The 139,269-nt window shown below is 38.0% G+C and overlaps 17 protein-coding genes, 2 long non-coding RNA genes and 1 pseudogene across 22 annotated transcripts; 10 read left to right on the forward strand and 10 right to left on the reverse strand.

The window, feature by feature from the left end:
• Positions 1 to 4,149: 4,149 nt before the first annotated feature.
• On the forward strand, positions 4,150 to 6,824 carry LOC137745869 (probable serine/threonine-protein kinase PIX13). The gene is made up of 6 exons (XM_068485906.1): positions 4,150 to 4,283; positions 4,608 to 4,957; positions 5,206 to 5,341; positions 5,427 to 5,569; positions 5,816 to 5,939; positions 6,058 to 6,824. Exons 1-6 carry the CDS (start codon positions 4,220 to 4,222, stop codon positions 6,477 to 6,479), a joined length of 1,239 nt encoding a protein of 412 aa, XP_068342007.1. The 5' UTR covers positions 4,150 to 4,219; the 3' UTR covers positions 6,480 to 6,824.
• Positions 6,825 to 8,305: 1,481 nt separating this feature from the next.
• Positions 8,306 to 9,312, forward strand: LOC137745880 (dehydrodolichyl diphosphate synthase CPT3-like; annotated as a pseudogene).
• A 348-nt stretch (positions 9,313 to 9,660) lies between these two features.
• LOC137739189 (dirigent protein 2-like) lies at positions 9,661 to 10,546 on the forward strand. The gene has a single exon (XM_068478740.1). It carries the CDS (start codon positions 9,921 to 9,923, stop codon positions 10,470 to 10,472), a length of 552 nt encoding a protein of 183 aa, XP_068334841.1. The 5' UTR covers positions 9,661 to 9,920; the 3' UTR covers positions 10,473 to 10,546.
• On the reverse strand, positions 10,530 to 16,478 carry LOC137739185 (phosphoinositide phosphatase SAC7-like). Its single transcript, XM_068478727.1, has 21 exons — positions 16,188 to 16,478; positions 15,818 to 15,990; positions 15,624 to 15,707; positions 15,154 to 15,281; positions 14,920 to 15,011; positions 14,732 to 14,789; positions 14,491 to 14,547; positions 14,356 to 14,389; positions 14,102 to 14,182; positions 13,533 to 13,639; positions 13,322 to 13,408; positions 13,156 to 13,233; positions 12,841 to 12,911; positions 12,650 to 12,748; positions 12,345 to 12,444; positions 12,081 to 12,189; positions 11,872 to 11,944; positions 11,558 to 11,651; positions 11,324 to 11,416; positions 11,152 to 11,218; positions 10,530 to 10,968 (listed from the first exon to the last, which is right to left on the reverse strand). Exons 2-21 carry the CDS (start codon positions 15,963 to 15,965, stop codon positions 10,838 to 10,840), a joined length of 1,791 nt encoding a protein of 596 aa, XP_068334828.1. The 5' UTR covers positions 15,966 to 15,990; positions 16,188 to 16,478; the 3' UTR covers positions 10,530 to 10,837.
• A 12,403-nt stretch (positions 16,479 to 28,881) lies between these two features.
• LOC137735140 (ubiquitin domain-containing protein DSK2a-like) lies at positions 28,882 to 33,740 on the reverse strand. 2 transcript variants are annotated; one of them, XM_068474538.1, is made up of 8 exons: positions 33,284 to 33,740; positions 31,695 to 32,450; positions 30,919 to 31,148; positions 30,731 to 30,844; positions 30,409 to 30,473; positions 29,914 to 29,942; positions 29,554 to 29,643; positions 28,882 to 29,476 (listed from the first exon to the last, which is right to left on the reverse strand). In XM_068474538.1, the coding sequence occupies exons 1-8, from the start codon at positions 33,525 to 33,527 to the stop codon at positions 29,328 to 29,330; spliced, it is 1,677 nt and encodes a 558-aa protein (XP_068330639.1). In that variant the 5' UTR covers positions 33,528 to 33,740; the 3' UTR covers positions 28,882 to 29,327. The 2 variants fall into 2 exon arrangements, with proteins under 2 accessions (XP_068330639.1, XP_068330630.1); XM_068474529.1 differs by having other exon boundaries at positions 30,919 to 31,151.
• A 1,580-nt stretch (positions 33,741 to 35,320) lies between these two features.
• LOC137709831 (uncharacterized) lies at positions 35,321 to 48,852 on the forward strand. The gene is made up of 23 exons (XM_068448841.1): positions 35,321 to 35,469; positions 35,555 to 35,636; positions 35,756 to 35,866; positions 36,046 to 36,143; positions 36,250 to 36,333; positions 36,486 to 36,625; positions 36,753 to 36,825; positions 36,940 to 36,985; positions 37,093 to 37,202; positions 37,324 to 37,431; positions 37,557 to 37,619; positions 38,160 to 38,221; positions 38,474 to 38,786; positions 39,352 to 40,117; positions 46,483 to 46,612; positions 46,726 to 46,782; positions 46,867 to 46,909; positions 47,002 to 47,193; positions 47,297 to 47,422; positions 47,936 to 48,025; positions 48,156 to 48,377; positions 48,486 to 48,584; positions 48,670 to 48,852. The coding sequence occupies exons 1-23, from the start codon at positions 35,398 to 35,400 to the stop codon at positions 48,850 to 48,852; spliced, it is 3,270 nt and encodes a 1,089-aa protein (XP_068304942.1). The 5' UTR covers positions 35,321 to 35,397.
• On the reverse strand, positions 42,504 to 43,378 carry LOC137728600 (uncharacterized). The gene is made up of 4 exons (XR_011067927.1): positions 43,289 to 43,378; positions 43,079 to 43,173; positions 42,837 to 42,980; positions 42,504 to 42,728 (listed from the first exon to the last, which is right to left on the reverse strand). It is a non-coding gene; the product is annotated as an uncharacterized lncRNA (long non-coding RNA).
• Positions 48,853 to 49,762: 910 nt separating the features above from the next.
• On the forward strand, positions 49,763 to 51,350 carry LOC137741239 (phosphoserine aminotransferase 1, chloroplastic-like). The gene has a single exon (XM_068481005.1). The coding sequence runs from the start codon at positions 49,844 to 49,846 to the stop codon at positions 51,143 to 51,145; it is 1,302 nt and encodes a 433-aa protein (XP_068337106.1). The 5' UTR covers positions 49,763 to 49,843; the 3' UTR covers positions 51,146 to 51,350.
• An 815-nt stretch (positions 51,351 to 52,165) lies between these two features.
• On the reverse strand, positions 52,166 to 58,927 carry LOC137737057 (protein GRIP-like). The gene is made up of 21 exons (XM_068476411.1): positions 58,205 to 58,927; positions 57,977 to 58,092; positions 57,719 to 57,888; positions 57,510 to 57,603; positions 57,015 to 57,101; positions 56,821 to 56,901; positions 56,273 to 56,398; positions 55,922 to 56,030; positions 55,711 to 55,790; positions 55,197 to 55,325; positions 54,996 to 55,096; positions 54,493 to 54,626; positions 54,254 to 54,351; positions 54,052 to 54,171; positions 53,941 to 53,968; positions 53,737 to 53,795; positions 53,430 to 53,501; positions 53,308 to 53,355; positions 52,977 to 53,082; positions 52,783 to 52,841; positions 52,166 to 52,658 (listed from the first exon to the last, which is right to left on the reverse strand). Exons 1-21 carry the CDS (start codon positions 58,617 to 58,619, stop codon positions 52,548 to 52,550), a joined length of 2,343 nt encoding a protein of 780 aa, XP_068332512.1. The 5' UTR covers positions 58,620 to 58,927; the 3' UTR covers positions 52,166 to 52,547.
• A 6,374-nt stretch (positions 58,928 to 65,301) lies between these two features.
• Positions 65,302 to 68,721, reverse strand: LOC137708155 (serine acetyltransferase 2-like). Its single transcript, XM_068447167.1, has 9 exons — positions 68,166 to 68,721; positions 67,365 to 67,562; positions 67,209 to 67,268; positions 66,997 to 67,092; positions 66,874 to 66,898; positions 66,577 to 66,671; positions 66,300 to 66,466; positions 66,108 to 66,181; positions 65,302 to 65,930 (listed from the first exon to the last, which is right to left on the reverse strand). The coding sequence occupies exons 1-9, from the start codon at positions 68,436 to 68,438 to the stop codon at positions 65,896 to 65,898; spliced, it is 1,023 nt and encodes a 340-aa protein (XP_068303268.1). The 5' UTR covers positions 68,439 to 68,721; the 3' UTR covers positions 65,302 to 65,895.
• A 3,272-nt stretch (positions 68,722 to 71,993) lies between these two features.
• Positions 71,994 to 77,057, forward strand: LOC137718222 (isocitrate dehydrogenase [NAD] regulatory subunit 1, mitochondrial-like). 2 transcript variants are annotated; one of them, XM_068457741.1, is made up of 5 exons: positions 71,994 to 72,633; positions 73,425 to 73,664; positions 73,991 to 74,069; positions 74,204 to 74,496; positions 76,925 to 77,057. In XM_068457741.1, the coding sequence occupies exons 1-4, from the start codon at positions 72,109 to 72,111 to the stop codon at positions 74,476 to 74,478; spliced, it is 1,119 nt and encodes a 372-aa protein (XP_068313842.1). In that variant the 5' UTR covers positions 71,994 to 72,108; the 3' UTR covers positions 74,479 to 74,496; positions 76,925 to 77,057. The 2 variants fall into 2 exon arrangements, with proteins under 2 accessions (XP_068313842.1, XP_068313834.1); XM_068457733.1 differs by lacking the exon at positions 76,925 to 77,057 and having other exon boundaries at positions 74,204 to 74,662.
• A 2,506-nt stretch (positions 77,058 to 79,563) lies between these two features.
• LOC137748428 (isovalerate--CoA ligase AAE2-like) lies at positions 79,564 to 82,490 on the forward strand. 2 transcript variants are annotated; one of them, XM_068488586.1, is made up of 3 exons: positions 79,564 to 80,002; positions 80,368 to 81,854; positions 82,025 to 82,490. In XM_068488586.1, exons 1-2 carry the CDS (start codon positions 79,676 to 79,678, stop codon positions 81,820 to 81,822), a joined length of 1,782 nt encoding a protein of 593 aa, XP_068344687.1. In that variant the 5' UTR covers positions 79,564 to 79,675; the 3' UTR covers positions 81,823 to 81,854; positions 82,025 to 82,490. The 2 variants fall into 2 exon arrangements, with proteins under 2 accessions (XP_068344687.1, XP_068344680.1); XM_068488579.1 differs by having other exon boundaries at positions 80,368 to 82,490.
• On the reverse strand, positions 82,005 to 83,966 carry LOC137748444 (protein STRICTOSIDINE SYNTHASE-LIKE 5-like). The gene is made up of 4 exons (XM_068488597.1): positions 83,200 to 83,966; positions 82,781 to 83,088; positions 82,452 to 82,584; positions 82,005 to 82,286 (listed from the first exon to the last, which is right to left on the reverse strand). The coding sequence occupies exons 1-4, from the start codon at positions 83,647 to 83,649 to the stop codon at positions 82,005 to 82,007; spliced, it is 1,173 nt and encodes a 390-aa protein (XP_068344698.1). The 5' UTR covers positions 83,650 to 83,966.
• A 6,471-nt stretch (positions 83,967 to 90,437) lies between these two features.
• Positions 90,438 to 91,106, reverse strand: LOC137709930 (secreted RxLR effector protein 161-like). The gene has a single exon (XM_068448930.1). The coding sequence runs from the start codon at positions 91,104 to 91,106 to the stop codon at positions 90,438 to 90,440; it is 669 nt and encodes a 222-aa protein (XP_068305031.1).
• A 2,810-nt stretch (positions 91,107 to 93,916) lies between these two features.
• LOC137710134 (uncharacterized) lies at positions 93,917 to 94,291 on the reverse strand. Its single transcript, XM_068449111.1, has one exon. The coding sequence runs from the start codon at positions 94,289 to 94,291 to the stop codon at positions 93,917 to 93,919; it is 375 nt and encodes a 124-aa protein (XP_068305212.1).
• Positions 94,292 to 97,438: 3,147 nt separating this feature from the next.
• Positions 97,439 to 101,273, reverse strand: LOC137716353 (protein STRICTOSIDINE SYNTHASE-LIKE 5-like). Its single transcript, XM_068455796.1, has 4 exons — positions 100,704 to 101,273; positions 98,379 to 98,686; positions 98,100 to 98,232; positions 97,439 to 97,995 (listed from the first exon to the last, which is right to left on the reverse strand). The coding sequence occupies exons 1-4, from the start codon at positions 101,145 to 101,147 to the stop codon at positions 97,714 to 97,716; spliced, it is 1,167 nt and encodes a 388-aa protein (XP_068311897.1). The 5' UTR covers positions 101,148 to 101,273; the 3' UTR covers positions 97,439 to 97,713.
• Positions 101,274 to 108,231: 6,958 nt separating this feature from the next.
• LOC137729127 (probable CoA ligase CCL13) lies at positions 108,232 to 112,977 on the reverse strand. Its single transcript, XM_068467970.1, has 2 exons — positions 112,774 to 112,977; positions 108,232 to 109,662 (listed from the first exon to the last, which is right to left on the reverse strand). The coding sequence occupies exons 1-2, from the start codon at positions 112,975 to 112,977 to the stop codon at positions 108,232 to 108,234; spliced, it is 1,635 nt and encodes a 544-aa protein (XP_068324071.1).
• Positions 112,978 to 125,363: 12,386 nt separating this feature from the next.
• LOC137710316 (uncharacterized) lies at positions 125,364 to 125,741 on the forward strand. The gene has a single exon (XM_068449290.1). The coding sequence runs from the start codon at positions 125,364 to 125,366 to the stop codon at positions 125,739 to 125,741; it is 378 nt and encodes a 125-aa protein (XP_068305391.1).
• A 3,397-nt stretch (positions 125,742 to 129,138) lies between these two features.
• LOC137735016 (endochitinase-like) lies at positions 129,139 to 131,737 on the forward strand. Its single transcript, XM_068474373.1, has 3 exons — positions 129,139 to 129,621; positions 129,919 to 130,069; positions 131,249 to 131,737. The coding sequence occupies exons 1-3, from the start codon at positions 129,189 to 129,191 to the stop codon at positions 131,616 to 131,618; spliced, it is 954 nt and encodes a 317-aa protein (XP_068330474.1). The 5' UTR covers positions 129,139 to 129,188; the 3' UTR covers positions 131,619 to 131,737.
• Positions 131,738 to 134,776: 3,039 nt separating this feature from the next.
• On the forward strand, positions 134,777 to 136,679 carry LOC137718235 (uncharacterized). Its single transcript, XR_011065861.1, has 2 exons — positions 134,777 to 135,907; positions 136,128 to 136,679. It is a non-coding gene; the product is annotated as an uncharacterized lncRNA (long non-coding RNA).
• Positions 136,680 to 139,269: the final 2,590 nt, after the last annotated feature.

Raw genomic sequence — 139,269 nt, forward strand, 5'->3', positions numbered from 1 at the left:
TTTGTACCTATTTTTAATTTGCAAATATTTTTTTAATTTGTACCAATTTTCTTTTCATTTTTAATTTGTACCCATATATTAGTTTATTTTTGTGCCCATATTTTTTAAATTTTTATTTGTGTTTGTACCTATGTGTATACCATCACGTGACGTTGTATATTTAATCAATGATAGAAAAATTACATATGGTATATTTATGTTTTATGCCTAAACTTTGTATCATATATTTACATTTTTAGGTTGTACCCACTTTTAATTTGCAACATTTTTTTTTTTAATTTGTAGTATTTTCTTTTTAGTTTTATTTTGTACCCATGCATTAATTTCTTTTAGCGCCTATATTTTAAAAAATTCATTTGTACTCATAATTTTTAATATTTTATCTGTACCCTAATTTGTTTATAATGTACCCATTCTTCTTTATTAATGTACCACTTTGTTATATGTGAAATGTACCAATTTTTTTAACACTATGGATACATTCTTTTGCCATTTATTATTTCTTATTTTTACATAGTTTTTACCCATTTATTCAATCAAAATGTTTGAATTTTTTTATTGTAACCGTTTCTAATAGTATTATAATGAGGGATTTTAAATTTATAGGATTATAAATCTCATAAAATATCAAACAATTAATGTCAAAACTATAAAAATATAAATATTAATAGTAATATAATGAGGTGTACAAAGTCAAGGGACTTTGATCAAACTTTGAATACTATTAAGGTTTTAATCAAAGAATGTTAAGAATTAGGGACCACATCCAAAGTATTCCTTTAAAAATATAGTCTATTCTCTAAAAACACCAAAAGTGAGTTTTTAGAGTTTTTAAAGCTCACTCTTTTATGCCACCCAGTACTATAGTCTGGTGTTATTCCTCTTCACTTGTAAGTGAGACATCTTAAGTTCGAATTTTGTGGATGGGGAATTCGATACCAAATTAGGTTGCCCATTATGTGGCTTAGCCGAATTCCTCCTTCTCCTACTGTAAAATATATCGTTGTACTTAAAAAAAAAAAATCTCACTCCTTCATTTTCCCTCTCATCCCCCCTCACTTTGAACCTATCTCTCTCTCTCTCCCCTTCTCTCTCATTCCTCTCTTTTTTTTTCTTTCTTTCTCCTCCAATCTCTTCTCTTATTTCTCTCTCCTCCGATCATCTCTCTTCTCGATTCTCTCTTACTTTCTTTCCTCTTTTGCGACCCACTCTCTTTAAATTTCTTTGTCTAATTTAAGTTTTAAGATTTAAAAATTTTAAATCTCGTACCAAACAAGTTTTTGAGTTTTCAAGAAAATTGTTTTCAAGAGATGTTCTAAAAAAATATTTTGAGAAATAATGAAATTTTTTTAATAGGATACCAAACAGGTCCTTACCTTTTTCTTGCAGAAACCCCTTTCCTGCAAACTTGCAAAGAGATCATATCATCCTCTTTTGGTCAAAAAATTACATGATGCTTCGGAGTGTAAGACGTTTCATGTCCACAACATTTCTAGTTTTTTAACCATTTTTAGAATTTATTTTTACCACGATTTAATAGCTAAAAAGTACATGGTATCCTATACTAGAAAGCACTATATGTCTATGTTTAGTTTGTGTTTGGGCACAGTTGAGTTTTGGATACAGTTTTGTCTCACTTCTTTTGTTTCCTAATATTGTAGTGTTGTTTGACTTGGTTTGCAGGTTTAGATCTTTTAGGCTTGGCTTTAAAGGAGTTAGGTTTCATGTTCCTCTCTTTTCTTTGTATCTTTCTTGTTTTTGTTTTTAGAGGGGTAAGGTTTTTGTCCACCTTATTTTCCATGTATTTTTTTCTTTCTTTTTAAGGAGGAGTAAGATTTATTGCCCCTGATTAGGTGTAAATATTTTTTCATTACAATAAAAAAAAATTCGTACTGCATTTTCTAAAAGAAATATTTTAAAAAAACTTTGTTGATTTTTGGCATCGGATAATTTTAGAGAGACAAAAAATGTAAACTAAATTTTGTAAATCAAATGATGTGATCGATGATAATTGAATTATTACTTATGTGTTGATTAACGTACTTATTTTTTATTGGTGACATGTCATTTGGTTTGCAAATTTAATTTTTAATTTTAATCTGCCAAGCATTACCCTTTTGGCATATAGGGTTCTGGCTGGGAGTGTGTGCTAGCCAACAAGATCCTCTCCGGATCCTTTTGGTGAGGATCTTAGGGATCTATAAATTGTGTTCGTTCATCGTACATCTTGTGGTCAGTTTTTGTCAGGTACTGTTTGTATTTAATTTTAAATAAAAATATTTAAAATGATTTCTGACCGCACGATGTATGATGAACGAATATAATTCACAGATCCCAGGAATCCTCACGGCAAGGATTCGGATTCGTGTGTTAGCTTGTGGTTTTTTCACCTGTCATGCCCCTGTTACCTTAAGGTGTGTAAAACGTGACAATTGCAGTTGTCTAGGTTAATTCTAGCTTTGCTTTGGCTTTAATGGTGACTCGGTTTCACTGACTCGGTAAACTCGAAGGGACACTGATCAACTGCTTTTATGTAATTTGCATTCACAAGGCTTACGAGCACAAATGCTGTCGAGTTCCAAATCAGCACTAAAGCCATGCTTAGATTGTATAAAGTGAGGTCCGCGTGTGTTTGCCAAAAAAAGAGAGGAAAAAGTGAGGTCCGCCTCGGAGTAAGATTTAAAGATTGTTGTGTTGTGACTTGAGCCCCCTTTGCAAGTTGAGTGGCCATGTATGCAAAATCACTTCCTTCTTTTGGGTAGAGTATGCAAAGTCTTCTTTTTCTTCTTTAATTTCTTATTTTCGTTTTGACTCCATGACGATAGACGCACAATTACGCAGTAGGGGGCCCTTGACATTTCTCTAGTCAAGGAGATAATACTAAATACTATAGGTTGTTATGAACTTATGATGAATTTGTAGATTTTAGCAGTCAAAGGCTTAGATTTTAATGTACTCAGTCCGATTCTTACAAAGTGAAGAGCCTTATTGACGTAAGGTCGTTTTTTAGCATTTTTCTCATCAATTTAACCATATGTCTATGGTAAGCACACATAATCATTGATGCATGAACGTGTTCTTAATTGTTTGAGTTACAAACCCTTTGTAGTTTTGAAGTTATGTTTTTAGAAGAGAAAAAAAACTTGAATCAACCAATAGAAAAGGAGTCTAAGTGTAAGCCATTTCTTATGCCAAGGAGAACAAAATGAATATATCCAAATAGAATTCAACGCTTTCCAACTGCCTAAATTAGTAAGAGCCATGGCCCATGGGATGGTACATGAATAATTAGTGCAGCCTATAAGCACTTGGAGTCAATGTCAACAAGAATAATAATCCAGTAGTTCTCTCTAAATTTTAGCATAAACGAGCCGTATCAGGGTAGAAGCTTAGATCATCTTAAAGAAGAAGAAAAATTTTAAATTTTAAATTGAAAGCGTATGTGCCACTTTGATCTTTTTTAAAGTTTTGTTCACCACTAAATATATCATTAAACTATTATTTATTTTTTTATAATTGTAATAAATAACTTTAGAACAAAAAACATAAAAACAAAAAATTATTAATCAATTAAAAATAGATTTGAAAACCACCTTTGTTGCCAATTTCTTGTTTTAATAAAGTTTAGCTTTTAATTTATTCTGAAAAATAAAAAGAAAAAAAGCTTAGGATATGGTTGTAGATATTTTATTTTTTGGTCGAATGTAACAAAGTAAATATATAAAAATCCGATGATCAAAATGCCTATGTTGCTGCATGCATATATAAAATTTTGCTGTCACAGAACGTCGATAATATCAGGGCGCTTTATTATCGGTTAAATATTCATTGCTACAGTTGATGCCAAACAAGTAAAGAAAAAAGGTTTGGAACTTTGGATAACAGAAACGGTTGACTAAATGGAATTAAGGATATAGACAATTACATGCAGTATAAAATGAAATGAATTAATCCATATGGTTTGGAGTTAAATACGAAGATCAACGTTTTAATCCTTTTTTTTATGGCCAGAGTAATCCAAAATAAGTTTGGCATGGAAAATTAAAAATGAAGCAACCAAGTGGTTTCATGGCAAGTCCCCAATTGAGCAGAAAGTCCAACTTTCCAACTATTTAAAATTCCAACCAACCACATAAATTCGATCCACTTCCATTCTCCTTTTGTCTTTCCACCTTTGCAGAGTTACACCAATCATTTTTCTAGTTGAGAAAAGTGAATTATGGGGAATTGCTGGACATCTCCTGATGATCCTCACCGCAACAAATACATACCTTCAACTCCAGGTACAGTTTGCTCCAACATTAGACCATATAAAACGAACAAGGGTCATTAAAAATTTCACAAATTATCTCAATTCTTCAAGTAGAAATGCTTGGATCATAATCTTTTAGCATGCTCTTAGATGGGTTGCTTCTTTTTCATTAATTCGATCATCAAAGTTCATATTCAAATGCATGTTAGGTCAGTCGGTCAAGGCAATCACCCTGGTACACCAAGTTCAAATCACCCTCTCGAATATCTAGAATATCATATTGTCAAAAAGGAAAAACAGTCATTGAATTTCATACATGATTTCTGCATATTAATCATGTGTTAAGTTTTTCTAGGGACATCTGGAAATCACAGCAAGAACATATCCTCAAACACAATCAGCAGTGGAGGAAGAAGTCAATTTTCAGAAGCAACATCGAGCCCCAGAATTGAGGAGTTACATTCACAACAACCCAATGGGCAAATTTTGGAGTCACCAAACTTGAGAGTCTTCACTTTTACAGAGTTGAAGGCAGCCACCAAAAATTTCAAGTCAGATCAAGTGCTTGGTGAGGGAGGATTTGGGAGGGTTTTCAAAGGTTGGGTGGATGGGAAAACACTTCAGCCTTCAAAATATGGTACTGGAATGCTGGTTGCTATCAAGAAATTGAACCCAGGAAGTGTCCAAGGGTATCAAGAGTGGCAGGTATTTTATTTATTTTTATTAAGATTTTTCAACTTTGATTGCATTATTGGGAATTTTTAATTAATTAGGACCATTTGTTTTATACCATACGTAACTCATAGCCCAATTTGGTTCGTAGACTGCCATACGTAACTCACAGCCCAATTTCTTCTTCTTCTTCTTCTAACATAACTTTTCAGCATAAATCCTTCTTTTTTTTAAATAATTATGTTTCTTTTTTCTTGATCATATTTGACAATGCAATGCAGTCAGAAGTGAATTTTTTAGGACGGCTTTCGCATCCGAACCTCGTGAAGCTATTAGGTTACTGTTTGGAAGACGAAGAACTACTCCTTGTTTATGAGTTTATGCAGAAAGGAAGTTTGGAGAATCATCTTTTCAGAAGTAAGAAGCCAATGTGAAAACATAGAGCTTAAAACTTAAATTTTTTTGCTTGAATTGTTAACTCTACAACTTTTTCTTCGAGTAGGGAGCGCGGGCAGCGAACTTCTTTCTTGGGACACAAGACTAAAAATAGCTATTGGAGCAGCTCGGGGCCTGGCCTTCTTACACAGTTCAGAAAAACAAATCATCTACAGAGATTTTAAGTCCTCAAATATATTGCTTGATGGGGTTTGTACTTCTATTTTAGCCTTCTCTCTCTCATTTTAGTTATATTGTTGCTTGTACGTGATGTAATATATACTCTATACTAATCCAAATGGCTGCGAGAGAGGAATTCGAAATTGGGTGCATAGGGAGGAGCACATCCACTATCCACTCTTGTTAATGTGGCTACAGCTGCATCTGCATGTACATGATATAATTAAACCATCCTTTTTTTTTTTTTTTTGTTAATCATCTATTTTATTTCTGCAGAGTTTCAATTCAAAAATCTCGGATTTTGGCTTGGCGAAATTGGGGCCAGCAGGTGGAGAATCACATGTTTCCACTAGGATCATGGGAACATATGGTTATGCTGCTCCAGAATACATTGCAACAGGTAATCAATCTCTAACAAAAATGGAACATTTTTTGGAGTTTAGATATGAAAATTCGCTTTGTTGATTTTCACAAATTAGCTGATACATATTCCTGATATGTATACCCGAAACCAACAGGTCATTTGTACGTGAACAGCGATGTGTATGGATTCGGCGTTGTGTTGCTTGAAATTCTGACAGGGCACCGAGCACTTGATAGGCAACGTCCCAGAGCAGAACAACAACTTGTAGAATGGGCTAAACCACTTCTCTTACACAAAAGAAAGCTTAAAAACATATTGGATGTGCGGATGGAAGGCCAATATGCCTTCAAGGCAGTAATGCAGGCAGCACTCATAGCTCATAAGTGCCTAGAACCGGACCCTAGAAGCCGGCCCTCCATGAAAGAAGTTGTGGAGCAATTGGAACAGATTCAAGCAATCAAGGAACAACCAAAGCAATCCAAACTTACATCTGTGCAAGCCACTTTTAATTTTGGAGCCAATAAACAGTCGATTCGTCATCAATCATCTCACTCGAGGTTTCATAGCTCTCAATGAGATAAAATGTGATAGCGATACTGCAAGGTTTATGTTGATGTTCAAACATCAAATTGAGAATGTTTGAACAATCTCATTCTTTAATTTTGTCAATTTTCATATTTATTTTTATTTAATTGTAGCAATTATATATTGAAATTCCTAAAAATTTGGTTTTTTTAATTAACCACCATTTGTGCTGGATTAAAGGATTGCTTGTTAAACCATACTATCATCAAAGCAATTTATAATGTGGGCTTAGATGATTTTTTCCAGAGCTCTATTACAATGATCTTGACTCTTAAGCACATCAGTAATCTGCCAAGCTCCATGCGTCGATCAATTACTCGTTACACATAACACTAATCATAATTAACAATTGCATAATATAGAGGAAATTGCAACAATGGTCCCTCAATTAAAAATCTATGACCATTGGTCCCTTAACTCATCAAAACGTGCAATTATAGTCCTTTTCATAAACTCCATTAGAACTTCCATCGAAATATGTCACGTGCGACACACATGAGGCTGAATTAAGGGGCAAATATGAAAAACCAAATGAAAAAAATTGTAGCACCGGTCCCTCACCTTTAATCCAATTGGAGAAATGGTCTTTCAACTTTAACCTAATTGGGGCAATGGTCCCTCAACTTTAACCCAATTGGGGCAATGGTCCCTCAACTTTAACCCAATTGTAGCAATGATCCTTCTAACATGAGTTATTTTGACGGAGTTAACGAAAATGACCATAGCTACATGTTTTGATGAGTTAAGGGACAACCAATGATCATGGATTTTTAGTTGAGGAATCATTACTTCAATTAGGTTAAAGTTGAGGGATCATTGCTCTACATATATAAAGAAATATTAAGTAGATTGTGAAAATAGTCACATTCAGTTCAAGGGTTTGTTTGTTGTCCTATACAGTCAGCTACCAGATTAGATAGTGAGAGGCAGCTCATGTTAATTGCATGGTGCATACGACATTAATATATTGAGTTTTTGTTGGAAAATGGCAGATATTGTGACTTTGATAACCGAAAAGGGAGTGTTTATTGAAAGTTGGTGATCCTTGCCAACTGATCAGATGCACAACGTTCTTCTATATCAATGATCTACCTTCGTTTGATTTCTCACTAACCACTCTTATATATATAGGTCTTAATTAACTCTCTTGCTTCTTCAAACTTCATTGGGTCGCCAATGCTTCAACTTTGATCGACACATTCATCAATATATTCAAGTAAGTCCTTCGCACTTTATACGACAGAAAGGGATTTCTACACATTTTTTCTCCTCGTGTATACCCTGTTTACCTTTTGCCTTTGGATTGAATAAGCAAAGGAAAATCGTTACACGATTTTAAAGGAGGGTATGTAGAAAGAAAAAAATGGTGTGTAAAAATAATTTTCGTGTATAATTATATCATATGTGTGAATATATATATATATATATATACATATAATTTTCATATGAACAACTTTTTCTTTTTTATTGTGACATGTCTTCATCAACAATTTGCTTGTGTTGTGTGATTGTGATTTGTCTACATGAACTTTTCTTTTGTTCTGCGTTTGGCTGCTCAGAGAAAAACTGAGCAAAGGAGAAGAAAGTCCAAACTTTGAATTTCTTTTTGGCTTTTTTGTAATCATTTCTTGGAACCCAATATTACTTTTGACTGCTGAAACTAAAGTTGAGTACTTATACACACAAAAAAAGTCATTAAAAGCGTACACGTCAAACAGTGATTTGTAAATGACGAGTTCTTTTCCTTTATTTCCATTTGTGGCGAGTGTTTAAGGTTTCATGTTCACCGATGTTTCATTTGTCTTCAGCAGGATCATATGACGGAGGAAAACAGTGCCATTGTTGCAAGCCAAAGCAGTGCTATTGGTGCAGGCCAATCGTTGGGGGCTTTAGGATCTTTTCTGAGGAAATGCTTGTTCAGTCTTGTATCTGTGGGCCCCATTCCTGAACACATAGCCTTCATCATGGATGGGAACAGAAGGTATGCAAAGAGGAGGAACCTGCCTGCTGGGGAAGGCCACAGAGCCGGATTTCTATCTTTCATGTCGGTTCTCCGGTACTGCTACGAGTTGTTGGTAAAGTATGTGATGGTCTCTGCCTTCGGCATTGATAATTTCAAGCGGCCATCCGACGAGGTGCAAATTCTGATGGATTTGTTGCAGGAGAAGATTGAGGGGTTGCTTGAGAGAGAAAGCATTATAAACCAGTATGGCATTCGAGTATACTTTATCGGTAACTTGAAGCTTTTGAATGAGTCTGTGAGGGATGCTGCTGAAAAGGCAACGAAGGCCACTGCCAATAATTCCAAGGCCGTGCTTTTAATCTGTGTGGCTTATTCTTCTCGTGACGAGATTGTGCATGCTGTTCAAGAATCCTGCTACGAGAAAAGGAACGAAATTCAAGCACAGATTAAAAGAATGAGGGGTGGCAATGGCGGTTTGGATGGAGAAGCAGGACTAGACACCAGTGAAGCTTGCAATGAGAGAGTTGAGGGGGAGAAGAAGGAAAATACAATGGTAAGCATGTCGAAAAAGATGAAGGGGAAGTTTAAGAGAGTGGGAAGCAGTTGCAAAATGTTCCTGTTGTAAAGGTAGTGGATGTTGAGAGGCACATGTACATGGCAGTGGCACCTGATCCAAACATTGTGATTCGAACTTCGGGTGAGACACGCCTAAGCAATTTTCTGCTTTGGCAAACTTCTAACTGCCCGTTGTACTTTCCTGCTGCGCTGTGGCCGGATTTGGGTTTGTGGCACTTGGTTTGGGCAATTCTGAACTTCCAGAGAAACCACTACTATTTGGAGAAGAAAGGGAGGCAGATGTAACGATTATAATGCCACGGAGATTTAATAAATCATGTGATCATTGCTTATAATTCCCCTGCAAGCTTGGATTCTTAACTTGAAATTCGGTAGCAGAACTGTTTGTGACCTATTTACAATCTATGGTAATTGTATTATGTATAACAGTGTAGCCATATTTGGCAAGCGCGTGCTATTACCAAACCATTCGTGTTATGTGTAACAATCTTTTACTATGCGGTTCAGAAGAATCGGGACTTAGTAGGAGATTGGACCACGACGATTTTATTATTGTGATCTTTTTTTCAGTCAATGCAACTATATATACAGTTGAAGGCAGCTGTAGCTTTTGAAAATGATGCAGCATCCAAATCAACTTTTTAATCACGGTTGCTGTTTGAAAATTCACAGGAGTGATAAAAGCCACTTATCTGTAGTATCAACCTAATCCCCCTTTGGATGGTCTTGATCAAAACCCCATAGTTTGTGTTTCGTGGATCAGACGGCAGATATTGAGGCAAAAATCAACTACCAAATGCGACTTTAAGCTCTCCCATTGTATAAGACTCCACACTAGAACTAGTCTTTCATGTAAATTCAGTGTTCTTCAAGTTCTTCATGCTAAAACTGTCATGGCTCATGCTCTGCGATTCGATACAGTTCTTCCAGTTCTACTTTGCACCCTCCTCCTAACCAAAGCCGCCTCTACCTCTCATCACCACCATCTTAAGTCCCTCCACTTTTCACTCTTTCAACACGAAACCATAAACAAAACCGGATATATTGTAGTGAATGGGGTGGCTGGAACAGGCATCGGTCAAACCACTACGCCCTTTGGCACCGTGTTTGTTTTCCAGGATCCGATGACTCTCACAGCCAACCGATCTTCAAAAGCAGTTGGGATAGCTCAAGGAACTTCAGTCACATCCAGCTTGGATGGGCTTCAGAGCATTTCAGTAGCCAAGATCACTTTGCGCTTGAAGAACTACTCTGGTTCAGTTTCCATAGTCGGAGGCACGCATAACGTGAAGCCCGCCAATCATCCTGTTGTGGGGGGCACGGGCGATTTCCTGTTTGTTCAAGGCTACGTGACATCGTCCCCTGTTGATCTCAAGGGCCTAACTGTTGTCTACAAGATTGCATTTCACCTTTACTGGCCTCCATATGCAACTCAAGCTTCTTAGTAATTTCATTTTGCATATGTAAGAAAATAAATGTGATTTCCCGAAACATAATTCAAAATTTCAATCCTCTGTAATCGTCATAGCGAAGATACAAAAAATTTCAAGTTACAACTTTTAAACCATGTCTATGAAAAGCTTGAACAAGGTGCAAGCATTTACAGAAAAGAAAAAAAAAAAAAAAAGATTGATGATAAGAATATAAGTCGTTACCAACAGAAGCAGGTCACACATGTCGTATTAACTTTTGCATATAACTGATCAAGATTTCAAAGACTGGGTTACTAATCAAAGAATCAAATTACCATGAAGCAAGCAGTAAAAGCTTCACAGGAAATTGAATCGGCCACAACATTCTGAATCCACAATCAAGACCGAGGCTTGTGTAGACGAGGTCTGTTGCAGAAAATACGCCCCTTGGCCCTCACGAATGCAGCTAGAGCAATACTTAGACCTGCCCATATAACTGAGAAGAACAAGTGCCGTAGATCGTACCTGACTGCAAAAGAATTGAAGAAAAAGATATCACTTGATTGCAGATTTGCAAAGATGTTGACAATCCGATATTGTTTCTCCCTAGAAAATGAACCAACAATATCCCAGTCCCGTCCCACCCTTTCACCATCTAAGCCATGATTTCTGCAAATCCTATTTAGTCACAACATGTCGTGTTTATATTTACCTTGCCTCAATGACAATGTCGCAAAAAAGAACCCCGTCAAAACAAAAAACAACGCCAGTGGGAATGACTGCAGAACAAAATAATGCGAGTTAAGACACTGATAAAGGTCAGGGGTTGGGCAATAAAAAAAACAAAGCAAGCTAACTTGAATAGACATCTAACTTCAACTTACTGCAACAGCCTCAAGTCCTCCTTTTTGTGACGACGGTGTCATATCTCTGCTGACCGAGACAATGTAATGTCCTTGCAGGAGGTCAATTGCATCCTTCAGGCATTTCCACCAAAATACAAAAAGAAGTACCCAATACATAAGTAGTTGCAGAAGAGATGATATTGACTTCATACAAAGAGATCCAACACATAAGCACAGCGAAAGGAGAGATGACATAAAAGGAAGCACACCAACCTGTTTTGTTCCGTCGCAAAAGTTATTATAATAATATCGTAGAAGGGCACTGACTCCATCCTTAGCGATCCCTGGCATTGTCCGCTGTCCACATCTAAGATCCAGCCAAATAGACAAAAATTACGACAGCTAAAAACTAAAACATAGTATCTTATTCTTATGTCAGTAGTATACTGCTGTCCCATCATAGATATAGCTGCATGCAAAATATACATCCCAAACGTTCAAAGCTTTTTCCCCACCTTTCCAAGTCAGAATCACATTTTCTAGGGTAAGAATGCATTAGATGCATGAGCAGATCTAGGTATAAGTACCTTACAAAATCCCCCTTCAAAGCAGGAGTTCCGGAATACTGAATGCTTACATCATCCCCATGATCAGCCCACACTGGGAAAAAAGAAAAAAAAAACAAAAAGTTAAAAAAGAAAGAAATAATATCAGAAGCAACAAACACCCGCAGATATGGTAAGCCCTATATGCTAGAGAGAGGTGGTACAAGAAAAGAGAAAAAGGATGTACTCACAGACTCTAAAGCATTCATCTAAATTGTGATGTGAGCTAATAGTTTCTTCAGCAGCAAAAATTCCAAGCCTTCTAAGTTGGCATTCCAACATATTTCGGGCTATCATGCTCTGCAGCAAATAATACTCGTTTAGTGAACAAACAACAGGAAAAAAAGAAGTTTATAACGAGAACCAAAAAGTGATAATAAAATACTAGTCTGGGTTTGCCTGCATAACTATTATTGTCTTAAAAAGTTGAAACAATATACAAATTATTAACGGACCTGGGTAACATTTGTACGATCTAGGCAATCAATGCAATTGGTCCTTACAACTCCTAGTTGCTCCTTCATTTTCTCGCCCTTTTCATTCAATAGAAGATACCTATATTTCAATCATGGTGAGTAAGCAAAAATTACATTTCTGTGTAGGGATGCAAAACAAGTATCTATATTAATCTATTTTCTGCAGAACTTACACTCAATAAGTAAATAAAGACGTCTGAAAGGAACAAATGAATAAGAAGCGACACATACTCAAGTGCATGTCAGGGAATTAAATATTTATGGCAGGGTGATGGAAAACATACCCATTTCTGTCGAGGAAATCTACAATTTGCTCATAAAGGATAGAGAGGCGCTCAAAATGGACGTGTCCACAGATATGGTGAAAATCAAAGTGCCAATATCTACAATATTCAGCAGGTCTCAACATAAAACAGATCCATACCAAGGAACAAGAAAAGAAGGGTAAAAAGAATTAGGTGAAAGGAAATTCTACCTAAGATCATCACTAACAATATGCTGCATTGCATTTGCAAATTTCTCACTCAAGCGTCCTTCACCTCCATGCTGACAAGATTAAGTATCATGATTCATGAGACGTAACACCCAAATTGTATGCACGCCCACATATATGAATGTCAAAGAATGAAAAGTTTAAAAGTGTGCACACCTAAAAATACACCGACCCATGCACAATACACAATCTATACATATACATATATGCATTCATGTGGATAGTACACAAGCATGCCTACTGGATGTGTATTATCAGATAAATTATTCCAAAAAGATTGGGATAAAGAGTTCGCACCGTGTTGACAAGATCAACAGCTAATACAGCCCCATACTTTTTTCTTAAATCCAGAAAATGCCGCTCTGCCACTCGAGGCTGCATAACATGTAGTACAGAAGAAGTCAGATGGAGATAGATTGCAAAAGAAAGAATCTTAGAATTTAAAAACAAACCACCAACTCACAGATTCCTCAAGTCGCACAATTTCAAACTTGGGCTTATACGTTAAGTCAACAATTTGGTCCCAAAGCAACGGAATTGACCCCCTAACCTGCACAAAAAACATTAAAGATGCTGTAAACCATTTAGGACAATTAATCAGGGAAAATAGAAGTAAAACCATGTGATCAAAAAGTCCATATCTTAATTACATATGCATAGCTATACAATTTTACCTGGACAAATGATGAAGTAAACCCATTCAAGTGCATAATCTGCTCAGTTTCGACAAAGTTCGCTACGTACCCTTCAGAATCAGCTCCTCTTCTCCACATCCGCGTGCCTTCCAAGAAAAGAAAATTATTATTGGCTAGAGTAACAAAAACATAAGTCCTATTTCCGATGCATATAGCACCCCTAACTGCATAAGATATTATAACCTCTACATTCCCAAATTTAGCATGAATATAATTCTGCTGGAAATGCATAAACAATTCACATAGATGCACACCACAAATCAGTGGACCTTTTACTTCCTACTGCACTGAACAGATGCAACATCCATTCAACCATCCTATTTCAGCATTACCTATTGAAATGAAGGGTAGTTGGTCCACTACTCAAACTTTTACGATCAAGCAAACATAATTTTTTTTTTTAAATAGCCAAATCATTAGTTCGCCTCATAGGTGGTACAGTACTAACATCACCATCTATTATTCGTATATCTGCAAGTGTATGCTAACTGTAAATTACAGAGCATGGCAATAAATAAACGACTGAAAAAGCAGAAAGATTTGAATACCATTTCGCCTAGTGCATCTCCTAGCAATCAGAGTAACATCAATAATATCTTTGCCAATGGCTGCTTGAAAGTGATGAAAGCGTGATGATCAATTAAGGAGAACCTCTCAATGACAAAACACTTTATAAATCCAACACCAACACACACAAATGAAACTAAACAATACACAAGTACGAAATGTATGCATGTGTGCAGGCATGCAAGCACACATGAGAAACGGCAATAAACTGAAAGGAAGAACGAATTAAGGATATTCCCTTGAACAATAGGAAGTAGGTATGGATCCAGCTGCAATCAAAGACCATATAAATGCTCAGAAGTTAGTAAATGGGAATTAAGTTCATCAGAAAATGGAAAAGATAAAACTAAAAAGTTAGCAAAGACCCAACCTTGTTATCTATCATCCCTTCCATCATATAATTGTTCCAAAGAAATCTAGGCTCTGCCTGTGGAAAAGCATTTGAAGACATGAGATTGAAACCATGAACATAAAAACATAAAACATGGATATTTGAATTTATCATAACTTTGGGAACAAGCAAATATAGTAAACAATTTTAGTCTTCAATTGTCAAGCCACTTCAAATTAAAACAATAATAAAAGTAAGTTACTGCAAAGTCAGGGAATACCTGTCTCCAAAGTGGAAGCAATTTAGATTCATCGCCCAAATCATGCAATCGCTGTGTGCTGCAATTACACAAATTTTTTATAATTATGAATAGCACAAGTTTGCCTCAAATATTAAATGAAACCTTCTTCTTCTTGTTTCTCATGGGGACTTGGGTAGGGGGACAAATGAATACAGATAACACTTCACCTCAGTGTTAAATTGGTCTCATATGAGAAATAAAGACCAGGAGTCTTCTCTGCTATATTTAGCAGCCCAGAAAACTCAGCCTCCATCTTTTTCTGCCAAAAAGGTACAACAATATAGAATTTACGTCAGTAGCCACTCCTCGATTAAGGAAAAGAGGAAAAGAAAAAGAGTCAATAAGCAATCATATAAGGGAGACCAAAGAAGGGGTGAAGGGTAGGGCAACAAAGGATTCACCTGTTCTGCAGGGGAATTCTTCAAAGAATGGTCACAGGAAAAAACCTTCAAGGACGAAACTTTAAAGATGGAATGACCCAAGTAAGAACCGACCTGTTCACGGTCGGTTATAACCATCAAATATGACCCTGAAACATAATGAATTAATAACATCAACAAATTGGAAAAGCTGCCAGTGCCAGAAAGAATTCTATAATTTCTCACATAATTAAACCGTATTAGAGTGTAGTATTATCCTACAACGCTTCTTTTTATGCTAGATTTTGCAATTATACCAGAACTGGTAAATCTACGGCCTAGCATCAGCTTTCACATTATGAAATGCATTAATTTGTGTATGCTGTGAAATGCAATAAGAGTCAGGACATGGATCTCAGATTGGGGCGTATTAAGCATCACAAAATCCAATATTCCTAATCACAAAGATATGAAACGGGAAAATTTTATTGGTTTGAATAAGGCAATGTTACCTGCCAAAAGCTTCAGCATCCCAACCACACCAAAAATAGTTCGAATCTTAGGAACCCTAACAGAGCTGGAATCTGGAAGCTTTTCTGCAAAACCGGAAGCCACAAATACACAAACAGTCAAATGTCAGTAAAATCTGTAGCATTTAACCCAGAACTGAATTCAAGATTGTTACTTTTACACACAGAAAACCTACCAATGAGCTGCATAGAGCCATCCACCCTACTGATTGCCAAAGAGGAACCCTGAGAGCCATCAGTGGGCTCGATCACATACTGATCCGGAAACTCCCACAGCCTCATTCGTGTGTACAGCTTCTGCCCAGAGTCCGCCTTCTCCATCATATTACTTGGGTAAAAATCCAAATCACTGAAAAATTAACCGATCACAAACAGAACCCAACATTTAAATTTCCATAATTTCAAATCTTTTGTCCAAGAACAGCATTAAATTCGACACATGGAGAACCCAGTATTTCAAATTTCCTAAAGTTCAAATCTTTATTCCAAAAAGTAAGGAATAACGAATACATGAACAGTGGCCAGCATTGCAATTTGGTAAATTACCTTTTCAAGGATCACCAAGTGAAAGCGGCGAGGTAAAAGTTAAAAGAGTAAAAATTGAGATCCAAATCTCTCTCAAAATTCTTGTGAGAAATGGAAGATCAAAGAGCAAAGCTAGAGCTTTTTTGGGGTTGGTCTGAGATTTTGACAAAGTAAAAGAAAGAAGGGTTTGTGAAGGTAAGGCCGTGTTTGCCTGCGTGTCTCATAAGACGCATACACCGGTAACGGATTCTCTCTCTACTCTCTCTTCCAAAGCTTTAACGATATTTTGGGCGGAAACTACCAACTGTTTTTGCCCAAGAAATTAATCAGAATACAACAATATTAATAAAACATGAAGCGAAAACGAATGTAGTAGAGATGGTGATTGGGCCGTCCTCTAGTACTTGAGGCCTAGGAGACCAAATCTCTTGCGATTATTTGCATGAGTGCGGCCTCTTTGTGTACGAAAGAGTATTAAGTTTATGATAATAAAATTAAAAATAATTATATTAATATGTGTCGATAGAAAGGTTACTTAAAATTTATACATTAAATGAGTGTAGAAAATTTGAACTCGAACTCACAGTGTGGTCGTTTCTTGAAGTTGGATTTGAGACCGTTGGATTTGGAACTATTTGCTCAACTTGAACGGTTCTAATGCCAATTATTTTCTTTGTTATATACCATTTTATTTCCCTTTTTCGGGTATTAACTACTTCCTTTGGTAAAAGCACTTATATAATTTTATTTAACGGTTAATACAAGATTCAAACGAAAATCAGCCTAATAACATAACATGCATATATTAACAAAACATGGAAAAACAACGAAAATCAACCCGATAACGTAACATGCATATATTAATAAAACATGGAAAAACAACATAATACATCAACAAGGATTCGAACTTCCCTTTGTAACACATGAACTTTCTTGGTTATCATTTAGGGTTACTTAAACACACAATATCTGAATCTCGTACTTCCACCTGCCTAAACCCTATCTCCTGCCATTAATCAGCAAACTGCGCGCACTGTCTTACTAAGGGCATATACATTCTGATCTTATGATCCGAATTTGCAAACAACAAAATTACAAGCAGATTATGTGATTCTATATGTATCTAATAAAAACAAATAATAAAAACAAAACAAATAATAAAGGAAATAGAGAAGTAATTAAGAAGCTTATAACATAAATTGAGAGTAATACTCATACTGTTATTCATACGTCCTGACAATCTACACCGATATAACAGAAGCAGGGATTTAAAGTCACTCATGAAACTACTCAAACATACTAAAATTACAGAGAATAAACTAGAATGAATTGCGCACTTATTAACGTACAACTACAACCCTTTTATACAAACTGCAGTTTTACGTACAATCCATGCCAGATGCGCATAATTGCATACTTCTACTGTAATTGATCTTTTAGGCCTCAGCACCACCACCACCGTCGCCACCATCCATGTTGTCATCAGTAACATCATCATCATCATCATCATCCGGTGGGGGCATGTTTAGGTCAATTCCACCACGGCCTTCATTGTCCTCCTCCACATCCCTAGCCTCGCGCACATTTGCAGCATTACTTGCTTCCCCTACACAACATAAAAATTGTTAACATAAACCAAGAATATCATCCATGATGCAAAGCAAACTTAAAAAGTATTTAATTTCATTGCGCATGCATTGCGTTTAAATTTCATGCAGTACTACTAGACTTGATTGAGATTTAGGGCCAACTAATTACCTTGTTGCTGTCCTGGGGGTGGGAAGGCGCCCCTATAGGGACGCTCCGGGTGGCTACGCTGATGCCCAAACAATGCTTTCCACGAACTGAAATCCGATCGATTGCACACGGGGCAAGTCGGGGTCATTCCTTCAGGGGCTTTGACCTCGGCTTTACGCTTGCCCAGCTGGCCACCCACGGCCATGCTCCCCTCTACAGCAAGTCCCCCTCCTAAAGAGATTTCAATCCTGACGGGAGTGAAACTACTCCCACCAATTTGAGAGTTGTTTCCCGCTGCAGCAGAGGACCCTCTTCCTAAAGAAGAGGGAGATCCTCTCCCGCTAGGAGGAGATTTTGATCCCCTGCTAGGAGTCCTCCGGCCACCAGAGGGTGAGGCCCTTCTTGGTGTGGATGTCCCCCTACTAGGAGAGGGAGATCCACGGCCTGGAGATCCTTTGTTGGGCCCGGGAGGAGTCACAGAGGACCCTCCGGTAGCAAACCCTCCTCCAACATTGAATTGGCCAGGGGTAAGATGAGTACGAACAGGAGGAGTTCCAGAGGACCTTAGGAACCCGCCATCCCCTCCTCCCGCATTAACTTGACCAGTGCTTTGAGGAGGAGGAGGAGGAGTAGGAGTCGGAGCATGAGTGCTTGGTGGAGCAGTAGGAGCAGCCCCAGTAACGTTGGAACTAACATTTTCGTTAAGGGGTTGCTGTCCCTCTGCGGAGGAGCCCTGGTTAGTGGTGGTGTTGGTGTTGGAGTTAGTCATATTGATATTAGCCACTTGGGAGCTATAAAACACTGCGTTCGAACAGCGAAGTGTTCATGATGCCCTGACAGTTTATATAATTAGGGTTTCTTGGCAACCAGATTGGCACTGTTCTGTACAAAAGGATACACTGCATCTGCAATGCATGCGACTCTTCGTCTGTGAAAATGCTGGGAATCATCACATGCAGAGCGCCATTTGTCCAAAGGGTTGTGCTCTTTCATTATCGACCGTTGATTCGTGTATAAACTCAACGGACGGTGCTCGATGGTTGTCATGCATGAAGGCACCGCCACATTGCAAATCCCCATTGGATGGCATTTCATTGTTTTTAGGGAGCAGGGAAATGAACCGGTTGGTATAAGCGGGAACGAAGCTTGGGTGAGTGAAATGACAATTGTGACCTTGAGGTCTCACGTGTATCATATTAAATTGATATAATTAGGGCAAATATGGTATGACATGCAAAAGGAAACCTGAAAACTTAATCATGTAGCAACTTCCATATTTGTTCATGTGTGAGCCAATGTCTCAGACAATCATACATTGCACCTCTAATTCAAATTTAAGAGGGTGGTGAGCATGTAATTGCTTATTTAAAGGAAATACTTAAAGAATAAATTATCTACTTTATTTAGGGACAGTTATTGGGTGGATTGGTCAATTGGACTTTGACCCATTGGTCTACCCAACATGCTCGGGTTGAAGTTGTTCAAACTTATTTTCACTCTAGAAAATGGGCAAATCAACCCACCCGAACCATTTTTAGGCGGCTGGTTAGGTTGCGCAAGTTTCACGAGGTGGGCTTAATTGGTTCCCTTCTTAAATTTAATGCGAGTATGAGAAACAAATAATGAATACTTCCGTTAAATTAAACTTAAATCATGTGAATTGGATGTTGTTATATCACTACATATTACTAATACATAATTTCACTATCAAATATAAAGTTAATAAACTAATGCTTTTAAAAGTTAATAAATTTTGTGTACAATTCAATCTAACATACATGTATGTTTAAGAATTATTGTCATTTGGGTGAGGTCAGTTTCAATCGGGTTAATAATACTTCAACTTAGCTTATTGTACGAGTGGTCTGGTTTTTACTCGTAAATAAATTATTAATGTTTATAATCCAACTCAACCCAACCCATATACGATAGGTTGGTCAAGTTAGTTGATAAACCCACTAAAATGTCCACTCTTATACTTTACGGGAATAGAGATTCAAATTTAAATGCAAAATGCAAGCCACAATACCCTAATCAACGCGTATAACCCATATTTGCTAGTCAACATTGTAAATTAAGTTTAACCTCTCTATGTACTTATATTTTCTTTGTGGTATGACATTAAATTAAAAATACAAAATATACATTGACCTTTTAAATAATGAGGTGGCTAATTTCAAGTACGACGTACCACTAATCTATTGCATGTCATTTCCTAAAAAAAAATCACTACAACTCACGTTTGGTTGAATTGGATATTTGGATTAGGTCAGTAACACCTCGACTACTTAGCGCAATTAGGATTAAGTAAACGTGGGAAGTTGTTGAATTTGTTCTTTGGATTTTCTATAAAAAATATTAATGTTGTTTAGACACAAAATTAGATTCAACGTATCATGACATGGCCTACCAAAAATATATGGTGACCTAATTAGCAATAGAGAATTAGTAAATACGATAAAGATAATGTTTGTGTTTTTTTATGGATAAACCTGTTTGTCTCTTCATTTATAATTAATGTATTTGGATTGTACGAACATCATAATTAGAATCGTTCATTCTCTTTATTATCATCTAAAAATCATTTAATTTGAAAAACTTTTAGTCACTCGTATACATAAAACAAATAGACAATTTTAGTAACAAATATCATTATTTCTCATGACGAAGTTATCCTGTTTTTGACCTTTTAAGGCAGGGAGCTCCATTATGTTATTTTATTTTAGAGAAAGCTCAAATTCTTCATGCCAACATAAATAAAAATATTTTAATATTTCATTAATTATTTGAAAATATGACTAAATTTCTTACATTTCTAGCTTATAATTTTATTTTTGTTGCAGTCATATTTAGAATATGAATGTGATTGTGTAAATCCTAGTGTATTTAGGGATATCTTTTATATTTCTTTTAGTAGTCTAATTCCTATTAGAGTTGTAATCCTAAAAGGTAAGAATTTTACATATCCTATTACTATGAATAAAGGTACAAAGGGGTGATACAACACAACACCTCACAATTAAATCTCTCTCTTCTCTCTCTCACTACTGTTGGCCTCCCTCTCTCTATTCCCTTAGAATAGCTTAGTTAAATAGGCTTACAACATGTTATCAGCACGCTCTTACCAGAAGCTAAGGAACTGACATGATGGGTGACCCATTGGGAAGTTGCTCGTGAGTTCCCAAAAACAAAATCGTGAGGGAATGGTAAGCCCAAAACGGACAATATCGTGCTACGGTGGTGGAGCGGGCTCGGGAAGTGATCCGCCCCGGGCCGGGATGTGACAAATTGGTATCAGAGCCTAACCCTGGTAGCGTGTGTGCCGACGAGGACGTCGGGCCCCTAAGGGGGGTGGATTGTGACATCCCACATCGCCCAGGGGAGTGATCCTTAAATGTATATTCTCATCCCTACTTAGCACGAGGCCTTTTGGGAGCTCACTGGCTTCAAGTTCCGTAGGAACTCCGAAGTTAAGCGAGAAGGGGGCTAGAGCAATCCCATGATGGGTGACCCACTGGGAAGTTGCTCGTGAGTTCCCAAAAACAAAACCGTGAGGGAATGGTAAGCCCAAAGCGGACAATATCGTGCTACGGTGGTGGAGCGGGCTCGGGAAATGATCCGCCTCGGGCCGGGATGTGACAGATTGTAGGAGGAGACTATCTTCTACAAAAATTCAAAGGCATTTATTTGTTTTATGCCAATCAGGTACGCTTAAAATAAAGGAAGATATTTGAAATGACCAAAACATTCCCCATGATTGATGAACCCCCCTATGTTTATATTTTCCTTCCGATATATATATATATATATATATATATATATATATATATATTGTATATTTTTCATATATTTGTGTGTGTGTGTGCGCGCGCGTGTGTGTGCACGCGCACGCCTGTGTGTGTGTGCGCGCGTTTCATGCATTATGCAAATATATTGCTATGTGGAATTGTGAGTCAAAGCATATAAATAAATTAGAAGCATGTTAGGGTATTTCAAACCCTAGAGAATTCAAAAATAAAAATAAAAATTAGGAACGATGTTGCACCGCCGCATCACCATCGTGACACCATTGGCCTGAAGCCTAGTCGTGTGGCGCACATCATGACACGATGTCATTTTTGACACCCTTAGACCACATAGCATAAGCCTTTGGGCTTGCTGCGCTGACCTGGACACCTTAGGCCTTTAGCCTGATAAGCTCAATAGGGCTTGAAGTCCCTTAGCCCAACTAAGAAAGCATGTAGCCTTCTTGGCCCGTTGTCCCATGATTTGGGCTGCCTATAATAACTCGTAACCCACTGGGTTATGTCATGCGCCCCGACCCGTTTCCCACAGACTTATCTGCTAGGCTTAGCTCGCCCTGACCTGGACCCAGCTTCGGCTGGGCTTCACCTATGCCAAACACCAACAGCTGCTGCTGCTGGGCTCCCCAACCTCGGCCCATGGCCTGTAGCCATATATAGGCTGTTTTTGTAATTAAACCTGAAACCTAATATCATCTAGGGCTTTACCCTACTCACGACACCCAAGCCCAAACCCTTTTGGGCTATGGTCTTTCGAATCCAATGCTAATTTTTGGCATTTTAAATCATTTTAACTTGAATGTTATTATTATTTTTGCTTCCACGATCCACCCCGTTCAGTCCCAATCTATTGAATTAATTAAAAATGACATGCAGTCCATTAATCTGATAATGAATCCATAATTATTGACCTGAATATCACTTTTGGACATTAACGATTCAATAATTTATTTTTATACTTTGAACCGTTGACATACTTTCGTAGTCCCGAGACTCTCACACTTGAGTTCCTGAAGCAACTTAAATCTAGTATACTTAAATCAACATATTGCATTATGTGTTTCTTGCAGGAACATCTCCTTTATGAACTAATCGTTCATAAAACTAAATTGAACATGTAGTTTCATATTTAGTGTCTTTGAAACCCGAAGTTTTCATTCAAAACTTACCACATGAAACCTGTAGTTTTCATGCATAAATTAAACCAATACATGTCTATAGAACCCAAGTGTTCTACAATATATGTCTATGGATCACCATATGACTAACCATGTTTTTGTACCCTCTGTTTTGGGGATATATCAAACTTAAACAAGCACAATTTCACTGCTCTGGAAGTATCTGGAAAAAAACTACCTGAAGTGGATTCAATACGTGAAGCTTCATCTTACTGCAAAGGGTATTAGAGCCATTATCGAGGCACCTACCCAGGACAAATCCGTCGACGAAGCTCAGAAAGTTAATGCAATGATTTTCATTCGAAGACACATCAATGATGCACTGCAGACCAAGTACCTCACTGAGAAAGATCCACGCACCTTCTGGCTTGTTCTAGCTGATCATTTCGATCACCAAAAAGAAATCTTTTTGTCTGGAGCAAGATACGACTGTCAGCATCTTCGTTGCCAAGACTTTAAGTCCGTGAATGAACACAACTTTGAAATTTGTAGAATCTGATCACTGCTGAAGTTTTGTAAAATGAAACTAACCTAATCAGATCTTTTGGAGAATACCTATTCGACCTTCCATGCCACAAATATTGTCCTGCAGCAACAATATAAGGCACAAAAGTTTACAAAATTTTCGAATTTGATCTTTATTTTACTTCTCGCTGAAAATGAGAACTAGCTTTTGATAAAGAATCATCAAGCTCGATCGATTGGCTCGAACGCCATGCTTGAAGCATATGCGACCAATTCTAGCAGCCACAAATGATGCAAGAATCGTCATGGCCGTGGCAATGGGCGGCAAGCTCCACCACGGGCCTAAGGTCCACAAAGTCAAGGCTCACCCAAGGGAGGAAATGTAACCAAGTAGCGCCAACCCCTTGCCCTTAAGGCCCTTAACTTCAAGAACAAGGAAAAAGCTACCGTTCAATCGACTTCCACTGAAATGAACAATGTATTGCCACTATAGATCAAGGGATCATGGATCATGTGTATGCCGAGCTACCCCCGAGGCCATTGCCAAGTATCATTCCCGTCGTGAGTCTAACTTTGCACATGTAGATCATCCCGAAGATGCTACTATATTCATGGAGATATCATATTTTCAAGAGGCATCAGCTCCTATGGACAAATAAATTTTAGACATGTTTTAGGGTGTTTTACCCCTTAGTGACTGAACTCACTAGGAGTGGCCTCCCCCTTATTTTTCTTGGTTTATGGTTTAATTTTGGACAATTTTTCTAAGTATTTGGAATAATTTGTTTGGTTTTGGTTTGTTTTGAACTATGGATTGTTATGTTATGGATATTATTTCACGAATTGATTAATTGAATGAATTGATTTATATTTACGCATGTGACCAATTCAATCAATTTATTTCTAGGTATATGTCTAGTGGGGAAGTTAGTTGTCTGGTTAATAGTGCTACCACGCACACCATATTATGTGAGTGACATTATTTTACTAACTTTGTACCTAAGAAAGCACATCTGACAACTCTCTTAGGGCCATACAACTTGATTGAAGGATACGGAAAGGCTCGTATCATGTTGTCCAATGGTACCATTTTAACCATTAAAGAGGCCATTTATTCTCCATGTTCCGGAAGAACGTTTCTGAGTTTTAGAGATATTCAAGATAATAAATATCATATTGAAACCACTGAAGATGATGGTTCTGAATTTCTTTGTATCATTTCGTACGAATATGGCCAGAAGCGTATTCACGAGAAGTTGGAAAGTCTCCCGAGTAGGTTGTACATCACAACCATTCACGACATAGAAGCCCACCATGTGGTCGGCCCTATGCCTGAGTTTCAGAGGACTTTGTTGCTTTGGCATGAACGTTTGGGATATCTCGAACGTGACATGATGCGCCATATCCTCAAATCATCACATGGGCATCAGTTACTTCCCTACATTGGATTCCCGTCATGCAAAATGTGTTCTTTAGGGAAGTTGAATATTCAACCCTCGATTACAAAGATTATTCACGATCTTCCTAAGTTTCTTCAGATGATTCAAGGGGATACTTATGGACCTATCTAACCAACATGTGGACCATTTAGATACTTTATGGTGTTGGTTGATGCATCGACACGATGGTCACATGTTTACCTGTCGTCCACACGCAATGCTGCATTTGCGAAACTCCTAGTACAAATTATTAAGCTAAGGGCTCACCATCCTGATTATCCAATCAAGTCAATTCGATTAGATAACGCTATAGAGTTTACGTCACATACTTTTGACGATTATTGCATGTCAGTAGGGATTGAAGTGGAATATCCTGTACTCCATGTTCACACCAAAATGGCCTAGCAAAAGCTTTCATAAAGCGCATTCAATTGATAGCTCGGACTTTGGTTAAGCGAACCAAACTGTTAGCATCTCCTTAGGGCTATGCAATATTGCACGCAGCTATGCTGGTCCACCTGAGGCCCACCGATACCCAACCTCATTCACCGTTACAGTTGGCTACTAGATACGAGCCTGACGTTTCGCATTTATGTGTGTTTAGGTGCACATTTTATATGCCAATATCACCGCCACTACGTACCAAAATGGGTCTTCAGAGAAAAATAGGAATCTATATCGGTTATGATTCATCATCAATTGTTTGCTATTTAGAACCCTTGACAGGAAATCTCTTTACTGCACATTTTACGGATTGCCACTTTGATGAGAAATTCTTCTCGTCGTTAAGGGGAGATAAGCATGATAACATTCTTGGAGAATGCCGCGAATTGTCGTGGTATGCTCTCACTATGTCTGATTTAGATCCCCGCATTGCTTAGTGTGAAATTGAGGTGCGCCGAATTATAGATTTATAGATCATTGCTTAAAGCATGCTAGATGCTTTTACTAATCTAGCAAAGGTGACAAGATCACATATACTTGCTGCAAACACACTTGCAAGGATAGATGTACCCTGTGTACGTCACAATCCCGCCTAGGAAGGCTGGACCGTTCCCGGAAGTGGAGAGGCCGCACCTTCCACGCAGCCTGGTACATTGGTGGCTAGCCAATCATCTGCTCCGACCCTGAAGCGTGGTAGACCCCTTGGTTCAAAGGATTCACAATGCTGGAAGAGGAAATCGGCACCAACTAGTGACCCTAGTTTGAATTCGACCATCGCTTACTCATCAGTTCCAACGTATGATGTTATTCTAGATTACGGTAATGTCTTAGACGAGACAAACTGGCCTCCTGAGATTCGCGAGATTTTGGTCCACTACGCAGTATTGGATGAGGTTTAGAATCGGAATGGGATGATCGTCGACGATGCATTTGCATACACAGTAGTTACTGACGTTATGCTTAACGATGACATTGAACCACGTTCCTTTGATGAATGCCAACGTAGAACGAATTGGTCAAATTGGAAACAAGCAATCTAGGTTGAACTTGATTCGCTTGCGAAATGTAAGGTGTTTAGACCTATTGTTCCTACACCACCACGCGTGAAGCCCGTTAGCTACAAGTGGGTTTCCGTGAGGAAGCATAATGAGAAGAATGAAATAATGTGGTACAAAGCACACCTCGTAGCGCAAGGTTTCTCTTAGCGCCCTATGATTGATTACGAGGAGACGTATTCCCCCATAATAGACGTCATACCGTTCCGTTACCTTATCAATTTGGTAATTTCTGAAAAACTGAATATGCAGCTTATGAACGTGATAACCACGTATCTTTATAGGGATCAAGATACGGAAATCTACATGAAGGTTCCAGAAGCACTTCCATTGACTTGCTCAAATAGTTCTAGACCACTGGACACTCTCTCTATTAGATTGAGGAGGTTACTCTACAGATTGAAACAATCCAGGCAGATGTGGTATAACCGTCTGAGTGAATATTTGACAAGTCAGGGTTAAGTGAACAACGAATTATGCCCATGTGTATTCATAAAGAAGTCACATTCTAGATTTATGATTGTTGCATTTTATGTGGATAACATGAACCTCATTGGAACTCCCGCAAAGCTTGAGAAAATTGCCGCGTACTTGAAATCGAAATTTGAGATGAAAGATCTTAGGAAAACTCGATATTGTCTCGGCCCGGAGATCGAGCATTATTCGGATAGAATCTTAGTACATCAATCAAACTACACCCAGAAGGTGTTGTGACGTTTTAATGAGGATAAAACGAAACCTTTGAGTACACTTATAATCGTTCGGACTCTAGATGCTAAACGAGATCCCTTCTGTCCAAAGGAGGATGAGGAAAAGATTTTGGAACTTGAAGTTCCATACCTAAGTGCAATTGGGACTTTATTGTACTTGGCTCAATGCACTAGACCCGACATCTCATTCGCTATTAATCTTTTGGCTAGATACAGCAATGCACCCACATGCAGATACTGGAATGGTGTTAAAGACATTTTTCGCTACCTTAAAGGTATGATGGATTTGGGTTTGTTCTATACCCGCAAATCTTCAAGTGTTGCCGCCCCCTTTCGGTTCACAGATTGATTCTCGCTTTGTTGGTTACGCAAATGTTGGATATTTGTTTGACCCACATAGGGCAAGTTCTCAAACGGGTTATATCTTTACTGTTGGAGACACATCTATATCTTGGAGGTCTACCAAGCAAACGCTAGTTACGACTTCTTCGAACCATGCTGGGATTCTCGCCCTACATGAAGCATCGCGTGAGTGCTTTTGGTTAAGAGCAGCCATGGAACATATTTGAAGCACTAGTGGCCTTACTTCTGTCATTGACCTTCCTACAACGATCTTTGAAGACAATGCATCATGTATCGAGCAGTTAAAGAATGGATACATCAAGGGAGACAACACCAAGCACGTAGCGCCAAAGTTCTTTTATTCTCACTAACAACATCATCAGAACATTGAAGTCAAGCAAATCCGTTCCCAGGACAACTTGGCCGATCTCTTCATCAAGTCATTGCCTAGGTCTACCTTTCAGAAGCTCGTCTAAGGAATCGGTATGCATAAATTATCTGGGTTGAATCGCTTGTAGTTCTCTTATTTGGAAATTATGCCTAACTCCGGGGGAGTATCCAAAAGCATACTCACTTGATCTTAATGTACTCTTTTCATATGATTAGGAGCATTTTTCCTACTAGGTTTTTGCTACCTAACAAGGTTTTAACGAGGCATCCATCCTCGGATGATCATACTCCATTGAGTTCACTACTTTCGTCTTGTTTGACGTTTGTTTTAGATATTATGCATACTTCTCACTTTTCTCCTTAGTCTATGGGTTTTCCCCATACCTTGGGTTTTACCATAGCAAGATTTTGTGAGTTTTACTACCAATGCATACTTTCTTAAATTTGAGACTCGCATTCGTCCGTTGTGCCGCCGACTTTATCAACTATTCTACCTTATCTGCTGAAGATCTGATGCGATGATTTGTTGAGTATTTACACACTTAAGGAGGAGTGTTGCAGTCATATTTAGAATACGAATGTGATTGTGTAAATCCTAGTGTATCTAGGGATATCTTTTATATTCCTTTTAGTAGTCTAATTCCTATTAGAGTTGTAATCCTAAAAGGGTAAAAATTTTACCTATCATACTACTATAATTAAAGACACAATGAGATGATACAACACAACATCTCACAATTAAATCTCTCTTCTCTCTCTCACTACCGCCGACCTACCTCTCTCTGTTCCCTTAGAATAGCTCAGTTAAATAGGCCTACTACAATTTTATTTTATTGTTGGATCTGGCTTATAGTTTTATAGATGATGATAACACGTTTAAGAAAAAATATAAATAAATTTTAGTGGAAATATTTTTTCTCTACTCTCAAGGGATGGTAGTGTTCACTGTCTTTACTTATTATTGTTGAATGCGTCTAAATTTCGAGATCTGTATAATCGATAGACACAATCTCAAAATTTAAACTCATACAATAGTAACAAGTACAGTGGTGAGCATTAGCATCTCTTGAAAATGATGAGCATTACCACTACTTATGATGGCATGCAACAACGCACCCAATTTCAATATTTTTGTCCATTTTCTGCTTGGTCTGAAGAATTGGAAATTTATTGCTAAAAAAATCTGTGGCATCACAATCCCGTGCAAGCATTCAACAAGTTTTGCAAAACTTTCAGTGTCGAAATCTCCCAAACATTCATGAAAAGGGGGAAAATCACAGAAATTTAAACAGTTATGTCTACATGTACTTGAAAAATGTAAGAAATCTCCAAAGTACACAACTCTGCCAAACCATTCATGTGATGAATTTCTTTTTTCTTACGTATGTACACCCGGGACTGCCAAGCCTCCGAGGAAGGAGACCATAATCCGATGACCATAGATTCGCAACACCACAAACATAGGGCTCGTATTGTCAGCATATCGTCTTATTCATACCCGAAATGGGCACTCAAACACATCTTAGGTCTAACATTGACTAATCTCGGCAGTCACCACGTAGACACAACCAGATAAATCGAAAATTTGAAAATTTAACCTATCGTCCCAAATTCCCCAAAAGCCGCTCCACTGCTGCATGTACATTTCCTGCAGTGGCCATCAGAGCCCGTATGTTCTCTTGTTGATCAAAGAAACCCATCTCCTGAAGTTGTGAAAGCTGTGCAGCATAAAGTTCTTCTGGTGGCACTGAAATACACGGGATGGAATTAGTACAAAACAAACAAAAGATATCCTTCTATGAGAAATGTAAGGTAAGTAATAACCATCAGGCCGATTGGGAACAGCCAGGCTGCCAGTGCCAAGCCCGCCAAACATATTCATCAGCGCGTCTAACCCCACGTTATTTAATAATCCTGTTTCAACGAAAGCATTAACATGCAACCAGTTACCGCAATGAATATCCTTAAAACAGAATGCGCACATGTTTCTACTCTTTTAGCTTAGGCAAGTGATTGGGTTTTCAAAATGAAGGGCTTGTTACCATAACCTTTTTCACTTTCCGACATGTTTTTCATTCATTGAAAATTAGAAACGATAACCCAATCTGTTCCAAACTTTCACCAAAACCATAGTACCATTAGTTTGAAATAAAGAAAAATAAAAATGGATATCGACTAGGATACCTGTGTTTGCACCAGTCTGACCTGGTTCCCTGCAAGAAAACACGGATGCAGTACTACGCTATGAGAAAAAACCAGTAATTACAGCTGATCAACACAAGCAATGCAAAAACAAAATCCTAACAATTGAACATGCACAATTATTTCTTATTTCCAATAGGAGTTGATTCAATGACCCCGTGCCAATATTTCTAAACTAGTGACTGCATTTAGCAATGTCCAACCAGTGAACCAATGACCATTGCCCACCTTGTTTAACGACGAAACCAAGCCAGGACAGACCAAACGACAGTAGCAATACAACGCTTAGTAAAGGAAGAAATTAAATAGTCTAACTGAACTGGCCAAGAACTCTTGACATACAGTTTCAAACTTCAATCGAGTTATATAATTAATATGTAGTGATCAATATGGAATCCGCAAGCAGCTAAGGGAGAAATATCAATTCAGGCCATATCTATCAGACATATCAAAGAAAAAAATTATGTCACTTCTTACTGGGTTGACTGTTGCTGTTGCCGACCAAGTTGTGACAGAAGTGATTGTTGCAAAGTCAAGAGCATCTGCAAGATAGAAAAGAAAAAAACAAAGCCAATACAGAAGCAAAAATTAAATAGGTACCACTAATCATTAAGACATCCAACCTCACCCTCTTTACTCATGCAGACATTAAGGACACTGTCTACCAGATTATATTCATTAAGAATGACAATGATAAGAATTACCATTTATTCCTATTGACAAGATTTGACTGAATTCGGCAACTTAGACAAACAAAAACTTCAAAATTCAAAACCTTAGGCACCCCGAATAAATATACCTGCATAGTCTCAGGAGAAGCCAACTGACGAAGAAATTCTGGGTTTTGCATCATCTCTCTTAAATAAGAATTGGAGTCAAGCATGCTGCGTAACTCGGGGTTGGAACCTAGAATCTGCAGTCAAATAATGTTAAGAAAGAATAAATTTCATCCTCAACCTATTCTATTAATAGAGAATAAAATAATACCTCGTTCATATACTGAGGATTAGAGAGGAGGCTTTGCATAATTTGAGAAACAGCTGGATTTTGCATCAACTGATTCAGTAAATTGCTATCCTGTGGCATGGCACCAAATGCTCCTTCTAACTCTGGGTAGCTAATTCCAGCTAGGCTACTTCTAGCTGTGCCAGACGGTGACTGTAGCATAGCAATCCCGAAAGGATTCGACCATGCGGTGTTAGTTTGACCAACACCAGCTGCTAAATTTGGATCTAGTCAACAACTGATTGGTTATGTATAACAACAAAACGGGAACACAAAATCTTGACCTTAACCAGAGGAAGTAAGGTTAACAAGTTTCATAAAATGTTTCACTGTATTGTGGCTAATATTGCTACAAACCGGCTGCTACTAATGTTATTTTAGAAAAGGCGAAACTAGCTCAACTATAAAAAGAGATGATGCATGCTAAGTAGCTTAAGTGGTAATATCTCTTCCGCTTCATGAAGGATGAGAAAATCCTAATACCTCCTATCTAGTTCATGAGCCCAACTTGCCTTCGATAAAATAGAAGTGCTAGAAAAGGAGAACATTTTTTCTTCCCCTTTAAACTTTGTGCCATTGACTGAAAGACAAAATGCCACATCTCTATCCGGACAACATAGAATGAGATAAAAATCGATTATGCCACAAGATTGTGCAACGTCCCAACACCATAAGGGACTCAAAGCAAACAAAAGTTTAAGCTGTAATGCTTGAAAACGAAAATATTGCAGAATAGAAGCAAGTGAGCAGGAGCTTACTGCCTGCAGAGGACCATGGGTTGGGAAGTGGGTTAGTATTTGGAGCAGGAGAACCAGTTGTTGAATCAGAACTAACTGTTGACTGGTTAGTGGACTGAGCAATGGTTTGGTTGCCACCTTCGGCCCCCAAAAGAGCTGCAAATGGGTTTGAACCGTCACTCCCAGCATCTCCAGCCATAGTTGTTGCATTCATAAATGGCTCTTGTACGTTCTCATACATGCGTCTGAGCATATTAAATCCCTCAGGAGTGGCTTCAATGTTGCTCATGGCTCTGTCAGTGTTGCGCATCATCTCACGCATAAGCTCAGGGTTTCTTGCTGCTTCAAGTGTCTGACGGAGGGTGCTAGGATCATTAAGCACGTGTGCTAGCTCAGGATTTCGATCAATAACTTCACGCATTTGAGGGTTGTTCATAATCAAGTTCCGCATTATGTCTGGGTTATTCATAATATTTTGAATGGCAGGCATGTTCATTATGTCTCTCATCGCGTTAGGGTTCTGAGTCATTTGTTGCTGCATTTGGTCAAATTCAGGAAACCCAGCTCCGAATAGACCACCAGCACCACCCATCCCATTGCCATTAAGTCCAAGTCCAAGGGATGGCAAGGTTCCAAAACCAGACCCTCCTAGTGTCCCACTGCCTTCGCTAGATCTAACACCCCTTGCTTGGGTAGAATTTGCAGCTCTGGCATTGGTTGCAACACCCGTGTTTGCTGAAGCACGAACCAAGTGAAGAGTGTGATCTGCCTCCAAACCTATTTAAATAAAAAATATAATTTACATTTGAGCAAGACTTATCTGAATAACAAAACATCTTTAAAGCTGTAAATGAATCCAATAATGCTCCAATATAAATCTTAACCTTCAGTTAACAAAGCATCCAAGCTTAAATCATCATTTTCTACAAGAAACACAAATTCCTTTGCTGGGAATTGTTGAATATCTAAGCAAATAACTTTAAAGCATGCACCCCAAGCAGCACTACCAACGAATAAAACAAGCAGGGTTCCCCCAGTGTTCTTTAAATAAGACACTTGCACCCGGAAACTTCAGGGCAAAGCTTCTTAGTCAAGAAACTTTGAGGGGCAACCATATTATATGTCTATGAGATAACGAAGCTTTCTACTCCTACTGATGCCTGCCCTATTATTCGATAACGAAATCTCTCTGCTCCTAATGACACTTGCCCTCTATCGTTCAAGTTTTATGTCCTGACTTCTCTAATTCTCTCAACCATAATATCGGAGTTAATTACCAAACGAACAAACCTAAAACTACACATTCCAGTCTCTGTACAATCCAAAATTCCAAACAGGATGAAGATTGGACTTCAGCTATACTACCGTGGTTGCAACTTTTTTCCCAGCAAGCTACATTACCGTGGCTGCAAATTTTTTACCGCCATAAGAGTAATCTGTAAATGCATCTACATTCAAAAGCAAAAACAACGAAAATGGATCCGCAAACACATTGATTTAATCACAACAGTAAAAATCCTTCTCAATTTTTAACCACAAAACAAACACCGTGCAAAAATTAAATAAAATTAAATACGAACAATGTATAGCAATAAGAAATTAGATAGTACCGTAGCTTTGGAGCGTTTGATCGTCCTTCAAGATCCGGCCCTTGTAAATCAGCCGCTGCTGATTGGCCGGAATGTCGCATTTCGGCGAGAGGACTTCCTTGAACGATCCAACGGTGGATTCGAGGCCAATCTGAACGGTGAACTTGGAGCCATTAGAGCACTTGACGTTGACCTTGACCTTGACTCCATGTCCGCCGTCGGATTGGGCAGCGTCGTCCACAGAACCCTCACTTCCTCCTCCCATAGCCGGAGGTGTCCGTACACTCAGGAATTGAGAGCGGAAAAAGTCACTGATGGAAGTAGACGGATCAGAGCGGCAGTGGAAATCTCAGCGGAAGTAGCAGCGGACGAGAATTTGACGTACGGTAGGGGATTGGAGAGTGAGAGAGAACTGATGAAAGAATGCCAATGGGAGAAGGGTAAAGAAAGTAGAATTTGATAACGAAATAAAATAATAATTAATTGGTGGAATCTGAGGTGACGTAGCCCACCTAAGCCAAGGAAGGTATATATAAAACATGAATAATAAAATTAAAATAATCACACGTAGATTTCACAAATAGAAACGACATTTGGTCAATTTAGTCTCGTATTTTTAATTTGATCAATTTGGTCTTTATGTTTTTTTTTTTTATGTAATTAAAGATTTTACATGGAATCTTTAAAATTTATAAATTATAATAAATTTGTTTATAAAATTATGTATTTGATTTAAAATATTTAAAAATTAAAAAAATTACTCACCCCCAAACTTCCCGACCATCTTAGATGTTCTCTCCTCTTCCAATTTTCTTCACCTCCTATCTTTTCTATTTCACAACCTTAATAATTTTCAGATTAAAAGTTTTACCTTTTATATGTGTTATTTCTCATTGATTTGCATTTTTCTATAAATTTAAATTTAAATAAAGAGAAGGGGCAATATATGGCTCTCTCAATTGTAGTTTGTTTCTCGATTATACAGTTGGAGGCGAGGGGTTTGGGGTTAATTTTCTTGTGACAACAATGATGGAACTCACATGGTGACATGCAGGATTGAGGTGGATCTAGAAATGAGTTTCTCCAGTTGCCTACGCATGTGGTTAAGGTTGGGGTTTGGGTCAAGGACAAGGCGGATAGCAAGATGCGTTTGTTTATTTGTTTTTCATTTTAAATTTAAATTTTATTATTTTAATTGAAAATATTTTTCTATAATAGGTTATAATATTTCATACATTCTCTAACAAAAATTGGATAAAACGTCCTTAATTGGCTAACACAGATAAACATGATATTTAAATTGGTCAAATTGAAAACACGAAGACTAAATTAGCCAAACGACTATAACACACAGATCATTTTGACAACTTGATAAAATATTATTATCTGATCATTTTGATTTGTGACTTTTGTTTTACAATGATTTTCAAGCAAAAGATTTTGAATTTTGTATTACTTTGATTCTCAATTAGGAAGAGTTTGTTTACAAAAATACGTATTTGAGAAAATAACAAGTGTTTTTTTTATCAATTAAGTTCACATCTCAAATCGTGTACCCTTCTAATTTTTGTCTCTTATAAAATTATTAATTTTTAACAATGTGGGATAGATTGGATCTATGAGTCAAGATTTCATTTACACCTTAAATCATTCGCATCTCTTTTAATTTTTGTCTTTTATAAAATTACTGATTATGTGTTTATCAACAAGAATCACGACCTCGTGTCTTCGTTCAATGTTCGTCTTTTTTTCTTTTTGTTAATAATGTACGTCTTTTAAAAGTTACTGATTTTCAACCCATGTTTTATAACCCATAGTATTTACCATTTTTTTTTTTCTAACCTTAGTTGCTAATATGCGATGGTGTATGTTGGGTGTGACATCCAGGCTTGGAAAAGGAAAAACAAAAACAAAATAAAGACAAGTGAGCATTTTTGTGTCTATAAAATTTAAAACGGGACCCGGTCAAAAACAACAGTAGAAGGTGAGGCGGTGACTGCAAACGGTCACAGGTAGGTGGTCTTATCGCTAGGGGTTTATATGAAAAGCCAAAAAAAATTGCAGGAAAAAAAATTGGTGCTGCTGCTGCAACGCACAAAAAGGTGCCAGAAAGCGCGCCATGATATTCTTCTTCCATGGCGATAATATCTCCGCGAGGCTCCAACAAGTTCTTGCTATCTCGCCTCGGAGCCCTAATCAAGCAACAGGTCTCTCTCTCTCTCTCTGTAACCTTTTATTTTCATTGAGGCATTTCGTCGAACAGTTGGTGACTGTTTTTTTCCTAATACGCAGAGACTCGTCCATGCATTGTCTGAGGGAGGGTTGCAAGCTCAGGTTCATCCTAAAATGGTTCCGGACTGGGTGCCGGACCAAGGTATGTGCATTAAAGTTTATACATATGTGTAATCTGAAAGGAAAGGTTGATTCTTGCCATGGTTATAGCCATTGGAGTTGCGTAAATGATGCATTTTTGTTAATTTACGGATCGGGTAGGTTTCATTGATATGTCCAAGTGGAAAAAGGTCAACGCGAGGGTCCTTGGGATAAAACCCTCCATGATTTCGCAGCCCTCTTGGATTGTCTTGAAACTTCTTCAGGCTGAAGGTAGCATTTTGTTTGACTTTCGCTGACATTGTTGATATGTGTGTGTATGTATATTGGTGTTGTTATGTGTTTGTGTAGCTTCTCTTAAGTGCAATAATCGTCGGTCCAAAATTTTCATCTAAAGAGTTCATTTTGACTTGGCTGAATTGGATGATTTGCATATCTTTTAATGTATGCAGGATTTGAGGCCTATTTAGTGGGTGGATGTGTCAGAGACTTAATCCTCAAAAGAGTACCTAAAGACTTTGATGTGATCACTACAGCTAATCTTAAAGAGGTTCATAATGCTGTGTTTTAAAGTTTTCTTCTCAACTCTGGTAGATTGTGATAAATTGTGTATGTCGGGAAATTCAGACTTCTTTGGTTGTTTAACGCTATTACAGATCAAGAAGAAATTTCATCGTGCAGATATTGTTGGGCAACGGTTTCCTATATGCAGGGTGCATGTTAAAGGCACTGTCATTGAGGTTGGTTGGTGAACTTTTTAAGTATCGTCTTGCATGGCTATTTTTATTGTTTTAGATGTCATTATCTTATTCAAATAGCATCCAGCTGTTGCAACTTGCATTTAGTATCCTATCTTGATGTTCTTTTGTTCTTGCTCTGATTCCTGAAACAGGTATCGAGTTTTGAAACAGTGGCAAGAGATGCAGGAAAAAATAAAGAGAAAGATAGTTTATCTTGTAGGCCACCTGGCTGTGATAAGAAAGATTTCATCCGTTGGAAAAACAGCATGCATCGGGACTTCACTATTAACAGGTAACTCATATCTTCGATTTTTCAATCTACCTTGTGCTATGCTAACATTTTAAATACTCTCTATTCATTTCAACTGTGTAAAATTCAATTTTATTTAACAAGGAAAATTGTGAAATTGTGCAAGCAGTTTATTCTTTGATCCTTTTACGAATAAGATCTATGATTATGCCAATGGAATCACGGACTTGAGGCAATTAAAGGTAACTCGTCCCTTTGTTTATGGAAATCTTCACCTTCCTCTAAAATATTGTCTTTCAGTATATACCATTTGAAGTTTATTAAGATGAATTATTTGTTGGGTGACATGGACTTAGCTACGGACGCTAGGCTCTGCCAAATTGTCATTTGAAGAGGATTGTGGTAGGTGTTCCCATCTTTTATGAAACTTTTGATACCATCTGGATGCAACAGCTGAGTGAGTGTATCAGATTAACATAACCGGTTAATATGCAAACTCTCTGATGCAGCAAGAATCTTGCGGGGCTTAAGAATTGCTGCTCGTCTGAGCTTGTCATTTTCAAAAGAAACTGAGACTGCAATGCATAAGCTTTCTTCATCCATTTTGAGTTTGAGTAAGGTACCTCTGAAAGAACTTTATTTATATAAGATTACATGCTGGCTCGGTTGTTTTCCAATTGTCTTTGGGAGGGATAATGTCCGATACCACTTGTTCAAATTGACATCCTTTGTCCATTCAGTCCAGAATAATGATGGAGATGGACTATATGCTTTCTTATGGAGCTGCTGAGGCGTCACTATGTTTGCTGTGGAGATTTGATCTAATCAGAGTTCTGTTTCCCTTTCATGTACGTGTTTGTTCAGATCTTGACCACCATATTATGAATTAGTCCTTTATCTTAGAGAAAAATATATTACAAATAAATCCATAAGTCATTAGGTGCATATCTGATACAAACTGATACCATTGCAGGCAGCATACTTTGATCAACAGAGTAAAAACTTGAAAGGTATTCAGAGTTCCACGATGTTGATGGTAAGCACTAAAAAAAAGTTCCTTATGTTTTAATTTTTAACCAAAGAGATTTTTAAATCCATAATCCTGGAAACTTAGGAGATTGTGCAAGAAGAAGAATATAGGATTTGTAAAAATCAATGCATTGAAAACTACAGAAGGATCTCTTTGCATCCCAAATCGAGTGTGGTTTGATACAGTAACTTTGCAAGAGTTTGAAGAGGAATCAAATTGCAGAGATACTTCTAAGTTGGATTCTTCATGATCTAGAAGGGTCTCAGTTTTCTTCAATCCTAAGTTGAAAATATATTTTTTTAATATGTTAATAATGTTATAACTTTTATCACGTCTCCTGAATATAATTTATGGAACAAGAACTGTTGAGAGTTTTCTAATTCTTCTTCCACAACGGTTTTGTGTGTGCTTGTGGTATTTGTTTTTCTATTACTCAAAATGTAGGTCTGTAGTCTATGACTCTTTTTTCTTTCATGTGGAGCCAAATTAATTTATGCCCAACCCTGCAGTTTCGTTGGATTTTGATTTTTCTTTCTTTTTCAACAGAAATTATTCTCGAATATGGATAAAGTGGTTAGCTGTGATCGGCCTGGTCACTGCTCTTTATGGTGAGATAAATTGTTTATTGCTTCTATTAGATTATAATATCCAACACATCGTGGCATTTCATTTATTGATATGAACTTGGTCCTGGGCACTATTTTAAATTTCTTTTTAACCAATTTATATGACAATGAGCCTATGCTTGCTGAGCCCTGTGCCTTACCTCTAATCACATTGGGATTTCAGTTTTTTTATACAATAGTTGGGTTTCTATATGTACTGCAGATGTCACTGCTAATTAATTGTCATTGTAACAGGGTCGGACTGTTGGCATTTCATCTGGCACTAGTCAATAACCCACAAGATGCTCTTGTAGTGTTGACTTTTGCTTCCGTACTGTATCATGAAGAATGGGAAGAAGGTGTTAAATTTTCCAGAGAGAATGTTGCATCAATAGTTAACTATGTACCTGAGATCTCAGGCTCGTGTGAATTTAAATCAGAGGAAGAACTTGCAAAACAAGTTTCACAATTAGCTTCTGTTGTGCTAGATTATATTGCCGCTTTAACTGCAACGAAAGATCCCGATGAATCAATGTCCAGATATCCTGTTTTTCCATTCTCTGGGTTGGTAAGTACGTCTTATTGATATTCACTTCCTGAGCTGGAACTCAATGTGTCTCTCATGCCACTTATCTGCATTTTCTTCATCCCATCATTAAATGCTGTTGGTATAGAACTTGGTATTAATATTCAACCACATCGCAGAATTTTTATCTAAACTTTTGTTACATTTTACAGTTTTACCATATCATGCCTTGATTTTGTATTACAGGAGTATGTCACAAATCCTTGGACTATAAACTAAGTACTGGTTTGGTAAACACTTAAAAACAGCTTATTTTCACAGTTTTGGGTGAAAAAAAGCTGAAAACGTGAAGCAGCAAAAATAAGCTTATTCTCACAACACAACAGAAGCGGTTTTTTTTCAAAGCACAGCAATACCAAACCAGCCCTAAGTGTTACCTTTTACAATTTTACCGTATCATGCCTACTATTTGCTGTTACTGTAAAATGCCATCCCTGGTGTGGTGGTAGCCCTTGTAGCAGTTCCGAAATATTTGTTGGTGTGCTTGTATAAAAATTTTCTTTGGTTGGAGTGCTTATATGTTATTTCATATGTGTGATTCTTTCAGGTATTTTTATCAAAGAATATGGCTAAACAAGTTGCTGCAATTGTTGAAGTGCTGGCCAACGACATCGAATATTACAATCAAGGAAGGAAGAATTTTGAGATTGATTGCCACTCACTTGGGAAAGGTCATATGCGTGAGATTAGGTTTGTTTTAGGAAAAGTTATTCTAGAAACCATGGACAGTGGGATTTTGAGAGGGAAGGAAGTTGTTCAGGAGAACGAGGACGACTACCGCCTGCAGCCGGAGAGCGTTGACAAAAATTTCACGAAGGATAGAAAACGTGGCCGTACAACTGATACCCCTGAACTAAAAGAAGATTTGTCCAAGAAACATAAGGTGAAAGAAGCTTTGGATCCGGACATTGCTATCGATAATCAAGAGGTTGTTGAAACAACTCAATTACCCCAGAAGGAGTTGATTTCAGTTCTGGGAAATATATTGGAGAAGAAAAAATGTCAGTTGCCAGAAGAGGTGATTGGGAAAAAGCGAGAGCTTTCCGAGAATGATAAGCATGATAAGTTCCAGAATAAGCAGAAGAAGAATATTAAGAAGCGTAATTCAAGTCAGGAGGAGACTCTTAATCCGGAAAATATGTTAGAGCAGAGAAGGTATCCTGTAACAAGGAAAGTGATCCGTGAGAAGATTACAGAACTCAGACAAGAAACAGATGAGGAGAGAAGCAGTCCACCTCCACTATCTAGTCATTTCAGCAGTGGGGTTGAGGAGATTCGGAAACGCAAACAAGTAGCAGAAAAGCCAATATCTGGTCTCCGTCGACTATCTAGTCTCTTCAAGTGAAATTATTGTCGTAAACTAACAAAAATGGCATGTATGTTTACTGTGCCTTCTTCCTCTCTCTCTCTCTCTCTCTCTCTCTCTCAGTTTTCATGAATAATTCTTCCTTTGCTTTCTGCACTGCAGGTGTATCTCTAAAAGGTCCTCAGATACACCCCAGGTTTTGCACATTGTAACATTTTGCTTCCCTGTACTCCTTTCCCTTTTATTTATCGGTTCTAACAGTTTTGGTTAGCCTTAGGTATGACAAAATTATGCTGGTTAAGGAGCATTGTGAAATATTTTGTATGACAAAATTTGTATATATATATATTTAATAATTCGTTCGAGGATCGTCTTTTGAATGAGTATGGGTGAACCTTCATCAATTTTGGTTAGCTTTAGGTATTCAACACCTCTTTTTTCTACTTCTACACGGCCGTGTTAATTTTTTGCCATTAGATTGAACGAATTATAGGAAAATCAATAGACAAATAAGAACATGTGTTTGCCTGGGCTTGTCTAAAACTCGTTTCACTTTTGAAATATACTACAAATGGCTGGATCTCATGTTTGCAAATTGAGTAACAGTAGAGGTAGCGAAATAAGTGTTCAACTTTGGATATCGACTTGTATGGTTATTTTGCAGTGATTTAACTTTTTCACGTTGTGCCACGCAAGTTAATGATTTTTCTTTTTTTGTTTACTAATTTATATTAAGCTAATCTAAAAACTATATCGAGTTTTTTATACAACAAAATATTTACATTAAAGGGTGAAAATAAATTAGAATGGAGTTACAAAATTCGAACTTAAGATCTCTTACTTAGAATGACAGATAAATATCACTAAATTTGTAGTGTAATAAGTGGATGCGGGAAGTAAAATTGGAACTTAGTTGCACATGTAGAAAACACATTGTTCTAGTCAACCTGATTCATATTGGTTAATATTGTTTTAATTCTAATCTATTTATAACGCTTTCGCTATCATGTTATTTTGTTCCCTATTTCCCTATTTTATCTTGCCTTTCATATTAATGGAAAGTATTTAACGAGCCACCAAAAAGCTGATATGATAATTTCTTCGGCCTGGTTTGGTACTGAGGTGATTCTGAAAAAAAGCTGGTATAAAAAAAAGTTGCGAGCTGTTTTTGTGTTTGGTAAACATTCAGCTTCAGTTTTTTTTCACAGTTTTGGATGAAAAAAAGCCAAAAACAAGAAGTTACAAAACCCAGCTTTGAAAAACCGGCTTTTTTTCACATCTGTTTTACATAAAAGTTTACCAAACACTATAATACTGCTTTTTTTTTTTCAAAAGTACTTTTACAAAAAAGTTTACCAAACACTTTGCTGCTTTATTTCACAGCTGCTTATTCTCACAGCACAGCAGAAGCAACTTTTTTTCAAAGCACAACAATACCAAACCAGCCCTTCATACCTTCTCCAGTAATTCCTTCATTCATTTTAAATTTGGTGTATTGTATTGTATTAAAGGATTGTTCTATTTGAGTAAGACGCACTCAACTAACGTCAGTACTGATACACTCTCTAATATAAGTAGATTTCATATACAATAGTAGAGCCCCCTTGCATTGGTCTCATGTGTAAGCAATGATGTCAGTCATGTTCAAACTCCCTTGAAAAAATTTGTATACCAAAATTGGGCAATCATGTTAATTTTTTAAATAAATGCAATAGAAAATATTGTCAATACTTTTACAAGATTTTATCATAGCCTCTCGCGCTACAAACCTACCCGCAATTCTTCAAACTCTCCCTTGCTTTGGCGCGAGAGTACATTACCAGCGTAAACAACAATATAACAAAAGAAACACTCTCATTTAGGGCTGGGCACGGGCCGGGCCGGGCCCAAATTTGGAAGAACCGGACCTACCCGTTTTAAAATGTAACGGGCCGGGGCGGGCCGGGTGTAGGGATTTTAAGTTTGGGAACCGGACCTAACCCGGCCCGTATCAAACGGGCCGGACGGGTCCACGGGTCCAATAACTTTTTTTTTTTATTTTTTTATTTTTTTTAATCTGGTTATGGGCATACTAAGATTGAAGCAGAATGAGGTGTGGTTCCAGTGCTGACGAAAAGGAAGAAGCTTGTAGAACCAAATAGCAGAATGAGGTTATGTGCATACCAAGTATAATTGCTTATACGAAACCCCTGTCAAATTTGAGGATACACAAAAGAACCAGGAAAGAAGCAACTAGGAAAGGTATCAGTAGTTTTACAAAACCCCTGTCAATGGAAATCAATATTTGTTTCACAACATGATGCAATTTCTCTCACATAACTGTCGATTCAATAGTATCATCAGTGCGTCTTAAACTCTCGAAACAACAGACAAACCAAGCACCAAAACTATTATCAGCAGTAATCTCAAAACATTTATCAGTTGTAGCATGCGTTTCTAAATGCCATCTCAACATCCAACATATTACACAATTCCATAGCACACAACAATCCAAAAACAGATCAAACAGTTAGCAAATGTCTGAATTAATAATTTGACCATTAAACTAAACGAATCCGGTGATTTAATGCAAAGATGGACACATTTGTAGTACCTTCATCACATGAACAGTTTCATATCTGTAACAGAAACAAAATTTGATGCATCAGGATAATGTTCAAGGAAATGTAAATATTCCCAAGAAAGCATATCAAAGAAAAGTGTAACAGAAATGTAAAATTTGGCACCTTTATTGTTCGTAATAGCAGGATGGCATCAACTTTCAATCCTGGCACAAAGCCAACAGTCAAAAGGATGTCATAGGTCACATCCTTTGCTGGTATAGAGCAATCTTCATCACTTCCATCACCACAAACCTCTCCCCACCTAACCTAAACAATCACATTTCATCTGAAATCAGTAAAGACTTGAACTTGCTGCAAATTAATAAACAAAAACATGGCATACACGAAAAACACAACCACGAAACCTCTTTGAATTCATGGGTAAGAGCATCTCTTCCAAAAATTCCACTTGAAGTAGAAATGATGAATGGAACACTGGATCCCAATTTTTTTTTTATAACTGTAATTTCAAACAAACAACAAAAGAAAATCCGTAATTTGCTTCTCTTAATTAAAATGTATCTAAATTATATACTAATTAAGATTAAGGTGTTTATATGAGTAAGAACACATACATGCTTGCAAATGTCATACGAGACCCAGTTCCAATATTAGCCACAACCAAATGAAGCCGTATCGGCTCAGCGAGGACCTTCTCGATAACCTCCTTCAACCAAAATTCATCACTCCTTCAACCGCTAACTGTCCCCACAATCTGCGAATCGATATCGCCGAGAATCTTCTTCACGGCGGCTAGATCCGCGCGCTGAGCCGCCAAGTGGAGCTCCGTGTCGTTGTGCCGCCCGGTGACCTGCTTCAAGTACTTCTTCTTCCCCGCCTGGTCCATCCGCTTTCCGGAGTTGGAAAGCACCAAAGCCGGCGCCGACGTCGTGGAAGACGGAGACGGTGACGGCGATGGCTCCGCCAGAGAGTTCTGGTTTGGCTGTGCAGTCATCGGACCCTTCTCTAAATCCCCATCACCTCCTACAAGTGAACACTGGAGTCGTGTCGTGTCGGAGAAGGTGGACGGAGGAGCGGCGCCGCGAATTTGAGAAAGGGTTGGAGTGTTGGAGAGTTTGAGATTTGAGACTGAACACTGAAGTCTGAAACTGATTTGGAAACCTAGGTTACAAATTAACGGTTCAGATTGAATGATAGGTTATCATTCAATCTCAACCGTTGATTATAATATGAAACGGGCCGGTCCGGGGCCCCGTTTTTCTAAGGTGTAGGAACCGGCCCGCCCCGTAAATAACCATGCCCCGGCCCGCCCCACCCCGTTTGTTCCAAAAAAAAAAAGGGACCCGGCCCGTACCCGCCCCGAACCTACACTACCCGCCCCTACCCGCGGTTCCTTTACCCGTTTGCCCACCCCTACTTTCATTAGCTGCTTAACATCGTAAGTTTTAAAATAAAAAAGCAATCACGTTACCATCGCAATCAGAAACTTTTGCCCAGTAGACATTCGAGCAACGCTGAAGAATTCAAATTTGTGAATAAATACAATACTAATCCCCTTAATTTCTACACATCTCTAAGAAGATTGAAGTCTTTTAGTTTAAAATTTAAACTTAGAAATAGTTTGGTCATCCCAAGAAGGTACATACCAATTCTGTTAGATGCTACAATATCCAAAATTTAGTAATCTTCTAAGAGCAACTCCACCCCTAAAGACTTTGCGCCAGCATCTAGCCCATTTATCCACTTCAGTGAACAATAATAGACTCTAATGAACAGTAATAGGCCAAAGCATCTCCACCAAAAAAAAAATGTGTTGGCACCCAGTCTAAAAATGCATTGGCACAAACGATCTCCATCCCTACAAAATGCGCTGGCACCCAGTCCATTTAAAATATTAAATAATTTTTTTATAAAATAATAAATTAAAAAAATAGTTTTAATTTCGGATAGGATTTTTAACCAATCTCGTCACGCCACGTGTCATTATCCGAACGTATTATTTTATGAATAAATTTCTGCTAAGATTTTCAACCAATCCTGACAAGCCATGTGTCACTTCCTGTTTACAATAATTTAGGCAAGATTTCGATAAGATTTTCAACCAATCTTGTCACGCCACGTGTCATTATCCGAACGTATTATTTTGTAGATAGATTTCTGATAAGATTTTCAACCAATCCCGACACGCCACGTAAAGGATGCGTTGAGTTTTTTCCAACGACCTTGAAGACCTTGACTAGATTTGGCATCTTTTCCATGTACATCGCAAAACACCTTCGTAATTTTACTCCACATTTCTCGCTTATCCATCTCATTACCCGTAATCGGATCATGAGTAGTGTGAACCCAACATTCACACAACGTAACATCTTCAATGAGCTTCCACGAAGTCATTTTTTCTCTCTCAAAGTGTACAAAATATTCAAATGTAGAAAGTGTAGAAAATATTGAAATGTGGTGTAAGGTGGAAGATGAGGGTTAGGTATTTATAGAAAAAAGAAATTAATTTTTTAAAAATTTTCTGTATTTAAAAAAAAAAAATCATAATTTTTAATAAATTTTAATGTTGTTAATTAATCTGGACTGTTGGATTTGAAAAATATTCAAATCCAATAGCCAACGGGCTGCCACGTGGCCAACGGTCAAAATTCTGACCGTTGGGCCTTTTTTTTTTGTTTTAATTTTTTTTTTTTGGTGAAAAAAACATGGACCGTTGATCTATGATCGGATGGTCCATTTTAAGTCAAATTTTAATTTTTTTTTACCGTTGGAAATCCAATGGCCTACAAAAACTAGCCATTGGAAATCCAACGATTCTGAGGAGGGCCACGTAGCCCTCATCCGGGTAAACACAAGTGGGCTGACAAGTGGGCCCCGCCGCCTGCACCCTTGTCTCCTACTTGCGCCCAGTCGCAAGTGTTCTGCACGCGCTAGCCAAATAAGCTGGCTTCTGGGTATGTTCGAAATGGGCTGGTTTGTTACCTAGGCTATTCCACCTCCGGTGGAAGTGCTCTAAATACAACCATTCTAATTAGGTGACAATTATCGTAATATGTTGTTTTAATATTTCCAAAAAAAAAAAAAGAAACAGAAGGCTCCGGTGGGCTGGAGCGCATAGTTTTTTGGAGTCCGACCCCCTATCATTGGATAAAATTCATAAAAAATTTGAATAAGTTCTCACTTTGAGACATGAAATTTAGATTAATTTTGAAATGCCATAGGGTCATAGGGCCCTAGGCCGACGCCCACATGCGATTGCCAACCCAGGTGACCGTTGTTATAGGGGCATTACCTAGAAAGTCATCTCAATCCGTATGATCCAACGGTCAGATTGCACTAGCCGTTCTATTTGAAAAATGTAGAAGGGTATCCTATTGGGACAAATACCCACTGATTTCTGTCCTTTATGAGTAGCTCTGTCTTTATCTCTAGATTCTCTACTACAACTCACTGTATTTTGCAGAGATTTCAATCCCCCCCCCCTCTCTCTTCCTGTTTTCTTTCTCTCTCTAGAGGCTCTCTTGGAGGGAAGAAATTTAGGGTGACTGAGAATTCTTAGCCTCTTTGCTCAATTGGGTTTGATTTGATTGATTGATTGATTGATTGTTCCTTAAGGAATCCTAAACTTCAAAGAATGGCTGTTTCTAATGAGAACCGTTCTAGTCTGACCAGACACACAAATATGCGAGGTGAATGAATCACTGAAATGGGGTTATTTTTTTGCAATCTGGGCATTTAGATTTTGAGATTTTGAGAGTGAAAATTTTCCCAAGATTCTGACTTTTTTCGGTTTTCGATTAACATAAAGGAGGACTATGTGCCGGAAAGCGTGGACAGCAGCAGATTAGGCAGACCAGGAGGGCTTTTGGAGTCATTAATCAGAGTTTGTCAGGAGCTCCGGCATACCCTTGTGTAGTTAACAAGAGACCCTTTTTGCAGTAATTTTCGTAAACTTATTGCATTTCGCATTTTTCATCTTTCACAGGCATGATTTCTTGAATTTATTTTTTTGTTTATTAATGTTTTTTGTGTGTTTATGTTCTAATCTCAGAACACATGAAGTTTATGAGAAGAAACAGGCAGATCCAGCGCACAGACCAATCACAAGGTTTGAATTTGATCCTTCTATTGCTTTTAAGTTTTACTTGAATTGTTGCGTTATGAAATTTGAATTGTTTTGCATTTTTTACAGGAAGTCTGCTGCACAAATTAGCACTCAGCAATCTTGTTTCAAGGTACCGCTATCCATCCCCAGGATTGATTTCCAAGTTTTCTTATCTGTTTTACCTTATTTGATAGATTGGGTTGGTGGAATTTATATCTGCAGGAAGTTAAGATCTCCAAGGTGCCAAACACAACAGCTACAGCCACCAACTCAACTGGTTTTGGAGATTGCACGAGTATATTCGTAGATGACGAATTCAAGTCCCCTGAAGAGCAAGCAGAAGCAATGCCGGAGGATGCAGAGCCCATGTTTTTAGAACAAGCAGAACCAGAGCCGGAGGAAGCAAACGATGCTGTATATCTTTCCTTCTTTCTGTAAAACATGTTGAGTTTTTTAATTTTTTTTTACTTGTTGGAAAAACCCAATTTGCTGATTTGTTTAAAATTTGATCTTACAGGAGGAGGTTGAAATGGTGGACATTGTGGAAGAGCCGATTGTGGACATTGATGGCAGCGATTTGAAGAATCCGCTTGCAGTTGTAGACTATGTTGAGGATCTCTATGCTTACTATAGGAGAACGGAGGTAAAAATTGCTCACTGTTTTATTACTGAACCATTTCGATTTAGGCTTAACAAATTCATTTTCAAATGATCCTTGATATGAAATTCTACAAATTACTCGAGAAACATAACTTGAATTATTCGCGAGAAGGCATGCTGAAGAACTTTTTCACGCGCCCGAAGAACTTGCTATGTGCCTGTACTAATTAGAGTTGCATATCTGGAAGTACAAGTAAATCTTTAGTTGATTTCTTTCTAAGGTCATAACAGAATAGCAATATCTGCATATGGGAAGCATTTATGTCAGGTCCTTAAATTTTTCGTGTAAGAATAATCCGGCATTGCATTTTAATCGACATCAAAACATTTTCTGTAAAATGTTTGTACATTTTTGTCACGAAGGAATTTGATTTGCTTCCTATTTCAGCAAAAAACCACTAATGAAGTTTCCTTTTTCGACGAAAAACAAAAGTAAGAAAAACATCCATTTCATCCCAACTGTGGTAACGAACTTAACCAACACTCATATTTGCAGGGTTTTAGCTGTGTCCCACCTGACTATATGGGGCAACATTGTGACATCAATGAGAAGATGAGGGCTATACTAATTGACTGGCTTATTGAGGTTTACTTTTCTTTCCTAATCGATCAATTTTACGAAAATGGCAAATGGTTTCTCTTGCATTAATCATCAATGCAGTTTGTTTCAATCAACCTTATTAACGAATGACTAATCTGGTTATCCGAATCAACAGGTGCAGGACAAGTTTGAGCTGTTGAAGGAGACATTGTTTCTTACTGTGAATCTCATCGATAGATTTTTGTCCCGGCGTACGGTTGTAAGAAAGAAACTTCAGTTGGTTGGTCTGGTTGCCATGCTTTTAGCATGCAAGTATGAGGAAGTTTCTGCTCCTATTGTCGGGGATTTGATTCTCATATCCGATAAGGCTTACACAAGGCAGGAAGTCCTGGAAATGGTAATTCGTTGTTCTTTCTTTGGTCGAATATCCTTAACGGTTTCGCATACTATGGAAATAAAGTTACTTCTTGGAGCACGAGTTCTAATTTTTCTTCCCTTTGTGCAGGAGAACTTGATGCTCAACACACTGCAGTTTAACATGTCAGTAGCAACGCCGTATGTTTTCATGAGTAGATTCCTCAAGGCTGCTCAATCCGACAACAAGGTCAGTAGTGGTTCATCGAAGATCAATTTTGTTTTCTCGCACCAACGAGATTCTGAGTCCTTTTTCTTTAATGTCCTCAAAACAGATTGAACTGCTATCGTTCTTCTTGATCGAGCTCTCTCTTGTGGAGTACCAAATGCTGAAGTTTCCACCATCTTTGTTAGCTGCTGCTGCAGTCTACACTGCTCAGTGCACTCTTTCCGGGTTCAAGCAGTGGAGCAGAACCTGCGAGTGGCACACAAACTACTCAGAAGAACAGCTCTTGTGAGTTCTTTTTGGTTTTTCCCATCCATCTATAAAACAATAACTAAATCATCATTACTTGAAAACTTTACTAATAACTCTTGAATTACTTGGTAACAGAGAGTGCTCAAGTTTGATGGTGGGATTCCACCAGAAGGCGTCGACGGGGAGACTGACAGGGGTTCACAGGAAGTACAGTACTTGCAAGTTTGGCTACATTGCAACTTCAGAACCAGCAAAGTTTCTGCTGCAGACTCAACAACTATAGCAGGCCCCTTACACACACACTAACAAACATTACATATGATGACTTTGTTAATTGAGGGTTAATTGGCTAACAAACATCACATAATTATTCAGCAACAGTGGCTGCACCTGGGAAAATTTGGTTACTCTAGATTTCTAGGGTTTGCAGCCTCAAATTGTTTGCCTGAGAAAGCAGCCATGGTTTTCTTGGAGCATGGTTTATGTTTGCGCTTTTTAAACAATGGTAAATGCCAATTTTTTTCGGTAGAAAACAATTGCTGCCTGCCACTTCTCGAAAGCCATCATGAACTTTGTACTAGTAAAAAATAAAAAATAAAAAAAAGCATATAATGACTGGTTTCCGTTTCTATATAATATAGAGCAAAATACCAATTTTGCTTTGTAGGTTTTAAGCATCACACACACTTCTACGTAGCATAAACTTACCTTAACCTGTGAGCCGCCGCAACTTATATTATTCAGACTTGGAGTGCAAGTCTATTACTTGCAAACGACGTCGTATGACTTAAACGACGTCCTGCTGCTCGTTTCCATGTTTTTCAACATTTTCTTCACCAACCCCCCTGATTTGGGCAGTATCAACTTCTTCCCTGTTTCGAATATTCAATTTTACAAATTTTCCCTAATTTTTAAATTAGATAAATACCCCCAACATGTTACAGATCTTTGCCACCAAACCCTCTCCCTCTCTCTCTCTCTCTCTCTCTCTCTCTCTCTCTAGCTTGCTCTGAAGCAGCAACACCGCCACCATGGCAATGGCAACCACACCTCACTCCCTCCTCCTCCAAAACCCAAATACCAATTTTCTCAAAAACCCCAAAACGCCCTTCGCCACCATCCCCATGACCGCCACCCGCCTCACCACCACCACCTCCACCACCCTAAACCCCGCCAAACCCATCTCCGTCAAATGCTCAGCCACCACCACCCACATCCAAGATCGATCGCCTGCCCAGTCCGAATCCCAAGATCGGGTCTTCAACTTTGCTGCGGGACCCGCCGTTCTTCCCGAACACGTCCTCCGGAAGGCCCAATCGGAGCTCTACAACTGGCGTGGATCTGGGATGAGCGTCATGGAAATGAGCCACAGAGGCAAAGAGTTCCTCTCCATAATCCAGAAGGCCGAGTCCGACCTCCGAACCCTCCTGAACATCCCGGACGAATACTCCGTCCTCTTCCTCCAGGGCGGCGCCACCACCCAGTTCGCCGCCATCCCTCTCAATCTCTGCAAACCCGACGAGAAAGTCGATTACTTGGTAACCGGGTCGTGGGGCGATAAGGCTGTCAAGGAGGCGCAGAAGTATTCGAACCCAAAAGTGATCTGGTCTGGGAAATCCGAAAAGTACACAAAGATTCCAGCTTTCGAGGAATTGGAGCAGAGCGCGGACGCCAAGTATTTGCATATATGCGCTAATGAAACAATCCATGGCGTCGAGTTCAAAACCTACCCGAATCCGAAAAACGGCCTCCTGATCGCCGATATGTCCTCCAATTTCTGCTCCAAGCCAGTGGACGTTTCCAAATTTGGGATCATCTACGCCGGGGCGCAGAAGAATGTGGGGCCATCTGGGGTAACCATTGTGATCATCAGGAAGGATCTGATCGGAAATGCTCAGCCGGTCACGCCGGTGATGCTGGACTACAAGATCCAGGACGAGAACAAGTCGTTGTACAACACGCCGCCGTGCTACGGCATTTACATGTGCGGATTGGTGTTCGAGGATTTGCTGGAGCAGGGCGGGTTGGTGGAGATTGAGAAGAAGAACAAGAGGAAAGCTGACATTCTGTACAATGCCATTGATGAGAGCAAGGGGTTTTACCGGTGCCCGGTGGAGAAGTCGGTGAGGTCGCTGATGAACGTGCCGTTTACGCTGGAGAAGGCGGAGTTGGAGGCGGAGTTCGTGAAGGAGGCGGCGAAGGAGAAGATGGTGCAGCTGAAGGGGCATAGGTCGGTGGGAGGGATGAGGGCTTCGATTTACAATGCAATGCCTTTGGCCGGGGTGGAGAAGTTGGTTGCTTTCATGAAGGAGTTCCAGGCAAAGCATGCATGAAACATTGATTTTATCCTGTTTTGAAACATTAATTTCTACTAGATTTGTTAGGATCTTTGTTTTGTTTTTGTTTGCTGTGTTTTTTTTTGGGTCCCGAACTGTTTGTCGTTTGATGTTTATGAAGTTGAAGTCAATTTCCGATGTTTAAATTTTGTTGTCATAAGCTCAGAGTAATGAATAATACAATCCTTCAGTGAGTAAAGTTTGTTAATTGTTTTTACAGTTCGAGCGATGTTCTAAATTAATCTAATATTAGTTACGAGGAAATTGGTTTGAATTTAGAAGAGGAGGAAACGCATTTTAGACAAGAGCGTTTGGTGGTCTTTCCCTTTGTAACCGGTCTTTGTTTTTTTCTTGTTCTCACGTAGCCTTTAATCTCAGTAACACTCTTCATTTTTTATATTGCTATTTGAAGAAAAAATCTAACTGGGAAAATTGGAAAAATCGAACTGGGAAAATTTTAAAAATCTTTGGGCAATATATACACAGAAAGGCATTGCACATGGCTGATCTTAATGTCCTGTCGGTACTCTTCTGGTGGATAAAAAAAAAAAAACTACTGCGAGACCCAATCGTCGAGCATGGACGAAAGTTGGCCTTAACGATCTGATCAGATACTGCTCTAGGAAAAATTATTTTCACACCCCGTTGCTCACCTCATACACACTTTCCTTATTTGTAACCGTTAGATTGAACAACTCAAGTAAAATAACCCGTCAAGATTAACATGGATGTGCAGAAGGTACAAAAGAAAAAAAGTGCTGAAATCACTATCCATAGTTCCATTACCAATTATGTAAGAGCGTGTATTCATACACCAATGGCCGAATCACGGGATAGAGACTGCATATTTACTGTGGACAAGGGGCCATCCTCACCCACCTGCCGAACCAGCAGATGGCGAAATGGATGGTCACAACTCCCAAATCGATCCACAACCATGGAAACAAAAACAAAGAATTGCTCACTTGGCTGCCAAAAAAACAATGACATGCAACAGCTACGTACAAGAGCGCGAAGAGAGTAAAAAGAAACCAGCTGAATGCTGAGGCTACTATCTCACTAGTGTATATCACTCGTAACATCAGATGTTGCGTAAAACCGCAACTTTCCGATATAATCTCCAAAATCATGATTTTGCTTCTGTTACACTCTACAACAAATCAATGGAGAAGAGGGGCTTCCTTCCGGATAGAATAACCAAGCATGGCCAAAAACTGTTCACCCTCTCTCTCGCTATCTCTTTGCGCTGTATATGGTTGTGTCGTACTTTACATTTAATGTTCAGTGTTACAAAAAGAATACAAGATGTGCTATGGCCGCACCTTCACCACCTCTGAATCTGGAGGTAAGCAGTTAGCTGTCACAGCATCCGTGCAAAGAAGTCTCTACAGTTCTACGGCTATGAAAACGAGAATCTTGAGAAAAGAGAGACACCGGATCCTGAAGTATCACTAGCCGAGCTAGGAGGAACATCTGCCGATTGGCGGTAGGCTTGTTGACACTTCTGCAACTACATTCGTACATAAAATGCATTAAATTAGAATGCAACTGATAATCTAGTAAAATGATAAAGGAACCCTAGTAATGGTATAAACAACCAACTATACGGCATCAAGTAGGAGATAAGATTTTACCTCGTCCGGACTAAATTGAAGAAGCATAGCAACTACAGGTAATAGAGCCTCCACTTCACCTATTTGAATAATAAAAACATTCAGACTTTCCAACACCACTTGTATGTTCGCGTCTCACTAGATTTTTGAATGTAGCAAAAACCAAATTACATCACAAAAAACATGTACTTCGGTTTAGCCCTTCGTAAAAATACCTGTTTCAAGAAGCTTTAAGATCACATTTTTCAGGTAGGTCATATCTACTCCTTCCCTCTTCTGCGATCTTTCCATGTTCCGCAACTCATCCTTCAACATGGATTCCTACATATGTGACATTCATCAGATCAATATGTATTAAGAAAAACAAACAAATATTTTCGGTTACACCAGCATTTTCCTTTTGGATATGCTGAATTCATGATAAATCTACTGACTGCCCGCATTCTATAAATTTACTAAAATTACAAAAACAGTTCCCAAACAACTGAAATCAATCAAGCAAAACGAATAGGGGCAAAAATCTGCAAAAACAAGGCTTCTCAGTACCTGTTGGCTGTGCAGACGATTCTCACGCTCCAGCTCCTCAATTTCCTCCTGAGTTGAAGAAAAAAAACATATATCAGAACTACACTACAGAGAAGTAGCAATCAAGATGGGAAATTACACACTTGAAGCGCTAAAATGTGCCGTTGTGACTGTGCTAGCTCTTCCTCTCTTTGCGCTTGCTGCCTTGCCAAAATCTAAAATTCATATTATGCCACACATGATCATTTGAATGCACAGCATGAAAAGGAGATTAACAGCTTACTTGTCTTCAATAGTAATAACTCATAACCATCAAGTTCATTACAACAAAAAATGAATCACATGGACAGTCTAAGTTGATGCTAATAAGGTTCAATGAAATACCCAAGTTCTCCCTTCAGAATGTCCCAAAAAATTTCGCATTAAAAAATAATCAGAGTATATAATTACCAGAATCTGTTGTTCTGCAGCAGCGGTGCTTATACTTGCAGCATCCTGTTTATGCATGCCTGATTACACAAACGTCAAAAAGTGATTGATGCGTTAAACTCCACTAAGAACCCTCATAAGGTTAGAATGCCATAATTCAAGTAATACACAACTCTTCATCTAATTGGAACAAATTAAAAGAAATTGTACTGCAGATCCACCTACCAGTGTTATAGTTATCATGGCGATCAGCCTGAGGTCATATCGAAATAACATCATCAGAACAGTGAAGTGTAAAGATAAAGTTTAAATGTCAGTCAAGAAAAAATAACCTACTTGTGATCTTGACTCCAACGATTGATGAAGATTTTTATTATCATCTACAAGTCTAGAAATTTCACTGTCCTTTTCCTCGATCATTCTATCAGCAAGATCACGAAATGAACTGTGCTCCTCCTACAAATGATGAACACAATTAAGATAAAACAAATACTGACATTGTAACAGGAAAAATATATGAAAAATTAACGCAACTTACCTTCAGCTTTTTATACCGTAATTTGAGGTCTTCCAATTCTTTTTTGATATCTTCTCCAGAAGACGATTCATTTTGAGCTCTCAGTGTGTCACATCTTACTGGAAAAAATGACTATTCCATGAATAACTGCTCTCAAACTTGGAACAATACGTATTTCCTAGACCAAGGAATAGGATAAACATAGAAAGGAAAATAAAATATAATAGATATATTTAAGTAGATTGGCGTGGAGATATTACCCCGCCATGTTTCTTCCAAACTATTAAGGTTCGCTTCCCATGCTTCTTTCGCTGATCGGTAATGGGCATTAGCAGATTCAAGCTTTGTTTCTAAGTTCTTGATCTGCTGCATGGCATTGTAAAGAGCAGCATCTCTGTAACAAGTAAGGAACTGAAAGATCAAGATCATTGCTTAACACTTCACAGAAGTTTATTACCTAACTCTGTGCACAATCAAACAATGCTCCATGAAAAGTGGAAGGCTTTAAAGCAACAAACAAGGTTCAAAGTTCAAACCACATGGGAAGCAACAGCCACCATGATTAAAATAATTCTGGTCATGAAAATGGTGAAAAATTGGCTACAAGTTTAAAACACTGAAATGTTGAAATTGGTCACAACAGAGCACACGGTGCTTTATTTATTTACTTTATAATTATATTGCCTTTTTCATTGGTCATATTAGGAAACTTTGAAAACAATCCCAAATTTGGCAAGCTCACTGTAGCAGATTATAACTTTACCTTTCTGCTATTTCTTTATCATGATTCTTCAAAGCTTCCTTAAGATCTTGAAGGGCCTTATTCCTTTCAGCACTCACAAACAATACTTCTTTTTCAGCTTCCTACAGAAAAAAAAAATGTAATTAACAAATCTCAGATGAGTGCATCAGATCACGATTTTTCTTCATGCTACAAAAATAAAGATTAATTGCAAGAACACACTTTCAGTGCTTCCTCAAGAGCTTTGACTTGTTCCGAGTCTTTAGCTCCAGCCAGTTCTGCATCCTTCTTTTGAAGAAGCACATGAGCACGGCTTTTGTAAGAAGAAAACTCAGTTTCAAGGCGGTTGATCTGCAAGAAATAATAGGTCAAACATATGAGGATAGAAGACAGATCAAGAGATATTTAAATGTAAGCAACTTCATTTTCAACAACATATTACAGCCAAATTTGCAGTAGATGTCGGAAAGGAAGATTCCAAGAATGCATGAGCATTCAAGTAACTGCTGTTAGTTCTAAACCAAATGTGTCCCCAAACAATCAATGGTTATACCACTTTTGTAATTAAGTGTTATGTTCTAAAACTGTTATTATTACCAACAATATAGTCACTAAGTTTAACCCCAGTGAAAATAAAGGGAGACGGGGAAGTATAAAAACATAGAATCGCTGCACACTTCCACAGTCATCAAATGTTAGGGGAAGAGGGGTGGATTCCAAAAGAGTAAAATCAAACCTCTTCCTTGAGGGCTGCAAGTTCAGCATCCCTCACATCAAGCTTTCGTGTTTGTGCAGACACCTCTGATTCCAGCTGGCCTGCCCAATAAGAAAAGTATGCAACACTGATATACATATATATACACATACACACACACACACACACACACACACACACACACAGATAGCATATCTAAAAAGATGAAATTCAGCAAGGAATAGAGATATACTTCTCATTTTGGCTACTTCAATATCAGCACATATTCGGTTGCTCTCAGAAATTTCTAGCTTTGTTTTCAGTGCTTGGGTGGCAGCTTCCCAGCTCTCCTTTTCTTTCTCCTGATATAATAATAAAAATTCAGAACATAAAAAATTAGAAGCAGCATATCCCAAAAGTCAGAACCTATAAAGTAACCGAGGGCAAGGCCGATAGTCAACAAAATCAATAAGGAACACATCATGGTCTGCCAATAAGATTTTTTTTTTCTCACAAAAAAGGAAACAAAATTCTTATCCTGGCAGCCATAATGCAACAACCCATCTGCATAAGTTTTTACTTTTCCTATAAGTTCGAGTTGTACATGTTCTTGTTTCAGGTAAGCAAGCTCCCCTCTAACAGTTTCCAACGTGGCTCTAAGCCTTGCTGCTTCACCCGTCGACGCTGCTTCCATTTCTGCAATCTTAGATTCTTTCTCTGCAACTAGCATCTGGAAAATTACATTAGCTAATTAGTCTGATCCCTTTACAAATTACAGAAACATTCAGTCAAACTATGCAATGGAGTAAAATTATTATCCCAAATTGAAGCAAAGATAAAGGATACAGCAGCCAGTAATCCACTTCTACTTTATTGTTTCTGATGCTAACTTTCCAGCTCCTTGTATAGTAAGTGGGCTTTTAAACCTTTCGATTATAATGATAATAATAAAGGGCTGCAATTGACAGGAGTGGAAGACTCAAGCTTGATTTACCACGTTAATTGTTATTTATTTTAGCCACAATCTAAGGTTCAGCATACTAGTCTGTTCCTAGAAGACTTATGAACAAGAAATAGTTTTCAAAACAAAATTTCACCCCTATCTATATAAGTTGTCAAAGATGGAGTGAACGTTATGATTAAAGCTCTTACCTGCAGTGAAGAAATAGTTTCAGTTGCTTTATTTCTATCAGATGAAACTTCAGCAAGCTGGGCTTCGTAACTCTCCAAATTCTGAAGAAAACAGATACAAAGGGTATTAAAACACAATTTATTGGTGAACGTAATGAGAGGGACTATATATAAACAAAGAGGGCTGCTAACTAGGCATACAAATGCAAATACACCTTTTGATGTTTAGCAGAGAGTTCAGCTAATGAAGCTTGCCTTTTTTCTTCAGCAGCCTGCAGCATCCCTCGCATGTCTTCCAACATCTGAGATAAATGCAAGACAGCAATAAAATATATATGTTTCGGTTTATTTTTTTAAAATAATCTTACGCAAATGAATAATCCAGATTGAATTTGTAATCACAACCTAGAAGCATTACAAAATAATCAAATAGAACAGCCTGATATATGTTTGTATAAGCATTTGTAGTCGTCAAATAAACTGAAGTTCTAAACCTTGGAGATATTCAGTGAATCAACAGTTGGGTATCACATGGACGTTACCCTAAGGCCTAAGCACATACACAAGCATCCACATACGGAAAACAAACTGATAGTAGGTTATATCTGAATAGGTACACAAGAGGATGAGTGGACTTCTTTGATCAATCGACCGAAAAGTTTTGAAGGCAGAAACTGAAAATCCCAAAAGGATAAGCATAACATTCATACCTGCTCCTTATCTGAAACTGTTTGTTGCAATGTTTCAAGAGCAATCTCCTTTGGTTGCAACTGGTTCCGCAATTCCTCAAGGTTGTCTCGTAGTCTGATTGTCAGTAGCATATTTACAGGTAAGATAATAAACGGTAAAAAAAGAAACAGTTATGATATTCTCAAAAATACACAAATTGGTCAAAGTAGGAAGTTAACTGGAGATTTACTTGTTGTTTGCGCTTCTTAGCTGTTGCCTCTCTGCATCAATTGCTTTCAATGCGTCATTCGCTTGTTGCCTGGTCCTGTCCAGCTCTTGCTGCAACGCCGTCTGCTGAGACAATGCACGCTCAGCCGCTTCATTTACCACACGAAATCGTTCCTCGAGGTCATCTTTTTCCTGAGGAAAAAAAAAAACAAAATAGCTTAATTCAAACGGCAGTTACACAACAAGAAAAAGTTCGATCAAAATAATCGAGATAATTTACCTTTTGAACATCTTGAATGCGCTGCTTAGCTCGTTTGTGAAGCCTGGTGAATTTCGAGTCGAGATCGGAGTACTTCTCTTCCCGCTCTTTTATTTCTTGATCCAACTTTTGTTGAGCTGCACAAAAATAACAGCAAACAATTCTACGTATTCAGACTCCGAAGATTATGAATTTCGCAATTAGTTCCAACAGAATCAAAGAAACGTAGAAATGTAGACACAATCTGACCTTCAGTGAGCTTTACAGAGAGCTCTTGAGCTCTGGAATCTGCTTCCCAGTGCGATTCCTGAAGATGCTTCAGAGCCACTTCCGCCGCAGCTCGCGTTTGCTTCTCTTCCAGAAGCTCCACATTCAACGATTCAATCGTTTGACGCAGCTGCTTCACCTCCTCTGATTCGCAGCCTTCCTTCTCGCTCGGCTCCGGCGATTGAGAATTCCGAAATCCTTCGAACTGAGACTTCAGGATTTCGTTCTGCAATTTGAGCTCCATGACCGTCTGGACGAGCTGATCGTGAGTGTCGGCCGAGTCCGGGTCGCCATTCTCCTGCACGAGATCTCCATTGCTGTCGCTTCTGCGCTTCATCGGTTTCGAATCCGAATTCGAATTCTCTTCCATTTGGCCGTCGACCTCCGTCGTCGACATTGTTAAACGCTCCGTTTCAATCTGAGAGAGACAAACGTTTCAGATCCCAACCGAAACAAACAGCGAAGCCGATTCAGCGAAATCGGCGGTGCTTATATCTGAAGCGGTTATTATATGGACCGTTTTGGTGGTCGGAGAATTCGAGATCTCTCGGCGCAGGGCGGAGAGCGGAAGTGGAGATCACCGGTGTTGCTCGGCTGGGGGTGTCTAACGCTAGCCAAGCGAAGCACTCAGAGTCGCGAACAGACACAGCGCGGTACTGGTAACGGTGCCGTTTTTGGACGGATTTGCATCTGCCATAGCCTAAACTCTCACGGTGGACCGGATGACGTGGCCGATGTCACCGTCGTGGGAGACGTAATAATTTAAGCTGGTAAGGATGTTTTAGTAATTAAGAAGATAGCCCAAATCATTCTTGGACCCAAATTTTGGGTGGGAATCGTAACCGAATTTTAATTGGATGTTTTCACTTTTCATATCAACTATCAAGCCCAAAGCTCCCAAACTTACAGGCCCAAAGACCAAAAATTTTGTTTCTTTGTTTATGTTCTAAACATAGCCAATTTCACATGTGGTGACGCACAAAATAAAATTTTAAGTTCTCCTCCTTGTCTCTCTCAAAAAAAAAAAATCTCTCCTTTTGAGAGATTTTCTCTCCTTCTAAGTGCTTTTCTCATTGGTGTGTGAGTGTCCTTCGCTTTTTTCTTTTCGCAACCGTCGACCTAGCTATGACCAGGGTTGGTGACAGTCATTCTCTTCTTCTTTCTCTTATTTCCTTTTCTCTTCTTCTCATTCATCTTCAGTTTTCCCTTGCCCAGTGGCAAAACCCCCTGTGCATTTGCTTTCTTTGACTTCAGTCCATTTTCCAACTTCTCTCATTTATTCCTTCCTTCCATTTTTCCCCCTTGTTTCCTTTCGCCTTCCTTCCACCTTTTCCCCCTCTTTCTCCCCCCCTCCCCCCACGTTCCCTAATCCGGATCAGCTCCATCCTTCTTTGACTCCACAATACGGATCGGCTCCCACTTTTTTTCAATGCAATTTATCACGCTTCTCCTAGAAGGTGAGTAGAGTTTTGGCTCGGGTGTTCACACCACCTCCTTCCTTTGGTTTGCCTTTGTTGGCATTGTTGCTAGTGGGTTTTTTCCCTCTGGCTTCCTTCGATTTGTGGCGGCTACTGTGTGGTGATCTGTGGAGGAGTTTGGGGCTCTATTTTGGGGTCCTACTGTGGCTCATTTTTCATCCAGATTTGGGGCTCTGGTTACTTTGATTTCAACTGGCTACAGGGGATGTTCATTCGATTTGTCAGCAGACGTAGAAAGCTGCTAGGGTTTGCTTTGGTGTTTTTTCTGTTTAGGGCTCAAAACTATGTTTTGGGCCGTTAGGTTACTATGGAGGTCTATCTTTTGTCTGTGTGTTTATTGTATTTGGACCTTTTCTTATGTAATATGTCGCGTTATAAATAAAGTAAACCTTTGATAAAATAAAAAATAAAAAAAATAAGAAAAAACATTTAGTGAGGTGGAGCAACAATCACATGTAGCAACTATGATACAATGAACAAAATAAAGTTGTATCCGATCAGTCATAGGAGGAGTTTCTCAAAACCCTATGGCCTCTAAATAGTTTCTTAATTTTCTGATGTGAGACATTTCTTTCACATACTCGTAACATCTTTGGGTGCAACAAAATTGATGTTCACAGGAATTTATGTTAAGGTGTATGGTGGGTGTAGATAAATAAACTACCTAACTATCTTGTATGGTCTTTTCCACTCAATGAGAGTAGTTAGTTCCCCTAGTGTGATACCATTAGTACCAATGGTGACTAAAAATGTATTGTTCTTTAGAAAACATGGCTCTCAATACGTGTTGGACAAAAAAAGAAGAGGAAAATACCATAGATTCGTGGTCCATATAAAGGTAGGTAGTAGAAAAGTCAGAAGACTTTGTACAAGGATTCTTATGTGAATAGCCGCATGGCCACGCATAGGGGTGTGCTAGAAAACAATGAATCGAACCAAAATCAAATTTTTTAAAATAAAAAAAAAGTCATTTCTCAAGGTACTCTTTATCCATCATAGAAGGTTAGAGATCTCTTGTTTACATGACTTAGTAGCTTAATCCCAACAATACCATCAATGGAATGCCATTAACACATTCAAAGATGCAAGGCCTAACCACTAGACAATTGTGACATCTCAGGTCAAAGGACAACATTGTATTATTGCAACTATGACTTATTACATGACATGTGTGTTTGAAGTCTTGGTTGATCGTTGTTTAGTGTACTCAATTACCTTTTGAGCACCATATGTGTTGTCTTAGAGTCTAACACTTAATAACTTAAGATTGGTCATAGTCCCGCTTGAGTTAATATAACATATACTAACCTCAACGGATTGTCAATACCCAATTGACAATAATATGGCTATGAATGTTTTAGGAATGAACATAAGAGAAAGGTCTCATTGATTTAACTTATTTCGATCATTTTTCTCTTAGGTTGAATACATTTCTTTAATTCTGTTATTAACTAAACACATGTACAATACATAGTAAATAACAATAAGTTCTCCCTCTCATTAAACAAATAAGAGTTTAACATGATAAGTATTCTAAAAGTTATTACATCAAATAAGTGGCTTAGCATACTTCAAGTTCCAACATGTAGCGTTGTAAATAAGATAGGAGGATTGCTTCGTCAAATTCAACACCACGAAATCAAAGCTCAACCCCACCACATTGAAATCCAAATTCAAATTTTCGAAACCCACCATCCAAAACTTTAAAAAGAAAAACCCATTTCAAATAAAAGACAAAATCTTGAGTGGAATCAAATTCCTAGGGGTGGGCACTTGGAACCGAAAATCGAAATCAAAACATGAACCAAATCGAACCACACCAAACGGTTTGATTTTGCATTTTTGAAACAGTTTCGATTTGAAACCGAACAGCAATGTAGGGAAACGGTTTGGTTTCGGTTTTGGCTTTTGAAATCTGCTCTGAAACTGAACCGCACCACAAGTATTAAAAAAACATGAGTGAAGTGTATCGATTTGTTTAATTATTATTTTGTGTATTTGATTCGGTTAGGCCTTTTCTAAAACTTGTAGACTTTGTCTGTTTGATTTGTTTAGACCATCTCCAACTCTTAGAGTAAAACCTAAAATTTTTAGCCTAACAAATTTAGGTTTTAACCTAGAAACAGTTTTTCTGCTCCAACCTTTTTTACTTAAAATTTTAGTCCCAAATTATTAAAGAATGAATTTAGGTTTTTTTATTTAAAAAATAACTTTAAAAAAGAAAAATTATGTAGACTATCTTAAATTAATTTTATGAACATTTTAACCAAAAAATATTTAAATTCCAATAACCTAAAAATGTTTGAACAAATATATACGTATTTATAGAGTTTTTGGGTGAATTTTTTGAGTTAAATAATATTTTTTTAATTATTTCAGCCGTTGAATTTAAATTTGGATCGCTAGATTTTTTTTTTTTTTTTTTAACCATTAGATTTGATTATATTCGATCTCAACTGTTAAGTTTAATAAATATATAAATATAAAACTTTAAAAAAAGGTTTGAAAGTGGACTGTAAGATTAACCAACGGCCCATGCAATTGTGGCCTTAAGATTAGAAAAGAGCTATTAGGCTCATAATCCCAACAAACAACTGGGGAGACAACCCCACGTGGGTGGGCCACAATTGTTAGCCTACCTAGTGCGTGCTACCCGTGGTGTGTGTTAGGGCTGGCGAGTCCAGTTCAGTCTCCTTGTTCCACTCTCTTAATGGACTCTACCACTAATCTTGGGCTAAATCTTGGGGGGAATTTGAGCTTTTTTTAGGTTCTAACACTTAACCCAATTTTAGAACAAGGGTTGGAGAAAAATGGGGGGAATAGAAAGGAAAATTTAGGACTTACTCTAAGGGTTGGAGTTGGTCTTAGGGTGTGTAATCAAGGACAGAGGAATGCCATTGGTGTCGTTTAAATTAGGGTGTGCATGCTTTATTTTGAATTTGTTTAATATTTTGTGTGTGTGACTTATATAGAGTTATAACTTATGCCCGAAACAGCAATGGCAAAAGCCCATTGGGATGGCAGCCTTCAGGGTGTTGGGGTTAAGTTTTTTTTTTTTATGTTGTATCTATTGGTTTGTATTGTCTGGCATGTTTCATAATTTCACCATCCAGTTCTCAAATTTTAATTCATTCATGTCATACTTGTTTGTGTTTATATTTGACATTGGGCTTTGTGATAATGAAGGCCGACTTGGAAAAAGATTGTAAAGTTTATGTTACAGGGTGTGAAGAATGTCAAAGACATAGACCTCTCCAGCATATACCATCAATACCTTTGAATCCAGTAGTGAAGCCATAGCTTTTCAGAGGGTGGGCAATGGATTTCATCGGGCAAATATACCCAACTTCCAGCAAAGGGCACATCTTCATAATTGTGGCAACTGAATACTTTACTGAGTGGGTGGAGGCTTTTGCTGTGAAGACTATTAATTGAGTTGCTGTGAAGAAGTTCATTGAGACTAAAATCTTACACAAATATGGGGTGCTTAAAACAATTGTTACAGACAGAGGGCCATCATTCATCTCAAAAGAAGTAGAAGAGTTTGCGGACAAGTTCAAGATAAAGAAAATCCAGTCTAACCCTTATTATCCTTAATCCAATGGTCAAGCATAATCTAGCAATAAGATATTGGTGAACATCATTAAGAGAATGGTGGCAGATAGCCCAGAAAGATGGCATGAGAAGTTGGGAAGTACTCTTTAGGCCTACAGAACCTTAAAGAGAGCAGGAACTAGGACCACCCCTTATGCATTAACATTCGGGCAAGATGTTGTACTCTTTATGGAAATCAATGTAAGTTATGTAAGGCTTCAGAACCAGTTTGAACTACATAATGATGAATTCATCCAGGCCATGTGTAAAGGGATTGAAGATTTGGATGTAGCCTAAATTGAACCTCTAAACAAGATCCAGGAAGGAAAAAAGGGTTGTTGCCCAAGCCTACAACAAGAGGGTGAAATTGAAAACCTTCAAAGAATGAGAGTTAGTATGGAAAGCAGTTATGCCCTTAGGAGTTCAAGTTAGGGGTTTTGGGAAGTGAAGTCCCACTCGGGAAGGCCCTTTTATCATCAACAAAGTGTTAGACAGAGGGGGTATTACTTGGCAGATTTTGAGAGAAACTTGCAAAGAATTCCAGTCAATGCTAAGTTTTTAAAGAAGTATCACCCAACTTTATGGATGTTAGAGATTGTTACATTGATGAAGTTTGAACATTAGGAAGAGTAGTGAAGCCTTTTTATATATTTAAAACAGTTAAGCATTGAAGTGTAAATGAACAAATAGAGAAGTGAAGAAAGAAGTGATCTTTCATTTCATTTCACTTCATAATAAGAGCAACTCCAGCGTGTGAAACCTTCCCCCAGGCAATACACTATGTTATCCACCTGGTGAACAGTAACTGCCCTAATGAACAGTAATCGCCTTTTGCATCTCCACCGTTGCACTTCAATAGCCTTGGCAATAGGCAATAAAATATTAGTATTTTTTTATTTATAAAATAATACAAAATAATTTTAATTGTAATTTCGAATAAGATTTTTATTGTTCTCGTTGCGTCACGTGTCATTATCCGAAGTATTATTAAATAATACAAAATAATTTTATTTGTAATTTCAGATAAGATTTTTAATCGTGGTGTAAGGTAGATGATAATGAGAAGGTATTTATAGAAAAGTAAAAACAATTTTTTTAAAAAAAATTCAGATTTTTTTTGGATTTTATACAATTTTTTTTTAATTTTTATTCAACTAATTAATCTCTGCCGTTGGATATAAAAAAATTGAATTCCAACACTCCAGATTGTGCCACGTGTCACAATGGTAACTTTTCTTAATTTTAAAACTATTTTTTCTTTTATTTATTTATTAATAAAGCCTATTTAATATCGACCGTTGATCTCAGATTGAACGATTGATATTAAATAAGCATTTTTTTTATTTTTATTACTGTTGAGATCGAACGATCCAAGTTAAAGAGCCGTTCAGATCAAATGCACCAGGGGAAGCCACGTGGCTTCCCAACGGTAACTGAGGCCGACTGCTCTGCGGGCCCCTGTAGTCTGAAACTTGTCTGCTGACGCGCCCCCACGCGCGAGTGAGGCGCACGCGCCTGACAGGAAAAAAATAAAAAAAGGGACTGACGCTAGCCTGACGTCAGCCCTGCGTTAGGTCCACCTCGGGCTCGCGGGCTGGCAATTCCTCATGGGCCTGTTGCTCGGGCCTGCCCAATCCCTCAGGCTCCCAATGCTGGAGGCTTGCAGCCGGGCTATCCAGCCCTATTTGGTCCACTGTCCCCCGAGCAGTCCACAACGGTGGACTTGGAAGTTACAAAAGACCCTAGCTTAATAGTTTTACATCCCTAGCTAAAGCAATTATTCTAGAATGATAGATTTGCATGATAGTGAAAATTATGCCCATCTTTTCTAGGGCGATGTTGCTATTAGCTAGCTAAGCTTCAGAATCCTCCACTTGTTGGTTGACCCTCTTTACTTCTTCAATCTTCTGATAAAGCTTGCTCGAGAGAGTCATATGCTCAGCCTTCAGAGCAAAGATAGAACTAAACAAGAAGCTCAAATTCTCAAACAAGGAGACGCTAAAGAAGACCTTGTCCGATGGCGTAATACTGGTTGGCAAATGATCCAACGATCCCAAGTGGTACAAGAAGGCTAAATATACAGACAAACTCACCGCTTTGGACGAGTCTCTTAGTCGAAAAAAAAGTATTCCAAGTAAAGAGATTATAGCAGCAAAAATGACGTTACCTATTTAGTACATATGGAAAGATCACATTGTTCACCCGCCAACAGGGAAAAATAAAATGACGGACTCGAAACTCCTATCAATTTCTATTCTTCTGTTGCATCCAATACATTAAGGCAGTACATTTTGACTACAATAAGAAAAATAACGAGGGTCGATCCCCAACTAGCTTCAACTTCTCCTCATCCGATTAGGGGTTTCATTCTTTCTGGATCATGGCTACTTCGAAAGAATCTTGCTGCTGATTCTCCCAATTTGTTATGGTAGTAAAATGAAGAAAATCAGGCGCTTAGATTAAAATCTCCAGTACTTAAAACCGCTCATACAAGAACCTCAGCATCAGCATAGGCAGCAGAACAATGAACATGGTTAATGAAATTGTATACTTCAAGCTGACACAATAAGTCAGTTTCTCTCTGAAGACCACAAATTGCCTTCACGCTACATTTTCGAAAAAATCTTTGGTAGCATCTGCAGATTAATAACAAGAAATTTTGCACGTGAGACATGATGATGAATATGTGATTTCCCTCTTAACTTTCTCGCCTTAATCTCAGTATCCTAATTCTAAATAAAATGTATACAACAAACGCAAGACATAAACTGACTGTGAACAATTATTAATTGCATCCCAACCATATGACATACCATGCTTCATTGTTAACGAAGGATCTATTTCGTCTACATATCCAATGACCTTTGCTGGTATTCCCGCCACCATGCTTGAGTACGAGAGAAAGAAATGTCACTTTCATATGATTGTAAATAGAGTAGATATTACATCTTCAGGAGACATTAGTTACATTACTGTACTGAAAAAAGACCGAAATTACTTTCTACCTGTGTGGAGGGACATCTTTCAGCACAAGGGAACCAGCAGCTATCATTGCTCCTCGACCTATTTTGATATTCCCAAGTACAGTTACACTGGCTCCAATTAGTGCACCGTCACTTACTTTTGGATGTCGATCACCAATTCCCTTCCCAGTTCCCCCCAAAGTCACACCCTGATGATAAAAGGAGAAAACATAGTTCTTCGTTATCAACAAGTACTTTTTCAGCACAACACAAAGGAACCAATAAATTGAAACAGAAACGAATTATGCAATTGACATACGTGCATCAGTGATACTTTGTTTCCTACAACAGCAGTTTCGCCAATAACCACACCAGTACCATGATCCAATAGTATTCCCTCTCCAATTTTTGCAGCTTTAGAAAAACCATCAAAGAGAATGTTAGTTTTACATCATAGCCAGAGCTCCTTCACTCTCCTATCGACTCAAACTCCTCAGAAAACAACCGTTTTTCAGCAAAGAAAACCACGTTCTCTACTTAAATCTATAATTACTCCGTGTTCTTGTCAAACTTAGTATCATGATGTCATCAGATTGCAGAGCGGAAATAAGTATACCTGGGTGAATGTCCACTCCAAAGACCTAGAATAAAGCGGTTTTAAGATTAGTAGGAGAACAGAAAGCCACAAACCGAAACAGATAGTAATGCTCTCAACAAGGATACCAAAAAAGGAAAGTACCTCGCTAATTCGGCTTTGTAACGCCAAGGCCAATACTTTTCGTCCTTGATTCCACAATGAATGAGCTACTCGATGTACTTGCAAAGAATGGTAGCCCTGCAAAAGTAGAGGAGGAAAAAGATGATCACGAAATTAGAGTAGATACTTGATTATAACATTCCTTTTCGTTTTCTTCGACTACATAATTAGTTAACAGGAAAAGAGCATAACACCTTAAGATACAATAGGGCCGAACAATACGACAAGCAGGCCGGATCACGGTCTTTAAATGCCTGAGGAAACAAATTTCCAATTTAAAAGAGCCTCCATAAATTATCAAAGCATATACAAAGTCAACCGTAATATTTTCAACCCGAATTTGAGGTTACCTGCACATCCAAGCGAACGGATCGCTGAATATCTCTATCATGCAGCATCACATCATAAAATATATCCATCAGTTGAGTTGCCAAAAGCGTCGGGTTTTGCAGTCTGTTGGCGAGAACAAACCCCAACGCGTGCTCTAAGCAATCATGTGCCAAGATGCTGGCATACAAGAAGCTACTCAAAATTGGCTCCTTTTCCGCCTGCAGTGTTTAAAATCCAAAAAAAAAAAAAAAAAAAAAAATCGCTAAAAACCCACCAAAAAAACTAAAAACGAAAACAAAAAAATTGATGGGATTTTCATTAATAACTTAAAGCTTCAATCTTTCCGGTTTGGGACTTCTTCTATAAAAGCTAAACGCGATTTCTACAAGAAGACAATCAAAAACGCTTTTGGATGCGTTTGGAAGAAAAAGTTACAAGTGTTTTGAGTCATAAAAGCGCTTTCTGAAAAAGCACATAACATATGCTCATTCAGAAAACGCACTCAATCAGAAAACACTTACAGTGGCTTTTTAAGGAAGCACGTGAATTGCAATGCGTTTTCAATGAAAGCACTTATGAGCTTAAGCGCTTATAACAGGTGATTTCCTGCTTGCCACAGAAATGCTTTCTGCAAAAGCCCCTGACATATGCTTATTCAGAAAACACTCCTACTTGCTTTTTCGGGAAGCACTTGAATTTCAACTTTTGTTTTTATGAGCAAAAGTGCTTCCAAAAAAAAAACTAATTTTCACGTTTCAACCATTTAAATAAAAAACAAAAAATTCTGGTGAAGAAATTGCATTGTAAAGAATTTGTAATACCTCCAACTTGGCCTCTTCCCGGACGGCATCCCAAATCGGGTCGCCCGAAACGGAAGCAAGTCCAACCGGGTCGGACTCGGGTTTCGGAATCCCCAATGCGTAGACCGGAAAAACCTTCTCTAACCTGTACGCGGTGGACTCGGACCGGAAAAACCCGGGTTGGTCGTCGTCGTCGTCATCGTCGTCGTCGCGGCGGTCGTCTTCCGGTAGAGAGAGGCGGTCGGAGAGCATTTTGGGGAGGGCGACCCAGCTCTCATCGCTCACGCAAGCCATGAGAGAGAATGAAAGAAAGGAAGAGGGAGCTTTTAGGAAGGGATCGAATGCGAACCCCTCATGGAAAAACAGAGTGGGTATAGAGAGAAAGTGAGGAGAGAGAGAGTAAAGGTGGTGTTTTGTGTGTGTGGCGGAGTGTTGTGGCGTGGTGGGAAGTAGTGGGGATGAAACTGCTGCGCATCGATGCTTTTTTATAATCTTTTGGATTATTTTGGCGTGAAATTGTCGTGGACGGGAAGCAAAAGGAAGGGCGGAAGAAGAAGAAGATAGACACGCGGAGGGTGCCAGCGTTTTTGATGAATTTTGTGAACGGATGGCTCATATGACGTGTCCGTAGGTTTTATAGATAAAATTTTGTAAACTAAATGATATAAAAGTTGATTATTTGATTATTATTTAAGTATTGATAAATGTGTACATTCATATTTGTGATACATTTTTTAATTTACAAATTTTATCTATAAATTTAGTCTTTCTAATATTACCCTAGATCCTTTTGCTTTCTAACCAATTTATAGAAATTTTTGTAAAAGTTATATCTATGAAGTATTTAATAACTTATGAAATCATTTAGTTAGTGAATTGTATATATGGTCGCAATGAGTAAAAGTATTTCAAATTGTTTGTTTGTTTATACATTTGATTAACTGATGTTTAAATGAATATTTGAAAAGGTGATATTTATAGGATGATTAATTCTTACCATAAGTATAAAGTAATTTGGATTGGTCACGAAGCTTATTCAGACATTATCTATACTAAGGGAAGAGATGGTGGGCTTAGTCTCACAATAAGCTAACAATAATGTGATTCAAATTCACCTTTAACGAAAATCGAACTTAAGATCTTTCACTTACAAATAAAAAAAAATATTGCTATACCGTAATATTAAATGACTCTTTATACTTAATTTTGAATCCTCTATTCGTAAAAGTAATTTAAAGTATACACGGTCTTTGTAAAATACATAAAAGTCAACCTCCAGATAGACAATTTGATTCATATCATGATTCATATGTATTACTCTTTATAAAATATTTCTTTAGGTGTTTTAAAGTGACATTAGTTTATGGCATTTTGAAAGTTTCAATGGTTAGTTCTTTGTTTACTATTGATTTTTTAAACAATAATAATTTTTTAAGAGTCAAATTATGAAGATTAAATTTCGTAAACAAAATACAAAATTAAATGACATGGAAGTTGATGATTAGATTATGACTTAAGCGTTGATAAACGTGCTCATTCTTATTGGTGATACGTCATTTAGTTTGCAATTTTTGTCTATAGATTTAGTCTTCCTATCATTACTCTTTTTTAACCATATATATAAGCGATATTTTATTTTAATTAAAATAAACTGCTGTAAGATTTAAACTTATTACAGTGAGAAAATATCAATTCTAGACAGTGTGACCACGCTCCATATAATCCTTTATATATACTCGTTTAAGAAAATGATGTCATTTTTATGCGCGTACCATTATAAATTAAGTTGATGCATCTTTCATTGCGTTTGAAATGATTCATGCATAGGAGGATTAGATTTTCCAAATAAACTAATTACCAAGATAATTGAGGAACTATACAATTCATGTACATTCATATAGGCAATCTTTAATGATTATATTTCATCATCTACTCATCTAACTCTTGAGCAAGTACATGAACCAAGATTTGATTAAACACTCAATTATATCATGATTAATTAAATGACACAATTTTCAATTCAGTTAACAAGGACGGCAGTCGTACATTATCTGGGGAAAGGGGAACGACAAAAGGAAATGTACATCGATATCACTTTGTTAATGTTCTTTCCATATGCAGGATTTCTAAAATATAGTCACTCTAATTTGACAAATAGTATTTCAACCCAAAATCATGATGCATTTTGTTGATAAAGTCACTCTAATTTGACAAATAGTACTTCAACCCAAATTCACAATGCATTTTGTTTGATTTGCGTTTAAACTCCGAATCTCAATGATAATTATCCACATCTTGTGTTTCAAGCCGAATTCACGATGCATTATCTTGATAAGTCACTCTAATTTGACAAATAGTATTTCAACGCAAATTCATGATGCATTTTGTTCAAGTTGCGTCTAAAACCAAATCTCAAAGATCATTGTCCACATCCTATCTTATGTATTAATGGTCAAAAGTTCTTGCTGAAAATTAATAGGTTACAATTCAAAGACAAAGTAGTGATTTGACATCTCCAATTGCAAACATGTTTCAAGTTTTTTTAATCACAAGAGTAGCATACTCACTTTTCCCCGTTCCACATAGGTGATTTGTGCAATTTGGAACTGACAATTAATTTATAAATTCAAATAAGATGTAAAATGATTAGCTTGGTAGTGATGAGACTCTCTTGTATCACCAATTTACTATGTAAGAATTGTATATGACACAAATATAGTACACTTTTTGAGCAGTCAAAATATTTATTAGATGTAATGTCGAATTAATTAAATCTTGGTTTGCATATAAAATTCTCTTAGCTTTTTAGTCAAAATAATCCATGAGATAAATACAACTCTTCACTTTGGTATTTAACATTGAAAATCGATAAATAGTCCATGGATTTGTCTACAGTAAATCATTTTGATCATTTTGTGAAAAATCTGTCAATATACTCTTTAAGTAGAGAGGTTAGTTTGATATATATATTAAAAAAAAAAAAAAAAGTAGTCACGTGATCGTTAACATGACAATTTAATAAGAATATTGACAAATATTTCCCATAAAGACTAAAATAATTTACTGTGGATAAATTCGTGATCCACTTTTATTGATTTTCAATGTAAAAAACTAAAGTGAAGAGCTTTGTAAATTTTGAAGAACATTTTGACTATAAAAGCCATCCTCTTTGGTGAAACTTTATCGATTTGTTATTATTACAAGGGAATGAATAGGGACATGGACATCCTTCAATTGTATATGGCCATGTACACGGCCAGAGACATTCCCCTCTACTGTTCTCTTTTGTGCTTCCCATCATTGTTCTGCAATCATTGATCTGCAATCATTGATCTGAATCGAGATTTTTTATTAAAAATATACATGTAGCTGATGCGCATTCGAATCACGCACAGAAAGTTGTCAGCATGTGTACCATACTAATAATATATTTGTAACTCAAATAGTTAAAAAAATTAAACAACGATGCTAATCTCGATTCATATAGAATTATACCGAGTTTACTAACCTTATTTTTAAGAGATATCGGCCACACTTATGTTCCAAAAAATCACTGACACTAAAGAAGCGATCAGTAAAAACGTTGTTCAGATTACATTCAATACGAATCTCCGCAAAAGTGGCGCCTATTCCCGCGCCCATCCTCTGCCCCTGCTTTCCCTCCTCGTGGGCCTCTGCACACCGTCCACCCGCCGGCTCCGGGCCCACCATTCATACAGACCTGGACGGTCCTCACTCCTCTCCCCCACCATCTCTCCCCCCTTTCCATTGTTGTCATCATTTCACAAATATTTTCATTTTTCAAGAGAAAATAATTTTTAATTAAAAGGTAATTATTTATCATTCTGTCTCTGTCTGTCGCTCTCCTCTCTGTGTCGGCGTCCCTTTTCCGCAAATGCCTTCCAAAATTGCATAAACACATCACCATCAAATCACCACACCCGGACCCCACAAATTCGCGGCCATGGCCCGAAGATCCGTGCAACTCCTCCGCTACCTGCTCCCGAAACCATCCGCCCCGACCCTCGCTCCCACCGCCACCCCGTCCCGATCCGTGACCTACATGCCCCGCCCCGGAGACGGCGCCCCTCGTGCGGTAACCCTAATCCCCGGCGACGGCATCGGTCCTCTCGTCACCAATGCCGTCGAGCAGGTCATGGACGCGATGCACGCGCCAATATACTTCGAAACCTTCGAGGTCCACGGCGACATGCCGAAGGTCCCAGGTGAGGTGATCGAGTCGATCAAGAAGAACAAGGTGTGCTTGAAGGGCGGGCTGGCGACGCCCATGGGCGGCGGCGTGAGCTCGCTCAATCTGCAGCTGAGGCGGGAGCTCGATCTCTACGCATCCCTCGTCAACTGCTTCAATCTGCCGGGGCTGGTGATGAAGCATGAGAATGTCGATATTGTCGTGATCAGGGAGAATACTGAGGGCGAGTACTCTGGGCTCGAGCATGAGGTCATTCCTGGCGTCGTTGAAAGCCTTAAGGTATCATCAAATCACTGGGATTTTTGGAATTTTCAATTTTTAATTTAATTATATTTGGGGTTTTGTTGTTATTTGATTTATTGATTGAATTTTGTCGTTTTTAGTTCATTAACTATGTTTAACACCAATTGAGAATGTAATAATGATTAATATATTACATTATACTTTCGAGAGAGATTTTTTAGTGTGTCCGAAACACGTAGTGGTACATCATGTATCACTATGCAAGTGGTGAAATAATTGTGTTAAAAATTAACAAGTTAAAAAATAAAAATTCCCCCCATTTATATAATTACACATAATGTATCTGGCGCAGGATGAAAAGTTTTCTTCTCTTGTGACTGATTGTTGGGATTGCACGAATCTGTGTGGTCCCACTTTGTGGAACCATTGGAAAGACTATTGCTTGAGAGTGAGACTAATCTAGTTGAGAGATTGTTATCCATCTCCGAGGTATATCTTTATGTGAGTGTCTCACTCATTACGTGACACTGAAGATTTTCTCACGTTATAGTGTCATATATAGGACCTCCTCTCACAATGTATGGTGGAGTGACGTGTGTTTTTGTGAGACGGGGGTTCAATGTGAGAATAAGCAAAAATTTGTTGTATTCATTGAAGTGCATTTCTCGTATTTTTCAATTGCAAGTGAAATAGTCCCATATTTTGATTTGCTGCTGGTTGAGTGGTTGTATGTTGATGGATTTGTGGTTTATAGCAATTTTGATGGATTTTCTTGTTATCTGCATAGTTTGGGTTATATTCGTCACTTATGCTTACTCTTTTGCTAGGTGATCACAAAGTTCTGTTCGGAGCGCATTGCTAGATATGCTTTTGAGTACGCTTACCTAAACAACAGAAAGAAGGTGACCGCTGTGCACAAAGCAAACATTATGAAGCTTGCAGATGGTCTCTTCTTGGAGTCCTGCCGTGAGGTGGCCACAAACTATCCTAGCATCGCATACAATGAAGTCATTGTCGATAACTGCTGCATGCAGCTTGTTTCGAAGCCTGAGCAATTTGATGTCATGGTATGCCATTTACAATTCATTGAAATGTTCGTCCATTTTATTTTATGCTGCATAGTTTTGCTATTATTCACTGGAGAGCAGGGCCTTCTGTTAGTGGGTCATTTTTCAGCTGGCAAGGATGCTTCTGAAATGAGGCACCTGTTATTGTTTAGAAGATTTGATGTTATATCAGAGACAAAAACTGTGGATTATGCATTTACTGCATTCTTTCTGTTGAGAAGTGCCTGATTGTAATGGAACATTTTTTCGTGTTAGAATAAAAAGGAAGAGGAGGGAAGAGGCGAAATTGTTTTCCGTTGTGAAGCATGCTGATTTCGGTTTTGCAGGTGACACCAAACCTTTATGGTAATCTAGTTGCAAATACAGCAGCTGGTATTGCTGCTGGCACCGGTGTCATGCCAGGAGGTGAGGTCTTCTTTTTAAATTGCTGTCCCAATGTCCTTGAGAAAAATGTAGGAAAATGACATCCTACTCCATGCTTTCAACAGTATGTTACTCGCTGCAAATTAACAATGATGGCTCTGATGTTTTGGTTGCAGGCAATGTTGGGGCAGATCATGCTATTTTCGAGCAAGGTGCTTCAGCAGGAAACGTGGGAAATCAGAAAATATTGGAGCTAAAGAAAGCAAACCCAGTGGCCCTGCTTCTCTCATCCGCCATGATGTTGAGACATCTGCAATTCCCTTCCTTTGCTGATCGACTAGAAACTGCGGTGGCACGAGTAATATTGGAGGGTAAACGCAGGACAAAGGACCTTGGAGGACAGAGCACCACCCAAGAGGTTGTTGACGCGGTCATTGCTGCCTTAGATTGACAGAGAAGTGAAGAGCAGGTATTCATTCTTCAGCCGCTGTTCATTGCCCCATAGCATTTTTTCGATTTGGCATGGGAAGCGTTTCCCTGCCAGAAAATTTGAAACGTTTTTAACATAATTCTTTGATTACCACCTCTAAATTTTTCACAATCTTTGTTTCATAATAAATTTCAAAGATGAATAACTCTGATTCTGGTGTTTTAATACAAAGTTCCAACCTATCGTGTTTATGCTCAATCCGTCTGTGTCCAGACTTGTAAATCCATCCTTGCGAATACAGTTGCAGTTCTCAGATAACTAACTATATGTGAACTTCCACCATACACACACAGCTTCAAGGTATGAAAAGGCAACAGTAGATACATATTACTGTTCTGTTGATGACACTCAGACTGTTATCGTTGTTGGATACACTGGCGTGCCAGTGGTGACACTGCTTGGACTCGCTTCGGTCTTCTTGTGATTCGAATTCATCTCTCGCCTCGCCGCTTTTAGTCATTTCTTCTGATTCATCGCTATCTTCTTCTTTAGTGATTCTTTGCCGAGCATTGCTTGGTGAATGGCAAGTGAGAGCTTAACATGAATTTGAAAGTGAGCTGAGCTCCCCAGAGGGCAAAAAAGTAAATAAATAAAAGAAAAGAAGGGCGACAATGGGCTCTTCTTGTTGGGTTCCCTGAGTTCGGGTACCCAAAAATACTCTGAATTGGGCACAAATATGGACCATTTTATGGTACCATATGAATTTTCTCAAAAAAAAAAAAACCAGACCTCCCCCATTGATCAACTCCCTCCCGGAGACCTGCACCGTCCACCCCAGAGCGGTGGTCTGTACTTGAATCAGGACCATAAAGGGACCGGTGTCTGATAAGGTGGCTGGTCGGTGGAATCACAGACCGGATATATTTAATCAACGGTTAATCTCTGTTTACTATCCTAAAGTTTCGTGGTTTTCAACATTACGAAGTTTTTTTCATTCCAGAGTCATACCTCAAGTCTTAAATTTGGGACATTTTCATACCTTCGTTCGTCAAATTGTTAAGTCTGCAGTTAACTGATGACGTGGCATTCATGTGGACAATGATTGGACGCCACGTGTCATCCACTTTGAAATTAAAAATAAAATAATTTATTTATTAAAAAAAAAAAAAAAACCCTTCTTCCCCAAATCCCACCTGTGCCCCCTCTCCCACCCATCCTTTCGTCTTCCCCAAATCCCACCCGTGCCCACCCTCCCATCACCCACCCCTTGCCCCACCCTCAAACACTCTTTCTCTCACACCACTCTTACCTCAACCCCCGATCCCCTCCCTCCCTTTCTCTCAACTGCACACCCACTCCGCACACCCACCTTCAATTCCCTCTCCCTGTACATTCCACCAAAACCTTCAACACCTTCAGCCTGTGATGCTTCACACACAAGTGCAACCCACCCTCGCCTCCCTGAGTCAAAATCCGAGTCGCCGCCGGTTTGACTCGGCCACAACCGTAACTCGCTCCTTGATCACAGCCAGATGCAGGGGAGTGAACCCGTTACGATCCAACACCAAACCCAATTCTGGGTTGACCCGCACCGGATTTTTCACCATCGGTTTTCAATTTTTGAATTTGATGATGTTGAATTTCGTAGGTTTCTCATTTTTGATGGTTTGGGATGTGGTTTTTTTTTTTTTTTATTAGTTTTGTGATGGTGAGAAGAGAGTGGAAGTGTAGGAGTCGAAGAGGGAAGGGAAGCACTAGGTGCGGATGAGGGAGGAGGAAGAGGGTGGATGTGCAGAGTCGAAGAGGGAGGGAGAGCACTAGGTGCGGATGAGGGAGGAGGAAGAGGGTGGATGTGCAGAGTCGAAGAGGGAGGGAGAGCACTGGGTGCGGACAAAGAGAATGGAGGGTGGGATTTGGGGAAGATGAAGGGGTGGCTGGGTGGGGGTGGGCACGGCTGGGATTTGGGGAACAAGGGTTTTTTTTGTTTTTAATAAATAAATAATTTTATTTTATTTTATAAATAATTTATTTTTAATTTTCACGTGGATGACACGTGGCGCCCAGTCATTGTTCACATGGGTGCCACATCATTAGTTAATGACAGACTTAACAGTTTGACTAACGAAAGTATAAAACTGTCCCAAATTTAAGACTTAAGGTATGACTCTAGGATGAAAAAAACTTCATGTATCAAATGTTGAAAACCACGAAACTTTAAGGTTGTAAATAGAGATTAACCCTTTAATCAATTAACTAACTAACTAATTAATTACTTTCTTAATTAATTTTATTTTTGTTTTAGTCTAGTGAAAGTTTTTGAGTTCGATTCTCGTTAAAGACGAATTTGAAATATATTATTATGGCTCGCTCATTATGAGGCTTAGTCAATTCTCTTACTTTCTTAGTATAGATAACATTGCTTGTTAAAAAAAAATTGTTCAAGGGGGATTATGCAACTATTTTTTAGGAAAATCAAAGTCATTTGCCAGCCTGTCTCTGTGAGTTCAATGAAGGAGGTGGAGAAGCGAGACAACCTGTTCGGTGGAATCACAAACCGAAGACCTGCACCGTACTCCTCAAAGAAAAAGAGGAAGAAAGAGAATATATGGAGTGTCGCTGGTGGAATCACTGAGCGACGATGTAGGTGGGTAGTCAGCATGGAAGGGGGTAGTCAGAGAGTTTTTTGACTGGACAATGCTAGGTAGACTAAATTTGTAGATAAGGTTTTGTAAACTAAATGGCATAAAAGTTAATGATTGAATTATTACTTAAACACTAATAAACGTGCTCTTTATATTAGTGACACATTATTTAGTTTATAAATTTTATCTAGAAATTTAGTTTTCTTAGCGTTACTTTTTTTTGTTTTTTTTCTCTTTGAACGATTATGTAAGGGTTATATTAGGAATTTTGTTGGCCTATTTATTAATGCCTATCATAAATGCAGAATGTGGCAAGTTTTTTTATAGTACAGGAACGTGGCAAGTTTTTAATTTCAATTTTCAATTATGGAAATAGACGTATTAGTTAAGATTATATTTGTTGGGAATTCCAGGTCAACTGACGTGCTACTCATCTCTTTTTAAACATTGGATGAGAATTTTTTTCGGATTTTCTTTGTAAATGTTGTAAATGTCTTAGAAATTCTATACTTTATTCGTTTATTGTATATTATATGTTTAGTTTTCGTTAAGTATTATTATTTTTAATATAAAATAAAATAATTTAAAATAATTTCTAATCGTATAATATACAATAAATATATAAAATGTGAAGATCTTAGTATTCTCAAAAAGAAAATCTAAATGAGATCCACATTCTTAAGTATTTGATCAGCTAAGAGCACTTCCAGCGTGGGAGCCCTCCCCCCTGGCTATTCACTATTTAATCCACCTCATGAATGGTAATTACCATTAATAACAGTAATCACCTTTTGTATCTCCACCGTTGCACTTGAATAACCCCGGTAATTGGTAATAAAATATTAGTATTTTATTTATTTATAAAATAATTTTATTTGCAATCCAATCCCAATTGGCAGCTCCTCTCTCGTCCCTCCCTCCCTCTATCTCATTCACTTTCCCAAATCCAATCCCAATTCGTTTTCTCAAGAATACAAAGAGGAGATTTTCTCTGCAAATTTGTGTGAGCTTTGAGAGGATGAAGGCTATGGAGGAAGTTGTGGAGGAAAAAGAAGTTAAGCCTTTGACCGCCGAGCAATTGGAGCTGTACGAGTCGCAGTCCGAGTCCGAGTCCAAATTCGACGACAGCGTAAACGAAGAAGAGGAGGACGCCGACGAGGACGACGACGAGGATGAGGGCGAAGAGGACGACGATGACGAAGAAGAGGACGACGACGACGATGTTCAGGAGGTCGTACAGTCGTCTGGTGGCCCTCTGATTCACTCAGTAGGCGTATGACGTCAGCCCACGTCAGACAACCCTCGGGCGCTCGGGCTGGCAGGAATCCACCGGCCTGGAGCTCGGGCCTGCTCGGGCTCGCTCGCCAGCCAACGCTGGACTTCCTCCCTCTGGCAATCAGGCCCTGTTCCGCAGCCTGTCCCTCGAGCAGTTGCTCCCGCTGGAGCTGCTCTTAAAGTACATTTAAAATCTAGATGGGATCCAAATTGCTCTGCTAAAGTGCATTTAAAATCTAGATGCGATCCACATTCTTAACTATTTGCTCTACTAAAGTACATTTAAACTGAAACTGAAAGGGTAGGTTTTAAGAAGCAAAAAATAAAAGAGGCAGATTGTCTGCACTCTTGTTATCGTGTCATTTCTATCATTTTTTTATTTATATGATCACGGTTAAATTATGTTAATATTTTATATTATTTTTATTTTTTATTATATTTATTAAAAAATTAATATAATTTAACCGTGATCACATAAATAAAAGAAAATAGAAAAGTTACTATAACAGAAGGCAGACAATCTGCCTTCAAAAATAAAATGTTTTTTTTTTGAACACGTGACTTGTATACATTAGACGAGGGACCATGTATCAGGATTATGCATCGGTACTTCTATTCATTAGACAAGCGATGACGTTATTAGGATTATGGATCGATTGCAAGAAAGATATATATATTTTTTTAAGACGGTACGATAATAAAAAATCAATAAATTTTTTTTTAGCTGACACTTTTTAATTGGAGTGAACTTTATCATCAAGAAACACCCTCTTTATCACTGTAATAGAGGACTATTTCTATTTTTTTTTTTAAATTTTAATATGTTTAATGTTAGAAAGATAAAATTTACAAACTAAATGATTTATTATTAATAGAAATGAACACGTTAACACTCTAAGATCTTTTTTCAAACCTGCTCACAGTTCGAGTCAAGAGATGAATAAATAAACACATCCCATTGCACTGATCGGGAGCGTTCGTAATGACTGAGGGGGTTGAAGACCAAGAAATGGGTTACTTATAGCAATAAACTAATTATCGACTTCTATATTTTTAAATTTTCAAAATTTTATTTATAAATTTAATCTGGCTAGTATTATTCTAGCTAAAACATTTGCTAGATAGATAAGCATGATGGTTACATCATTCATCCTTCCAAGAGACTTCCATGAGTTGTTACATCATTCATCCTCACATCGGGACTTCCGTGAGCAACCAACTCATGATAACATTGGACCACGAAACCTCATAGAACCAGTCACTCACTGCCTGATTCCCTCGTTACCTCCGTCGTCACGACCATGAACCACTTTGTCAAGAATTCATGGACTCGCTTGGCTTCCACTATCCGTCGCCGTCACTTGACTGTTAGTCTGCCGTTATGCTCTCATTTTTCCGGGAACAATTCCGCGCCGGAGTCATGGAGTTCGATGGAGGGGCTAGTCCGGTGCCCGGCAAACGACGTGCCTTTGTCTCCGGTAGGATTCCTGGAGCGAGCTGCCAAGGCCTACACTCACCGGACCTCGCTGATCTACGGCTCGCTGAAATTCACCTGGGGTCAAACCCATCACCGCTGCCTCAGATTAGCTTCCGCTCTCACCCAGCTGGGAATTTCCCCCGGTGATGTGGTCAGTTCTTTTATTTATTTATTCATGTTTTCTTTGTCTTTCATATTGAATAAGTCAACCCGTCGCAAACTCATACTGAAATCTGTGATTCAATTTGATCGGAAGCGCCTGTTTGAGAACAATTTCGTTTTTGGTTTTTATTTTTCGTTATCGAGATAAATGGAGAGCATATGGAAAGAAGAGGGATGAAGAAGGGTAGATGAGAAAACTATAAACTAAAACCGAAATGGTTATCAGACGGCTGGAAAACTTCTACTTTGATCATTTACCTTCTACTCTTTCGTTACTACGTCAAAACATGATCTGTCAATTGATATAGCAGATGAAACCTGTATGCATGTTTGACTAGTTGATTCATTGACCAGGTTGCAACTTTGGCTCCCAATGTCCCAGCCATGTATGAGCTGCATTTTGCAGTTCCAATGGCCGGTGCAGTTCTCTGCACACTAAACTCACGCCTCGATTCGGCTATGATTTCTGTCCTGCTGAGTCATTCCAAGGCCAAAGTCGTCTTTGTGGATTACCAGTTACTTGGAATTGCCAATGGAGCACTTGATCTTCTTGCCCGAAAAACGGACACAAAACCACCTATTCTGGTTTTAATTGCCGATTCTGAGGGGTCTTCGGACCCGTCTTCCGAAGAATGTTCTTTGAGCACCTATGAATATGAAAGTCTTCTGGAAAAGGGACATGTTGGATTTGAGATAAGAAGGCCAAAGAGTGAATGGGATCCTATCAGTGTGAATTATACGTCCGGCACAACATCAAGGCCAAAAGGGGTTGTTTATAGTCACCGGGGTGCCTATCTCAACTCCCTTGCTACGGTTCTGCTTCATGGAATAAACTCAATGCCGGTTTATATGTGGACCGTGCCTATGTTTCACTGCAATGGGTGGTGCCTCATTTGGGGGATGGCTGCTCAGGGTGGCACTAACATATGCCTCAGAAAAGTCAATCCGAAAGACATATTTGACAACATAACTCTATACAATGTGACAAACATGGGAGGGGCACCAACTGTCTTGAACATGATTGTGAATTCACCAGTCAGTGACCGAAGGCCACTGCCTCACAAGGTGGAAATAATGACTGGCGGTTCACCGCCCCCTCCACAGATCCTTTTCAAGATGGAAGAATTGGGTTTCGGAGTGCATCACTTGTACGGTTTAACAGAAACTTATGGTCCCGGGACTTACTGCTCGTGGAAACCCGAGTGGGATTCTCTGCCTTTGGACGAAAGATCAAAGTTTAAAGCTCGACAAGGAGTGCAACATCTTGGTTTAGAAGAGGTTGACGTAAAAGATCCCGTCACTATGGAGAGTGTACCAGCTGATGGTAAAACAATGGGTGAAATTATGTTCAGGGGAAACACAGTTATGAGTGGTTATCTTAAGGACTTGAAAGCAACAGAGGAATCTTTCAGTGGTGGATGGTTTCGAAGCGGAGATCTAGCTGTGAAACATCCTGATAACTACATAGAAATGAAGGACCGGTTGAAGGACATAATCATATCCGGGGGAGAAAACATAAGCACGGTTGAGGTGGAAACAGTTTTGTTTAGCCATCCGGCAGTTCTTGAGGCTGCAGTTGTTGCACGGCCAGATGACCATTGGGGGCAGACTCCTTGTGCATTTGTGAAACTGAAGGATGGATTTGATCACATAAACGCTCAAGAACTGATCAAATTTTCCCGTGATCATTTGCCTCATTACATGGCTCCTCGGACAGTCATTTTCGATGACATACCGAAAACTGCAACCGGAAAGATACAAAAGTATGTTCTGAGAGAAAAAGCAAAGGCATTGGGCAGCCTCTCTTGAACAACTAAAGTTGTAACAAGTGTCACTGGAAGGTATGTTTTTGGCGCTTTACATATAAGCAAGGCAAAATTACATAAACCAAACACTACTGCTGCATCTATCGTCTATGCTTAAGTTTCTCTAGAGAAGCTACAATACCATTCCATACATGTTCAAGATTATATCAAGGGACTACAATTAGCTCATGTAGTGGCTTGTGCAGGATGTCGATCCAGATCAAGGCGAATAATGTAGGGATAGACGATGGAACCGCAGTAGAGGTACTTTCCAATCTTGATCCCACTTGAAATGAGAAACAACTCAGGATCATAGTAGTGAGCAGTTGGCTCCCCATCCAAATTCACAGCAAATACGCCAGCATTCTTGTGCAAACGTGGCCTGCCTCCTGCATATCGCTTCACAATGGCTAGGACTTTCCGAATAAAAGGATATCGAAGTACTAGATCCCAGTACGGTGTAACGTCCTGCCAATTTGTCATTGAAAAATGGCATGAATAAGATGCATCCAAGAATGTGTAGTCTAAATTTACAGACCAATATTTGTCTAGCAAGAGAACGTTACTTGAACAATACTCTATTCCATTACTGACAATTGATGTGATATTTCAAAAGAGATAATGAAATCTTACCGTGATCAATGCAATCCAGTAGTGGCCTTCTCCATCATATCTGATATTATCAGGCAAGCCCGGCAAACGGTCGATAAAATTTTCTGCACTCCCTTTTTTACTGCCTTGCAGGTAATATTTTCTACACCTTCTCCTGCAGTATTAACCATGTAGTATAGTTTAAAACTTTGTCATCCAAACTTAAAACAAAGTGATTTTCGCACTTCCTTTTTCACCCCGAGCACTTTTCGCTATTTCTTTTAGCTCTATGATTGAATATACAAAAAGGCATAACACATTTGAGAATGAGAATCGCTACTCGAGAAGACACCACGAGTATAGAAACATACATGACAGTTTCGCAGAAGACGACGAAGTTTTGATCCGGAGAGACTGCAACTCCGTTAACAAAGTAGAGGTTGCGGACGAGCACTTTGGTCTCTTTGGTCGTCGGATTGTAGCTCAGAAGTCTACCGTAAGGTCTGCCCCCTAAAAGGTCGGATTGTAACTCATGCAAGCTGTGTTTGTACGAAGCATCTGTGAAGTAAAGCATGCCGTCTTGTGCTACATCCACGCAATTAGGTATCTTGAATTTTATGCCCTCGGCCTCATCTGTCAGCAGTTCCACTGTTCCATCCTCTCTTATCTTCAGTAGCCCCTAATCAAAACCCCAAAAAGAAGCAAAAGTAAGTTTGCTGATGAAAATGATTTACTCTCATTTTGTCCTCTCTAACCACAAAAATGTACTGTGGATTAGGATCAGACTGACCTTTTCCGTGTCAGCTACGTAAACCTCGTTGTCAGCGCCGTGAGCAAGTCCAAGCGGTCTCCCGCAGGTGAAAACCCAGTTCTCCACTACCGAGTCAGCAGCCGACTCCTTCACCGTGACTCGCTTAACCCACCCGTCAGCACAGCCGGTGTAAATGAGACCCGACTTCGGATCATGAGCCACGTCTTCCGGTGCCACTAAAGCCCCGGCACCCACAAACTCTGACCCTTTGAGCATGTGAGAATTACGTTTGGGAGCAGACGCGACTCGCTGGTTCAACTCGTGAAGAGGCAGGGGAGCTGGGTGGAGCGTGTCGAGTTGGTAAATTAGTAGGGCTATTGTTACTGGAGCCAGTACTGAGAAAATGAGAAAAGTTGAGGGCCATGGTGTTTTTCTTGTGGGACTGGGATGAGTGTCGTCAGAGGCTTGGGTCGGGGAAGGGGAGTGCATCGTTTAGTGACTCAGTGAGCTATGGGAACTCGGTCTAGAAAATATTAGGTTTAGGTCGGATCAATATGTTTCAGTCTTTCAGAGGAGAGAGAGCTTGCTTTCTTAAGTACTTAGATGAACTTTGTCTCGACACGTATTCAATCTTTCGATTTATCGAATGTCATAAATTTGAATAACTGAGGATGCGGACCCGGAGACAAATTCAACGGTCAAATATGAGTTGATTGTGATATTTCAGACTATCATCAACTTATTTTGTGGTGAGAAGTGGGGGATTGGGGTGGGGTCACCGGAGAAGTAAAGAATAAGGGTGGGTCGCCGGAGAAGTGATGGAATAGAGATGGATTCTGCACATAGGCAAGGACAGGAAGAAGATTGTGTGGTTATGGAGATGGCAAGTGACAGGTGTACTAATATCATTGGACCACATAAAGAGGGGAGTAAATTGGAAACTCACTAAGGAGTACCCAAGTATTAAAATGCACAACGTTGCACGTCTACACATATAAATTCTTATGCGATGATGCGGATCGGTAGAGTTACTGATCACGCAACACTTAATTTTCAAAACTGGCTTGGTAAGGTTTTCAACTCATTGACGGTTGAAAATTCCACATTAGCTTCTTCAATTGTATTTTCTTCTTTATATCTTTATAAAATGGAAGAACGTGGTGCTATTTTACGAGTGCCAAGTAAACCTTCATTTTTTATTGGCAATTGAGAAAGGAAAGGGATCTTCTTTGGATCTCTTCCATCAAATTCACTAAGTTTCAGAATCTAGACCGTTGAAATTTGATCTAACGACTACAAACAGGAGGTCCTTTTAAAAGATATAATAATTGTAGCTGTTTGATTAAATTTCAACAGCCCGAATCCCCGTACTTAATGGATTTGGTGGAAGGGATCCGGAGATGATCCATTTCTATTGAGAAAGCCAATTATGCCTTTTGAGTTTGAATAAGTGAAGTCTTTTTTAGAGAGGTTCTTGTGTGAGGTCATCGAATTTTGTGAGTTTTCTTGTATAGTTGAATTATTTAGTACTTTCACTAATAGTTGTCAATTACCATTCATATTATAAACTAGAGCAAATTGTAGCAACGGTCCATTAACTTTAACTCAATTGGAGTACTCGTCCCTCAATTAAAAATCCATTACCATTGGTCCCTCAACTTATCAAAACGTGCATTTATAGTCCCTCAACTAAAAGTCCATTATCATTGGTCCCTCAACTTTAATTCAACTGAAGAAATGGTCCCTCAACTTTAACCCAATTGGAGCAATAGTCCCTCAACTTTAACCCAATTGTAGCAATGATCCTTCCAACATAACTCATTTTGACAAAATTCTAACGAAGTTGACGAAAATGATCATAACTACACATTTTGATGAGTTGAGGAATCCCAATTGTAACAATGGTCCGTCTAACATAACTTATTTTGACAAAATTCTAACAAAGTTGACGAAAATGACCATAGCTACACATTTTGACGAGTTAAGGGACCAATGGTAATGGATTTTTAGTTAAGGGATCATTGGTCCAATTTGATTAAAGTTGAGAGACCATTACTACAATTTTCTTTATAAACTAATTAAGTACATAAAGTAACTAGTGGGTCTAATACCAAACAAAATAGACTGGGTACATATTTTGTTGAAATGGTACCATGCCATGATCTTTAGGGTTAATTTGTATGAAAAACTTGGTTTTGAAAATCTAAAACTTGAAGAGCAAAACTACATAGAGGAGGTATAGAGAGAGCAATTCTTGTTATCTTTCATTCATCAAAACTCTAGCATATAGAGGGCTCGAAGAAGTCCTAATTTTCAGGATCAATCTCGGCCATCTAGAGCCTCAGGAGCTGGGATCCTTCCACTTGGGAAATGATCCAACAACACAATACAATCAAGGAGATAAGAACAAATACAATTGTAAAATTTTCCTAAAAAAGAAACTAAGTTAGCCATTGGACATTCAAACATAACGGCTACTACTAAATTAGCAAACTTGCTTTCTTCTTCGATTTCTTCAAGTTCATCTACAGGATTGTCATATTGTCACGCCTCGGACCCGAATCGGTAATAAAAACTCAAATCCGAATTCGAAACGAAGTTAAAAGCTCAACAAATAAAGGAAAATTGGAACGGGTTGAAAAATAAATTCTTTTTATAAAAATAATTCATGATTCGTAAACAAATCAAGAATTCTTTACAACCTACAATAAATAGATGAATAAACTTTCTATTCTCCAATCTAATCTGATCTCATCCTGCCTACGCTCTTGAATGTCAAGTTCGTAAACCTGCATAACAATAGAGGGATGAGCTTCAACAGCTCAATAGGGACATAACCTTATCACAGTAAATTGACAATATCAAATTAAGTATCATGAAATTGTATAGCCAAATATCCAATCATAAATGATAACAACGCATGTATGCAATCCAACCTCTTCAGCTACACCCGTTAATTTATATAATAAAACACGCGGATCTGCATGTCCCATACCATGCATTTTACCACTGCAATCGTGGTTCGAATGTTCTATTATAGAAACTAACCCCCATACGATATCCCAAATTCATAAACCCCTTTTGCTAGTCATCTTATCTAATTCATTGATCTTTAGCCTAAATCACCTACATCGACAATTTATCCCACCGATATCCTATTCTAATGTGCACACTGAGCTCGCCTAGAACTGGTTTCACAATGAATAGATTCAACTACACAAAATATCCTTTCCAACTACCTTCATTTCCCGAATTCCAATCTCAACACTGAAATTCCAACCACATCTCACAACATGAGTGATGCACAGAAAATGTCATTTCATCTTTCACATGTATCACAATATATTCTCAACGAATAGCATTCCAACAATAATTCCATAACCAATAACAAGTAACACTTAATTGAAGCAATTAGCCAACTAATATCCAACCACATTAATCAACCAAAAAGATCAATAATATTGTAATACTTCACGAAATTTAATAAAATCAATTTCCGTAAAGGTTTGCGTTATTTCCCTTACCTGAATTCTAAAACTAAAACAAAAATCCACGTCACTACCATAATAGCTAAGCTCCACATACTTATTCACGTCACTACCAAAATAGTTAAGCTCCATGTACTTAAGCAAGTTCTTGATCACTCCTAAATCATCATGTATTTCTTCCACCCTATTTCTTTTCTAATCTCTCTCCATAATAAACATCTCTATATATATATATATATATATATAGTAAGTGAACGAGCTCCAGAGCATTATGCATGCTAGCCCATGTTGGAAAACAAATGGAGTTGATCTCCTATTTATAGGAATATAGGTCGGCTACAAATCATAATGGCCAAGTAAAAAATACAATAAAATATATAAAGAGGATTGATTCATCTGATTGGCAAGCAAGAGGTGTCAATCCACATATAAGAGATTAACACGTAAAGGCTAGCTATTGAATTTATGAGAACAATATTGGTGACACTTCCACCAACAAGTCTAATCACTAGTCCCTTTCCTTTACATGCAAGAAATAAAAAGCATGCATGACTTAACCAAAAGGTATACATATATAGTGTTACAAATAATTAGGTAAGTAACTAATATAACATTAAAAAGGCTAAAAAGGCTCTAGGTCAAAACAGACTGCTAACGATAACATTAATACAAAGCCTAAAAATATTGGATCTCACACATATGCATGTTGATTTTTAGCCTGTGAGAAGCTTAATTCTCAATAGCCTCTCCTAAGTTGCTCATTGGTTTCGCTCCAAGCTCAAACCTTAAATAGTTAAATCTCTCTCTCTCTCTCGGTAATGCCTTGGTAAAAATGTTTGCAACCTATTCTTTACTTTTGCAAATCTTCACATCAATTACTCCTTCTAGCAATGCTTGCTTCCTTTACAAAATGGTACTTCCTATTTATATGCCTTGTTTTCTGGTGGAAGATAGGGTTCTTCATTATGGAGATTGCTGACATGTTATCACAAAACACAGGGGTTGCATTAGTTTGCATTTCCCCAAAATCATCCAGCACAAATCTTAACCAAATAGATTGAGTTGTGGCCTTTGCTGCTGAGACATACTTAGCTTCTGTAGTTGATAAAGCAATTGTATTTTGCTTCATGAAAGTCCAAGAGAAAACACCACTTCCAAAACTAAATGCTTAGTCAGAGTACTTCTGCTATCATATTCACTTCCTACCCAGTTTGCATCACATAATCCAACTAATATTGCTTATTTGTCTTTTACATAATGCCATAGCTTAGTGTGCCCTACACATATCTCAAGACCCTCATTGCAACTCCAAAATATTACTTTGTAGGACTGTTCATGAATCTAGACAACATACTGGAAGCATACATCAAATCTGGCCTAGTTGCTATCAAACACAGTAAGCTTCCTACAATTTTCTTGTACATGCTTTCATCAGCTAATTCACTTCCATCCACTTTTTTGAGTTTATCACCAGTAAGTAGAGGGATAGATACATGTTTGCAATATTAAAGGCCAAATTTCACAAGTAAGGACTTACTTGCTTTGGTGAATAAATACACCATTTTTTGTTTGCAATATTCCCATTCCAGTTAGAGGTGAAGTCAGCCTTCTTGAATGGTGCCATGTTGAAATGGTACCAAACCATGACCTTTAGGGTTAATTTGTATGAAAACCTTGGTTTTGGAAATCTGAAACTCGAAGAGCAAAACTTCACAGAAGAGGTAAAGAGAGAGAGGGGGGGGGGGGAGAGAGAGAGAGAGAGAGAGAGAGAGAGAGAGAGAGAGAGAGAGAGAGAGAGAGTAATTCTTGTTATCTTTCATTCATCAAAACCCTAACATATATAGGGCTCAAAAAGGAGAGAGAGAGAGAGAGAGAGAGTAATTCTTGTTATCTTTCATTCATCAAAACCCTAACATATATAGGGCTCAAAAAGGTCCTATTTTTCAGGGATCAATCTAAGCCATCTAGAGCCTCAGGAACTAGGATCATTCCACTTAGGAAAGGATCCAACAACACAGTGCAATCAAGGAGATAAGAACAAATTCAGCTGCTAAACTTTCCTAAAAAGAAACTAAGTTAGCCGTTGGACATTCAAACATAACGACTACTACTAACTTAGGAAACTTGCTTTCTTCTTCGATTTGTTCAAGTTCATGTGCAGGATTGTCATCTGCAGGTTGATTTCTAGCCTACGAAAAGCTTAATTCTCAACATATTTAACTCATACAGCAAAAAAGTAGCCCATTCTTCTAACTCAAAACTCATGGCCTTTACCCTTGAATCTTGATAAAGAAAATGATAAACCATAAGTTTGTTGTTTGCTGTGACTCCTCCATTAAAGATGCTGTTGCTACAAATTGTGATTTCTTTTCAACTCTTCAGCTGATATACTCTTGTATTATTTCCTATACTTGGGGATTTATATAGAATAGTTATTTGTAATTAGTTCTTCTTGTAACTCTTTGATGTAATTCATCTCTATAAATACAAACATACAAACTCTCTCAGAATTAACTGAGTTGAGCATCAATAACTATTTTAGCCTTTATAATGTTGTGTGTGATTATTTCTCCTTTATGGTATCATAGAGCTAAAATGTCTCATGACAGACACCAATTTTTTTTTTTTTTTTTTTCCAATGGCCTCGTCAGCATCTTCTTCCTCCTCAGACTCCTCTTCTTCTGCCCTACCCACTTCCGCTATTCCCAATGTCTTTAATTTTTTGATGATCAAGCTTGATCGTACAGACTACCCTCTTTTAAATGCACAAATCCTACCCTACTTTGTAGCATGAACCTCGTCTCCTTCGTTGATGGCACCAATAAGTGTCCCTCGGCTTTTCTCAAGGATATTGCAGGAAATCTCACCATCGCTGTCAACCTAGCCTTCGAAGTCTGGATACAGCAGGATGCCATGGTCATACCATGGATCAATAGTTCGGTTCACCTAACAGTTTTGACCATTCTTATTGGCAAAACTAGCTCTCACTCTGTTGGACTTCCCTCCACAAGCATTATGCTTAGACGTCCACTGGTCGTCTTTTGCAACTCTGGAGTGAACTTATGAACACTCATCGCGGTGATTCATCAATTGCTGATTTTTTGGATCGTGTAAATTGTCTCGCTGACACACACTCTCTCTCTTTCTCAGGGTCTCCAGTTTCAGACTAAGACTTAGTGGCCATTGTTCTCAATAATTGGTCATGCGTATGAAGGTACCGTGGCGTCTGCCCAAGCTTGAGAGGATGTTATCTTCTATGGCGCTTTGGAAGCTCTACTTCTCGGTGCCAAACGTTACCAAACGATGAGCACTATGTTCAACATTGATGCTACTCATACTAGCCTTGTTGCTAGATGTGGAGGCCTTGGTTTTCAGGTCGATACAGGGCATGGTTTTCAGGCTGTTGGTCGTGGTTTTCAAGCTAGTGCTAGTTGTTAGTGTAAATGTATTCGATGATTTTTGATCTAGAGAGAGCTGGACAGAAAGGAAAGATGAACGAAAACTGAAACCGAATGGTTTTTCTTCTTCTCTCTTGCAAAAGTTGCAGAGGAATATTTTCACTATTTCAAAAGAAAGCACTAACTCTGCTTTTACATTAACTGTTGGCCTTAACTTGGGACCACACATACACTACATTTCATCTTAGTCACTTATCTATCTAATTACATGAATCAACCAACACATGGCACTCATGGCCTTTTACAAAACAGAACTTTACACTTGGCATTATTTTGCATAAGTGAATACACCAATTTAAGTAATCTTATTCTAAACTTTTCAGCTCAACATTTATAATTCAACACTCCCCTTTAAGTTTTGAGTTGATTTCACACCAAGCATATCCCTGAGATAGTTGAAACGATCCTTAGCCAAAGGTTTTGTGAAGATATCTGCTACCTGCTTTTCAGTGGGACAATACACCAAATCAATGATTCCTTCATGCAGTGCATCCTTAATAAAGTGATACCTTCTATCAATGTGCTTAGTCTTTTGATGGAACACAGAATTCTTTGTGATAGCAATGGCAGATGTGTTGTCACAGTGAAGAGGAGTAGCTACAGTTTGTAATTCTCCCAAATCTTCCAAAACAAACCTCAGCCATATTGCTTGAGCTGTGGCTTCTGATGCACTTATATATTCAGCCTCTGCAGTTGAGAGTGCAACACAGTTTTGCTTGACCGAAGCCCAGGAAAACACATATCCTGATGTGCTTTTGCTGTCTTCCAATGAACCACCCCAATCACTATCACAGAAGCCAATTAAACAAGCTTTTCTTCCTTTCACATACTCCAAGCCATAATCCAGAGTTCCCTTGATGTATCTTAGTACTCTCTTTGCAGTTCCATAATGTCTATTGGTAGGACAATGCATGTATTTTGCCAATAAACTAGCTGCATACATTATATCCGGCCTTGTAACAGTGAGATATAGAAGGCTTCCCACAATGCTCTTATACATCTCATCACTCGCAGATCCACTTCCATCATCTTTAGATAACCTCAGTAGCTACAAGAGGAGTTGTGACAATCTTTGCTTCATTTAAACCAAATTTACTCAGTAAAGAGCTTGCATACTTCTTTTGATTAATGAAGATGCTAGAATCTGTTTGAATCACTCTCATCCCAAGGAAGTGATGAAGAAGTCCTAAATCTGTCATTTCATACTTCATTTTCATATCTTCTGTGAACTCTTCTAGCATTGGTTTGCAACTACCAGTGTAGACTATATCATCTACATAGATAGAGACAATCAGGATATCTTCTCCCCTTGCTTTTATATACAGGGTTGGTTCACTCAAGCTTTTCTTGAAACCACACTGTGAGAAATAGTTGTCAATCTCTCCATACCAAGCTCTCGGAGCTTGTTTTAGACCATAGAGGGCCTTATGAAGTTTGTACACATTTTCTTCCTTGCCTTTTACTACAAAACCTTCAGCTGCTCAACATATACCTTTTCTTGTAGAACTCTATTCAAGAAGGCCGATTTCACATCTAATTGATACAGTTTCCAGCTCTTTTGTGCAGCCAAAACTATTAAGGTTTTAATGGTATCCAACCTAGCAACCGGTGCATAAGTCTCATTGTAGTCTAAAACAGGCTTTTGTGCATAGCCTTTTGCAACCAACCTTGCTTTATTCTTCAACACTGAGCCATCAAGATTTAACTTGGTTTTGTAAACCCATTTAACCCCTATAACAGGTTTTTCAGTTGGTCTGTCAACAAGCTTCCAGGTGCCATTCTTTTCAATCATAAACAACTCATCATTCATAGCTTTTAACCAAGACTCATCTTGTTTAGCATCCTTATACTTCTCTGGATCCATGATACACAGATTGCATTGAGCCAACACTTCATTCAGATTCCTCCACTTCAGTGGTGTATGATCAAATGCTTGATTGTGTCCTTCACTTAAGTTTGACATGCTTGTAGATTCACCTAAGATAAGTGACTTGGATTGAATTTCAGAGTCTTCAATATTAAGAGCTCTCCTAGATGGAGATAATATAGATGATGTAGGAGACAACACCGTTCTGTCACTGCTCTCTGTACTTATGTCACTATGAATAAAACTTCCAGTATTAAGAGATGTTGACCCTGAGTTCTCTTCCTAATTCCAGGCAGCTTCTTCATCAAATACAATGTCTCTTGACAAGAACAACTTCTTGGATAGCGGATCAAATACCCTATACCCCTTTTCACAAGTTGCATATCCCACAAATACTTCTTTGAAGCTTTTAGGTTCAAGTTTATGTCTCTGTTCACTTGGAACATGAACGTAACATAGAGATCCAAATACTCTCAGATGGGCTATTCCTGGTTTTCTACCGGAATAAGCTTCAAAAGGTGTGATATTATTCAAAGCCTTTGTGGGACATCAATTTAGGATATATACAAATGTATGCACTGCTTCTGCCCAGAGAAGATATGGCATCCTCTTCTCATGCAACATAGATTTCGCCATTTCAATCACGGTTCTGTTCTTCCTCTCTACTACTCCATTTTGTTATGGAGTATATGCAAGAGTAAGTTGTCTTTGTATTCCTTCCTTTTCACAGAAATGATCAAATTCTGATGACTTGAACTCCCCTCCTCTATCACTTCTCAGAGTCTTAATCTTGAAACCACTTTGTAATTTTGCCAGGGCTTTGAATTTCTTAAAACAGTTAAATGCATCAGACTTATATCTCAAGAAATAGACCCAAATCATTCTGGTAAAATCATCTATCAGCAGCATGAAATACTTATTTCTAGCAATTGACTCAGTCTTCATAGGTCCACACAAATCAACATGAATCAGTTCAAGTGGAGCAGTTGCTCTGTACACTTGATTTCTTGGGAATTCTTCTCTGTGTTGTTTACCAAATTGGCAACCTTCACAAACTTCATTGTAGTCTGCAAGCTGTGGCAAACCATGTACCATTTCCTTGTCTCTCAATTGTTTGAGACCACCAAAGTGTAAATGTTCAAGTCTCCTGTGCCAAGTCTCAGTAGAGTGAGTGACACTAGCTTTCAACACCATTTGATTCTCAGAGAACAAAGTCAGTGGATAACACCTATTCATTCTCTTTTTCACTCTCATAACCAAGCATTCCAGTGATGGACCATCATACACACTGCACATTCCACCTCTAAACACCAAGAAATATCCATGTTCATCCATTTGACCAACACTGAGTAAGTTCTCCTTTAAACCGGGAAGATACATTACTTCTCTAACATACTTTCTCCCTTTATTTGTATCAATAACCAAAGATCTCATTCCTGCAACATTCACAAGATCTCCAGTCGGCATTTGAACTTTGCCAGCTACATTGGTTCTAACCTCAACAAGCAAATCTACATTTCCTGTCATGTGATTGCTACAACCACTATCTATATACCACTCTCCATTCACCTTCGGTTCTGTGACTGTGTTGTTTGCATAAAACAGATTTCCTGTCATCTCCAATTGATTTGCATTATTTGCCTTTTGCACTGATTTGCCTACAGTACACTTTCTAGCCCAATGCCCAAATTTATCACAGTTGAAGCATTTTGGTTTCCCTTTGTATCTACACTCACCAAAATGATATTTAGAACACACCTTGCACTGAGGCTTTGCAACCTCTTGACCCATTGACTGAGATGCATTTGCATTCTGATAATTGTGCATAGGAGATTTCTGCTAAAATTTGGGTTTTAATTCCCATTTCTTGCCTTTAGAATTCCAATTTCTCTGAAATCTAGACGAACCAGAATGAACACCACTTTTGTTCTGTTCCTTTGGATTCACAGAGAGTGAAGAGAATGCTCTCTCACATCAACCGTATGCAAATCAAACCGTTGTTCTTGACTCTTTAAAATTGCAACTACCTCCTGCAATTCTACAGTCTCCAAAAATTTTGTATTCTCAATGACAAGACATATGAGATCATATGATTTACTAAGGCTAATCAGAACTTTCTGCACAAGTCTTTCATTAGACAAAATTTCCCCAAATGTTTTCATCTGATTTATCAAATCATTTAGCCTAGTAAGATACCCAGACAAAGTTTCATCAACACGCATGCTAGCATACTCAAATTCACGTCTCAGATTTTGTAATTTCACAGATCGTACTTGATCACCACCGTGATACTCTCCATACAACAAATCCCATGCCATCTTCGCTGACTCGGCATTGGCGATTCAAGGGAAAATTTGATCCGAGACTGCATTCTGAATGATTCCCAAAGCCTTTGCGTCTTGCATCAACACAGCTGGCATTTCTTCATCTACATCATCCTCCGATGATCCTTCAGGCTTATTCTTCTTTGAATCGGGCGTTTTAACTCCCTTCTCCACCAGATTCCACAACCCATGTGATTTGAAGATTGTCACCATCTTGATTCTCCAGAACTTGTAGTTCTCACCGGAGAAAATTGGAGTTCTCATTTCTGAGCTTCCAGATCCAAACATCTTTGGTCTGACTGGATTGATTTCTCTTCTCAGATTATAATGAGTTTCCAGCGACTTTCACCAAGCTTCAAATCAGCTCAATGATTTCACAGATTTACGCCCAGGCTCAGATGATCGAACCTGGCTCTGAGGCCATGTTAGTGTAAATGTATTTGATAGGTTTTGATCTAGAGAGAGCTGGACAGAAAGGAAAGATGAACGAAAACTGAAACCGAATGGTTTTTCTTCTTCTCTCTTGCAAAAGTTGCAGAGGAATATTTTCACTATTTCAAAAGAAAGCACTAACTCTGCTTTTACATTAATTGTTGGCCTTAACTTGGGACCACACATACACTACATTTCATCTTAGTCACTCATCTATCTAATTACATGGATCAACCAACACATGGCACTCATGGCCTTTTACAAAACAGAACTTTACACTTGGCATTATTTTGCACAAGTGAATACACCAATTTAAGTAATCTTATTCTAAACTTTTCAGCTCAACACTTATAATTCAACCGTGGCGGCCGTGGTCATTTTCAACGTGGTCATGGCATGTTTCAACAGCCAGAGGCTCGTGTTCCTAATGATGGTGTGCTCGGTGTTGCATATCTGCAAGGTAATGTTTTTAAACCTAATGGTTGTGTTCAGTGCCAAATTTGCCGTAAGCCTGGTTATTCTGCTATCAACTGCTACAATCGTATGAACGTGGCATACAAATGTCGTGTTCCCGCTTCCAAGCTTCAGTCATATGCCGCTGCTGTTCCTATCCATGACTCTTCACCCATGGCTGCTCCACTGGTTCAAAATTGGCTCTTTGATTCTGGAGCTAATGCTCATATTACCAATAACTTGGCACACGTGGTTGATCCCTGAGAGTACAAGGGCAATCATCATGTGAATGATGTAGTTGGAATCACATGTTTGCTTATTTCTAAAGTTGGTCAATCCCATATTCGCACTCCCACCCATACCTTGAATCTTTTAAACATTTTATATTGTCCCAATGCTTCAACCAATGTTATCTTTATAAATTGTTTTACTATGGATAACAACTGCTCCCTAACCTTATATCCCCATTCTTATCGTGGTCAGGACTTAACAATAGGGAAGATACTTTTGTAAGGCTGGACTAAGAACAGCTTCTATCCTTTTTCTAGTCTTTCATCCAAAAACAATCATGGCGTCTTTGCATATTTTGGTGGTCGTGTGTCTGATGCAATGTGGCATTCTAGACTAGGGCATCCCTCTGTTTCTATTTTAAAGTTTTTAGTTGCTAGGAATAAATTGCCAATTCATGGCCATGCTTCTGCTCCATGTCATTCTTGTCCTCTAGGAAAAAGTCACAAACTTCCATTTTCGCTTACTATTTCAATTTCAAAGTTTCCTTAAGAATTAATTCATTCGGATATATGGACTTCCCTGTCGTACTTGATTTTATTGATGATTATTCACGTTACTCTTGGATATATCCTTTAAAACTTAAATCCGAAGTGTTTCATGCTTTTGTTTCTTTTAAGAAACTTGTTGAAAATATGTTTAGTAGGCAAATAAAATCATTGCAAACCGATGGAGGTGGCGAATATATGAGTCATAATTTTTAAAAACTGTTGATGCACAAAATTAGTGAAGACTTTGGAACAAAGTAAAGTGTCAAGTTTGTGACATTTGCTCAGTTGCTCCGATCGCTAATGAGGATAAATATGTACAGAGATAGAGATAGGGGAGTAAACACAAGATGTACGTGGTTAGTTTGGCTACGTCCACGGAGTAGAGGAGTTCTCTTTAATAGTGAAGGGTTTACACAAATATAGGTTCAAGCATAATCATCATTAGTGAGTTCTAATGACTGGTTTAAGTACAATAATGACATTAGGGATTCATTCTAGGAGAATGATCTTCTTTTATAGTTGAGGAGAGTCTTTAGATTTTGTCTGCGGTCGATGTGGGACTCTATGAACTTTATTCTGACATTGACATGTGTCGTGCTGTGATTGGCCTCCTGGTTGGAGGGAAAACTCTTGTCCTTCGGCAGGAGTGCCTCAGCATGACCCCTCAGTGGATCCTTGAAGGTACAAAGTTGACCGGTGTTTGGTAGTTTTGGGATTGGTCAAGTATGGTACAAATAAAAACTATTTAACATCTCATGGCACATGTCCTCATCACCTTGACAAAACGGACTTGCAGAATGTAAACATCGACATTTGGTTGAAACTGGACTTACTTGACTTGCTCATGCATCAATACCTGTCACGTTTTGGGTAGAAGCTTTTCACACTGCAAATTATTTGATGAATCGCTTGCCCACCAAAGTTTTGCATAATGAATCTCCCTTTGAAAAATTATTTTCCACTCCTCCACAACATGATTTTTTTAAAGTTTTTGGCTGTTCATGTTCCCTGTATCTTCAACCATATAATCAAAACAAACTTAAATTTCGGTCTAAAAAGTGTATTTTTCTTGGTTATTCCTTAAATCAAGAGGGTTATCGTTGTTTTGATCCCTCCAAGGGAAAAATTTTCATGTCTCACCATGTTATTTTTGATGTAAAATGTTTCCCCCCATAAGGATATGGCTATTACTCCGGCTCTGCATTCTCCATCCACTAACGTAATAAACATAGACACCATACTGCCACCTACTACCTCTATCCCATCACCTAATAATTCCCACCGCCTAAACCCTATCACCTTACCACATCATCCAACCCAAACTCAACCTTTACCCACTCCCAATATCTCGCCCATCCCTACCCCACCTGATCACGCTACATGCACTCCAACACCACCTCCACTAAAGATGCTGCTGCTACGAGCTGTGATTCATTTTCAACTCTTCATCTGATATACTCTTGTATTATCCGCAATACTTGGGGATTTATATAGAATAATTATTTGTAATCAGTTCTTTGATGTAATTCATCTCTATAAATACAAACATACAAACTCTCTCAGAATTAACTGAGTTGAGCATCAATAACTCTTTTAGCCTTTATAACCTTATGTGTCATTATTTCTCCTTTAGAAAATACGATAGTAATGAACTGATTGACTATATTGTATATAACACAAGCAAATGTCACAAAACGAGATATGAAGTGCTGAGATTTTGCTACAATCAAACGCCCACCCGGCTGAAATTCCTCATGTGATAGCTGCAACTGGTGGGTTTTCTTGAATGTTAAGGCGGAGCATGTAAGGGTGAAGTATCGAACCGCAGTAAATGTAATTACCAATCTTGATGCCACTTGAAACCATCGACAATCTTGGATCATAGTAGTGATCAATCAAATTTCCTTCTAAATCAACGGCCAGAACTCCACCATTCTTCTCCACACTGGGTCTTAATTTGTATTTCTCCATAATTGCCATCACTTTTCTTATGGAAGGATACCTAACAGCCAAATCCCATGCCAATGAAGGCGCCTGCATTCAAAATTGATCAATTTTGAGCCCCTTCCTAGGTAATGTTAGAAGCTTAAAGGGCATAAATGCCAAGTGGTTTATAACAGTCTTAATCTACTAATTACCAAGGACAATGCAATCCAGTAACGGCCTTCTCCATCATATCTTATGTTATCAGGATACCCTGGAAGATGATCAATAAAAGTATCCACGCTTCCCTTTTTCTGACCTTGTATGTAATACTTTGTACACCTCCTCCTGTAGTACGTATAAACAGAAAGACAGCCTAACATGTTACGTTTTTAGTATCAGGTTATCAGTTTACATTATGCATTGGAACAACAATTTATGAATTGGACAAGCTCAAATCGATCGCATGCAAAAGTTGTACACTAACAACGTACATTGGGGTTTCGCAGTAGATTACGTGACTCTGATCCGGTGAAACCACCACTCCATTAGCGAAGTACAGATCACGCACCAGCACTGTGGTCTGTTTGGTTGCTGAATCGTAGCTCATGAGTCTTCCGTGAGGCCGGCCTTCCAAAATGTCCCAAACATGGTCTTTTAAGCTGTATTTGTATGAAGCATCTGTGAAATAAATCATTCCATCCACTGCGACATCTACAGCGTCCGTCAGTGAAAATTTTACACCCTCAACATTGTCTGTCAGCAGCTTCACCTCACCCTCACTTGTTACGTTCAGTAAGCCCTGCCATACACTAGATTTTGTTATTTTGTATAAACTATAGGGGTGTGATATTCACACACCCCATTTACTGCTCTCACACTCTTCTAATTTTCGATCGTCGGATCAGATGAATTGAAAAAAATCAAATAACAGAAATTAACAAGAGATGTAAAAGAAGTAAAAAATGGTGTAATGTACCTTGTCTAATGCCTTTTTATCCACTACATACTACGCCTTCATTGGATACAATATCTTAAAAATGAACCAGTAACATTTTCATTTTTTAGTTTGATATTCTATTCAATTTGATAACCCTAAGTAAAGAGAGATGTGTGAGAAGCTAAAAAAAAATGTAAGTCACCTCTCTTTACAAACATATAATTAGTAGACTCTAGCCCCTTGACACGTCCTCACATGTATATCAATTGATTTTTTAATATTAAATTATGTTAGTTAAAAAAATGATTTTATATATTTTAAAAAATTATTCAAAGAAAGAAGTGAAGCTAACCACCAACGACGAGAGTTCTATTTTGAAATTCAAGTTTAAAATTTTCATTCAAAATTGTTTGAATTGCTAGTTTAGCCTTGGTTAAGTCACTTATATCTTTTTCACTTATCTGAAATACAAGCGATGACACTTCTCTAATCTACACTAGTAGAGGGGAGAATTCGAACACGGGAAGCATTGGGTTGAAAAGAATACCCTACTCATTAGGGTAATCCACTATTTGTCACTTGTAATTTTTTAGAATTCTAGTTTATAAAAGGTAAACTTTGAAATTTTAAAAGCTTTGTAAAATTAGTGTTCTCCCTTGATACGTTTAGATAGACATTGTTTGACTTCTTATATGAATGAGTTATAAGGTGATGCGGCATCATTTAACCATGCAAATGTTATATTATGAACAGTTGATTCTCCATCTAAATATCTAAAGAATTTCATTCGATTTAAAGATCAATTAGTCAATCATATAAAACAAGTTGATAGTTAATAAAGAAGATATTGCTTATTATCAATTTATCATAAAAGTCAATTTGTTTGACATATATAAATGGTTAAACGATCTCTAAAGTAAATAGATGCTTTTGAGAACGAATGTTTGTATTATAACATTTGCATAGTGAAATAATGTCATGTCATCATGTAAAGGAGAACAACAACTTATGAAACATGTTGATTCACAAAATCAAGTTGCTCTTGGATCAACTTAGATCCAACCATAAACCACATAACACACGTTAATACAAGGCTATATTGTAGTTCATCATGAGTTGGGTTATGTCCACATTGGTGTAGCTTTTACATAGCTCGTGTGGGCTATGTAGTGATACACAAATATGGTACAACAAAACACACACCATATGTGAATCATGTTTTTTGTTCTTAAAGTTGCATAGAAAGTAATCTGATTTGGAGTGTTTATCTATTAAAGTTACCTTTTAAAGACCATTCATAGAAAGATTAGGACCACTTAGGACCACTCAAGGCCGGGCTTGAGAATTTTGGAGGCCTCAACGAGCCTTTAAAGTGAGGTTTTAAAGTTTTTCGAGTCTCAATCCTTTGTATATTGATATGTGCAAAAAAAATTCAGTAAATACATGAAAGAGTCTATGTCTACGTCAAATATTATTAAAAATTAATATCAAAAGAATAAAGATACAAACATTATTTAGATTTTACACTTCAAGCGTTTTTAGATGTAAATGTACTAATTAAGTTTACGTAATCTAATTTTTCAACCAATTCATTTTAACTGGTAAAACAGCTAACACGTTTAATGCTTTTTGTTACATAGTCAATCGAAGGTAAGATTTGATCAATATTAATTTTGAAAATTCCTTTCTTTCGTCGAAGCACCTATAACTAATATGATTAACAAAATACTATAAGCAAAAGTTCAAAAAATAAGAGTGTAAATTTTTTTATTTGAACGGACACAAAAATTATAACATTAATTTATATATATGAGCCCGCTTATGGGACCACTGAAAGTCCGATTAGACATATTTGGAAAGTTGTCTATATTTTACTAACCTTGTCGGCATCAGCCACTAGAACTTCATCGTGATGCCCGAAAGCGAGTCCGAGCGGTCTGCCGCCCGTGTTGACCCAGTTCTCTATCGCAAACTCGGGACTCTCCGACTCGTTCCTCTTGACTCGCTTCACCCACCCATCTGCACATCCTGTGTAAATAATCCCCGACCTCTTATCATAAGCCACGTCCTCAGGCCCCGGCAGGACTCCAAACCCAACACGCTCAGCTCCTCGAAGCATGTGAGGGTTTTGAGCTGGGGCCGTCTTGATCAAGTGCCGAGTCAACTCCTGAAACGGCAGGGGGGCCGGGTCGAACGAGTCAAGTTGGTAGACTAGGGTTGCAGCAAAAATGGGGATGATTAGGAATAGAAACAGAGTTGGAGCTGAGAGCCATGATGGTTTGGAGCATGGTTCTGGTAGAGTAACTGAGTCTGCTGGGTTCATTGACTTGGGTATGGCGTTGAATTTGTGGTTTGATTCTGAATCTATCTATATATTATGCCAATGGAAAAGGTAAATAGTGGTTTTGATGTCATCAAGTTTCAACAAAAGTGTTTGGACAAAAATGGTTCTGAGAGAGAATACTATTTCAAGATAATACATCAAATAAGGCAGGTGTTTATTAATATTTTAATAGTATTATTTTAATAAGTAATTATTTTGTGATTTTTTTTAAATTAGTACCGCACAATATGTTAATAATAATATAATTCAATTTATCTATTTTTAAACATGTTCAAAACATCTTAAGAGGCGTGTAAAGCCGGTTATAAAAATAATCATTTGCACGCGAATAATAATGTGATTAAATTAGTTATCAAATAATTGTTTTTGTTTTTGTTTATTTTTTTTTTAAGCAAGCAATATTATCTATACTAAGGGGGAGGGGGTGAGCTTAGTCTTACAATGAGTTAGCAATAATGTGATTCAATTAGTTGTTTATTAAAGATAATTTTCTCTATTTTTAAACATGTTCAAAACATCTTAAAAAACATGTTATGCCGGTTATAAAAATAGTATTTTGCACGCAGATAATAATGTGATTAAATTACAATAAATTAGTTGACAACTGATTGGTTTTTTTTTTGTTTTTTAACAAACGATATTATCTACACTAAGAGGGAGAGGTGGACTTAGCTTCACAATGGGCTAGCAATAATGTGATTCAATCAGTTGTTTATTAAATATTAATTTCTCTATTTTTAAACACATTCAAAACATCTTAAGCGGCGTGTAATGCCGGTTATAAAAAAAAGTATTTTGCACGCGGATAATGTGATTAAATTACATTAAATTAGGTGTCAAATGATTGGTTTTTCTTTTTAACAAACAATATTATCTACATTAAGGGGGAGAAGGTGGGCTTAGCCTCACAATGGGTTAGCAATAATATGATTCAATCAATTGTTTATTAAATATTATTTTCTCTATTCTTAATGTAAATTCTATAAAGATCAATTTTATGTGAATTCAATTACTTTAATTGGTTTATGAGGGGTTTCTTTGTGACAGCCCGTCCCGGATTTTTCGTACCGTAAGGGTAAAATGATAGTTTTGCCCCTAGTGTGTTTGTTTCGTTGTGTGGTCATTTTGGGGTTTTGGTTGGCTGATTTTGGACCACACACACACCCACACTCATTCCTATTCTCTGCTCTGTCCCGTATCTGTCTCTCTCTCTCTTTCCCTTCTTCTCCATATGTACGGACATGAACCAAAGTGTTCGAAAACGTAGTAGATCGAGGAAGCAAACTACACATTTGTGCTCGTGAGGTTCTTAGGAGTTCAACCATACCTATTTCAGGTAAGGGAACCTTCGTTTTCACGTCGAACTCATGATCCCCGATTTGGTCACTGTTCATGCACACGTAAATTCATGTGTTTTTGGGAATTTCAAGTTTGTAGGAAGCTAGGTGAGGTCCTTAGGAAGCTCGGGTTGGTTCGTTTGAAGGTTTTGGACGTTGGGATCGTGAGTTGCAGGTTTGGCCAATTTTGGTGGAGTTTTCCCGGCGAGATTCCGTTAGTTTTAGTGCTTGAAGGTGGTACGGATTTGTTCCTCTAGTTGTCAGCTTCATTTTGGTACCAATTTCGTGAAATTGGGTGAAAAACAAGTGAGATATTAAGTTTAGAAATTTTCTCGGTTTTCCGACGACGGCGCCAGAGGTTGGCCGGAGAAGACGACGGAATATTCCGTCAGTTTGGATGAAATATTCCTAACAGCGTTAGGTTAACTTTAACGGAATCTGTCAAAGTTAACGGAATATTCCTGACGTCGTTAGTGTGCCAGGCACATGCCTGCGCGTGTGGTCGTGCCTTGGTCGGCGTGTGGGGGCGCGTGCGGTGTCAAAAAATTATTTTAAAAATATGGGGATGTTCGTAAGGTTGAGTAGATCACGTTGGTGTATTCACACACCCCATTTGAGCATTGTATGAGAAGTTATTTCGTAATGTTGGTTATGTGCTTTAAAATTAACATTTTTATAGTTATTTCGCATATAGGTGAGACCTATCCCAAGGACGAGCGCAGTCACTCGAGGCAAAGGGGTTACGACCCTTCTACATACCAGTGAGTGGGCTTTTGGTTTTCCGTATATACCTATATACTTGTGATTTTCCCAGAAAATGAAATTAAACGTTTATATGTTTTATATGTCATGCATTATGTTTGCCCATTTAATTATGCATTATTAGTTGCATATATATATATGTTTGGTGCTGCGGATGCACAAGTAAGTGTCAGGTAAGTTATGGTTTATGTTTATGTTTAGTAGTGATTTGAGATGCATTAAGAGCTCATAACCTGCACCCCCGATGTTAGTGCTCCCGCCCAGAGTAGGGCACAGTCCTTCACGTGATATTCACCTCCTGCACCACACGCTCATCTTGGATCCAAGTTAGGTGCACAGTCCTGTCGTACATACCACTATAGGTGGTTCTGACTCGTAGGTGACCCGCGATTATTCGCCTAGTCTTTACGTGATCGTAGCACTTGAGCGTATTTATTTACACCCAGTCCTGTCGTACAGACCACTTTAGGTGGTTCCGACTCGTGTGCAGGTATAGTTAGTGAGTTGGAGATTTGAGCTCTAGATTCAGCCGTACAGGTCACGTCAGGTGACTCCGGCTGACAGATTTCATGGCATTAATTTGACATACCCGAGTACTTGCATTTCTATGTAGAGGCATTCGACATGGCATATTTTTTAGCATGATTTATATATATGTGCATATTCTATTTTCTGAGAAACTATACAGGTTTTACGGCGAGGGGTTAGTACTTTTGATATTGAAATGATTTTGAAAAGCTTTGTTTTTGCCCACTCACACTTTCTGTTTTGCGCCACTCCAGGTTCTAGTTTGGATAGCTCTGTTGGTGGCTCTCGAGGAATTCACGGCATATCTGACAGATTATCACCAATGTAGGACCACCTTTGGGTGTGTTTATTTATTGTTTGTTCCCCTGGACTGCACTAGGTCTTTTATGCTCTGAACATTATTTATCACACTTGCGCTTGCACATGTTTGTTATCTACTTTGTGTATAACTTGATTTGTATTTATTCGTACTTTTATTACTATTCTTAGCTTCCGCACTATGCACATGGTTACGTCACTCTCACGTGACGGCCAGCATGCCCTGGTCTCGGTCAGGGTGTGTGATTCCTCTAGCATGATATAAGATTATTCATTTACTTCAAATATTTAACTTTCCTTTTGTCAATTTACGCATATAAATACATTAAAAACGTGTAAGTAGCACGTAGCCTACTGTAATTGAAAAAATGTCTTATGCACGCGCATGAAGGCTAATTATATATAAAGCTAACACAAAAGATGAATAGTGCTTTTAGTGTCACCAAACTTCAACAAAAATATTGGAAAACAATGCCCCCAAGATAAAAAACTTCAAAGGTATCCCAAAATAATGCATCAAATAAGGTAAGGGCAATTTTGTCATTTTAACAGTGTTTTTTAATAATTATTTTTTTTTGTGCTTTTTTTTATAAAAAAAAATTTGTATCTCACAATAAGCTAGCAATAATGTAATTCAATTTCTCTATTTTTAAACACGTTCAAAACATCTTAAAAGGCGTGTAATGCAGGTTATAAAAACAGTATTTTGCATGCGGATAATATTGTGATTGAATTAGTTGTCAAATGATTTTTTATTTTTTTTAACAAACGATATTATCTACACTAAGGGAGAGGGCAGTGGGATTAGCCTCATGGTGGACTAGTAATAATGTGATTCAATCAGTTGTTTATTAAATATTATTTTCTCTATTTTTAAACACGTTCAAAACATCTTAAGAGCCGTGTAATGCCGGTTATAAAAAAAATCTTTCTCACATGAATAATAATGTAATTAAATTAGTTGTCAAATGATTTTTTTTTAACAAATAATATTATCTACACTAAGGAGGAGGTGGGTGGGCAGCCCCACAATGGGCTAGCAATAATATGATTCAATCAATTGCTTATTAAATATTATTTTCTCTATTCTTAATGTAAATTCTATAGAGATTGATTTTATTATGTGAATTCAGCTGCTTTAATTGGGTTATGAGGGGTTTCTTCTAACATGATCTAAGATTATTCATTTACTTTGTCAATTTGCGTATATAAATACATGTAAAATGTGTACGTCATGCGTATCACACCGTGATTTAAAAAATGCATTATGCACGCTCATGAGCGCATGAAAGGTAGTACTGAACAAAGTGATCAACTCAAATTATAAGTATAAAGATCCATATATATATATATATGTATGTGTGTGTGTGTATATATATATTCCACTATACTCGACAGTAGCATTATTAAAGAAAAGGAATTTGGTAATATGTACTACGGGTTGTATACAGTTTAGTGAATTCCTTTTGCAGTGGTCTAACATTTTAGTGAATAAAATGTTGAGATTTTACTTGGACATTAAAACCCTTCAATCTCTTAAATCACTATAATAATTTCGAATTCCTCATTATTAATGGAATTCTTCATCACTTTTACCGGAGAAAGTTTGACTTAGCTAACAATAACGTATATACTTGTATTTGATTTGATATTTAGTTGATATAATTGAAAAAATGATGTAGTGCTAGTTGGGTATTGCTCTAGTGTGTAGTGTTTTCTTCTTCAATCAATTGTATCTCAAGTTTAAGTTTTAGGACAATTAGATACAATAAATATATGTTGACACTGGTAAATATATGTTGACACTGGTAGCAGAAATGATCAGTTTTTATTATGTCCTCATTATATCATCATTTATTATGTAATCATTATGTCATCTATATATGACCAACATATTGTCATTACTAAAAAATACTCCATTGGTACAAAAGCTAGTACATACATGTGGCCATTGGTGTAGAACAATCAATTAAAATTCGAAAGTAAAGTTGGTACATATTAATTTCTCGTTGACATTAACGCTAAGAACTCCTTTAGATGAAAATTTGAGGGTCACTAATATTATAATACATATATCCTTGTCATATCACGTAATAATATTAAATAAATGTTTTATGTAATTCGTAATAAGGATTTCTTGGTCTCTAATAGGCCGGCAAGGGTTTCAGAATCTTTTTTTTTTTTTTTTTTTGTTTAACACGATACTTAACCTAGAAATAGCTCAATCATAAGGTCCAACAGCTGAAAGATCACGACACACAACCTAATTTTCCAAGTTTAATTTTATGGGTTTATAGTATATCCTTTTTTAGCCGGCCTCTTGGACCTTGCTGCCTTTTTGTTGGGTTGGGTTGGGTTGGTTTTGGGCGTTTTGCATTCTTTGTTCTATATTTTTGTTTATTTATTTTTCCTATCTAACTTTTAAGAATTTAATTTAGATAACTCAATAGTCAAATGTCATTCGGCTTCTACGATGAGAAATTTGGAAACACTGTTAAGTGACGCTATTATTCATTTGATATATATGGGAGGCTGTCGGACAATATGATTGATATGTTTATATTATAAATTGATTGTTTTTGTTGATGTCAGCATCGTTCTATATTTTATTCATTAGATGTAGAAGGATGAGCACCCGGTATACTTAACAATAGCGATGTTCTAAGTATTCTAACAAACTACTCATGTATGAGTTCTCAATGAAAGCTTTGCATCGATTGACCCATTAATGTATCTCTGATATCCAAATAGAGCGAACCACTATTGTAATTTCAATAAATAAAACATCCAACTAAGAAACTTAGTAGTATGAACAAATAATAAGATCAAATTGTTTGGTTTAATATTTGAATATTGGGCTTAAATGAAGGAAAACCCAAGGATGTCAAATTAAAGGAAGACTTGCCCGAAGCCCAGCATCAAGCCTAGGACTAAACTGAAACTTTCTTAGCCAAGAAACAAGCCACATGTCTATGAGTGAAGTGACAAGTGATGGAGACTAACCTACTATCAGCCAAAGAACACTTTCCAGTGACATTACAAGTAAAAAGTTGATGACTCACTACCCTCCAAGTGCTTTCGGGCAAGAGCAAAAGTTACAGCCAGGCCAAACTGCCTATAAAAGGAAGAAGAGAATAGAGATAAGGACACTTAACCAATCAAACAAACAAACATACAAACTTTGCTCTCAAGCCAGATTTGCATCCAAAAGCTGAAATCAACCTAGGTTCAGTCATTTTTAGCGATAATTCTCTGAAAAAGCTATCTCTTGTCTAGTATAAAAGCTCTGCTACCTCCCTTAGTGTTGTAGTATCGATTCCCTTGTGTAAACTTGTTTACCATCCATCCTTTTTTAGCATATAAACCCTGTAAATTCAAAGAGAAGTGACTGCAAGAAGTTCAACCTTCCCAAACAAGGTTAAATATTTTCCTGAAGCTCTTTGTTTACTTTCTAAATTAGTATATCTATTGCTTAATGCATTATCTAGCATGTATTCAAGTTGGTTCCACCTGTTTTTCTGTTTTAAGAGTCTCATTTGTATCTGGATCTGGTTAGCTTGATGAATATATTTTCATTAAAAGTAATTTGGAACCAAACACATGACTTAAGGGGCTCTGAACTCCCTTCATTCAAACATATAAGACCATGAACTAAAAGTTCTTGTTTACAAGGCAAGAAAAAGAACTTAATACATACTTAACCCATCTGTGATAATCCTTTGATAACAAGAAGTTGGAGTAACTTGGGGTGCAAGTAATCAACTTCAAACACACTTATTCAACATCTGCTATACTAAGATAGTAGTGGCACACCTAAGCACTTAGTTAGTTTTGATTGCGAGCCTCAAGGCGTACACCTAAGGCCCCACAAATGCACCTTTCAGAACTAACTTTGTTCTCCTCTTGTAGCACATCAACAAGTAAGAGCCCGATTACACATCCAAAGTGGCAATCCCTTGGGGAGCTGTGCTGAGTCCAAAGAGCATTCTCCAGAGAAATCTTTACCCGAACACAAATCATTCATATCCCATATTCTTGAAGCTTCATGCATATATAACAAAGAGTCTACAACAAACCTGTTTGCGAATTGTAAGTGCCCGTAGAAGAGATTAGGCATCTTATTCTTGGCTTCCCACAAGATTGGCCTTCTTCTTTAGAACAAACTTTTGTACCCTCCCAGTAGAATTAGGCAAATCCCCAAACACGAAAGCTTGTGGAACCATAAAAACAGGCAATTTCTCCTCACAAAACTTCACAATCTCTTTACAACTTTCTTCACCACCACCACCAAAACCCTCCTTCAACTTCACAAAAGCACAAGGTGTCTCCCCCAAAACCTCATCATGTTTCCCCACAACAGCAGCCTCCAAAACTTGTGGATGAGTTAGCAAAACTGCCTCCACCTCAAGTGTGCTTATAGACTCCCCACCAGAAATTATAATGTCCCTTGCCCTATCTTTCATCTGAATGTACCCATCTGAATGCCGAACTGCCAGATCACCAGTCCTATACCATCCGCCCTTGAAAACTTCATGATTAGGGTTTGAGTTTTTCAGATATCCTAACATCAAAGTGTTACCTCTTAACATAATCTCCCCCATTGTTTTTCCATCATATGGCACACTCTCCATACTGTTCAGATCCTTCACATCAACACCTTCCATCATTAGATTGTACTGAGATTCCAACTTGGGTTTGCATGGTGTGACAATTGCCGGTCCAAGAGCCTCAGTCATGCCATATCCATGGCTCACATTAAACCCTAATTCTGTAACCTTGATCAGAATCTCCGGTGCTGGCAATGCACCAGCAACAATAATCTCCACCCTTGATTTTGTAACCCTAGTTTGATCATTTTCTGAGGCATCTGCTAGAATGTTTAATATAGAGGGTGCACCACATAAGTGTGTTACCTTGTGAAGATCAATTGCTTCAAAAATGGCTTTGGCTGAGACACTTCTTAGGCAGATATTGGTGCCACCAAGAGCAGCAACAGCCCAAGGGAAGCACCACCCATTACACCGAAACATTTCGACCGTCCATAGAAAAACAGGCATTTTTCTCATGTCACTCTGAAAAATTGCTCCCAGTGAATTCAGGTACACAGCTCTGTGGCTGTACACAACTCCTTTGGGATTACCTGTTGACCCAGAAGTGTAACTCACTGAAATCGGGTCACACTCATTGTTGGGTTTGAGAATCTGAAAACCAAGTTCTGCTGATTCCTGTAGGTCATTGTAATTTAGGGCACCTGATGGAAGATCAAGATCAGTATGGGAAGATGATGATGATTGGTCACATTCTGGGATTAGAATGAGGAGAGGTGGCTTGGAGTTGGAGTTTGATTGGGACAAAATGTCAAGTGCTTGGAGGACAACTTCAAGGTACTGATGATCTACAAGAATGGCTTTGGCTTCCAATTGTTGTAATATCGAAGCTAATGCGGGTGCGTGCAGCCTAATGTTAAGTGCACAAAGGACTGCTCCAGCCATTGGAATGCTGAAATGTAACTCATAGAGTGCTGGGATGTTTGGTGCAAAAGCTGCAACCTGGTCAGGGAAGAAATTTAAAAATTTTAACTGATTCGCAGTTACTGTTACATTACACACACACACACACACACACATACACTGTTTTAGGTAATCAGGTCGAGTGTTGGCTTATCCTGCTATACAAAAATCACCGTATCTTATGTAGCGGGTAAGAACTTTTTGCTATTTCTTGATCCAATACTAAGGTGCTACATAGGTATTTAGAACACGTGATTAGTTTATATATCCAAGTGATCAGTTGTGCAATAAAAAACACTTAGTTGGATTTGCGCACACAGATTTTTTCTATCATGGTATGTGAGAGAGAACAAAAACATGTGTATTCTACAGTTGAGATATATATTTTTTTTTCTTGATTATGCTTTGAATAAGTATTATATTAGTAACCGGAATCTGTATTCAAGTTCTTTTCAAGATTGTGATCAGGAGACGGAGACAACTAGTGTATATTAACAAGGATATGCAAGCTTCTTCTGTTGACTTTGGGTCTGTGTACTACTTTGAGTTTGATGTAGTACCCTCTATATATTGCAGTACAATTCAAACGTTTACATTAATATTCCTAATTAAGAGCCCATCAACACAAAAGTGATTAGCTTTTGACATAATCCCACTTCAAATTAATTAACAAGGAAAGAATAAAACAAGATGATCTTAAATTATCTTATATGTTAAAATGGCTTATGACTGTTTCCAACTACTAAAGATTATAAGTGGAGATTTTTCTTTCTCCAATTCGGTTTATTATATGATACTGAGAAGTTTTGATTATGTATTTCACAGTAGTTATGCCACTGGTTCTGGTCGATGTGCTGCCTCATACACACACACATATATATAGCCTTAGCAACATGCTAATTTTTAAACAGGACCAGTAGAATATGAGAGAAAGTTTGAGAACTGAGAGTCTGAGACCCCTGTATTTTGGAAGTGCGTGAATACGTGTATCGCATGCAACGTAAGCTTTTTGGATTTTAGTCGGTTTGGTCAAGACTCAAAGTGTTTGTGTTTCCATTGAATTCTTATTCTCAATAAGTTAGTGGAAGGGTTTTTGCGGTTTTATCTATCATTTATCTTTGTCGGCCTAGTGAGGTCTGAAGATGAAAATAAACACACATACAACGCACAAATTAAATCTACAAATGGGAATAAAATTAGCAATACACAACAAACATCTACTCATGCACGAATCAATTTCAATGACGGAGCATAAACTAGCATATATCAGTACATGTTAGGAAAACATGTGAGTACATGAGGATTCTACACATAATTCTCTACATGCAACAACTTAAGAGTCCTATGATACACTTGAACTGAACATTTAACCTAAAATTAATCAATTAATAATGGGTGAGAGGTTGTAATTGAATTGGAACTAAATGGTCGAAACGAAAGAAATGAAAGAAGACGAATTGAGAGCTTTTCTGTTTCTCATATTTCTTTATGATCAAATACAATCTTATTCTTTAGCGACTACGAAAACTAGCTTGCTCAAGCTATACACACACACACACACATGTATAGATTGTATATTCAAAGCAATCATAAGATTCTAGAGAGAGTTTAATAGCTATCAAGAAATTTGAAAAAAAACAAAAGTTGACGCAGAAAAGCAACTCCAAACGGGCATTAAGTCTTTACTAAGAACTCAACAAACTATAACCAATTACTTATCAGGATAGCTGACATTGCAACCCTCCCTAAGATGATGACATCTGATAATAGAGAGAAAGAGACTCCATATTTTTAAGCAATTTATATACAAAACTTTCATTTCAAATTTGAGATACCCTTAGTAAAGAACAATCAAGAAACAAATACACATATATATATAAGCGTACGTAGAGTTGTTTCTAACCTATTAGCTAGCAAGTGTTTTATATTAACTGAAATGGGATGTGTAGTTTTATTTAAAAAAACCTTTTTAGTCAAAATGGTTTTTGAGATGTGCATAACTCTTTGTTTTGGTATCTGACAATGAAAATTGATAGAAGTGGTCTCTGAGTTTGTCCATCGTATATCATTTTGGTCATTCCGTGAAAAATCAATCAATATCCTCATTAAGTAAAGGAGTTGGTTTGATGAAAATACCCTTAAAATATAGTCACGTAGTCGTTCACGTGACAATTTAATGAGGATATTGACAGATTTTTCATGGAATGACCAAAATGATTTACGGTGAAAAATCAATCAATATCCTCATTAAGTAAAGGAGTTGGTTTGATGAAAATACCCTTAAAATATAGTCACGTAGTCGTTCACGTGACAATTTAATGAGGATATTGACAGATTTTTCATGGAATGACCAAAATGATTTACGGTAGACAAACTCAGAGAATACTTATATTGATTTTCATGGTTAAGAACTAAAATGAAAAGTTATGCCAATATCAAAAAGCATTTTGACTAAAAAGCTTTAAAAATAATATATATATATATATATAAGTCGACTAATGCATAGATTGGCAGATGATTCACCATGCATGTTACTTTGGTGGTTCCACGATCTTGGTTCATCGTGGGCGTTGTCCATTTGACCCAGCATCCACGCCAAGATGCATGATCAAGTTGCGACTTGGTCATTTGGCACCATCGACTTACGAAAAATGACCACCATTGACTTACAAAATTGATTAACTAATTTGTCTTTTAATATTGAGTCCATCGTTGAGATCGGTCTTATAATATTGAGTCCACCGTTGACTTACTACAGTCGGAGTCGTTGGTGACTAGCTAGCCGTGAGCTAGCTAGCAAGTTAGATCGATCTCCATCGCCATGGCGTATATTGATGATCAAATTTCCATGAAACTCAAAACAAAATGTAATGTGATCTTAATTGTTAGAAGACCTTGAGGTACAAGTTTATGTTGAAAAAACCAAACACTACTTGTAACAAAAGAAAATTGTCTTCTTACTGAATGATGAGTAAGATACTCATATAAAGATATATTCGTATATATGTAACATCCAAATTTTTTACTTTAACACTAAAATCATATACAAACTAGAATGACAATGCTTGAAACTAAAAATATAATGAAATCAAATACAGTGAAATCCCTATGTATACTCATGTCATAAAATATTAGAAATATGCTACTTACAACATCATGGCGAGATATGCCTAAGTGGACGAAAGCTGAGGCGACCTTGAGACATCTTACAAGCGTCTGCTGCCATGAAAATCTCACTCCCCCGTAAACGATCGAAATCTTATCGCCATGGACAACAGCAGCTCGCTCTAAGAAGCTTATAGGCGACAAGGGTATGTAGTTTGCGGAGCACTGGACAAGACTAGCCTTATTCATTATTGCTACGTCTCTATCTGGCTTGCCTAGCTAAGTACAAAACCACAATATATATAGGACTCTTCCACACATAATGTTGGATGACTTCATGTACACATGCTTCTCCCCAGTCTCCATGAGTCTGACTCGGACTATAAACAAATAATTAAATAAAGTATGAGAGTAATCCAGATAAGCACGAAAGCATAATGCAGTCAGACGTAGTTGATGATCTCTAAGCACTCTTTGCTCTTCAAAAATTAGTATTAATGATCTCTTTATATTTGCAATTACTTGATCCCATGTACAACTGCTATAGTTGGAAAATTTACTTGATCCCATGTAATTACTATAAACAACACCACGTGGTATATATACTCAGCCTAGGTCTATTGTACGAGTAAGAAAACAAGTTTTTACTTTAAAGTGCGTATAAACTATGACACGTTTTGTAATAAGGTGGTGTTATCCACGTGCCCATTTTTACCTTTCACGGACCACTCTCAATTTTCGGCTATCGGACGAACGAATTGAAAATGATCAAAGGACAAAAGTTGACGGGGTATGTGTGGGAGGTAAAAGATAGTGTGTGGATAGACCATCCTTTATAATATGACACGTGTTATGGCTCTGTGTTTAAATCTTGTGCAACATTAATTCTAGAATTAAACTCTTGGAAACTGACTTTCATTTTGTGAGAAAGGGAATAATTATTCCACTTTAAATATCTCATTCTACACTTCTCACAAATGTATTTTTTCTTTCTAATTATAGAAAGTTTAGAGTGTAAAATGAGAATTGTGGAATACCAATAATAATTCCTATGAGAAATAGTACAAAAATGTGAGGGAAGTCAATATGTTCCAACACAAGAACAGGTGGCTGATGTTTTAACGAAAGGAATTCTTGGTCTGAATTTTACATTGTTTCAATCTTAAACGAGTAGTGCTACACTTGTCATCTACTTATACCATCTTTTGTACCATCTCTCTAATAAAGGTAGGGTCCGCCACTGTATATGAGTCTCATCTCTGTCAGCCAGATGATACAATTAGATGGTAAGAATAAAATTTTTTAATCTTAAACTGGGTTACTCCATTTTAGACTCCGTATTAAATACAAGATGCCCGTCAGCTTGCCATATCATTACTATTAGTTGGTTATGTGTTAGTGGTGTAGCTTCCTTCTTAAGCAATGTAATAAAACTACAAATAATTCTTTAACTAAGAATATAATTGTAATAACTACTGTTTCTGAGAAATACAAGCATATCCATTTCCTTCTTCTTCAAGCTTTCATTTTATTCAATCCCTCCATGGATGTTATGATTTCGAATAGTTATTTATTAAATTGGTGGATAGGAGTATACTCTGAATTGGAATCCTGTCATGGAAAGTACTGCCTGATCATTTCTACCAACTTAAGGTCCCAATTAGTGTTCTTTGTTTGTATATTATGTAAAAATGTCCTTTTGGAGAATTTGCATAATCTCCATTACTAATCCTTTATATATGTTCATGTTTCAACCATCCACTTGTTTTTGCTGAATTCCCTGTTATGCTAATATATAAAAATGATAGTGAAAACTCAATACGAGTGATCTTTTGAACCTGCTTCAGGAGAAAGTAATCCAATTTGAAGTTGTTGATGTTTATACCGATTTATCATAGAAACAAATTCTGATTCATTTCATTCCGATTAAGTTTCCTTCCTATTAATCTGGAAGTTCTTCACAGACACAAGGAAATGGACGATAATGGGAATTCAACCTGTCAGCACTTGGGACTTGTGACAATCGGATTTTCTTGCTTTGAGATATGTAAGTATTAATGGGTTGGCTCACTATAAGTATAAACCCCATTACACGTAATACATATTCGACCTTATAGAACCATGACCAGATACATACATACATACACACACACACACACACACACACACACATACATACATACATACACACATACATACATACATATATACATACATACATATATATATATATATATATATATATATATATATATATATATATATCAGTACCAAAACTCCTTGGAGAGAAAGGAGGAGTAAGTTGTGGAGATGCTTGTATTGTAGAACCGGTACCAAAACTATTTTCCAGATTCCCAGAAGAAGATGACCCTGGTGAAGATAACTCAAAATCCCTATGTTGTGCAGAAGCTGAAAAACTCAAACTAGCATCATGATCTGTGAGTGAAACTAAACTACTATTTCTATCATGAGACTGCTGTGAACCATTGAAATATGGTACAACAATAGGAACTAGAGTAGGATGTTTCACTGAGGAATAAGATTGCTTTGAAATAAATGATACTTTAAGAGCACTAATAAATGGAAAAACTGTTTTATCATGAACTACATGTCTGGAGATGAATAACTTCTTTTTATCTCTATGATAGCACACAATTCCTTCATAACCTAAAGCATAACCTAAAAATATACATTGATCAGTTCTAGCATCCAATTTGCTAGAAGTATAGGGCTTCAGATAGGGATAAACTGTTGTACCAAAAATTTAAAGACCTTTTAACTTTGGATGAACCTCAAACAACTTAAGAAATAGAGACTACATGCCTAAACCATTACAAGGCATTCTATTAATGAGAAACACAGCATGAAACCAAAAGTTATGTGGCAAATGAGCAGTAGTTAATAGAGTAGCAATAGTTTCTATAGCATGCCTATGCTTTCTCTCAGCCACTCCATTTTGCTGAGGAGTGTAAGCACAAGAGACTAAATGTGGAATGCCATTGAAGGTCAGAAAATTCTTGAACTTCAGACTCATATACTCACCACCACCATCAGATTGAAAATACTTCACATTTTCTTGGAAATGGTTCTTAATGAAAGCATAAAAGTGCTCAAAAATAGATTGAACTTGAGATTTATAGCACAAGGGAAAAATCTATGTAAATCTAGAGAAATCATCAATGAAACTAACATAGTATTTATATCCTTCAACTAATACAACTGTTGATGGCCCCCAAACATCACTACTTATTCTTTCAAAGGGTTTTACAGATACATGTGAACTGAAAGAAAACATTTGTCTAGACATCTTGCCACTCAGACATAATTTACACACATGTTTGTCTACATCAGCCTTATAGGAAATATTGGATAGAGAAAGCATACTATGTAAGATCTCATTACTAGGATGGCCTAGTCTATGTTGCCACATTGAAGCCTTGATCACTTGCCCGAGAAAAGCAGCTGGTGGTGTCTACAGCAACTTATTGTAGTTGAAAAACATCTGTTTTGGAATGTAATACAAGCCCGCCATTACTCCTTCCTCTCGTTAATATTGTCTTTGTTGCCTTGTCCTGTACCCAAAAACCAAACTCATCAAGAATTACATAACAATTATTCTCTTTGCATATGGATAAACTGACAATAAACTTGCAGTTAAATGAGGAACATGTGAGATAGTTAACAAATGCAATGGTTTAGAAGTAGTGGAAATAGAATTTGAACCATTATTTTTCACTAGAAGACACTCTCCATTTCCCACTATGATTTTTTGATCTTCCTCAAAAGGTGTAACTATGTTTAAGTCTACCATATCTCCTGTCATATGGTGTATAGCACCTATGTTCATGATCCATGCTTGATTAGCATTGAATTCAGAAGATGCACTTGCATCCATTGCAATGAGTGATGGAGGTGGATTAGCACCTTGAAACACATAGTTACTTATGTGATAACAATTGAGTGCTATGTGACCCTGTTTTCCATAAATTTGACACTCTAGAATAGAACCACCAGAGATAGGTTGTTGCTCATTTATGTAAAAACAGTTTGGTGTAGTATGTCCACATTTACTACAAATTTGACACTCAGGTATGATATTAGACTTCTGACCAGTATTGCCATTCCAATTAGACCAAGAATTCCCAAATGAACCTCCACCAAATGAACCATTCTTAGATTGATAACTACCTGAGGAACCAAAAAACCCTCCATTGTTTCGATTACCACCATTATAACTTCCATTATTTCGAGGTCTATAGTTGTTCCTTGGACCATTAAAACCCCCAAAATTTCTATTGCCACCAAAATTGCCATTATAGTTGTTCCCATTATTATCATTGTAATTATTTCCTGGAGGTCTTTCTTACCGACCTACAAATCCAACATTTCCATTGAAATTATAACCATTCTGAGTTGAAGAATCACCCTGATAGAACTGTCTATTTGCTCCAATGTTGGAGGATTATCCTTGATAAAATTGTCTCTGATTTCCACTATTGGAGGACTCTCATTCACAGTACATCCCTGACATTGGAAATTGAACATAATGAAGTGATTCTTCTGCAGTCTTCTTAGCACTTAGTAGCTGTGCACAAAATTCTTTAAGAGTAATAGGTGATTCTCGGGTTACAATGACAGTTCTAATCATGTTGTATTCTGCAGGTAAGCCGGCTAATGCAACCATAATCAAATCATTCTCACAAATGCTTTCCCCTGCAACAAGCAACTGATCTTTAAGATACTTAAGTCTCCGAATATATTTTTCAATGAAATCGGTCCTTTTTTTTTATGGTGCAACGTTCAATCTTCAAATGATTAATTCTTGCCGTGAGACAGTTACATATCAATCACACAAGTGTGTCCAAGCTTCATAAGCTGTTTTACTCCCGACTACATATTCAATCGCTTCATCCCCCAATGTTACAATTAGAAGACTTAGTAAAGCCTTATCTGTCTTAATCCATTGTCTGTATGCATCAGTAATCTCCTTAGTAACACTATTGTCAAGTGAAATCACATATTTGGGAGGACATACATTGGTACCATCAAAGTAATCAAACAAATCATAACCTTCTAATACAGAACGAAACTAAAATGACCACTTAGCGAAGTTATCGTCTTGTAATCGCAGAGTAAGTGTCCCAAGTAATCCATCAATCTTCAAAGGTGTAGACGTCATAGCAACAATCACAATATAATGTTGAATTAGAGAACAAATCAGCAGGAATAGGCTTCGTGCAACACAACAATTCACAATCTTCAACAGTGCAGATAGCTTCGGCTCAAAATCTTCAATCAAAAGAGCTTTGTGCCCTAATTTTATCAATTTTCAAGGTTTGGACAAATCCAAGCTTCGTGCTCAATTTCTTCTTCTAATCACCAATTGAAACAATTCATAGATAGAAAAATTTTCACAAACAAAATTTATATAGCTTCGTGCCAAAAATTTCAAGAATCTTCAAAAACTCAAATACTAGGGGCTTCGAGCCTTAAAATTGCAACAAGTTTCAAATCTACAACTACAACTTCAATCGTAAATAAAGCAAAATAATTTTGGAAAGAAAAACCTAATTTCTGTCATCGATCACTGCCGTTAATACTGATCACCACCATTGTTGTAGAAAAAGAGATGCAAACTTGCAGAAACTTTCAGCGAGACTCTAGATCTTTACCAATTCTCTCCCCTAAGCTTAGAATCCTCAAAAACGTAAGCTCTCGGTACCATCTTAACAAACTAGCGGAAGATTAAGCAAAGAGGAAATTGAGAGAAAAGTTTAGAGAGAGAAAGAATATAAACTGATTTCATTACAATGTGAAAGATTAGTTACAACTGTTATCTTTCTAGCTATATATAGAAATAGAAAACTTAATGACTAAGTAATCCTCTAACTACCAAATGACACAAGATTGTAACACATGTACATCCAAGATTATGATAGCTGTTCACTTACATTCTTACACTTAATAGTTATTTTCATTTCTTAAAAGTCATCATGAACATTCTCTGTGAAGATAATGGAGAGAGTTTAGTGCATGATGTTTTTCCCTAAAGTTCCTATTCAAAACTTTGAATTGACGAGGTGAGATTCAAACTAAGGGGGGTGTAGTCAAACTAAGATTTTAAAGGATTTTAAAAGTGATAGATTTGATAAGATTGAGGAGGATTTAAGACTCCTACAAAATTCATATGGATTTTTGTTGAGTGTTTTTATGTATATTTCATATCTGAAACCATTACACAATGCAACATATATGGGAGAACCGAAAGCAACAAAATGATGACATCCAACATAATGATGACACATCCAATCCCACTAATCTTAATCTATTATCTATATGGGAGAACCGAAAGCAACAAAATGATGACCTTCAACATAATGATGACCTCCAACATAATGATGACACATCCAATACTCCCCCTCAAGCTGGATCCAAAAGGTTGATAGATCCAAGCTTGCCAAGAAGAAGCTGAAACTGATGAGAGGCCAATGATTTTGTGAATAGGTCCGCAAGTTGATCCGAGCTCCTTACAAAATGCGTTTGGATAACCTGAGATTGAACTTGTGTACGAACATAGTGACAATCGACTTCAATGTGCTTGGTTCTCTCATGAAAAACTGGGTTGGAAGCAATGTGCATTGCAGCCTGATTGTCACAGAAAAGGGACATGGATTGATGATTGAAAACACCTAAGTCACACAGTAAACCTTTGAGCCAGATTAGTTCACACGCAGTAGATGCCATTGCCCGATATTCTGCCTCAGCACTGGATCTTGCAACGACAGTTTGTTTTTTGCTTTTCCATGAGACAAGGTTGCCTCCCACAAACGTGCAAAATACCGTTGTAGACTTACGATCAATGGAATTGCCAGCCCAATCTGCATCACAATAACCTGTAATCTGAGTGCTTGCATTTTTCTTCATGATTATACCACGTCCCACAGAACCTTTTAGATATCGAAGTATCCTTTTGACTAGGTTAAAGTGCTCCATCGTGGGAGAGTGCATAAATTGGCTAACAATACTGACAGCATAGGTAATGTCGGGCCTTGTGATGGTCAGGTATATCAACTTACCAACCAACCGCTGATAATAACTTATGTTTGGAAGAGATTGACCCTCTAAGCTGACTTTAAGTTTAATGTCAAGAGGTGTAGGGACCGGTTTAGCATCACTCATGTTTGCTTCCTTAAGGAGATCCAGAACATATTTGCACTGGTTAAGGAAGAAGCCCTTGTGAGATGTAGCCATTTCGATGCCAAGGAAGTATCTCAGAACACCAAGATCTTTTATTGCAAAGCGTTGCTGAAGGGAGTGCTTGAGTTCTTTGATTTCTTCAGGGTTATCTCCGGTGATAATCAAGTCATCAACATACACAAGAACAACCAATGTACCAGCGGTGCCTGAGCATACAAATAAAGAGGAGTCCGCATTGCTTCTTCCAAAACCAACACTGATAAGGACTGAACTGAGCTTAGCATACCAGGCTCTCGGTGATTGTTTAAGACCATAAATTGATTTGTGCAGTTTACACACAACATCCTGTTTATGACTTTGAGAGTGACCCGGTGGTAATCTCATGTAGACGTCTTCTTCAAGCTCACCATGTAAGAAGGCGTTTTTTACATCCATTTGGTACATAGGCCATCCTTTGTTGACAGCCACAGACAAGAGTACGCGCACTGTGTTCATCTTTGCAACGGGGGCAAAGGTTTCCTTGTAATCCACATCAAATGTTTGAGTGAAGCCACGGGCCACTAATCGTGCCTTGTGTCTTTCAATAGACCCATCCGAGTTGAATTTAATCTTGTATATCCACCTGCAGCCTACTATCTTCTTTCCTTTGGGCAGTGGCACAAAGCTCCAGGTTTTATGTTGATCTAGTGCATGCAGTTCATCCTGCATTGCTTGCTGCCACACTTGGGATTGGTTAGCTTCTTGAAATGATTGAGGCTCTTCATGCGCAGATATATTACTCAAATAGGTAGTGTAATTATGTGACAACTTTTGATAAGAACAGTAGTTGGATAAGGGGTGCTTGAGCTTGTACGTAACAAAGTCTTGCAGTCTTGCTGGTGGGTGCCTCTCACGAGTTGGATTTCGTCGAGGTATGGTAGGAAGAGACTCTTCTGAAGGTTCTTCAGGACCAATACTACGTAGAGTTTCATCTTCTACAGGCATGTTGCTGTCGTCATATGAATCCGGTTGATTTGGAGCCACAAGATCCATTGTGTGAGTTTGATCACCCACATTGTTGAGTATCTCAGTCCTTGGTAGTGGAAACATGTCCAAGATAATCTCCCCCTGACTTGTACTATCCAGAGACTTACTGTAATAAGAGTTAGTTTCATGAAATTGAACATCCTTTGAAACAATTAATCTCTTAAGTTGTGGATTATAACACTTATACCCTTTTTGTGTGGACGAGTAGCCAAGGAAAATGCATTTAGTTGCCCTAGGATCAAGTTTGTCTCAATGTAATGATTGAACATGAACAAAACAGTTGCATCCAAAGACTTTAAGGTGAGACAAGTCCACCTTTCTGTTCTTGACTATCTCCATTGGGGATTTGAACCCCAAAACCCTACTAGGTAATCTGTTGATCAGGTAAGCTGCTGTCATGACGCTTTGAGACCAAAAACGTTTTGGTACATTCATTTGTAACATCAATGCCCTAGTTTTTTCAAGGAGATCTCGGTTTTTTCTCTCGGCAACACCATTTTGTTGGGGTGTGCCAACACAGCTAGTTTGATGTATGATGCCATTGTTGCTCAAATATTGAGTCATGACTTGGGACATGTATTCTGTGCCATTATCAGACCTTAGGGTTTTGATTTGAGAAGAAAAATGATTTTTGACAAGGTTGTGAAAGTCCTTAAACACTTCCATCACCTCATTTTTTGATTTTAACAAATATAACCAGGTGGCTCTTGAATAATCATCAACAAAAGTTATGAAATATTTATAACCATCAAAAGATTCATTTGTTGGTCCCCATATATCAGAGTGTACAAGCTCAAAAAGATGAGAAACTCTAGACATCGAAGACCCTAGAGGTAGTCTTGTTGCCTTTGACAAATGACAAGTTTCACAGTGGGTTGATTCTTTGCCTAAGTCAGGAAATAAGGTGGATAAGATAGGTTGAGATGGATGAGCTAGTCGTTGGTGCCACAAGGTGGAAGCTTGAATGGAGGTATGGATGGATTTTGACTTGGCATGGAACCCACAGGAAGAGCTTTTTGATATGTAATAGAGACCATCAAGGTAAAACCCCTCACCAATCGTCCTCTTGGTTATACAATCCTGAAAAATGACAGTTTTTGGTGAAAAAATGGCCAAACAATTTAAGGAATTTGTGATTCTTCCCATTGAGAGAAGTTGAAATGGAAATGATGGGACATATAGGGCCATAGACTCTATTTGATCAGATATCAGGTGGATTTTTCCCTTTCCTACAATCCTAGCACCTTCACCATTAGCAACAGATACATGTGAAGGATTATGTAGTTTCTCAAATCTATGTAACTTTGACATTTGATTAGTCATATGGTCTGTGGCACTAGAATCTACAACCCAAAAATCATGTAACTCATTTATTTTAAGAGTAGTTTGGAAAGCAGTTACGATACCTTTCAAGTCTGTCTGAGGTACATAATCAGCATCAGCTAAAAAACCTGCAAATTTGCCCATCAATGCAGTAGTACTTCCATTTTCATGATCAACCGATCCATCCTCTTTTCCCTTCTTTTTTTGGAGATACGCTGCGAACTCATTTAAAAGGATGGCAGGATTTGCAGTGAACTGTTGATAGGTATCAACATTGTTGATAGATGAAGATGTTGCAGTGTTGGCACGAGGGTGTGCTCGACTTGTCTTTGGTGCGGATTTATCCTTCATGAAGTCAGGTTTGAGTTCTGGATGTAGGATCCAGCACTTGTCTCTCACATGCCCGATGTTGTCACAATGTAGGCACTTTAAATGAGGGTTTTTTCCTTTATATCTTTTTTCATTTGTCAGGTAAGCCCTAGCTTCTGTCACGTTGGTTTTTATACCATTGTTTATGACTTTTCTCCTTACTTCCTTACGTTGGATAGTTGCACAGATACTAGTGAAGGATGGTAGCTCCGAGTTCATGAGAATGTGACTTCTCAAATCCTCATATTCTGAGCTCAAGCTAGACAATAATTGAAAAATTTTATCTTCTTCAGTTCTTTTAAGGAGCACAGAGAGATCAGTTGTGTGAGGTCTGTACACATCTAACTCATTCCACATGCTTCTCAAAGAACCAAGATGTTGAACAAAGCTTTTACCTTCTTGCTGTATGTTGGAGATATCCTTCTTGAGTTGAAAGATGCGAGCTGCATTGTTTTGATTTCCATACATCTCCTTCACGGTGGTCCAAAGGATGAGAGACGACTCGGAATAGCTGAAGATTTCAGCAATATTCCTTTCCATAGAATTTAACAACCATGACATGACCAGTTGATCTTTACATAGCCACCCTCCATATTCTGGAGAAGAAGCATCTGGTGCAGGTTGACTGCCATTGATGAAACCGAGTTTGGATCTTCCACCGAGAGCAAGACTAACAGCCCTTGCCCATGGAAAATAATTAAACTCATTCAATAATACTGAACTGAGTCATTGGTTTGGATTGATATCCATTTCAGAAGCGCTTCCAAATGAAGAAGCAATGATACTTCCATCTGCCATTGTTTTTGAAAAATAAACACAGCAGATTCGATATACAGAACTAGCTCAGGATGATGCCCGCTCTGATACCATGTTGAGTGTTTTTATGTATATTTCATATCTGAAACCATTACACAATGCAACATATATGGGAGAACCGAAAGCAACAAAATGATGACATCCAACATAATGATGACCTCCAACATAATGATGACACATCCAATCCCACTAATCTTAATCTATTATCTATATGGGAGAACCGAAAGCAACAAAATGATGACCTTCAACATAATGATGACCTCCAACATAATGATGACACATCCAATAATTTTAAAGAATTTGAATGGATTTAGTTTGTAGATTTTGGTGGATTGTGATGGATTTTTTATATTTTTTTTTTCCTTTTTTTTTTCTTGTTTTTTCTTCGTCTTTCTGGACTGACAATACAAAATCAAATCAAATTGGAGGTGTGTGGTGCATTGGTGCCTCAACGGTGCGAACAAACAACAGCAAGAGAGTGGTTCTAAGGCAGAGGGTACAACAGCGGCAAATTGAATGGGTTAAGCAACATATTCAAATATGGGCTTCTGGATGGAGGTGCAGGAGGAGAACTCAAGATCTGGGTTAGTTAGGACGTTCAAGAAAGGTGCGAGATGGTGGTGAATTCGTCTGATCACGATGCTGGTGATCAGATCATTGGGAAGGGAATCAGAACAAGCACACTAGTGGACAACAGCAGGGGAAGATGGAAAAGGATTTGAAATTCTAGGGGATGGGGTTAGATTCTTTTTAATCTTGGTTAGAGCAACTTCAGCGTTGGAGCTCTCCCCCCAGGTAATGCACTATTCAATCCACCTAATGAACAGTAACTGCCCTTAATAAACAGTAAATAGCCCTGGCAATAGAATTTGCATCTCCACCGTTACACTTCAATAGCCCTGGCAATAGGCAATAAAATATTAGTATTTTTTTTATTTATAAAATAATACAAAATAATTTTAATTGTATTATCGGATAAGATTTTTAATCGTTCTCGTTGCGTCACGTGTCATTATCCGAAGTATTATTAAATAATACAAAATAATTTTATTTGTAATTTCGGATAAGATTTTTAATCGTTGTCGTTACGCCACTTGTCATAAAATCCGAAAAGACAATTATTGGGGATGGATTTTCGATAAATTTTTTAATCGTACTCGTTATGCCACGTGTCATTATCTAAAAATACAATTATTGGTGATGGATTTCTGATAAGATTATTAACCAATCACGTCGCGCCACGTGTCATAATCTGTTCACAATCTTTGAGGATGAATTTCCATCAGATTTTTAACGAATGACGACATGCCACGTGTCATAATCTGTTCACAATCTTTGAGGATAGATTTCCATCAGATTTGTAACGAATGACGGCATGCCACGTGGCATTATGTACAACCTAATCCTTTCTGAATCCTCTTTATAATCCACCATCCATCCTCACAAATCTCACACCAATTTTCTCAAGATCTCTATCATTATTCATAGTTTCTGCTTCCTTATTCACAAAAATCTGTATCATTATTCATAGTTTCTGTTTCTTTCTTACAATGTCTTCTTCTTCTTCCTCAAGGATGATGTGGGAATTCAATCAGGAAGAGGAAGAATTGTTTAACGAATCAGAAGCAATGTTCAATCACCAGGGGGCAAGAAATGAGAGGGAAGAGGATGAGGAGCGTCAAAGGAGAAATGACGAAGTAAGAATGGGCAAAGCCTCACATTCTTGTCGAGTCGTCCAAGGTATGGCTCAGATCTGCAGGCCCAGCCGTTCTGGAAACCTTGATAAAAGCAGGCAACGACGAGGTATGGAACTCTTGGATGATTATTTTGTTCCTAATAGTGCATTCCCTGATACGTACTTTAGACGTCGTTTTAGAATGGAACGACATTTGTTCAACAAAATCATGATTGCTGTTTGCAACCATGATTCTTACTTCGTGCAAAAGAAATATACTTTTGGTGCTATGAGTTTACTGCCTAAGCAAAAAATTATTGCTGCCTTGCAGATGCTTGCATATGGAGCATCTGCAGACCAAGTGGATGAGATAACGAGGATGGGGAAATCAACCATTCTTGAGTCCCTGATGAGGTTTTGCAGAGCAATCAAATCTATCTACACCGCTGAGTACCTCCGCAAACCTACAAACATGGACTTGGAACGGCTGTTAAAGAAGGCGGAGATGCGTGGCTTTCCTGGGATGATTGGAAGCATTGATTGTATGCACTGGACGTGGAAAAACTGTCCAAGTGCATGGCAAGGCACTTACGGGGACAAAAAATGAGCAAAAAGTATCATTCTGGAGGCGATGGCATCTTTTGATACATGGATTTGGCACGCCTTTTTCGGGGTCCCGGGAGCTCAAAATGACATCAACGTCCTTGCCCAATCCCTAGTGTTCAACGATGTCCTGCAAGGAAAGGCACCAAAAGTGACGTATGAGGTCAACGGACGTATGTACGACGGGCCATACTACCTAGCTGACGGCATTTACCTGCGATGGTCAACATTTGTCAAAACAATGCCACGTCCGCGGAGTGCAAAGGAAAAACACTTTGCAAGCTGTCAAGAGGGGTGCAGGAAGGATGTGGAGCGTTGTTTCGGTATCCTCCAAGCTCGCTGGGCGATCGTCAAGGGTGCTGCCAGATTGTTTGATGTAGAGTCGCTTCGATCCATCATGATGACGTGCATCATTCTTCACAACATGATTGTGGAAGATGAGTACGATTATGAAGCCGTTAATGAATATGAGCCAGACACGATAAACAATTCAAGAACACGTATATATTGTGCTCATGACGCCACCGATGAGCCCGTGCAACATGAGCCATTACAAAGGGATGGACGTTACAATGAAAGGCTCATTCAACGATATACTGCATTTCAAATGCCAGACATGCACAATGCCCGACAACTTAACTTGATAGAGCACCAGTGGGCATTGAAACAAGCTGAAGATAATTAAGTTCATTTTGTGTGTTTTTTTGAATTTGGTATGTTTAAGTTATTTTATTTGGTGTGTTCTATTATTTGGTATGTTTATGTAATTTTTTTGGTGAGTTTTTAATTATTCCGTATGCTTATGTAATTTTATTTGGTGTGTTTTTGTCATTTCAATAAATATTCTCTTAGTATAAATAACTTACCAAATTAATTTGAATAAATATTCAATAAATTGGAAACAACATAAATAATACAAACAATAAATAATAAATTACAACCCAAAGTGATTGGAAAATTATGGGCTCCGATTACAAAAAATACTCTATTTATCATCACTTAACCAATTTGTGGTGCTAGGATGATCTTCTCTTGTGGTGCTAGGACCACCTTGGCTTGCTATTGCTTCTCTTGCACGCCTCCTTTGCACCACGTCCGCTTTCTCTGACTTCCAAAAAAATTTGGAATTTGGAGACTTCCCTTCTAAAGGCGTGTTCATAATCTCACGATCTTGTTGAGCCCGTCTTTCTTCTCTAACATGTTCCCTTTCTTGCCTAAGTAGCTCTCTTTCTCTCTCATTAGCCTAAAATTCTCTCTGAATAGCTGCAGCTTTTGCGTCATCTCTAGCCTTATCACCCTCATATTTGGCCAGTTCCCTCGCCAAAGTCAATTCACCTTGGCGAGTAAGTTCTTCCATGAACTTTGCATAATCGTTCTTGGAAGCACTCCCTTTTCTCTTTGAAGCCTTCTTACCTTGAGGCCTAATTGGATAACGGGTCGAACCCGACGCTTGTTCAGGGATGGGTGTTTCGAGCACTTCTTCTGCATCATCTTCATTAACATGCGAGACATGATCGGGTGTAGAGTGTAGAGGGGTGTTGTTCATGTGCACTTCTGGACCGACTGGCACAACTCTAAATTTAGGACAATCTTTGACAATATTCCAACATTCCCACCGGTTGAATGATTTATTTTTGCTTTTGGTTTTGGCAGCGTACCAAGCTTATGCTTGAAGTTCCTACACAATGAAAATAAGTAACAAATAAATAATACAAACAATAAATAATAAATTATGTAGGTAACAAATAAATAATATATTGTTACCTGATCCGAGTAATTTTCCCCACTTTGAATATTACTACTAGCCTGTGCCAAGGCGTCTCTCCACGTACTAAACAATTGGCTAAGTAATTTCCAACGACTGGACATCGATTCTTTGGTTCTTTTCCCACCAATTTTCTCAAGAAAATTGGTATGAATAAGACTCCACATTTCTCACAACTGCATCTCATTACCCGTAAGCGAACTATGAGTAACTTCAACCCAGCTAGTACACAACGCAACATCTTCAATAAGCGACCAATTCGTACCTGCACCAGTGGTCATTTTGTTGAAAAAAAAATGGATTCAAACTTTGAGACAAAGAAAGGAATGTGATTGAAAGTAGTTGAGAAAATATGAAATTGTTGTGTAAGGTAGATGATAATGAGAAGATATTTATAGAAAAGTAAAAACAATTTTTTTTACAATTTTTTTCAGATTTTTCAAAATTTTCAGATTTTTTTTTGAATTTTTTTGAATTTTTTACAATTTTTTTTTAATTTTTATTCAATTAATTAATCTCTGCCGTTGGATATAAAAAAATTTGAATTCCAACACTCCAGATTGTGTCACGTGTCACAACGGTAACTTTTCTTAATTTTAAAACTATTTTTTCTTTTATTTTTTTATTTATAAAGAATTTTAATATCCACCGTTGATCTCAAATCGAACGGTGGATATTAAATAAGACTTTTTTATTTTTTTTGACCGTTGAGATCGAACGGTCCAAATTAAATAACCGTTGAGATCTAACGGACCGTGGGAAGCCACGTGGCTTCCCAACGGTAACTGACAAAGTTTTCTTTTCTTTTTTTCTGATTTTGTGTCAGCGACGCGCCCCCACGCGCGAGCGGGGTGCACGCGCCTGACACAAAAAAGAATTTAATATTGCCTGACGCCAGGCTGACGTCACTTGGCCCTCAGGCTCTCGGGTTGGCAATTCCCCGCGGGCCCGGAGCTCGGGCCTCCACCTTCGGTCGGGCTAGCCCACGCTGGAGCCCTCCCACCGGGCCTCGGGCCCTTGTTCTCTCCACAGTCCCCCGAGCTATAGCCCACGCTGGGCTTGCTCTTATATATACTTCTAGCCTTCAAATCCCACAAAATCCACAGTTTATTGAAATCCTCCAAAATCTTAATTTTTTTAATACACTTGGATTTGGATGGATTTTAAAATCCTTTAAAATCTTTTAATTGATTACACCTAGATTTGAATGGATTCTAAAACCCTTTAAAATCTTGTAATTGACTACACTAGGATTTTAAAATCTTTTAAAATCCTCTAAAATTCGAGTTTGACTACACCTTCCTAAAGTACCCGAGCTGCAATTTTAGGTCTGTCCAATTACTTACCCTTTTCCTTGAATTCGATAATCTTTTATCTATTGACGTGTTTTAGGGGGAAGTGGACAAGAGATGAAGTAGTCGATCAGTAATCAATTATCTTTAGGTCTGCGCTAGCATATCCTCCCAAAATTCAACGTCACTAAATAAATATAACTTTTTCGGCTAGTTCCACAACAGGACGGCATTTAAAATAGGGCACTTGATCAATCAAGAAGAAACTTGTACCCAACAACCCAATGGAGCGATTAGTCAAACGAGACTGCTCCACAAACACTATATATTTACTCACACCTCCAAAACCCAATTCATAGATAAAAAAAAACTATCAAACACTTGAAAATAAAAAATGAAATTGCAAACCCTTATCATTTTGTCCCTAAGTTTGCTGCTAGGGATCTCAGCAGAGCAATGTGGGCGTCAAGCTGGTGGTGCCGTGTGCCCAAATGGGCTGTGTTGTAGCCAGTTTGGGTGGTGTGGCACCACATCTGACTACTGTGCAGCCGGTTGCCAGAGTCAGTGTAGCTCAACCCCTAAACCTACTCCAACCCCAACCCCAAGTGGTGGTGGTGGTGACGTCAGCAGCCTCATTAGCTCGTCTGTTTTCGACCAAATGCTTAAGTATCGAAACGATGGGAGATGCCCTAGTAATGGTTTTTACAAGTATGACGCTTTCATTGCTGCTGCCCGGTCCTTTAATGGGTTTGGCACAACTGGGGATGTTGCTACTCGCAAAAAGGAGCTGGTTGCTTTTTTGGCTCAAACCTCTCATGAGACTACTGGTCAGTACTAAACTAACGGTTATGTTTGTTTGTTTTGTTTGTTTAGTTTTCTGTGTTTAAATTGTCATAAAATCATAAAACTAGTTTAGTAATGGTTATCTCAAGTTGGCTAAATCAATGTACTTCCTTATATATACTCAAGTTCAAACTTTTTCTTTCATAATTTAAAAGAATTCGGGCTATTTGTTAAAAAAAAATTGAACCCATCATTTGGATGGTTATAAACAAACAGCGCTCATATTATAGAACTTTACTATACATTATTTTTGTGCTTAATCATCAATGTTAATTATGTAGGAGGATGGGCAAGTGCACCAGATGGTCCTTATGCATGGGGATATTGCTTTGTCAATGAGCAAAACCAGGATGTGTATTGTACACCGTCCAACCAATATCCATGTGCTGCCGGCAAGAAATATTATGGCAGAGGACCCATCCAACTCACCCAGTAAGTCTCTCTTAACTTTTATCATCAAGGCATTCGCCAACTCACTTGTCCCACAGAAAAAAAAAAAAAAAAAACAAAACAAAAAAGGCGCCAACTTGGTAGTGGGTCAAGAAAAGCATTTGGGTGTAATAGTAAAAGGGAGCTTTTAAGGAAGTAGCTCACACCTTGAATTTTAATGATTTGAATTATTTATTTTTTAAATTACATCTCATAGATTATCTTTGCAAAATATTAGTTAAATTGAAAATATTTGATGCATCTAATTGAGTTCAAAGAAATTAACGAACACTATATTCCAAGAAAACTAGTGAAATTTTATTGTGATAATTAAATAGGCAAATAGTTTCAGATTGAATTGAATTTTTCCAAGCATGATCTATGAATCAAGATTTACAAAATAGACGGTTCGATCGTTGAAATTCGATGTGATGTAAGTCCCACAACTAAACCCCATTTTGTTAAAAAATGAGGATCATTTCTCTTAAAGGGTTTGATGGTAAAATCACTATGTGGTGTTTCTAATATACGTTTTTTATTTCTATTTATTTAAAAAAACTATATATTATGATTAAGAGAGGGAGAGGGTTCAAAATTATTATAAGAATTTTGGGAAGGAAAGGTTTTCGAACTCTGATTATATTGGTGGAAATCTAACACCCTATCCACTAGAAGAGGACAATAAATTTATGTTTTAGTGTCGCAAATTGATGTTTGCACGCCAATTTTTCTGTTTTCAAATTTTAAATTAAATAAATTAAATGAGAAAATAGTAAAAACACAATACTACAATGTCAAATAAATAAGTGTGGAAAGAAGAAAAGTGGGCGTAAAAAGTCATCTTTCAAGGCACTTGTGTTAATCTCTAATCCTTTTTGTGAGGATCCTAACGATCCATGCATTGTGTATATTTATCATATATCGTGCGATCAAAAATAATTTAAAATTTTTTTATTTAAAATTGAAAACAAGCAATACCTTACGAAAATTGATCGCATCATATATAATGAACGGACACAATTCATCAATTCTCAATATTCTCACAAAAAAATATCCGGAGAAAATTGGATAACAAAGATCAATATAACACCACGTGCCAGTTACTAGATTTATTTCTTGGCTCTGGTCTGTTGACTAGTTGATGGGAGATTGACGTGCTTTTTGACTTGTTGACTTTTCTAGCAACTACAACTATGGTCAAGCGGGGCAAGCAATCGGAAAGGATCTGATAAACAACCCCGATCTAGTGGCCACAGACCCGGTTGTATCATTCAGGACAGCTATATGGTTTTGGATGACTCCACAGGGAAACAAGCCATCTAGCCATGATGTAATCACTGGTAGGTGGAGCCCATCTAGTGCAGACACATCAGCGGGTCGGGTTCCTGGGTATGGAGTGATCACCAACATCATCAATGGAGGGCTTGAATGCGGCAAAGGTCAGGATGCTAGGGTTGCTAGTCGGATCGGGTTCTACAGAAGGTACTGTGAGATATTGCAAGTGAGCCCAGGAGACAATTTGGATTGTTATAATCAAAGGCCTTTTGCCTAAAAAAAAAATAAGGGTAAAAGCAATGTTTAGCCTAGGAGATATTGTCATAAAGACAATAATCCTATCCTATGTACCAAATAAAATGCAATAATCCTATGTAATTGGAAATTTATCGTCTACGCTATAAGTTATTACTTATTAATTTTAATTACGATATAAAGGTGAGAGAATCTAACACGAGAATTAGTTGTTGCAATGGTGAATCACTCTTATGCTACTAGTCTACTAAGAAATCACCTTTCTATAAAGTTATGGGCTATTATCCATCCCATCTTGGGAAACTTTAGTACTATGTTAGCTTATTACGGTCTAAATTGAAATTTTTATTAGTACTTTATCAAAAATCCATGCGCGCCTCCTCACCTGCGAAGTTAAAATTATTATTTTCAAGTTTCAACAATTGCCTTAACAATTGCCTTCACACGAGGAAGACGCTTTTCCAAGGCCCGAGTAGAGATGGTTTCTACCCTTTTTCCAATGTTTCATCATGCAATAAAGGACTCTTTGCATTCATAGGTGCTAGGGTGTACAATCATGTTTGGCACTCTAGATTAGGTCATCTATCATCTCATGTTTTGAATTCTTTAATTTCCAAGAATAAATTACCTGTCAATGGTGTTGTAACTAGTGACTTTTGTCACTCATGTCCACTCGACAAAAGTCATAAGTTATCCTTCAATTTGTCTAGTTCTAGGTCAACTTTTCCTTTACAATTATTTCATTTGGATGTATGGACTTCTTCTTTTGTTTTAATCAATGGATTTAAGTATTATGTAGTGTTTATTGATGACTTTTCTAGATACTCATGGTTGTATCCATTAAAACTAAAATCAGACTTTTTGTCTACCTTTGTCAATTTTAAAAAATTAATTGAAAATATGTTTAGCACCATAATCAAATCCTTTCAAACAGATGGTGGTGGATAATATATTAATAACAATTTCAAAACCTTTTTGATTCATCATGATATATATCATCGTTTCACATATCCTCATCATTCCAAACAAATTGATGTTCCAGAACCTAAACATCGTCGTATTGTTGAAACCGATCTTACTCTTCTTGCTCACGCATCCCCACCCACTTCCTTTTCGGATGATGCTTTTCATACTGCAAATTATTTAATTAATCATTTACCCACTAAGGTCTTGAATGATGAGTCACCATTTCAAAAACTCTTTCTCAAAACTCTTCAGTGTAATATTCTCAAAGTATTTGGTTGTGCGTGTTTTCCATATCTTAAGCCATACAACTCCAATAAATTACAGTTTCGTTCTACACGTTGTGTCTTGTTAGGCCTCTCATTAAATCAACAAGGTTACAGGTGTCTAAACTTGTCTACAGATAACGTCTTCTTGTCACGTCATGTTGTCTTTGATGAAATTACTTTTCCCTATACAGAAACCAACTATACTTAGATTTCTTCTTCCATCTACTCGCCTAACACCATAATTAATATTGACCCCCACATGCCCACTTTCCGTCCCATTCCCACGACATCACCTACACCTACTTTTTCCATCCCTAATGCTACCCCACATCCTACTCCTACCCCTCCTTCTGCCAACCTCATTTCTACTCTATCAATCCCTCCTGACACTCCACTTTCCACTTCAACCGTCCCTTCTGCCAACCCCACTCCCTTCTCCTTATCAGTTCCAGTCAATAATTCACCTTTAGAGCAACTCCAGCGTTGAAGTCTTCCTCTAGGCTATGCACTATTCAATCTACCTAATGAACAGTAACTACCCTTAATGAACAGTAATAGCCCTGGTAATAGCATTTGCTTCTCCACCGTTACACTTCAATAGCCCTGACAATAGGCAATAAAATATTAGTATTTTTTTTATTTATAAAATAATACAAAATAATTTTAATTGTAATATCGGATAAGATTTTTAATCGTTCTCGTTGCGCCACGTGTCATTATCCGATGTATTATTAAATAATACAAAAAATTTCAGATTTTTTTTTTAATTTTTTACAATTTTTTTTAAATTTTTATTCAATTAATTAATCTTTGCCGTTGGATATAAAAAAATTTGAATTCCAACACTCCAGATTGTGCCACGTGTCATAACGGTAACTTTTCTTAATTTTAAAACTATTTTTTCTTTTATTTTTTTATTTATAAAGCATATTAATATCCACCGTTGATCTCAAATCGAACGGTGGATATTAAATAAGACTTTTTTTTTTACCGTTGAGATCGAACGGACCGTGGGAAGCCACGTGGCTTCCCAACGATAACTGAAAAAGCAAATTTTTTTTTTCTGATTTTGTATTGGCGACGCACCCCCACGCGCAAGTGGGGTGCACGCGCCTGACACAAAAAAAATTAAATAAGGCCTGACGTCAGCGCTGGCATCACAGGACCTCAGGCTCTCGGGCTGGCAATTCTCCACGGGCCCGGAGCTCAAGCCTCCACCTTCACTCGGGCTTGCCCACGCTGGAGCCGGTCCACGGGACCTCGGGCCCCTTTTCTCTCCCCTATCCCCCGAGCAACTGCCCACGCTGGGCTTGCTCTTAGATCCACTAGTTTCTCTCCACCCTGTGAATGCAAGTAAATCCACTGTTACCTCTTCATCTCAGAGGCCCACTCTACCTACACATCCCATGGTTACTCGAGCCAAGGAGGAGATTCGCAAACCTAATCCCAAATATGCATTTATTGCCCTTACAACTAATGATGTGGTTGAGCCTACTTGTTTTACACAGGCTAACAAATATGCAGAATGGAGACAAGCTATGGCAGACGAGTTTAATGCTCTTCAGCGAACCGATACATGGTCATTGGTTCCATTTCAATCAACCATGAACGTTCTTCCGAATAAATGGGTGTACAAAATTAAACAGCATTTTGATGGTTCCATATAACGATTTAAAGCATGTCTTGTGGCAAATGGTTTTCATCAACAAGCCGAAATTGACTACAGTGAAACTTTTAGCTCCGTTGTCACATATGCCACTATCAGATTACTTCTTTCCATTGCCCTGCACTACAACTGGCCCATTCGCCAACTTGACGTCCAAAATGCCTTTTTACATGGTTCTTTGACGGAGGAAGTGTATATGCGCCAGCCCTCTGACTTTGTTGATCCTCAGTACCCTTCACATGTTTGTCGTTTGCATAAATCTTTATGTGGTTTGAAGCAGGCTCCTCGTGCCTGGTTTCACTGTTTTCTCAACATTTTGAACACTTGGGCTTTCAGGCATCTCTGGCAAATTCCTCATTGTTTACCTGTTTCCATGGCACCACGATAATTTATTTGCTTATTTATGTTGATGATATCCTGGTTATGGGCAACAGTTCATGTCACATCAACCAACTTATTGCTCAACTCAGCCATATGTTTTCAATGAAAGATCTTGGCCATTTACATTATTTGCTCAACTCAGCCATATAGTCCGCATTATATGGTTCCCGCTCAACTACTCCAAAACAGAGTTTGGATAACACACGATGTCTTCAACAGATTGAGAAGAATCATAATCCTCCTTCAACATGACACTATCATCACCGTATATCTTAGCTTTCTGTTATGTATTTTTGTAATTTGAATTCCATTGTAATCTTGATAACAGATACACTGTAATCTTGTAAAGCCTATATAATGAAGTACATAATTCACTCATAATTAATTGAGTTGAGCTTATGCAATTAGTCATTTCAACCCTAGCCTGAATTCTTTCACTGGCATCCCCTAACCAACGTTTCTCAGTATGAAAAACCAGTCCCTTATCCGACGCACTCCATAGGAATCCATCGAATCCCTCATTCCTATGCCGTAACCCCTAATTTTCACGACCACCAAATTTATTGTCCATCTTCGTCATACGAACGGAATCCGTGGGTTTTCGATACCGAGAACAATCAGGTCTCTCCTTACGAACTTGACCTGGGTCTCGATTCGACGGTCCACACATCTCCGAAGGAGGCAAAGAGGCAGCTGATGTACTGAAGAAAATGAAGGAGAAGGGTGTGGAGCCCGATCTTGTTACGTATAATACTTTGATTTTTGGGTTATCGAAACGTGGGCGGATTATGGAGGCTAACAAGTATTTGGGTATCATGGTCGAAACGTGTCATTTCCCGGATGCGGTGACATACACTTCATTGATGAACGGAATGTGTCGGAAGGGGGATGTCTTGGCTGCAATGGAGTTGTTAGAGTAGAACCTGTTGCACAATGATGCTTATATTTACTCCAAATCTAATCATGATGGTTTTCTCTACTTGTGCTATATTATATGTGTAATCCGGCTAGATATGCTCTTCTCAAAATAAGGTTAGTCATGTGAATTGTGAATTCTGATTTTTCTTTGACTGTTATTATGCAAGTAAGGCTGTTATTCTGGCCGGCCAGTTTCGTTGGCTGTTGTAGGCTGTTATAATGGCATGCCAGTTTCGTTGGCTGTTGTAGGTTGTTTGAGTTGTCAACAGTCGTCGTTGATGAAGCAAGAAGGCTGCATCTAGCACACTAACACTATCGATTTTAACTGCACCAGGTCAAATGACTCTTCTGATGAACCGCAACAATGACAAGATCCCCAATTGGAAGGCCCTGGACACGAAGCCACCAGAAGTTTCATATGTCTAGCCATAGGCTGTAAGTTCTGTAGTAGATTTCGTGATGCTGCAAAGAATTACAATTTACAGGAGCAGTTTGAGTAACCAGTGGAGCCAGAGTAAATGACCGGCATTAATAATCCCCGGAAGCTCAATTCCACCACTTTGTATTCACTTCCAGACAAACATTTTACCTCTTGACAGATATCCTCCAACAAACGAAGGATTTTGCATCAGACACTATCTGCTATTTGTTGTTGAACAGCTACTCCTGTGGAGCTGTAATTGTCTGCTACTATCCATACAAGTACAAAAATCCCCCTTTTCGTGATTGGGTGGCTGTATAAAATAATAGCTTATACAAATTGAGTCAAAAAGGGCTTTAAGAAAGGTTATCCAGATGACAGGACCATGTCTACTCTTTTGCGATCTTGTATCTTTGAATTTTATGAAAAGCAATAGAATAAGCCCCCAAATTGTATTTGTCTGTTCGGATTTGCATTAACAATTGAGAGGGATATCATGACTCTTAATATGTTCTAATTCTCTAATCCTGGTTCCTCGATAGTACATTATATTAATTATGAACCAATTAACCTAATATGAGATAACACGATCAGTTAACGAGTTGAATCGTTATTGAGTCATGTGTTAAGAACTCATTATGGTAATGGGTTTGACACAACATGATCCGTTAAAATAACAGATATAATACAAAAACGACAAATACGACCTGTTTGTCAGGTCAAGGTACATGATACATCTCCTTCAACTTGTTACCACAATTGAACCCTATAACTTTACTCCGTCGTTTATTATTTTTAATCAGAATAAATTTCATTAGATAGACTTCAAAATTACATTAACATTGTTAGTAAAACAATAAGATCAATACAATCTACAGGCAAAAGCTATACAAACAACTAAACAACTCACATTACCAGAAGTAAGCTTTATCTCATGTCAAACCCACACCGCAAAACTACCAAAACGTAAAACAACCTACAAGCTTAAATCACGAGAAATACAACTACATGAAGCGTACTCGCCATCAAACCAAGAAATTAGTGTGTAACAATGGGGATTTGGGGAAAACATGGTCTCCAGATATCCAATTGGGCCTTTTTTTAATATTTTACTTTTGACAGGACGAGATTTTAAACTACGCTAAGTTGGAAGAGAGAGACGAATTAGTTTGGCCAATTAACATAACCCACATTTACTTATTATGTTTATTCAGTGAACAAAACTATGCACAATTAGGCAAAGGCAGAAAAGGGTGCCCTAAAAAATGCAACAAAGAGTGTAGCATTACTCTTTGTCTTTGATTTAGGGTTTGCTAGGTTTGCGTCCTGCCAACAAGGTTCTGCAAAACATGTAATACAAAAACTACTTGGGGCATTTTTAACTCCTGAGGTTTAGGCTCTTTTGTGACACTAATTGCCAACAGCCTGCCGCCCCTCTTAACCCAAAAATGTTTACCATCATTGCTTTGGTTTCAGAATAAAAGGTGAATTAAAAAAGTGTCAAAATGTTTCATTGTCTGTGAATTAAAAATTGGGTGTATATGGTGCACAAAATGATAAGGAAATCCAGTGATTATTTGATTAGATGGACCAGACCATTTTGGTTAGAAGAGCCTATCTAATTACAATTATTATTACCATAGTCAGCAAACCCTAGCAAGATTCTTGTATTTGAGGGCCATAGATTTATGCTTAAATCTTGTCTTAGTGTTGTTGTTTTCTTTCGAATTTTAACCTACTGATACCTTCTTTCTCTGTTTCTCTCAAATGACCAGCAAAGCACTTGCCAGCCTTTCGTGTTTCATAAAGAATCCATCCAAACGAATATATATATGATTGAGTTCTCATTGCGGATTGTGCGGTGGATTTGAAATAAGGTCATGTGACGTTATTGTTTTACTTAAATTATAACACGTGAATTTTTTTTCTCATATATCTAGAAGTGTGACATATCAACCATATCGCTCACATTTATTATAACACGTAAAATAAACCACATGACTTTTATCTCAGGTGCCATAAAATTAAAGGAGAGAGAATGGGCTGGTAAATGATTGGGGGAGGCAAGGAGGCATAAGCCTGACACGGCCTGTACATTACTGTTTGCAGATTGAGAGCAACTCCAGCGGGAGCAACTGCTCGAGGGACAGGCTGCGGAACAGGGCCTGATTGCCCGAGGGAGGAAGTCCAGTGTTGGCTGGCGAGCGAGCCCGAGTAGGCCCGAGCTCCAGGCCCGTGGATTCGTGCCGACCCGAGTGCCCAAAGGCTGTCTGACGTGGGCTGATGTCAGACGCTTACTGAGTGAATCAAAGGGCCACCAGACAACTGTACGACCTCCTGAACATCGTCATGGTCGTCCTTTTCTTTGTCATCGTCGGTCCTCTTCGTCCTCATCCTCGTCGGCGTCCTCCTCCTCTTTGTCTACTTTGTCATCGGATTCGAACTCGAACTCGGACTGCGACTCGTACAGCTCCAATTGCTCAGCAGTCAAAGGCTTAACTTCATTTTCCTCCACAATTTCCTCCATAGCCTTCATCCTCTCAAAGCTCACACAAATTTGCAGAGAAAATCTCCTCTTTGTATTCTTGAGAAAACGAATTGGGATTGGATTTGGGAGAGTGAATGAGATAGAGGGAGGGAGGGACGAGAGAGGAGCTGCCAATTGGGATTGGATTACAAATAAAATTATTTTATATTATTTTATAAATAAATAAAATACTAATATTTTATTGCCAATTGTCAGGGCTATTCAAATGCAACGGTGGAGATGCAAAAGGCGATTACTGTTTATTAATGGCAGTTATTGTTCCTTAGGTGGATTAAATAGTGAATAGCCTTGGGGGAGGGCTCCCACGCTGGAAGTGCTCTGAGGGTCCAAACCCCAAAAAGAAATCAGACCTAAATTCATAAACTGAGAAAAAAAAATAGAAATAGAATTTGTGCCTTGTTAGCCAAATTTGATGCAGGGTCTTCTTGCAGGGCGAAGCAGGTTACAATCACATGCAGGCAGTATCGGGTTGTCACCAAAAGAGGACATAAATTCAATCTCATATAT

Source organism: Pyrus communis, chromosome 1 (assembly GCF_963583255.1).
Source record: "Pyrus communis chromosome 1, drPyrComm1.1, whole genome shotgun sequence".
In the NCBI taxonomy this organism is placed as follows: Eukaryota; Viridiplantae; Streptophyta; class Magnoliopsida; order Rosales; family Rosaceae; genus Pyrus; species Pyrus communis.

Bases quoted from the DNA above. Each gene is read 5' to 3' on its own strand.
- LOC137745869 (XM_068485906.1), top strand. From the start codon at position 4,220: ATGGGGAATTGCTGGACATCTCCTGATGATCCTCACCGCAACAAATAC. The intron at 5,342-5,426 runs GTAAGAAGCCAA...TTCTTCGAGTAG, and splicing joins GGAGAATCATCTTTTCAGAA to GGAGCGCGGGCAGCGAACTT. The intron at 5,570-5,815 runs GTTTGTACTTCT...TTATTTCTGCAG, and splicing joins CAAATATATTGCTTGATGGG to AGTTTCAATTCAAAAATCTC.
- LOC137739189 (XM_068478740.1), top strand. From the start codon at position 9,921: ATGGCTCATGCTCTGCGATTCGATACAGTTCTTCCAGTTCTACTTTGC.
- LOC137739185 (XM_068478727.1), bottom strand. From the start codon at position 15,965: ATGATGGAGAAGGCGGACTCTGGGCAGAAGCTGTACACACGAATGAGG. The intron at 14,790-14,919 runs GTGAAGTGTTAT...GTGTAATTGCAG, and splicing joins GAGACCAATTTAACACTGAG to CACACAGCGATTGCATGATT. The intron at 11,652-11,871 runs GTACTTATACCT...GCTGGATCTTAG, and splicing joins TTGAAGGGGGATTTTGTAAG to ATGTGGACAGCGGACAATGC.
- LOC137735140 (XM_068474529.1), bottom strand. From the start codon at position 33,527: ATGGGAGGAGGAAGTGAGGGTTCTGTGGACGACGCTGCCCAATCCGAC. The intron at 29,943-30,408 runs GTAAGAAGTGAC...GTTTTCTTGCAG, and splicing joins CAACAGCAACAGTCAACCCA to GGAACCAGGTCAGACTGGTG. The intron at 29,644-29,913 runs GTATCCTAGTCG...TCGTTGAAACAG, and splicing joins TCAGACTGGTGCAAACACAG to GATTATTAAATAACGTGGGG.
- LOC137709831 (XM_068448841.1), top strand. From the start codon at position 35,398: ATGGCGATAATATCTCCGCGAGGCTCCAACAAGTTCTTGCTATCTCGC. The intron at 35,867-36,045 runs GTAGCATTTTGT...TAATGTATGCAG, and splicing joins GAAACTTCTTCAGGCTGAAG to GATTTGAGGCCTATTTAGTG. The intron at 36,826-36,939 runs GTAACTCGTCCC...ACATGGACTTAG, and splicing joins CGGACTTGAGGCAATTAAAG to CTACGGACGCTAGGCTCTGC.
- LOC137741239 (XM_068481005.1), top strand. From the start codon at position 49,844: ATGGCAATGGCAACCACACCTCACTCCCTCCTCCTCCAAAACCCAAAT.
- LOC137737057 (XM_068476411.1), bottom strand. From the start codon at position 58,619: ATGTCGACGACGGAGGTCGACGGCCAAATGGAAGAGAATTCGAATTCG. The intron at 56,399-56,820 runs GTAAGAGCTTTA...GTAATTTTCCAG, and splicing joins AAACTATTTCTTCACTGCAG to ATGCTAGTTGCAGAGAAAGA. The intron at 54,172-54,253 runs GTAAGTTGCGTT...CATCATTTGTAG, and splicing joins TACGGTATAAAAAGCTGAAG to GAGGAGCACAGTTCATTTCG.
- LOC137708155 (XM_068447167.1), bottom strand. From the start codon at position 68,438: ATGGCTTGCGTGAGCGATGAGAGCTGGGTCGCCCTCCCCAAAATGCTC. The intron at 67,269-67,364 runs GTAACCTCAAAT...TTGTTTCCTCAG, and splicing joins CCGTTCGCTTGGATGTGCAG to GCATTTAAAGACCGTGATCC. The intron at 67,093-67,208 runs GTGTTATGCTCT...CTACTTTTGCAG, and splicing joins CGGCCCTATTGTATCTTAAG to GGCTACCATTCTTTGCAAGT.
- LOC137718222 (XM_068457741.1), top strand. From the start codon at position 72,109: ATGGCCCGAAGATCCGTGCAACTCCTCCGCTACCTGCTCCCGAAACCA. The intron at 73,665-73,990 runs GTATGCCATTTA...TCGGTTTTGCAG, and splicing joins CTGAGCAATTTGATGTCATG to GTGACACCAAACCTTTATGG. The intron at 74,070-74,203 runs GTGAGGTCTTCT...TTTTGGTTGCAG, and splicing joins CACCGGTGTCATGCCAGGAG to GCAATGTTGGGGCAGATCAT.
- LOC137748428 (XM_068488579.1), top strand. From the start codon at position 79,676: ATGAACCACTTTGTCAAGAATTCATGGACTCGCTTGGCTTCCACTATC. The intron at 80,003-80,367 runs GTCAGTTCTTTT...TTCATTGACCAG, and splicing joins GAATTTCCCCCGGTGATGTG to GTTGCAACTTTGGCTCCCAA.
- LOC137748444 (XM_068488597.1), bottom strand. From the start codon at position 83,649: ATGCACTCCCCTTCCCCGACCCAAGCCTCTGACGACACTCATCCCAGT. The intron at 83,089-83,199 runs GTCAGTCTGATC...GGTTTTGATTAG, and splicing joins ACGTAGCTGACACGGAAAAG to GGGCTACTGAAGATAAGAGA. The intron at 82,287-82,451 runs GTAAGATTTCAT...ACAAATTGGCAG, and splicing joins ACTGGATTGCATTGATCACG to GACGTTACACCGTACTGGGA.
- LOC137709930 (XM_068448930.1), bottom strand. From the start codon at position 91,106: ATGTATAAGAGCATTGTGGGAAGCCTTCTATATCTCACTGTTACAAGG.
- LOC137710134 (XM_068449111.1), bottom strand. From the start codon at position 94,291: ATGGCATGGGATTTGTTGTATGGAGAGTATCACGGTGGTGATCAAGTA.
- LOC137716353 (XM_068455796.1), bottom strand. From the start codon at position 101,147: ATGAACCCAGCAGACTCAGTTACTCTACCAGAACCATGCTCCAAACCA. The intron at 98,687-100,703 runs GTTAGTAAAATA...AGTGTATGGCAG, and splicing joins TAGTGGCTGATGCCGACAAG to GGCTTACTGAACGTAACAAG. The intron at 97,996-98,099 runs GTAATTAGTAGA...TTTTGAATGCAG, and splicing joins ACTGGATTGCATTGTCCTTG to GCGCCTTCATTGGCATGGGA.
- LOC137729127 (XM_068467970.1), bottom strand. From the start codon at position 112,977: ATGAATAAGGCTAGTCTTGTCCAGTGCTCCGCAAACTACATACCCTTG. The intron at 109,663-112,773 runs GTAAGTAGCATA...TTCCCTGACCAG, and splicing joins GCATATCTCGCCATGATGTT to GTTGCAGCTTTTGCACCAAA.
- LOC137710316 (XM_068449290.1), top strand. From the start codon at position 125,364: ATGATTGCTGTTTGCAACCATGATTCTTACTTCGTGCAAAAGAAATAT.
- LOC137735016 (XM_068474373.1), top strand. From the start codon at position 129,189: ATGAAATTGCAAACCCTTATCATTTTGTCCCTAAGTTTGCTGCTAGGG. The intron at 129,622-129,918 runs GTCAGTACTAAA...TTAATTATGTAG, and splicing joins AACCTCTCATGAGACTACTG to GAGGATGGGCAAGTGCACCA. The intron at 130,070-131,248 runs GTAAGTCTCTCT...TGACTTTTCTAG, and splicing joins GGACCCATCCAACTCACCCA to CAACTACAACTATGGTCAAG.